We start from the raw sequence: 144,179 nt of genomic DNA on the forward strand, positions 1-144,179 counted from the left end.
AGGAATATTTCTTAAAACGCGTCTGCCGGCCTCTCAAAAAAAAAAAAAAGCCAAGAGCGTTAACAACAAACCAGAGACTTGATTAGAATTAGTTTTCATTTATCTTCCAATTTACAAGCCTCAAACCGGGCAAACGTACGGCCCCCAGGAGGGTGGCATTTTGCTGGCTGAGCGTTGTGAGAGTCAGTGAACTGCTACAGGTCGGCTGCCGGTTATAGACCAAAAAAAATAAAAATGAAAAATACTAAACATTTTTGTCAAACAAACGTAGACGGACTCCCAGAGATGGCGGCAGGCACCTTGATATCGTCACATTTTATTTGGCTTTGAGTACCGAATACAGACGGCCGGTTTGGCTACAGAGAGGGGCAGTGGGTGATATGATTAACCGTGTGAGTGCCAGCGGGGCAATGAATACACCGATGTGATATCTGAAGCCGTATCCTATCCTGTATGTCTCCGCACGCTCCTGGTTATGAGATGTCTCCTGGCGGCAGCTTTAAAACGCATGCGCGGTCACGGTGCTCGGATACGTATGGCTCACATAAAGCAGGGAGAACAGCGCTGCCTGTGGATTTTGGGCAGAACTTCACGTCCGGTTGTACGGCCGCGAACCGTTTCAGCTCCTCGGCGTGTTATGTCAACGGAGGCGCGAGCTAAAATAACCAGAATCTGGCAAATAAACAGTTAAAAATGAACAAACTTTAGGCCTACAGAGTGACATCACCACAGCTGCGTATTGGGCTTATTTATTGCATTTTGAGGTTCTTTCGGTTTATCGGTAAGACGGCTATGGTTGGCTTCAAGGGATTAAGAGTTCAGACTGATAGAATGCCGGTCATCGTGATAAATAATAAAAATGATCTGCTGTTCATTTTTTAAATGACAAAAACCCCCCATTATTTCTATCCTCTGAGCGAAATAAAAAAGTGGAGGCCCTCGGGGAGCCGCTAAAGTTCTCTGAACCCTCTTGGAGGATCATTAATGTTTTCACGCCGACTGCTACACGACCCTCCGAGACGTCCCGACGGGCGGCCGGCAGAACATTTTCCCAATTTTCATTTTGGCCGTTTAACTTTCATAAAACCTGGAATATCAGGAAATGTGCAACTTCCTACGAGGGGGCCACGCGCTTAAATACTTCATATTAAATACTTACATTTTATGGAAAATCTAAAGCAAGCAGCCTCTTTTCCACACTTTAGTAAATTAATATCTGCCAGCAGTTGTAATACCTAGTATTTAGTTGAAATACCCAGAATTTCCCTGATATATTCCCAAAAAGTTCGCAGAAGGTCAAAGAAACGTGGCATCTGTAGTTAAATTCCAAATAAGAAGAGAACGCGGCAACGAACGTCTGAATCCCGGAGAGTTCTACGACTGTCTAAACTATTAATTTAATTTAATAAAAATTTAATAAAAAATGCAATTCTTAAAAAAAAAAAAAAAGATTTGATTTAATTTATGGGAATCGCCAATGGATACATTTATGTGGGTGAGAAATATATATATGATAAAGGGAGAGACAGAGGCTAAAATTAATAAAAAAGAATCTTGTGGATTATTATTGGCACTAATGGTGTTAGAATTAGGATTGTTCTATGAATAAACCGGTCTGTGGATCCTGCGGCAGGCAGGGCTTTGGCAGATGAGGTGTTAAAAAAAGATGACCCTATATATTAATTTGGGGCAGGGGAGGCGTTTTAGGGTACGAGGCGATGCTTCGTTAGGGAGACCTAACGGAAAAGGTGAACCAATATAACGAACGGCCAACCACTCAGGAGAGGCACGTGGGGGGAGCAGGTGTGTTCGGTGCGGGGGGGGGGGGGGCTGCTCCCCAGGGCCCGGATATTTGGTAAGGCAGCATTGTTGATGAATAAGGTTACATATCACTCGGCCTTGATTTAGCCCGGGTCCTGTATAAATTCCCCCCGGGGAGGGCACTTGGCCGAGAGTCTTGCATCCACCGGTAGGGTGGGTTTCTGCTACTTTATTGTTGAGATGTCGGAGCTCCGAGGCGTTTTAAGGCCATCCTGGTGACTCGTATGGAGAACACAACACGAACGTCCAGACGGGATGCGCAGTATATCGGGGAGGAGGACGCAGACGCCGCGTCTCAGAATACCACGCAATGACACCCTTTCTTGTCCTTTTCTTTCCGCGTTGGCTCCGGGGAAGGGGGGCATTCCTGTTCCTGAAATTTCCTGAAAAAACACAAAATTTCTTTAACAAATTCGGCGGCGGTTATCGCTGGTTTAGGGGCAGCGCCGAGTGCGGTTTATATTACGATGCTGATGATTTAACGTTAAGCGCAGTCGAAAAAGTACAAAAAAAATGCGTGCATCGAGCTGCGGTTATTTTGTCGTTATTTTGCGGTTATTTGTCGTCGTTATTTTGGCTCGGGCTCCGTCGTACGTTTATTACAAAACAAAAAAAAGTCGGTTTTAATTAATTCCGTATTAAATATTTACGGTGAGAAATATACGTTAATCAGAAACAGTGCACAGGAATTATAGCGCCCCCTAGTGCCGGCAGCGCCCACCTTACGACTCGGACGAGTTCGTGGAAAGCTTGGTCCACGTTCATCCGGATTTTGGCCGAAGCTTCCATGTACGGGACTTTAAGCTGCCGCGCCAGCTGATGCCCCTCCTCCTGCGTTACCTGTAAAGGCGGAGATTCATTACAAAACAATTTAAAAATGTCATTTAGGATGAATCGTCCCCAAAATTGAGCTCCGGGCTGCTATTTTGAGCCTTTTTGGCACGAGTTACCTGTCTCTGGTGTTCTAAATCCGCTTTGTTACCGACTAAAATCATAGGGAAATCATCTCGGTCTTTTACGCGAAGGATCTGTCTTTGGAATTTATAAATTTCTTCGAAGCTGAAAAAAAGTGAAGATAAAAAAAATCACATTTAGGATAAAACGCAGTTCATTCCGGACCTTCTCAATAACATACAGAAAAAGGCACTTTAAACCCAAACCGTTCTTTACGCCCAATTCCCACACACGGATTATTCTATACCTTCCTCTGTCGGTGACGGAAAACACAAGTAAAAATCCTTCGCCGGTCCGCATGTACTGCTCGCGCATGGCTCCGAACTCCTCCTGCCCGGCCGTGTCCAGAACTGAAAACAGACCACAAAGGCTTTCATTAAAATAGGATTTCACCGGGCTAAGAAAGGCCGTTTAAATCTAAAACACACGCACATACTAACACACATACACACACTAACACGCACACTATCTCCCTCCTCTCTCACGCCACTAACCCTAGGCTCACTCCTGACAATGGAACATCATACTCTGACACACACACTCATGCTAACACTATACACACACACAAACACCATATGCTGACACACATACTCACACTAACACACACTTCACACACTAACACCATGCGCCAACACATACACTCTCTTACAATAACACAAATTCATGCTAACACCATACACACACACACACTGACACAATACGCACAAACACATGCTCCAACACCAGACTTCTACATACACACACCCTCTCCCATTACGAGTGCTCCTGACACAGCTCTCCCTCTCCATGCAGAGTCTTCACATGAGCTCGCACTCTCCAATGCAATCGGCCCCATTGCTCTCCACACTCTCCACGAGAGCTCCTGCGCTGTTGCCCCGTTATGTGACCCCGCTGGGTGCTTCGGTTACTGGACGCCTTCTTGTTCTGTTTTAGGGTTGTCTGTCTATTAGATACTCACTATCCAGGCGAGCGGCGCGGTCATCGATGACACATTGCTTGGTGTAAGAATCTTCAATAGTTGGATCGTAATCTGTGACAAAATACGACTGCAGAAACAGTAAAGAGAAAAACGTATCAAAGACAAAAGTCTACACGGAGCGCAACCAGTTACTGTTACCAAAACAAACAATGAAAAGGTGTAAATGAAGTGTTTTATTTCAGGAGAGACCACTTCTGCTGGGAGGCTGTTCCATACATCCACTGTCTGGTATAAAGGAGGGATGTCTTAAAATGATTCCTGGGAGAACAAAACCCCAAACCAACTATTCAATCAGAGGAACAGCGTGAATCGCGGCACTGATGGGCACTCAAGGCGTCGATCAGTTGTAATGAACAGATTTGGCCACAAGATGTCGCAATACCGTCCCGAAATCATAATCCTTATTCAGGCAGAGATGGTCGAGGATCGAACGCTCCTCCTGGAAAGAATTACCCGGCAAAGACCACCACCAGGTCCTCCCCCTCCTAGGTCATTGGACTTCACTCCCCCCATAAAAACACTTTGGCCCCAAAACCGGAAGGTGGGCTGTAACCCGTTCCAAACGCCCAATAATGTACATAGTAAGAGAAAGGACCGTCCCACGTCAACCACTGGAATAGGCTGGAGACACGGTACATACAGCACCACGGAATATGATAGCGCTATATAAAATAATGACAGCAAAGAAATCACAAAAGTGGATTAAAAGCCATTAAAAATATTGTTTTTACCGCACTTTTGTCATTTCTTTACATTTATATCATTTGCGATAAAACAAAGTCAAGCGATTAAAGGATACGTTGTTTCTATTTAAGTTTCTTTTGTATTCTGAGGGATTGAAGGAGCGGCTCAGATAAGAACCAGTTTCCTACTTTTTTTACCCCATATCTCTGTCCGCTCGGCCCTCCGAGCCTCCGTCGGGGCCTCTACCAGGAGAATCCACTGCATCACGATATGAATGAATAAGACGGGGGAGGAATAATACTTGTGGCTCGCGCGGGGCCACCGCTCATTAGCGCGCGTCTCAGCTGCTATCATCAGACACTGGCCAAGTCTAGCGCTCCAGCTGCCACGGATTAGGACTCCATAAATCACTAAACCCGACTACTAGTTTGGACTAAGCCTCCTGAGACGCTCAGCCAACCTCCCAAACGGCTGGGAGTCCTGGGAGTCATGAATCGCATTACATAAATATTAATTATCATTACAAAAAAACCCACAAATATCAGAAGTTGGGGGGGGGCTTTCCTCCTGTTGGATTTCAGCAAACGTAAAAAAGGAAAAAAGGCTGATACAAAATTCTATTAAACCAAGAAATATTTACAAGAAAATATATATATTTATTAATTTTTATTGAAAGATTTTTTTTTTGTATCAGCCCATTAAAAATAGGGATTATGTATAGAATGTCCACATTTAGTTTAAAATAAGTATTCTTAATGAAATAAGGTTTTATTCCATGATTAAAAAAACGGGGAAAGTTAAACGTTATCGCCCATTTTTTTCCCGGTTATATTTATATCGCCCCACCTGCTGAGGAAGGAAAATAAAAATTTGAGGCCATGCGTTTCGGAATTCAGAAATAGAAGTTCCTATGTTTGGCTAAAGCGGTATTCAATTACCAAGGGCACATCGCGCAGGGGCGATTAAGGCTCCAGCGTCTAATTAAAGACCAACAATCTCAAGTTCGGGGGGATTTCGGCTTACGCAGACCCCACAAATGGCAGACATGCCGAAGAAGCAGCTGCCGGAGGAGATTCTCTTAGGAGATGCAGTATGAATATGTCCGGGGTAATAGGGGTGGGAGCTGGGACCCCCGGCAAATACTCTTTTCCACCAAAACGTTAGGATTTGCTTTTTGTAATAAAAAAATATATATATATATATATATATATATATATATATATATATATATATATATATATATACACCCCCTTGAGCAGTCTAGTCTTCTCCACGCTGGATACAAGCGAGCAGTGAAAGTGCAAACACGACCACGACGACAAATATTTTTTGTGGTTTAGTGATTAGCCTCACGTTTAAAAAACTAAACCCAGAAAATTCTAAATTCATTCAAAAAAAATGCTAAATACTCAGAGTCTTGCTAATAAAACGACCTGGGGGGGGGTTCCGTCGAGGTGATTTCCCTTCGTGATTTCTGGGCGGCGCGTTCTGTTTTTATCCTCGTTTACATACTAGAAACTTCTATCGCGTGCGGGAGTCATCCTCACCGGCAAGACAAACGACAGAAACTCACAGAAACCGGGAAACGGTTCACAAAATCAGGTGTCCGGAGCCCGTAATCTACGAGACAATAACCTTGAGTTTAAGGGGCTCATTCATTCCGCAGAGTCTGGACCGTGATTCTGGTCACGTCTTGGAGGACCCCCGAGGTTCTAGGTTTACTCGATTATTATTGGCTTATTTGCCCCGGGTACGGCAGGTAAAGATGTCAGAGGCGGTGGTCTGGTGTGAAGATCCCACCACACCTGCTGTTTTTTTTTTTTTAACCAGCCCTGCCTCCCTGCCCTCCACTGCTGTGACCTCCGAGCATCTTTCCCGGGATGTTCCGGGTATACCAACGCGTTCCAGACTGTCATGGTGAACTAGAACAGGAAATCCTATTTCTGCCTTCCGCGGAACCCTAAATCCTTTCCGGCACTTATTTCCATGTCCCTAATTGTACTGAGAGGATGGTAGATAAGTGGAACAGCCTCCCAGCAGAAGTGGTAGAGGGTGATACAGTGAGGGTATTAAACATGCATGGGATAGGCATACGGCTCCTGAATCTAAGACGAGACCAACGACTGATTAAGGAAAAACAGGCAGACTAGACGGAGCAACTGGAGCAGATATTTAAAAAAAAAAAATAGCTTAAAAAAAATATATATATTTTTCCTCTTAAAGTGTAATTTCTTTTTTACTTTTACATTTAATAATAACAAAGGTTACAAAGTCACTTTAACCAACATCCAAACGGAATGTTAGCGTATTCCATGATTAACCCTTCGAGATCCGACACACAGCACCACGTTCCTTTTTTCTTTAAACTGCTGCACACCCCTCTGGACCTGAGAAGGTGGTTAAGGATTTTTTGGTGTCTGGCAGGCAAACAGTTAAGAGAGCGGTGACATCATCGCTCTACTAAGTCATCGAGGCTGACGAGGCCAAAATTCCTGCCTGGCGTATTATATCACGGTCTGCAGCGGCCGGCGCGATCCCCAGCCCCGCCGGGGTGACTCAGTCCTCCGAAAACGAAAAGTACCCGTCCGTCTAACACGCTGCCAGCGCGGCATGCCACGGCGATGACATCACGAGGCTCGGATTAGCAGCTTTAGAGGGATGTGACAAGCGTATCTCTAGTGACTAACGAGGGCTCGGGGGTCCCATCCACACGGCACAAATAACAAAATGATTAAAACCAGGTTTATGGTTGAGGCGCAGCAAAGAGACGAACAAAACGCTACGGTTTTCATATCCCTCCGTCCGCCCCCCCCCGGGGGGGGGGGGGATTGGGGTTAGTTTGACACAACGTAGCACTTTCAATTGCATTGTTGCACTGATGACGGCTCCACACTCGCTAACCCCGGAATATGGATAAAGTTATTAAGTTAGCAGAATTACAAAAGCAGCTAAAAAGTTTAAATCTCAATAAAAGTGTAAGACACGGCGGCGCAGAGTTATCGTGTCTGCTCGCCGGAGGTCATTTTTACTGTAATAATGTGATATTTGGGGCATTAGGTTTTCTTGATGCAGGAATTTCTGAAAGGTGAACAGAATGTTTTTTTAAACACATTGTTTGCAGGGCTCGTGGTCGCCCCCCCGTCGGCTTCCTTTCAGTAGAGGGGGTAACGGCGTTCATGTCGGCCCCAGACAGCCCCTTCCAACTGCAGAAACCACGCAATCGCCTGTCACTGCGAAACACAACGTGCCACTCGCACAGTATGTCAAACCGTGCCATGCGCATCACCTCCGCAAGTACGGGGCATGAATGACATCACACGTGCCCTGTTTCATGGGACGTGAGTGACATCACATGCCACTCCCTGATGCACTGGAAGCGAGTGACATCACACGCACCCTACTCGGCAGTTTAATTTTTTAAGTCGTTTTCTGAGCTTTTCCATCTATAAAGCATTCACACACATTAGTATGCGGGGGGGGGGCTTTAGGTGCGTTTGGCGTGATTTCAGTTGTTGTGCACTAAACACGTATGTTCCGGGGGGCCGGGCAGGAGGGAGTGTTTGTGAGAACCGGCAGGTGACGGGTTGGGCGGCTGAAAACAAACGCTCTCAGAATAACTCCTCAAACACAATTAGGCCATAAAAAAAACAAAAAAAAAACAAAAAACACAAAAACACAGAGCCACAAATACCACAATCTGACGTGCGAGAAAAAAAAGGGAGTTTCATCTTAATTAATATAATTCATTAACGGGGGAGGGTGGTGGGCTGACGAATCTGCGCCAAATGTGGTTTTTATCAACTTTATGAATGTTTTGTGGGTTTTTTATTTATTTTTTTTAAACATTTTTTTCCATTAACCCCTTCTTCCCTGCATCTAGACATTAGATTTACTGGGGAGAATTGGTTAAATTAAACAATTTAACGTCATTGCTAAAGTAAAAAAATTACTGATTCTATAGGCACGTGGAATATTTTAAAAGGTTTTCCTCCCTGAATTTAATTCTCGGCACATAAATGTCTGAAACTTTATTGATTAATGCAAATTTATTCAAGGAAAAATATTGAATAAACTTCAACGGAAAAGGTTTAGGAAAATTAAATCTGACACTTATATTTACAGAAAAAAAAGAAAAAAACTGTGATCCATTTAAGAAGCATTAAAAAGAAAAGTTGTTTGGAACTTCGGAAGGCTGGTCGATCCCAAGAGTGTCAGCTCCTGAGCCCAGCTAATGCCGACACCTTAATACATAGGATATTTAATAAGAAAAAAAAAACCAAAGGGTCCTTCTGGAAACCAACGCTAAGAACCTGCAAAATCCTAAATTGGCACGAAAAGGGGCACGGTCTCCTAACTTGTGTTGCTCGCTTGGTTTATTTATTTATTTATTTATTTTGCTTGGTTTATTTATCAACGGAAAGTGTTTGTTTTTATAAAGAGCAATAGGTTTTTTTTGTTCTGGTGGCCTCAAAACGCGCGGGGGAAATCTGGTTTTGCCCACGACAATGAATTAAGACGGTTATCAGTCAGATCCCGGACTGCCGAAATCCCCTCGCTTTTTAAATCATTTTGCAAAGTAATTTAATTACTAAACTTTTTGTAAACGAGAAAATTGAAGCAGAAACTAAAAAACCGTCAGCAGCGCTTCTTCTCTCCATCATATTTGTTGAATGCTTTGAGACAAAGTTTTGTGGACCAACATTTCTAAATACGGATGAAAAACTTCTCGTGAACTTCTATGCAGCAGAAGCGGCGGTCTCCAGATAACACGAGACCCCAAACCAGTCCCGAGGACCTCCGCCAGCAGCTGGAGCGTCACAGCAGAGCAATGCGTTCCTCTGAGATTTATATTTTACTCATAAATTAAATAAAAAGGGGGAGAGAGGATAAGAACGTCCAACGCGGACCGGCTGGAAAATATCTGGATGGAATACGGGGGAAAAACGATAAAAATGACCGTTATCTCGACGCGCGGAAGTTTCCAGCGACCTTCATGCATCATTTCCTAAAAATAGAGGTTTCTAAAGTCTGGAGGGGAGATCAGAAAGGGACTTCGTGAATACGCGTCGTTATTTACCCAGCGAGTGACGTTTAAAGTCCAAAGGCCGACGGGTTGTGTACTCAGCAACTGCGAGCAGGACGGCGAGTCCTCGGTGCGAGCGGAGAGCGCGCGCCGCGCAGGAGAGAAACAAGCGAAAGAAACTCTCGGGGACGCAGCCAACCGAAAGAGCGCGCGGCTCGCTAATATCTCTTCTACAAACTCACGGGGGGGGGGCAGAGAATAAAAAGAGATAAAACGCGTCATTAAACATGGAAACAAGTACGACATCAGCTCTATATATATCTATGGAGGGACGGACTTCATTAGCATCGCCATAAAGCACCAGCTCAGTGTGGTGATTGAGCCGGGAAACAGGGGGGGGTTACTGTATACAGCTCCACGGGGGGGGGGGTTACTGTATAAAGCACCATGGGGGGGGGGTTGTTAATGTATACATTAAAAAAAAAAAACTAGAAGGATTAAGGTTTCCAGGACTCTTCTTGGTGCTTCACTGACCCGGAACGTTCTGTCGCAGGGAATATTTGTGTTTCCGATTCCTTTACTATGTGCCGGATCGGCCCCGGCTAGAGCGTCAGGAGATCAGTAGGGAGATATTTCTACGGCAGAAAAGACAGTAAAAGGTTTGATTTTCTCATTTGGAGAGGGAGAGTCGAGAGTCGAGAGACCGGAATACCCTACTGGGGGTTATATTTGTCTGCCAACCTTCGTGTGTTACACCCTTGCTATGTGTTTGATAATCTAATGATACATTAAAAAGGAACATGATGTATTCTACAGATATTTTACTTTACAGGGAGTGTGGTAGGTGAGTGGAGCAGACTCCCAGCAGAAGAGGGCAATACAGCGAGGGGATTTAAACACGCATGAGATAGACATACGGCTCCTGGATCTTTAGTTATTTTTTAATCTAGCAGAGAGACAAACAAAATCCACTGAATATAAAGCACCATAAAAACATTGTATCCAACTCTAAAGTTACAAAAACAAGAATAAATACGGCTGGAATATCGTCTCGGGGGGGCATCGGCGACAAACTACAAGGAATACGGTAACGCGGGCGGTTATTTACACGAAACCCCCGGTAGATACCCCGGGAAAGGTTCTGCCGTGTAGAAAGTCCACGTGTAACAGCTGAGAGCGTGACAGCTGCGTGGATGTGGAGACGCCGCCGCCGGAGAGCGATGAAGTCGTCACGCAGAATGTCAGCGAGGAGCGTGCCGGGCGGCGACAGCCCCGGCCGATGGATAAATCAGCCGCAAAACGCACAAATAATACGCTTTTGTTTTCTTTTCGCGTTTTCAATGAGGTTTTTGTCTTTGTGGTTTCAGAAAATTCCAGCACCTGTTACGTGAAAACGCATCGCTTGGAATCCAGAAAAGCACAACTCCCAGCATCCTCAGCCAGCCTTCACAACAGGTAGATGTCTGGCTGGACAATAAATGGAGGACAATAAGCAGCATATACCGTAGCCCGGTACACAATACATTTTTAACAGACTGGGAAGAATGACCATCCTTCACCCTGCATGCTATGAAAAACCCAGACCCCGCCGGCAGATCGGCCCCCGTCCAGTCGCCCGTTTCTCCTGCTGTAAAGACTCAAACCTTAATCAGTCATTGGTCTCGTCTTAGATTCAGGAGCCGTATGTCTATACCGCGCATGTTTAATACCCTCACTGTATTACCCTCTACCACTTCTGCTGGGAGGCTGCTCCACTTATCTACCACTCTCTCATTAAAGCAAAACGTCCTTACTTTTAATCAGGTCTCTAGTAACTTTTCTCCTTAAACCGACTTAAATGTTTCTAAAGTTTTTCTTTTTACCCCCAAAATATTATTCTGCAGTTTAGTTAAAACACGTCCACAAAATAATCAGTTTCACACTAAGCTGCTTGGCATACAAAGGGTTAAGCTTCTGCCACACGCGGCGCCCCCCCCCCCAACCTTCCTCTGGATAATAACTTCTAAACAAAGTAAAAAATAAGACTTTCTAGTAAAAATGAGCACTTTTATTTGGGCAGAATTACTGGAATTAAACCCACAGCTTTACACGCAGAGCCTTAAAATACCTCCCAGCATCAGCAGCTACCCAAACCACAGCGATAGCGATCAAGCCGCCGCTAGGCAGAGACGGCACCCAACAACGTAAACAGGGTGAGCGCATCCTGCGCAAACAGGAGATCAACAAGCGATATTATTATAACAACGACTCGCATAAACTGTGCGTATAACACAATACTTGCCACCACGCACCGGGCCGCCACCACCACCACGCACCGGGCTGCCACCACCACGCACCGGGCCGCCACCACCACCACCACCACGCACCGGGCCGCCGCCGCCACCACGCACCGGGCCGCCGCCGCCACCACGCACCGGGCCGCCGCCGCCACCACGCACCGGGCCGCCGCCGCCACCACGCACCGGGCCGCCGCCGCCACCACGCACCGGGCCGCCGCCACCACGCACCGGGCCGCCGCCACCACACACCGGGCCGCCGCCACCACACACCGGGCTGCCACCACCACACACCAGGCCGCCACCACCACCACCACCACCACCACGCACCGGGCCGCCACCACCACCACCACGCACCGGGCCGCCGCCACCACGCACCGGGCTGCCACCACCACGCACCAGGCCGCCACCACCACCACCACGCACCGGGCCGCCGCCACCACCACGCACCGGGCCGCCGCCACCACCACGCACCGGGCCGCCGCCACCACCACGCACCGGGCTGCCGCCACGCACCGGGCCGCCGCCGCCACCACGCACCGGGCTGCCACCACCACGCACCAGGCCGCCGCCGCCACCACCATGCACCGGGCCGCCGCCGCCACCACCACCACGCACCATCCCGGAAGCCGTTTAGAATTTCTGCGCCCGTTAGGCGTTCGTATTGTTCAGGAACGTTAGCAATGATTAACGCGGTAATTAGAACATCGCAGAACGTCTTCCATTCCGACGGAACAAAGATTTATAACGACGGCGGAAACTCGATAACCCAAATTAACCGAATATACGCCAAAAAACCCCAAAACATTATAAACCGCAAAAAAAGATACATAATATCAGGCATTCTCCACACAAAACACCAACAATTCCTTAAAACCGCAGAACTTCGTATCATTTAATACGGAATATCTACGTTACAGGAACCCACAGAAGGCATTCTAACAAAAACACTCATTTACTGCCGTGCGGGGCAATAAATCCCAGTAATGGTGTAATAACACCACATATTTCTACATACAGTGATAAATACACGCAGCGTGTATATAATACGCCCGGTCTCTGAAGGGTTAACAGAGAATGCCTATACTAACATACACGCACACTCTAACACACAAAGTCACTCCAACAACCACTCTCCCCCCTCCTCTCCCTTCCACCACTAACCCTAGGTTCACCCCTCACACTAACACCGTGAGCAGACACACCCTCACACTAACGCCACGCGCTGACACGCACACTCACACCATACAATTACATACACACCCTCACGCTAACACCACACGCTGACACGCACACTCACACTAACACCATACAATTACATACACACCCTCACGCTAACACCACACGCTGACACGCACACTCACACTAACACCATACAATTACATACACACCCTCACGCTAACACCACACGCTGACACGCACACTCACACTAACACCATACAATTACATACACACTCTCACGCTAACACCACACGCTGACACGCACACTCACACTAACACCATACAATTACATACACACCCTCACGCTAACACCACACGCTGACACGCACACTCACACTAACACCATACAATTACATACACACTCTCACACTAACACCACGCACTGACACACCCTCACGCTAACACCACGCAATTACATACACACCCACCATACAATTACATACACACACTAACACCACACACACTCACACTAACACCATACACTAATATACACACACACTAACTCCATGAATTTACATACACACCCATCCACTCTATTATACATGTACACATACACTTACATAAACACAATCCCCCTCCCTCACACAACTAACCCTAGGCTTACTGCCGACACACATACTCACACTAACACCATACACTGACTCACGCTACCACCGTACACTAACCAGTACACACTCTACTGCCATACACTTACATGAGCACATACACACTCACTCTAACACCATAGAGTAACACGTGCACACTACACTGCCATACAGTAATACACACGCTAACTGCATGCACTCACACTGTATGTTATGCTACTCGGATAAAACATATCAGTAAATAAATCAGATCAGTGGTTTTGATCTCATTTAAAATAAATAAACCTATCAGTGAGCATCACATGACAATTACATGTTCCCATCAAATAATATGAACACGGGAACATCCTACACGATTAAAGACATGTTTGTGGGAAGGGTCTCTGGAACGCTGCCTGCAAGGGTTAATGTAGTTACAGAAGTGTTCCGTTCCTCAGAGTAAAGGATGGAAGGCTCCCGTCCCAAAACCGTTTAGTTCGAGTTTCCCAAAACAGACCAATCTTCCCTAAAAGCGAAATGTATGTTTTTATCGCACGTACGCCACGGCGCAGGCCGTCACCTACAGCGCCAAACACCCCCAGGACAACCCGACTCGTGTTAACCCTTTCCATACCAGAAGGGCAGGGAACGGTGTAGGGTGCCTGGACACACATTGATGTCCCTAAAAGTCACGAGGTCACTGACCCGATGCCACTCTTTCCGCAGGGAAACGCCACAAGACTCGTCATTTTACATCATTTTCTGTCGTGTCATATGAGGTCATCACTTCCTTGGCTACAACATCTTTGGGTACAGATTCCAAGTTTTTGTCACTTTTTTTTTTTTACTTAAAGGGTATTTGAAACATGAAAGGTTGGGGGGGGTGAATACACGGGTTTAACCCCTCGTATGCTGGAGGACATTGAATGCATTGCACAGACTCTCTGTCTCATAAAGGGTTAACACATTTACAGTCCACTGAAGGAGTCGGGGCAGAAAGCCAGACTAAGGGTCCAAGACACAGCCCGGTGCCCTGCGCTGCCCCCCAGGTACCCCCAACCATTCATCAATATCACTGACAGGGCGCTGATCACAGTAACTGCCCCTCAGAGGTGCTTTAAAACCAACACCTCACTAACCAGCACTCCAGCAAACACAGGGTACCCCAATACTCACAGGAGCCCTTCACAAGGGGGGCAGGGGTATTAATCATCTGGTGACCTTCACAGATGGAGCCCCCTGACACCCCGGAGGAGCCCCCATTATGAGTATTACCCCTATAAGCACTCACTTGCTCCCGAGCACCACGATTTGGGTATGGATTTATCGCCTGGCATTGCCCCCTAGACCCCCTATAAGTCTGGCTTTCCCTCCAAGTACCCCGTCTAAGCCTGGTATTGCCCCAGTACCGCTATATTTCCCCGACACTGTCCCTCAGCACTTCTATTTACCTGGCATTGCCCCCCAGTAGCCCTTATAACCCCCGCATTGCCCCAGTACCCCCTGCACTGCCCCCGGTGCCCACCTGGATGAACTGGATGGTGAGAGCCGACTTGCCGACCCCTCCGCCCCCGACCACAACCAGCCGATGCTTCTCCTGCACCGAGCCGTCCCTCCAGCCGGCCATGGTGGGGCCCCTGCTCCACGCTCCTGGGGGCCCCTGTTTACTGCCAATGTTCTCTGTCCGGGCTCCTGGGGGCCTCTGTTCCGTATGACGGGCTCCTGGGGGTCCCTGGCCTCTGCCCCCGGCTCCTGGGGGTCCCTTTCCCTTGCCCCTGGTTCCTTGGGGCCCCTGCTCGGTATCTCGGCTCTCAGACAGCCACCTCCTGCCTGCCTACAAATGGCCGAGTGCGGGGAGACGGCGGCAGCTCCGTATGCTAATGAGCGGGGCGGGGCCGGTTGGGATATGCTAATGTTCTGAGGGCGTTCATGAGGGAGGGGAGGGGTCAGACACAGCGTTACTGCCTGGCAATGAAAGGGTGCAGGCATATGCCTTTATTTATAATAATAATAATAACAACAATAATAATAAATAATAATAATAATAATAAAAATAATAAATAGTATTAATAATAACAATAATGATAAATAATAACACACCGTTTATAATAATAATAATAATAATAATAATAATAATAGCACCGTTTATAAAGAGTCCTCCTGCAGTAACCCCGCCTGTGCCGAGTTTCAGAGACACTATTTATATATTTATATAAAGTCAATTTTATACCAAAAAGTAATTATAACTTTATTCGGCACTTTGCTCCTCTCTCTCTTCTCTCTTTTTCTTTTCTCTCATCCTCTTCCATCTCTATTCTCTTTCTCTACTTTTCCCCGTTTATCTCTCTTCTTCCCTCTTTCACCTTCTCTCTACCTTTCTCTCACGCCATATCTTTTCATTTTCTTCTCTCTCTCCCGCTCTCTCTGCCCCCCCCTCTATAAATTAATTTAAGTGCCAGTTGGGTGTAAATGCCCCAGCTGGGTGCTCATTCATGTGGTGTCAGAGTAATGCATCACACACTGCTACCCCAAGGGGTAAAACAATTACCCCGCACCCCCCACACACCCTACACCCCGCGCGAGGACCCGCCGGAATCAAAGCACTCTGATACGCTCTTTTGATGACATCACACGCCGCGGAGCATTGTATATGATGTAACAGGTACAGGACCGACCCCATATCTTAGATTTTTTCATGAATTCCCTGCCTCTGCCGCGAGTGGAAATTCTGAGGCCTGGAAAGATCGTTCTGCCAGCAGCCGCCATCCTTGGGAGGCGATTTCTGCCAAGACTATGAAACGGCATCGTTTATTTATAAGAAGCGGCACTATGAGTGCGATGGACATCGTTCTAAATATAATCTCTGCCTAGCGGCGGAGCAGCTGCCGAGACATGCGCTATCTGCTGGAAAATAGGAATAGAGCATGACATAATGCTTTCTACTGAGAGGGTGGTAGATCAATGGAACAGCCTCCCAGCAGAAGTGGTAGAGGGTAATACAGTGAGGGGATTAAACATGCACAGGATAGACATACGGCGCCTGAATCTAAGACGAGACCAACGACTGATTAAGCTTTGAGTCGTTACAGCAGGAGGAATGGGCCGACTAGACGGGGGCCGACGGGGGCCGATCTGCCGGCAGGTTCTGGGTTTTAATCTAAGGGCCAAACTCAGGGGCCCGGTAAGGCACCCATGCTCCCTGGTATGGTGTTAGCGTGAGAGTGTGTTTGTGTATGTATGTGTTAGTGTATTGTAGTAGAGGGAGTGTGAGTGTGAGTATATGATGCTAGCATGTTTGAGTCTTTGCTTTTAGTATGTGTGTGTGCATGTTGTTGTATGATGTTAGTGTGTGTAAGTGTATGTTGCTGTAGTGAGTGCATGTGAGTGTATCGCAGTAGAGTGTGCATGTGTTAGTGTATAGTGCGTGGTTTTAGCATGTATGCATGGTACTGTATAGTGTAGAGTGAGTGTGCGTGGATGTATGGTGTAGAGTGAGTGTGTGTGAATGTATGATGTGTATGCTTTTAGCATGTGTGTGTGCATGTTATTGCATGATGTTAGATTGCGTTAGTGTATGGTGTTGGAGTGGCAGGCGTGAGTGCTGTGTGGTGAGGGTGAGTATGCGTGTGTGATGGAGTTTGAGTGTGTGTTAGTACATGACGTTTGAATCTTAACCTCTGATAAACCTTCCAGCTTCTCAGTCCCGGAATCCTCACGCGATGCTGTGTGATAACGATTAACCATTCGGGTCCCGCGATATATTTATGATCCAGCGTGATATATATTTTATCGCACACCCCCCCGCCCCGCCCCGTTCTACCCGCGCAGCGTTCACTTCCGGGGGGGAGAATCCTGGGAAACATCGACGACCAAACGCCCTGGAAACGTTTGTGTCTGTTCAGGGGGTTTTTGACACTTTGTACCCAGATGTAGATAACGCGCTTCTGATACGGATGCAGGAACGGCCCCTGCTTGAGTGCCGCTGTTCTAATGTTCACACCTGTGTTAAAGCAGGTATAGTTTTGCGGTGTTTAGGGCTTGTGTTTCTCTCCGCTGCAGAATAAGACGTTTTATTAAATTAACCCCTTAATGACAAAGCCTGTACATGTACGGGCTCAAAATGCATTGTTTTCAATGGGTTTTGGGACCGCCCATTTTCCTTAAGGGGTTAATAAAATAGAAATGAAATGCCACCCTCACCCAGTGACCTCTCCCCGTCAGTAACCACTTAGCAATGAGAAAGAATCTTTCCCAGAAAGCCGAGCATCCGATTCACTAACATCCACGGGGGAGCTGGCACCGTGAACTCTCCTGACCCCCTTCACCTGCCCCGGGGGTCCCTGGGGGGGCAGACAGGAGATCAATTCAATTAAAAGACTGTGACCACAGTGTATCCCCCCCAGATCTTTAATAACCCTTTCAGCGCCAGGAGAGTGCGTTTTAATACTACTAGAGGATTCAATGGAATAGGTAGGTGTGTTACGTTACTGAGATGGTGGTTGATAAGTGGAACAGCCTCCCAGCAGAAGTGGTAGAGGCTAATCCAGTGAGGGAATGTAAACATGCATGGCACTTGGCATCAGCAGAGGGTTACCGTAGATGCCGGACGGGGGAATTAGATGGTTGCCTTTATATTTCGGAGGGCTCGGAGAGAACGGGGCAGCCGGGGGGCCAGTAGAAAGTAATTTTCGTGGCCCCCATCCCACCCTGCCTGCCCCTGTGCGGGGTTATTCCCGGTCCCCGTTCTTTGGGCATCTTATTTCTTCTCCCCGCATCCTCGTGGCTCTTCCTTCTAGTCTGGGGCCGGTAATCTGACATAACGGCCGCCGACCGAATCCTCTCATTACTTCTAATTCAATCGCTCCGCTTCCCACAGAATCCTAACGAGGCTTCGTTCCCAGACAGGGGGCTCAACCTGAGAATGATCCAATCCACTCCGAGGAGGGGGGGCGCAAGTGGAAGGGGGGGCTGCTGGGTTCAGCCATTAGTGACCCCCGCACTCTAACGAGGGGCTTCTGCATCTCTCCTTCCCTGCCGACCCCCCCGTCCACCGCGCCCTGGAAGAATATTATTAAACTACCTGCCACGCGGACAAACAAGGGCTCGTCTATTAGAGTGTAAGCTCCCAGGACCAGGGCCCTCCTCCAGTCCCAGTGTGTCTTAACTCGTTAATCTTTTTGGTCAATCTTATATGTTGCCAGTTTAAATAATTATTATTGTTGCCCGATGGTAACCCGCGCTGGAATCCGCTGGAGTTACAAAAATAAATCAGATACAAACATTCGGGAGCCGTATGCCTATCCCGCGCATGCTTGAATTCCCTCACTGTATTAGCCTCTACCACTTCTGCCGAGAGGTGGTTCCACTTATCCACCACCCTCTCTATATTCCGGAGCCGCATGCCGCGCATGTTTGAATTCCCTGCTTTGATCTGATTTGGAAATTATTTAACACCGAATGTGCTGTGACGGCCGGTAAATATCACTTGAACATGTTGAGAGGTTCATGTTACATATGGATTTTTGGGGTTTGGGCCGCGGTGACTCATTCTTCGCTCACGCCGAGTGACAGCATTCATCTGCAGAAGACTGCGTTCCACGAGTCACCTTTCAACTCGGCCAGCGAAGAGAATGGATCCGGAGAATGATTCAGAGCCGCATCTGTGCCGCAGATGGTCGCAGGAGAGCTCGTAGGATCCGTGCGACTGCTCTGCGTCCATTTAAAGGGACGGAACCCGGGATGCCTCGGGGCGTCAGACTCAGAACGTCTCAGATATAAAGTAAAGCGTCCTGGGACACCCCCCCCCCCGCGTGATGTCGAGATTAATTCAAAAGTATTCGCTTTGTAACATTTTAACCCAAAAACATGAAATGGCCGAGACTGTCGCGATGTGATGTTGCTGATCAGTGAGTTCTGCACACAGGGGGTGACGTTGGTGGTGCCTCGGTGCGGAATTTCTTTGGCACCTCCTGTAACGAAGACACGTGTACATTCTAGCACCGCATTCTAACGCACACGCTCATGCTAACACCATACCCTAGCATCGGCAAACTGGCACAGTATGCTGACACCAAATACATACGCACACTCATGCCAACACCATACATAGGCATAGACTCACACTCACATGCTGACACACACGCTAACACTATAAATGAAGACACAAACTTTAACACCATACAGTAACACGTACACTCACACACTAATGCCATACACTAACACACACTCAATCACCATACAGTAACACGTACACTCACACACTAATACCATACATTAACGCATGCACACTCTTATGCCATACACTAACACACGCACTCAATCACCATACAGTAACACACACTCACCATACACCATACACCATACACTTACACATACATACACACTCACTCATTCTAACATATGTGTTACCCAACCCCGCTTCAGTTACCTTGGAGGAACCCTCTTTGGCTCAACCCTGCCTGCAAACGACCAAAAAAATGTATTTCTGAATTGTGTAAATAAAATAATAATTATTTATTGTTTTATATAGCGCCATCATATTCTGTAGCGCTGTACAATACGTTATTCTTCTGGTAAAAGCATCACTCAATTAAAACGATGGCTGCTGTGTCCCTTTAAAGGCAAAGCCTACCGGGGATGAGATTAATGTATAAAAAAATAGTTATATTTGCCCAGAAAATATTTTTTTGAAAAAAAATAAATTCATTGGATGCTGATCTTTATTCCCAAATTACCATTGGCTGAAAAATGCAGCAGATCACCAAACAAAAATAGCGCTTATATAAAATATTCCATTAAAATTGAATGTAATTTTAATTTTGTAACCTTACGTTTTGGGTCTTTTTATGTTATTTTATGTTATTTAATTGATAACATAAAATAAAGTGTTTTGGAGGCTGGAAAAAGTAATGTTTATAATTTTGTCATCATGGCTTTTGACATTTTTAGCAGAATCTTCAGATTCTGTTTCCACGGGAACACTCGTTTTACGTCTTTTCCCTGCGTCAAACTTTATATCGGAACGGCTGAGGTTTCACACCAAAACACATTCAAATGTCAGACTTTTCTCAAAAAAATATATTTAATATTGCCTCTTTTAACCTCTTAATTGGCATCGCGACTCAAATGTCCGCTCTCCCTCCCTGCTTCCTTTTATACCAGAATAAGGTCCCCGGTCGGCCGCCAGCAAGCCGTCGAGCAGCCGGGGAACAAGGATGGGCACCTTCATGGTGGATGTGGGGTGTCATGGCGGTTGTAGGTTTAGTCCTCTTGTCCGTACGGGATTTGGAAGGTGGAACGCTCTAGTTTTCAATGCATTTACCGTCTTTCTGGATGGGGAAAGTCTGTGGCCTCCACTACCCAAGCCCAGGCCGCTAGTGATGGACGCGGATCTAGTAGGATCTCCTAGGCTTTCGAAGACAAAAAAAAAAATGGAAGCCCTCTTCTCCTTAAAACCTTTACAAATAGAAAAACCAGCATTCTGTAAGTCTCCAGAGCAACGTGAAGGGTTAAATGGCTCAAAATTTGACTTTTTTAATGCATAGAAAGCCCATTCAGATATCTTCTGATCCGCATAATCACAGAGACAAAAAGAAGACCGAGGAGCTCACGCTTTGTTTCTTCGGAATGAGACAACAGCGTCCAGATGTAGCAAACCGTCCCTAAAAATCTACTTAAAATATCGGTCGTCATGCCAACTAAATAATGAAACTAGATAATTTCCGCACTTCTTTCTTTTCCTACTCTGAGGACCTCTCCATGTCTGTCTATAAACATCGATCACAACCACGTTCTACCTTAACGCAATGGATTGACCTGAATCCCAGAAGGGTTCCTCGCTCCGTCCTTTGACACCCAAAGCGTTAAAGCGATGCATTAGTTAAGAGATTGCGCATGTTTAAGTATTCCTTATACTCGTTGCATGGAGTGGGGCTGATTCTCGATGAGCTCATGGATCGTGGGTCTTTGGGATTTTGCTCCTACCTTTGGGACATTACATTATAACCCTCGATGCGTGAATTTTTAACGGGGTGGGGGACATAAGTGGACTATTTCCTTGGTAACAATGTCAGATTTTTTTTGTTCCTGCCGTGATCTGCAGCCCGTCGCACGTTGTTGGGTGAGGGCCTAATAAAACAATGATGTCATAGAATCCAGCCGACGGTGGTCTCTGGCAGATTGAATGTTGCACAAAGCATGTGGCCTCCAGCTGGGCTGCCCTGCCCTGTATCTCCGAGCTCTTTATAACCCCGAGGACCCACGCGGGGCAAAGGAGAGTCCCAAATCGGGGCAATCCGGTTAAATTACCTGTTTTGATTATAAGGAATTAAATTAATAGAAAACATGGAAAGTAAATGAATGAATTAAATTCATAGAAAACATGGAAAGTAAATGAATGAATTAAATTCATAGAAAATATGGAAAGTAAATGAATGAATTAAATTAATAGAAAACATGGAAAGTGAATTAATGAATTTATTAGAAAATATGGAAATTAAATTAACTTAATCTTTAAATTAATAGACAATATGGAAAGTAATATGGAAAATACAGGAAAGTAAAGACATTTTTTAGATTTTTTTTTTTTTTTAAGGAAAAAGGGGTAATATTTTTTAGAAAATATTTTAGAAAATACAGAAGTTTCTTTGCCCTACGAGTCAATAAAAAACAGCGTCTTTCCCAGACTAACGTAGTCCCTTAGAGGAGCGCCCTCTAAATTTCCTGGGCGATTCTTAATAAAAATACTAAATCTGATTTAATTGAATAGCGTTTTAAAAAAACGCATAAAGCATAATTATTAAATTATTATTAGTCTTGCTAAATCTGTTGTGTTAGCGAGAACTTAAGGTTCGATATGTAACATTCAGAGTAATAATATACATTTTATATAAATATGTACCCGTCCCGGGCGTGAAGTGGCGTCTGGTCATCCGGATCTATAAACCCGTCTGTTTCTGTATTTTTTTATAGTTATTTATTAGAAGGGGATATATTTGCATATTTTTGTACATTTTTTAAATATTGCATTTCGGTGATTTGAGGATCTTCCTCCGATGATTTACAGACAGAACCGACTCGGTTTCTGTGCAGAATGATTTGGTTTTGAGAAAACCTCTGGAAAACAGATCCTCCGATCCCCCGAGATTTACAGTCGTTTTTATGAGTCATTCCTTCGCGGTTCCTGGAAATTCAAGAAAAGAAAAAAAACCTCATTCCCGGCTTCCGAGGGGAAAACCAAACGATGGAGGTGAATTCAATCAGGAGGAAATCCAGAACGTTTGGACAGCTGGTGATCCCGGGAATTAAGGTGGATCTGTGATTACATAATAATGGAGTGAGAACAGGTGTGGATCCGGTGAGCGATCCAGGTTATGGAATGAGGGTAGATTCACTCAGGGATCCAGATCATAGAATATATTCTGTAAATGGATCCAGATCATAGGGATTATCCAGAACGTGAAATAAATGCTAGCTCAGTGGATCCAGATCATACAATGTTTGTGTGTTCCGTGATTTGGGTCATAGAACAGGTGTAGATTCACATAGGGACCATGAAGATAATGGAATATATGTCAGCTTAGTGGATCTAGAACATACAGCGTGTGTGATCCGTGATTTGGGTCATAGAACAGGTGTGGATTTCGTAAGTGATCCGGTTTATGAAAAGGGGATCCAGATCCTAGAATATATCCGCACTCTGTAAATGGATCCAGATCATAGAACAGGTGTAGATTCACTCCGGTATGTTCCGGATAGCTGTGTGGTTCCAGATCACAGCTTAGTTCGTGTTCACTGATTGCGGTCGTAGAACAGTCTTCATTTACTCTAATAAGTCATCGCGGTGCAACGTTTGAAAAATGGTCATTATCGCCATAGCAACTGCTTTTCGATTGGTTGCTAGGCCGATAAAACTTTGCACCAGAATCTCTTTTCATCCACAACCCCCACGTTCCTTCGGGTAGAATCTTGCCAGTCCTCGTGGCGTCTTTCATGTCGCCCGGCTTGGGAGTTCGTTGATCTCTTCTTTGTGGATTCCTGTATTTTTTTTTTTAAGTAACCTTTCTTTTTCTTTAAAGTTCACGTCCAACATAGAACCGCGTTGGGGGTTCAAAGGGTTCCGTGGAGCTTTCTAGGGAACTTCAAAAGAACGAAAAGGGTATTACTAGAACTAAAGGGGACATCAAAGCCCCACGCTGGCCCATCGTGTGTCGTGAGGCTTACTTATTGTGCGTGCGCTGCTTCTACAGAAGGAAAGCTTGGAGACGGCCCCCGTATAGACATTCTCGCTAATTAATAAGGCCGTTTCCGTGAATCGGATCTGTTTACATCTCTGCGCAAAGGGCGGAGGTCACAAACGCCCACAGTTCGGTAATCAGATGTTGTAGAAAAGGTCGTCGCCGATATTCCCAGTATATATAAAATAATTACCGTAAACATTTCTGTTTTGAAAGAGAACGCAACGGAGTAACGTGATGTCACTAATAAAGAAGATTCTATTTCTTATCTGAACATTAAACGTTTTACTTGTGACTGTAGGTTACCATTCGGTATCTTGGTGGATTAGAGATAACCTGGAATGTGAGGGGACAGACTCTGCTCTGGCGTTTTCTGGTTCCCTCTGATCCCTTCTTCATCCATGTTGGGAAAAATCTTTCCAGTTAGGGGCTTAACTGAAACAGACAGGTCCTGGGCAGGATTTACTCAAATGAGGCTTTAATCGCATAAACAGTACAATTCTCCCCGTTCATAATTAGTATGAGAGTCGGACCACCCATCAAAACCTTAAGAAACTTGGCAAATACCCCTTATTGCCCCATTTACTTACAGTCCGTTTCCCATTCATTAATAGAGAAAGTTAACGTTTGTTTTAATCCCGTTGGATTATTTCAGGTTTAGTGAAGAAACGTCTATTTTTGTCGTAAATGATTTTTATGAGAAAAGCCAGTAGTTACACGTTTCTGATATCTGATCGATGTATTGATTGGTTCTCAAATTCAGGGAAGGAGAAGTCGTCTCGCAGGAGGAACTGACCTTCGGAACTGAATTTCTGGAAAAAGTCTCTTTGGCTATTAAAATAACTGTAAAAATTTTCAGTAGGTTTCCTCCGTCCTTCTTCCTCCAACAAGTTTTGGTTTTGTGGAGCTTGCGATTAAATTTCCACCCCCCCCCCCAAACTCAAATCCCAAATGATCAAACACATTAGATGCTTAATGACCATTACATCACGCACATTATTCTCCAGAAACAATCAATTAACGGCGTGAGCTCCCATTAGCTCCGGTAATTAATCATCGGCGATGGGCGACAGGAATATCGGGGGGATTCATACGGGTTTCGCATCCATTCCAATTTATAGATAGGCCCTCCGTGGCCCCCCTTTGGTAAAGATGGTGGAGCTTATATCGTATCCTAAAAACAGGGGAGGACTAAATAAAGTCAGGGCTAAAAAAAAAAAAGCCTGGATTAAATGAAGCCGGGATTAAATAAAGTCAAGCTTCTCCCTTTTTTCACAGATTTTTTTTTTTTTTTTTTTTTTTTGAGATTTTGTTACATTGTATCGGCCGCATTCTGGTTGTTGTGTTAATTCCATCTGCCCTGCCTCCTTCGCCTTCGGCTGGGTCACATGGTGCGTTAACTGGCATCGGATTGGCCAGAGGCCATTTCTTACTACAAAGCAATTCACGCCAGTTCTCAAAATACATAAAGATATGTATTGTTTAGAAGGGACATATTCCTGCTATACAGATTATAGGATGTGGTACCCATAGAGCCGGTACGGAGAGAGCATTATTCCTCCCCAGTCAAATCCATCTACTTTAAATCCATTTGTCGTTTTGTATGAATTAATTATTTGAAGCCCAACGGTCTGCCTGCATCCGGTGAGTGAGTCGGGGTAAATTAATCTGGACGGGGAGACCTTTCTCCCTTTGTGTCGTGGTTAAAAATAAAAAAAAGGTCTCTGTCTCCAGACGACGAAATTAAATCAGAGGAGACGCGGGACGTGATGTTCCTTGACCGCACTTTGAGGGCCATTTCAGTAAATGAGGGTTAACCCTTTACGGCAGTGAGGGAGGGCCTGGCGTGGTAATAGTTGGCGACGGACGCCGTACTTTGGGAGTTAGTCCTGAATTATATTTTGTGTCCTAAACGCGTTGAGTTGCCAGGGAAACAATTCGATTGTTAGATTCTCGTTGACTTTGTGGGTTGGTTTTCCTGGCTGTCGTGTCTAATAACTATTTCCGATTCAAACCAGATGCCCAAACCACACGACGTTATCATTAAGAGGCAATAACCGTGAGTCTAATCACTATTATGTTCCAGGAGGCGGCCATTTTGCTCAGACAGGAAACTGGACACTCGCCATTTTGTATTCTTCGTCTGTAAATGTATTTGCGGACATTAATACCCAACGGAAGATGTGGCAAAAGCGGCGCCAGACACATCTTTAATGGTCTCTCCCATGGTCATGGAAGAGGGGCAAGAGACACTCTGTACTGTCTATGCCCCTTGGCTTGATTAGGGCTAATATTTTGCCCCATCTCTGGAGAAGTGTCCGTGGACGTCTATGCCAATGGGTACTATCGGTATACTGGAAGAGCGTGATGTCATGGGCTATAGGTGGAAAGTTACGCAACATTATAGCCCCGCCAACTGTCCAACAGAGGAGGATGTTGGCAGCTATGGTGTAGACCTGAGAAAAAAAGTGTAAATCAGGCGTCCAGATTCTGAAATTCATATTTTTTCCCTCGCTGTCTCTGGTGAGACCCAAACTAAACGCCAATTAACACCAAAGAGAGGCCATTTTAATTTTGAGATATAAGCCCAAGAACCCTCAAACTGAATGACGTTAACACAGTAAGAATTATCTAAGGATCTATGGTTTTGTGATCTATTTTTTTTAAACTTTTTTGTTCTCTTGCAGGATTTAAGATGTTTCCACCCAAGTTCTTTGTAGATGAAGCAGGACTCGCCCTCGCGATCAGATGGAAGCAATTTATGACGTTACCCAGCTGCGTGTGGCCCTGATCACTCGAAACGCAGCTCACTCATTACGAGAGTTCGTGGGTCGCCCCGGCGATGTTTTTTTTTCTTGAAAATCGAAAATCCGTGTCCCAGGTTCTAATAAAATGCAGGAACCCAACCGCTTCTTACTACGGTTCTTATGGAGCCGTCTGTGGTTGGCAGAGACTTCTAGGAGTTGGAGTGACGGCTGCATTTGATCGGCTTGCAGTTACTCCGATGAACGGATGGACAGACGCGATTCCAGACCACCATCGATTTGTTTGGTAGGAGGGGAGACTCGGTAGGGAGCCGCCATGATTCTGTGGCTGATGTATGAAGCCACCACCATTTACCACCAACCGCTGCCCGAGGACGTGACGGACGGATACGTAATTTGCCAAGAATTGTAAACATTTTAAGGCGTGACAATACAATTTCATAACCTTCTAAATAAAAGGAAAGTAAAGTGTTAAAACGCGACAGATGCTTCCCGACCTGCAACCGGGGCGTCGAACCTGAGCTGCAATGACTGCACTCCGGGACAGACGGGGTTAATGATCGATATCCAGCAGAAGTATAAACATTATCAGGCCGGAAATAATCAAAAGGACTGTTTTTATTGTCAAATGTCACAATGGATAAGAGAACATACATGAAATTCTTTACTGTATGTCAGACGGGCTCAGAATTTGTTAAGAGACAGGATTAAGAAACAAAGCAAAAAACAAAACAAAAAACACATATGTATAAAGCTTGTGTCGTTACTGAACTATGATGTCATCTGGACTCGGTATAAATTATTTGCTCCCATACATTCTGCTTGAAATGTTAAGAGCTACTAAGCACACAGAGCGGGGAGGAAAGACGACGTGCGGAAACAGACGTTATATGCTGGATTTCTTCTGGGACAGGTTGATTTTATCCCCGAGACTCAGAGCCATTCCCTAAAAAACAATAAAAAAAGAATCGTAAAATAAATAAAATAACGAGGGAAAAGACGGATGGGAATCGAACGGAGTCTTCATGACGATGCCCGGGGGACGCTGCACATGCGCAGAACATTTTCGGGAAAGGTCCGCTATATGACGAAGAAGCTTGGAACGGCGTCTTTAGAAAAAAAAAATAAACCCACGCATTTTACGCAAAATGCCTTTTTTATGGCATAAACTGCTCATTAATGTGGTTTTTACAGGAAGGCGGCAGGGGGTTAATAACGACTGACCGAAGAAGTGGGGGGAATGAGAGAAAAAGGAGAAAAAAATAAGCAACTTCCCTGATATAAATATATTTGTTTTAAAAAACCCAAACACCAGGGGAGGGGGAATGAATCTTAATGTAACATGGAGAATAATAATAATAATAATAATAATAATAAAATACTATGAAGAAACGAAAGCTGTATGTGGGGTTTCATTGGCCGCGGCTACCTGACTCTTGGCTCTGATCCGTATGTGTCCGGTGACCGGGGCATCAGGCCCGAGGTGAATTGGCTTTTCGATGCTGACGTTGGCGAGGGCGTCCTCTCCGAATATGGAACGGGCGTAGAGGTTGGCGGCCATGAAGCCGCAGTAACCGGACAAGGCCTGTGGGGGGAGCAACAGAGAACGTGAGACTCTCCAAGAGAGGGAAAAACCCCCCGACAGATAAGACACTCGCGTTCCCGGTCAGAAAGCGGAGCCCACCTTCTCGGGAGTGAGGCATTTCATGTTCGTCGACTTCAGAATGTGCTGCAGGTATTCGTTCAGGTCGATGATATTCGTGTTAACCGTCACCTGCGAGAAACGCCAAGGGAGGAGAGTAAACAACCGACCGAGTAAAAAATGAAGTATTTTAGAATAAAATGAAAAACGTGATGGGAGTGATAAAGGGCCTCTGTGCGCCTAGGAAGAGATTCTATTAAAAATCAGCCATTTACAGCTACAATAGTCATTTACGACATTAACCCCGCCTGTGCTGGATTTCTGATCCATTTCATGTTGTTTTAATCGAGAGAATCAGCTTTTCTTTCAAAAGTGTCCCCAAACTGTGATGTAAATCGAAGTCATTGTTTCTTAAAGACATAAAAGCACAGCATGTCTCCTGCATTAATATGATCTTAAAACCGCAATAAAGCAGCAGGACTCCTGTAATAAACGCTGATGCGGAGATTCGGCTGCAGAAAGTCCCGAGTCGCACCTTATTCTCCCACTCGAACTCTGCCCACATCTGTCGGAACTCGGTGTCGGTGCAGGACGCCGGCTGGATGTAATCCATGATGTCGATGTGGATATCGCTGAGAACAACGCAGTTTCTGTCGCTTGCTGCTCCGGACACGTCGTAAACTGCAAAGAGAACGCGGCTGTTACATCGCTTAAAAAAGAGATATCGTCCCAAAATAGTTTTAGATCAGATCAGTAAAGATTAGTTTTTAACCTAAAAAAAAAGACCTTGGTTTCCACTGGAAAATCATACACATGGAGCGTCACCACGTACGGAAAGCCCCAATGTCCCCTCTAATGGGGGCACCCGGCGCAGACACAGCCCCGAAATCTCATTTCACAAAAAAACCCACAATAAGCAGTTTGTATCTTCTGCGCACAACTGAAACCCCTGGTATTTAACTTTCCTGTAACACAGAGAACTTACCGATATTCCCAAAAATAATTCCGTTCTCCGTAGAAGCCACTTTGACGTTGGCTTTAATGTTGGCGAAGTCGTGTGGAGCGAGCGTCAGGGGAGACGGTTTCTCCACCAGCTTCAAATCACCTGCAGGGAACACGAGAGGAGAGAGAGGTCACGGCACAAGCCCCGCTAAACATTCCCCGCTCCGCCATAACAGGTAACGAAACCTACACTTATTACACAAATATAACCGCCTACCGCCACCTGGTGGCAGCTCACTGCAAACACAACCAAAAGAGGGGAGAACTTCCTCGATGTAAAGATTTAAACCTTAATCAGTCGTTGGTCTCGTCTTAGATTCAGGAGCCGTATGTCTATCCCATGCATGTTTAATACCCTCACTGTATTACCCTCTACCACTTCTGCTGGGAGGCTGCTCCACTTATCTGCCACTCTCAGTAAAGTAAGGATCTGAAATGGATCGCTCAGCATGGAAGGTGTCTGAAATTTAAGTCACGGTTGGGCAGCTTCTACAAACGCCGTTACAGTCTCTGAGAATTTAACAAGCGAACGGGAACTCGGCTGGACAGACGCGGCGCTCGCAGGTATCTCGGAGATCCGCGGCGAGGACTTTGCGCCGGGCATCAGACGGTTTAACGAGTCGCCCTCGCGGTCGAGCTCTTACCCAGCGTGGCCAGCTCCAGGGTACAGTTCTGCAGAGTGTCGCTGGTCTGATTGACAACTAAAACATCCAAAACAATGTCGTACTGATTGACGTGGACGTATGCCTCGGCGTAGACGGGGTCCGAGAAACCGGTGAGCTGTGTGACCTACCGGAGAATGAAAAGTTAAACCGGATCCACGGACACGACCGCCATTTTAACCAATAAAAAAAAAATTACATAAAAAAAGCTCCTACTTTGTTGAGTTTGGAAGCCAGCGGGTCGGCCGCCTCCTTCCTCTGGGTTGTCCCCATGGCTGCTAGGAGGCTCAGCTGAAATTGGTCCTCTTTGGACGCCATCTCGCTCTTGGCAGTCAGCTGCATGAAGGATATGGGGTCATCGGCCTGGACCGTCACGTTTCGCTTCTCGGACTCTTTCTGATGGGGGGGACACAATGAACGGTTACGTGAAGCAAATCCATCGGAAGAAACGCGTTAATTGGTGCAAAAACATATTAAACACCGATATTAATAACGCACTGACACCGATAATAAGCGACGTTCAGATTCGAAAGGAGCGTTTAGGGGACCTTATGGTCAACCGACCGGAATTGGCAATTATCCTTAACACGCGTAGACAGAGCGATAAGACAGAGGAGGGTAATTCAGACGCCCGCTTCTCACCTTCTGAGAAAGCTTCTCCTCCTCGAGTTTGGCGGACAGCATGTGCGAGAGAGACTGACGGCACTCCTTGTTGAAGATCTCGTTCATGAGAGGAGAACATTCGGACAAGACCTTGAGACAAAGCGAGATCCTGTCTACGTCGTCGTCCGTGATGGGCTTCTTGGGAAGGGACGACTTTCCCAGGTGAAGAATGCTGGCCATGAGCAACATGGCTTCTGCCACAAAAGACTGCAGGGCGATAGGAGACATAGGGCATGAACATATAAACACACACGCAATGTTACATATATGTACACACGCATACCTGCTATACCAGAACTTTCCGTTAAGCCCTGTATCTCCTGGTGGATGCGCTAGCCATACAGCAATAACCGCGCATGCACACAGAAGCAGGCAGCTAGAATCCTGCCCCTTCTCAAGGCTTTTCCCCCCTGCTGAGGATTAAACCCAAAAGCGCTGAGCTAAGCAATAAACCGGGTATATGCCGGGATACATCATCTCAGCGGGGGATAGTAAATGAATTGCAGGGCGCGCGCTATTAAATGGCATTAAACGCACGGACAGTCTCTGCGAATCGAGCTTAACTCACGTTTTGCCGCTTTTTCTCCTGGACTAAAGCTACGTAGCGCAGAGCGATCTTAGTCAGCGTGGTGGCGAGAGAAGCGGCAACAAAGAAGTCCCCGTCGAGCAAGAAACCTCGTAGAGGAGGCCTGTAAGGAAAAGAAACATTTTTTTTTTGAAAAGGGCAAAAAAACCTGGGTTGTGGAGGAGAAAGATGAGAAGAAACCATAACGGCGCACCTGTCCTCCTCTTTCTTGGCCGGCCGCGAGCTGCTGAGGGCGCTCTGCGTGGCGTAGGTGCCCATTTCTGTCACTAGCTTCTGAGCCGGGCCGACGGTTACTTCATCTTCAGGCTTCATTTCTCCAGATTCCTTCTTAAGTTCATTATCAACGATCGGGACCTGAAGAGAAAGAGCAAAAAGACAATGGAGTAAAAAAAAATAAAAAAAAATACAGACGCAAGAGGAGAAAGAGAATTACATTCACTGGGTAAAAAAGAAACCTTAGCGATGACCTGATATCAGAGCAGCCTGAAACAAATTCCCATGGTATTGCCCCAAAAACATACAGCGAGCTACGGATCCCGTAAATAGGTACGTCTCGGTAACGCGCTGTGTATTTCTGGCACTGGAAGGGTTAATGCTCTGTTGGTACTTGAGCGTCACTCACCTCTCCGAGAGACCGGCGCACTTCAGTCATCACGCTCTGAATGTCGTCTTTGGTGCTGCAGTATTCTCCCAAAATCCAGAGAGCCCCTCGATAAATCCTGAGATCAGAAGGGAAATTATTAAAAGCGTCTTATTTTCCTGCCGTCGGTAACGAGGGTCTTCAGATGCCATGCGTTGTTTATTTCTTGTTTTATTTTGCTAAATACTTTGTTAACATTTGCTTCTTTATATACCAAATAACTGCACTACTCTTCAAAAGTTTGGGGTCACTAAGAAACTTCCTTGTTTTTGAAAGAACGGATAAATTTGTCCATTAAAATAACAAAATGGATCGGAAATTCAGCGCAGACGGGGTTAATGTTGTAAATGACTATTGTAGCTGGGAATGGCTGATTTTTAATGGAATCTCTTCATAGGCGTACAGAGGCCCTTTATCACTCCCATCACTCCTGTGTTCCAATGGCCCTTTATCACTCCCATCACTCCTGGGTTCCATTGGCCCTTTATCACTCCTGAGTTCCAATGGCCCTTTATCACTCCCATCACACCTGTGCTCCAATGGCCCTTTATCACTCCCATCACACCTGTGCTCCAATGGCCCTTTATCACTCCCATCACTCCTGTGTTCCAATGGCCCTTTATCACTCCCATCACTCCTGTGTTCCAATGGCCCTTTATCACTCCCATCACTCCTGTGTCCCAATGACCCTTTATCACTCCCATCACTCCTGTGTCCCAGCGGCCCTTTATCACTCCCATCACTCCTATGTCCCAGCGGCCCTTTATCACTCCCATCACTCCTGTGTTCCAATGGCCCTTTATCACTCCCATCACTCCTGGGTTCCAATGGCACGTTGTGTTCGCTGATCCAAGTTTAAAAGGCTAATTGATTGTCAGAAACCCCTTTTGTAATTATGTTACTGCTAGAAATGCCCTTTTTTTCCAAGACGACAGCTAAGAGACCCCAAACTTTTGAATGGTAGTTTATATAAAAACCACCGAAACAGTCTGACAATGTTACACACAGACCGTTTCTAAACTAAACGTTAACCATACTTGACAGATTTGATGGCATGGAAAACTTCCAGCGTCTTCTCCACGATGAGAGGGCGGAGGTTGTCGAACCGTTGAACCGCTTCGCGCACGAACTCCAACACGTCCGCGGCTGCCGCCTCATTGCTGTCGCTAAGGAACTCCATCAGCTAGAAAACAAGGAACATCGTAAACCTTTTTACCAGCGTGGAATAAAAACTTACAACGTACTGAAAACCTGTTTTTTGTAACAAAATATTTCTAGTAGCAAAATGAAGCCTGGATGTTTAAAACAACGTGGATGGAAGGTTTTAGGCGCTCCCCTTTCTAGCCGACACAGCTCTGCCCCAAAGCCTCGACACAAATATTGTCGCCCCACAACCAGTAACTGAATTTACAACAGCCGTGGGCAACATGAGAGTCTTACATGTCATCCTTATGCATGGGTTGTATGTGATATGCGCCACTCACCACCGGAATGACGTTTGCTGCCATGTCTGGGAAGCGGACGCTGCAGGAGTGTAGGGTGCGCACCAGGAGCTGGCGGTATTTATCGGTGTCTTCATGTTCGGAGACGTTGTTGGTTTTGATGACTTCTTTCTTCAGCACTATGACCAGCTGGAGGAGGGAAGACATGGTTACTACAGTCGGAGACACGTGCCGCATGCACCATCACACCTGTGAACAAGCATCGAAAGCTTTACCTCCTCCACGTTCCTGGAAGAAACCAGGTCCAGAGCCAGCTGCAGGGTCTTCTTGCGCACCTCCAGATCAGGGGTGCTCAGCACTCTTAGGATGTCCATCACCAGATCCTGTGGGTTCAAGGAACACAAAGAAGAGCAAAATGTTGTGCGGTACTTAAATCCATTACTCTTTGGGTTAAAAGACTGCAACACGAATCATCAAACATTTAAATGAAATGTTAATTTTGGTAACATTGACACGCATTTGTTTTTAAAGTTAAAAATCAAGAAAGGGGATAAAGGAAAAACAATCTTTTTTAGCACATCATTTATAACAGCCTTTAGCATATTATATCTGATACAACATAAACAGAACTAATGGTGTGGCATAGCTGGCAAGTGTTCACAAGTATCATACAATTAAAGCAACAACCTATATATCACAGACTAGCGGCATATCTAGAACTCCGGACCCTGCACCCGAGCCAGACACAGAGTCCACACTAGTACACTGTCGACACGCGTGATCTGCTGACCTGTAACACGCGTTCGTGAGAAGGGTGGTCCTTCAATTCGATCAGACGATCCAGCACGATGAGCTTGACGTTGTTGTCACTTTCCTTGATGATCAGGTCGATGTAACACTGAGCGGCTGCCTAAAGGACGGAAGAGAGACGAGGTTTGCCGGCTGTGATAACCCCAAAGCTCAGCAAGCGAGCCAGAAAGCGACTGCGCTTAACGGCAGGGCTAACGGGGGGGGCGAAAGAAATATAACTGGCACGCCATTGTGGGTACACGGTATATCAGCAGATTGTAAAACGGGGACCCCAGGGCGGAGAGGCAACGCATTTAAGGTCATGTTATACCGTTTAGTCATGTGGCATTTTCGTGACCTGATACACAATGTCTACTTCCCATTGTACAGTGCTATGGAATTTGATGGCGCTATATAAAACAATAAATGATAATACTGCGACTGCACAGAAGTCCCAGTTTACCTTGATGGCGGTGGGCGCACTGGACAACGTGACGAGGGTCCCCGCTGCTTCGTATTTCACGGCCGGGCTGGATGACTGGAGCAGGTTGAAGATGCATCTGATAAAGCGAGCTCTCTCGGACGGGTTGGCGTGGCAGACCTACGGCGACGTAAGCGGCTTATTACACAAAGCTTTCGTATAAAGCACGTTCAGGCTCATTCCGCTGGGTTTTCATACAAACCTTATAGATCAGCTCAACGATAACCAGCTGGAGGATGTCTCCGAACGTCTGCACTTGGTCTATGCAGGTACTTAAGTAATCAAGAGCGCGGTCCTGCGGGAGACAAAGGGTTAAACAAGAGTTCTATGTAAGCCATTAGGGTGTTAATGGCCTCGTACACAAAACCTTAAGACACCAGGACTCTGGAAGGTGGAGAGAACTGGCCATGCACTTCTTTACAGGGCAACTATTGCATTCTGCCCCAGTCTGCCAGTTTTTACTAACGCAGCAGAAGCAGACCGCAGTCTGCACCCGACGTACGTAGGATTTGCACCGTAGCCAAAGTCTTTACCTGGTCAGCATGGATAAGCATCATGAAAGCATTTCTCTTGCAGCTTGCGTCTTTCTCGTTCACAAGAAAATCATGGATGAGTTCAGGGGCGTCGGGAATGAGGTGTTCAAAATTCCTACAAATTAGTAAATATTGTTAAAATAAACAAAAAAAAAAAGAAAATGACACAATGCAAAACTAATTCCCTGAACAATCTAATAAAGGGAAATGTATCATTACAGCCGCGCCATATAATGACGGGAAATCCAGAATCACAGGCAAGAGTAATCCATTAACGGTTTGGAAACCAGAAAATTCAGGTTAAATCAAATAAATGTAAAGCTTTGGGGGGGCCGTGCGTTAAAAACAAAAACAAAACTACATCAGAGTAATATTTGCAGCGGATGTAGAGAGGCTGAAGGGGCTGTTTTTTTATTCGTAAATTTTATAAAGGAGCGGAATATTTCACCCACAAAATGACCAACAAAAGTTTGGGGTCACTGAGCTCTTTCCATGGGAAACGAGGAAATTTCTGGCTGTAACATAATTACAAATGGGTTTTCTTAAACTTGGATCAGCAAACACAACGGGCAATTGGAACACAGGAGTGATGGGAGTGATAAAGGGCCCTTGGAACACAGGGGTGATGGAAGTGATAAAGGGCCATTGGAACCCAGGAGTGATGGGAGTGATAAAGGGCCATTGGAACCCAGGAGTGATGGGAGTGATAAAGGGCCATTGGAGCACAGGAGTGATAAAGGGCCATTGGAGCACAGGAGTGATGGGAGTGATAAAGGGCCACTGGAACCCAGGAGTGATGGGAGTGATAAAGGGCCATTGGAGCACAGGAGTGATAAAGGGCCATTGGAGCACAGGAGTGATGGGAGTGATAAAGGGCCATTGGAGCACAGGAGTGATGGGAGTGACAAAGGGCCTCTTTACGCCTATGAAGAGATTCCATTAAAAATCAGCCATTTCCAGCTACAATAGTTATTTACAGCATTAACCCCGTCTGCACTGGATTTCTGATCCATTTCATGTTATTTTAATGGGCAGAATTTCCCTTTTGTTTAAAGACTAGGAGAATTCTACAGGACATACAGAGACATAACTAGATGGACAGTAATGTCCCATACAGGACCAGACGTAGGTCGGCCTCGCACGCCTCACCTGTAAATGGTGTAGATGGCGAGCACCGCGTTCCTGCGTACGTAGCTGTGTCGGTGCTCCAAGCATGCGCGGATCGCCGGCATCAAAGGCTCCAGCAGCTCCGCCTCCTTCAGTTTGCACAAAAAACGCAGCGTGGAGCCGCGGATGAATTCGTTGGGATGTTGGAGATCCTGAAAAAAACAACAATTGGGTTATAATTGCGATGGGGTTTGTCGAATCCCATTAAGGAAAACCCAAAATGTCACAAACCGTCTTTTAACAAATGCAAATCCTTCCCGGTTTATTAAACTTCTACTTAAAAACATAATCTAAACAGCAATATAAATATTATTTGGCTTTCAATAAAGTTATTTAAACATAATAGGCGGTTAGCAGCAAGACCGCGATCACCAACCACTCTGCCCGTCTCCACCGACGTACCTTCCTATAGGCGTCACAGACGAGGATCATCTCCTGTAACAGTTTGCCGTCTGGAGTCGTTTTGGGGACGATCTCCCAGAAGACCAGGAGCAGCTTCTTTATCGTGTGATCCTGCAGCGGCAGCACAAACCGAATGATGGTCATGAGAAGGCCAGGGAGCTTCTCTCCGTTCAGGATCATGATGATGACTTTCTTCAGAGCCTCCGTCTTGGACTTGACGTCACCCTTTTCTAAGACGGTAAAAAGATACGTTGTCAAGAAAAGCCACTGACACGTTAAAATCAGCCCTTTATCACTCCCATCACTCCTGTGTTCCAATGGCCCTTTATCACTCCCATCACTCCTGTGTTCCAATGGCCCTTTATCACTCCCATCACTCCTGTGTTCCAATGGCCCTTTATCACTCCCATCACTCCTGTGTTCCAATGGCCCTTTATCACTCCCATCACTCCTGTGTTCCAATGGCCCTTTATCACTCCCATCACTCCTGTGTTCCAATGGCCCTTTATCACTCCCATCACTCCTGTGTTCCAATGGCACATTGGGTTTGCTGATCCAAGTTTAAGTTTAAAAAGACTAATTGATGGTTAGCCAGAAACGACCTTGTTTTCCATGAAAACACCTGAGTACCCCCAAACCTTTGAATCGCAGCGTGTATGCCAAATAGTTTGGAATATATCTATTATATACATCTGCTATTTTCTTCTTCTGTCCTGAACTCTCCTCCTTATTAATCTGCCAGAATATATCGGTGAAAAAAAGTTATTTTTCAAAGAAAACCCTCCATTACTTCAGATATTTTATGCCTTAAAAAAATAAAAAATTATAATTCCAGTGAAAAAGCTTGAAAAGTGGCCTTCACAACCAGTGGAATGATTTTACTGTTCCATTAGTTGCTATGGTGATATGACAAATTTGGAAACATCACACCGGAATACGTTTTTATAAATAAGCTCGTCTATAAAGGACAGTGCAATAAAAAATGGCACACCGGCTCGCAGGAAAGCCACCGCACAGTGCAGCCGTCATTAAAGTATTAGAAAACAATATTAATACTGCCTCTATGTTCATTTATTCCTCCCCAGCAATGTAGAAGGAGCTCTGCAGATGTTCAGCTCTTGACTGTCTTAAACCACAGAACTTAACTAGACGGGGAATGATATAAGGCGCTACCCACCTAGATCCGTCTTCAGCGAGACCTCCGACTGAGGCTCCGAGTCCATCGGCACATTGATCAGCGTGTAGCACACGTTCTCTGCAGCGGTCATGATTCCTGCTGGTTAACGGCTCCAGATACAGCACCGGTCAATGCGTTCACGTCGAAAAAAGTGGCAGCCCCTATAGAATAGCAACAGACATCTTGAGAAAGCGTGATTTTTACTTTTACGCAAATAAAGACGAAAGAAATTCATGGGGGGAAAAGAACCCCCTCAATGCCCTGCAGAACATTCCTCCCTATCACTAACACGGGATCCTGCGCCCTTCTGCGGGCCGAGGCGAGAAACATGGGGGGGGGGGGGGGGGCAAATGTAAAATATAATGCTTCTGGTGCAAAGTTATTTATGTGATTTTATCGCCTGGGCAACCAATGGAATGCTGCCGCTGCTGACTGGACCAGTCTATTGGTTGCTATGGCAATAAGACCACTTTTTAAAAGTATGCATCAGGTTCCTTTTACTTATAAATATCAACCTTGTGCAATTTTGGGCACAAAACACCTTCCTTGGGGCAATTAAATGAGTTGTCACGTGAAGAAATTATGTAATTTACTCAATAAATAAAAATAGGAAATAAAAATATATATAAAGGGTTAAGCCAGTAATACGTCGCCCCCATGGCCCGAGCTCCTACATGTGTTAGGGCCCCTCTTCTAGCCCTGGCCTGACTCTTCCCTCACCCACAAAGTACCCCCTGGGCCTGCACAGCGCAATGGGCTGCCCCAGCTAGTGCCTCCGGCCTCCCCGTCCCTTCCAGGAAGGGGTAAGGCCCAGCATACAGCCTGCCTAATGCCACCGTTACTGCCATTCTGCCCCCAGCCCAGGGGCACACAGACCGTGCCCGACGGGTTACCTGCGGCTCCCGGTGCCCCGGCTCCGGAACAGGACAGTGATCGCTCACAGGATGACGTGGAACCGCTGGCAGGGTTTGAGCCACATCAAGGGTACGGAAGTCGGGTAGGATCAGACCTCCTCCTCGTAGAGAAACGCAAATCCCGGAAGCTCCCAGCTGGTGGAACGCACAGATCCGGAAGGGCTAACTGGTGGAACGCATGCCGCCGGAAGATGGCATTGCCTCTGCATTTCCCCAGCGTCGTTATTACTTATGTGTCTTTAAAATGATTCGAGCATTTATTTTATTGTCAAAGCTTCACTAACTTAAAAAATATCAATGTACCGTTTACACCTACTTACCCTGGGTACAACTCCCAGGAATCTCAGCCAGCCACTCTGACTTGTAAAGATAAAGAGCTCAGATTCAGGTCAGAACCGTCTCCGCAGTTTTTTGGCCAAATACTTTCTCTTTTTGTGGTGATGTGACATGATGACATCACATCATTCTCTATCCTTCATTACACCCACTGACCAGGGCCGCTGTGAAAGCTGCGAAGCCAACGCTCATTCTGCCACAAAACAGGCAAAAGGGGCAGATCCGGGGCAACCGTGGATGTCGCTGTGACCCAACGCAACACGAACAGTGGTCACTGAATCACCACCTCAGCCTAGCGCCCATACCTGGGGGGCTTTCTCAATGAGCTGACCCTGACATTATTAAAATATTAACTCTTTAAAAGCCCATCAAAGTAAAGACTATGTATCGACTCACCAAATGTGTTCTAATACAGGCCCTCATGGAAACCTTGACTTGGCATTAAAGAAACACTTAATGGAGCCACCTGAATTCAAGCAGGAATAAATCAACCATATCACCAACTGAGAGCAGGGAGTATAGAAAGGAGTCGGCTCCAGAACGCGTGATGCTGAGAATCTGCCTCATCGGGGATGTAAATGTTATTCTGCACCTGGTAATTCACACTTAATAAATATTAGGCTCTCAAACTTCTTAAGTGTTTAACAGCCAGAGAGGGTTCTTAACGTGTTTATTTAACATGAACAGATCCTGGCCCGGAGCACAATCCATGTGAATAATGACTGGACACGTGACAGAGAGCCCAGGCGTCACCGCGGGCACTTTGCCCTTTCGTGATAAAACCTCTAGTTCTCCTTAAACTGCTCACCTTTTGCTACATTTTTAACAAGCGACATCCTAGTCAAGGTCAAAGGACAATGCAATCAAATTTTAACAAATGGGTCTCAAAATACAATTACTGAATTGTATTGTTTCCTTTCTATCCAAGTAACGACAATAGAAGAACATACTTTGGCTACTTTCCCATCATTAAAAAAAAAAAAAAAAAAAAACTTCCTCAGCAGACACTCCCGTCCTGATGTTCTATAGAAACCCTTCAGCTTTATGCAGAGAGGTTCCCATTAACCACGACAGCCGCGAAAACCCATTATTTTTTCATAAAACCCATGTTTCGAAAGAAAATTATAACTATAAGGAATTATGTACCGATTCCAAAGTAAACGGCTTTAACACTTTGGGGGCTATAGCCTGATGGCAGTTATGCCTTTTTAAAAATAATTCTATGCAAAAGCTCTGCACAGATACCCTCAAAAATAAAGATGGGCAGTTTTGCAAGGAGCATAACGGACACGGATTCGAGGAGAAAGAGAAGGGTTTCTGCAGCTTTCTCAGCGAATTCGTCTGCCATATTCTGGTACCTTGGAGAACTTCTGCAAAAGCACGCAGAATGGGAGCAACCTCTCCCCCTCCCAAAAAGTGAGAGAAGAAGAAGCAGAACTGCAGAAAAGGAGACATCGAAAGATAGTAAATGAGAGTAAGTGACAACAAATTGGTCTCCGAATGGAAAAATAGCCATCTGAATTTCATCCGAACTGAAACAAAATTCCTCTAAAAACAAATGGACCAAAAACGAAAGGAAAAATTTGTCTGAATTGTTTTTAGTCCATTTGCACAGGTTTACTGCACAAGGTTAAGTAGAGGTTTACTGCACAAGGTTAAGTAGAATTGAAGAGCCAATATAGACAGAATCAAGAAAAAAAGTTTATTCCAGGTACCTTCACACTATGAAGGTGATAAGCATTATGCAAAATATTAGGCATTTCACAAAAATGTTTGGGTTTTTTTTGCCTGCTCGGTTACAGAATGTCGATTTAAGATCAGATTTACAAATCAAGGGACATATTTGACGTATGAGCCATTTGGTGCGGCACCGCAGGTCCAGACTAGAAATAATTCCCCTATAAAAGGAGAATGCAAATCTAATGTTCCATGGGCTCTTCTGGCTTTTCTACGGGGTCTTCTGCAACAGGGGCCGTCTGAGTAGAGAAAATACAAAACATTTTAGTGAGAGCACATCATTAATACACACTACCGTTTGGGGTCAATGAGAAAGTTCCTTGTTTTTGAAAGAAAAGCAGATTTTGTCGATTAAAATAACATGTAATGGATCAGAAATCCAGCGCAGACAGGGTTAATGTTGTAAATGACTATTGTAGCTGGAAACAGCTGATTTTAATGGAATATCTTTATTGGCATACAGAGGCCCTTTATCACTCCCATCACTCCTGTGTTCCAATGGCCCTTTATCCCTCCCATCACTCCTGTGTTCCAATGGCCCTTTATCCCTCCCATCACTCCTGTGTTCCAATGGCCCTTTATCACTCCCATCACTCCTGTGATTTCCAATGGCCCTTTATCACTCCCATCACTCCTGTGTTCCAATGGCCCTTTATCACTCCCATCAGTCCTTTATCACTCCCATCACTCCTGTGTTCCAATGGCCCTTTATCACTCCCATCACTCCTGTGTTCCAATGGCAGATTGGGTTTGCTGATCCAAGTTTAAGTTTAGAAAACAGCTAAGTGACCCCAAACTTTTGGGCGGTAGTGTACAGAGCATCGATGCAGGGTCTGTATTTTTTGATAGACTGTAGACGTTAACACGCGGCAATATTTACCTTTCTTTGTGGCCGTTCTTCCAGACCTTCTAGGAACGGAGCAACCTCGTCATCATCATAGATTGTGAATTCCAAGTCTTTCCCAACAATGCCAATAGAAACATTCTAGAGAACACAAAACAGTAGAATAATCATGAAAAAAAAAATGGATCATTTCCTCTGCGCTGCTTTATCGCTGTCTGACACTAAAATGCAAGGAAATATCCATTCTGCCCCAGCTTCCTGTGTTTGGACAAACTGGAGGCAGTTTGCCAACAACACGACTCTGCCGAGGAAAGGATCAAAATTCCTGACTTCTCTAAAAAGAAAAAAATATTGCTTTGGAGTAAAAAGTAGCGATAGCTGAATTTAATCGATAGAGAAATCACATTTCTAAACACACCTAGAACACAGAATATTAAATCTATCTCCATTTCTAGATCGCTTCCTTTTGCGTCATACAGATGCAAGACATTTTTTTTTTTAATAATCTTATCAAATATAAGGATCCCTTCCAAAAACGGAACGCAGGCGTACTTCATAGGCGAGCCGCGGGTTCCGGGTTATTTCGTAGACCCGTTATTGATCTCAGACCGAGTAATTCTAACCTTTGTGGTCAGGTCCTGTTCTGCAGGAAGGGTTTCTCTTAGAGCACGAAGTCCATGCTTAACCAGCTCATTCAAATTACCTGAACAGGAATAAATGATCCATTATTATATCATCATTACTTTTTTAGAGTGTTCTACCTTTGCGCCAAGGACTAAAAGTGGGCTTTTTTAACTTAAAAAAGCAATTGAATGTGAACACTGTGTGTAAGCTACCAAGCCATTAAAAATGGCAAGTATTTCTTATTCCAAACAGTTTTTTCTAGGGATATTTAAACATACAGGAGTTTAAAGTAATATTTTGATTCTCCTAAGTCTCTATACCAGATGGAAAGTACTTGTAGGGCAAACAAGAGGTATGTGCAGAACAATTAGCTATTATAGCACCGATACTGTAACCGTACTAAAATACACACAATAAACCAAAACTAGCCATTAATCCTCAAACGGTGTACGTGAAATTGTAAAGGGAATGTATAAAAATGATGTTAAAGTAACATTCCATGGAGAAAGGAGCGAGTAATATAAGGCCGGTACACTTACAGTCAAGAAACTCCGACATACGTCGCTCCAGGTAGGTGCGAGCCGACTGTGACCTCGCTCCGATAGACATCGCCTTGCAATCAAAATAGTTTGCCGAAGGGCACGTCTGGTAGATGTGCGGCCCCATATCCTGCAGAAATAGGAGATTTATGGAAATGCTGAATGAATCGGGCGATAAACATCCAAATTCAGCTCTCTGGGCCTATGAGACACTTACATCAAAACCTGCAATAAGGAGGCCCACGCCGTAAGGTCTCCGTCCATAACGCTGAGTTGGAATTTGGGTTTCTGGAAGGCAGCTAAGGACAACACGCAAAAAAGGGACAAGAGAGAAAACAAGACACTTCCCAGAGAAAAAATAAATAAATGCAACTTTTACTTTGTACCCGAATCACCCGAAGAGAGCAGGCGGCCATTCACAGTATAGTTACTGCAGAGCTGGGTGGTCCTCGCTGTCTTGGGACACACACATTATTCTGCGCTTATAAGTTTTTTTTTACCACCTCAAAGCTTGCAGGCCTTACAGTTCACAGGTCATAAAAGTGTTAGAGACACCTTGGACGCAACCACACGGGTGCGCTGTATGAAAAGCAATGAAAAAAGCAAGCTTCTGATGCATTTAAATGCATAATTTTAAGACAAAATACAGTTTAATCTGTAGAAGTACTCTTCTCCCTCTATAACCATCTTGAAGAAACTGGACTATAGAGGGACACCCGCAGCTCGGCCTCAGCAATAACAGATTTTTCCATTTGGGATGTGACTGAAGAATCAGACTCAAGTAAACTCCGACTTCTACATCCCATATGCGCGACAAGACATGAAACTGCTAATAAAATTGATGCTCTAAGCTCGAAAGGATACTGCTTCCAATCAACGAGACAAGCCGAGACACCGGGAGTGGACGTTCAAACACAAACCTGGAATCCAGACACTCCTGACGCATGAAGTTACTGTGAACAGAAACCCAGGACAATCAGCGGGGTACAGCGCGGTTAAAGAGATAGGAGGCTGACCTCTGAACGAAAACCAGACGTTACAAACACGGGTGACAGACACGGGTACTCACCACAGCAGGCGCGCGTCAGCCGTCAGCCCAGCGATGGAGATACCGATGTGATTATCTACATTGAGAATCTTCTTCTGATGGGCGGCCAGCTCAGACTGAGCCCTCTGTGTAAAACACACAATATTAATAACCTCATCCTAGTTCATTCATCTGCTGGTTACGTTATCTTCTGCCCTATATTTTATCCCCTTTTGAGATTTTTTTTGTACTTTGTTTTAGAAGAGTTATTTTCAGTTTGGCTACAAAATCAAACAGGCGTCACAAGCACGGAACGCAATTCGCTTACAGAAAAAAAAAAAGGGACAGAGGTAGAGCTGGGGGGGACAGGGAGATAGAGGGGAAAAATCAGGACTGTTGTGCGTAAAGCAGGATAGTTGGGAGGCATTGGGTTAGGGAACTACTTAAACAGAAAGACATTATGCGCTGAACGTATCGTAGCTCATGCGTAGAATGCAGAGGATTTTACTAACTTACTTTTAAGGCCACGAGCACAGCGTGGGTTTTTGATTTCAGCCCCACGGTGGCAGATCCCTGCTTCACAGCCTCCATGGCATATTCGATTTGATGGATACGGCCCTACAGAAGACGAGGAAAATGTAATAATAAACATATAGAAGTGATGAAGACAAACCTGGTACACGTCCCAAAATACATGAAAATACAGAATGGGAAATTATATTCAAAATATATTAACAGCGAGAAGCCCATAAAATCAGTCAGTCCTCCTGCCACCATTCTGTAGGTGACCTAAAACTAGTGAGAAAATCACTAAAATAAAGCCCGGTGACACTTTTTAAAGCCATTTGCAACATCTAAATCCCTTTCTACTAAAACTCAGCTTTTATGTTTAATCCACAAATCTTTAATAATTATGTTTAGATACAGGTATCATTTAAGTATACCCTAGCGTTCAAAATGTTGGGGTCGCTGTGCTGTTTTCATGGAAAACAAGGACATTTCTGGCTGTAACATAATTGCAAAAGGGTTTCTAACCATCAATTAGCCTTTTGAACTTAAACTTGGATCAGCGAATACAACGTGCCATTGGAGCACAGGAGTGATGGGAGTGATAAAGGGTCATTGGAACCCAGGAGTGATGGGAGTGATAAAGGGCCATTGGAACACAGGAGTGATGGGAGTGATAAAGGGCCATTGGAACACAGGAGTGATGGGAGTGATAAAGGGCCATTGGAACACAGGAGTGATGGGAGTGATAAAGGGCCATTGGAACACAGGAGTGATGGGAGTGATAAAGGGCCACTGGAACACAGGAGTGATGGAAGTGATTATGTTATTTTAAGGGACAAAGTGTCCTTTTCTTTCAAAAACAAGGACATTCCTATGTGACTCCAAACTTTCAACTGGTGGCGTATATAAGAACATACACAAGATTTGAATCTCTTTTTGCACATGCAAGAAAAACAATATGGACGGAGCATACCTGCGGGCTCCACACTGTGACGTCATTATCATACTGGTTGCGAAACTAAAGGAGCAGAATAAGAAAAACACAAGATAAATAAAATGACTTAAAAACACACTGATCAGGACAGACTCAATGCTGGAAAATTGTGTTTAATTTGCAAATAGCATTTGATTAAATCATCATCTTTAATCTTAAAGTCTTAAAGTGACAGAATCCATAGGAAAAAAAAAAGTTTTGTAAGCGAGAAAGTTATATTCTATTAGCAGCACTATGATAACATCATCCAAAAAAGCGCGTTAACGCATTATCTAGAATGTAAATTATAAGTAACCGAGGAGACGTTTGCTTTCGCTTTCTCTTTGTGACTCATCATGAAACGCACTTTCCCAACTGGGGACCGTTCTGTGGATGTGGAAATTTGCAATAATCCATTGAAATCATCATTTAGTCCAAAAAAGAAGTGCGCAGGCAGCGGTAAAACTCTTGTAGGGAGAAGCTGTCATTATCTGCTGTTCAATGAACCTGAGGCAGGTGACAATTTAATATTATGACAGTATCTATCACCCCAAGAGGTTCTGCAGCAGCCACGATCTGAGGTCTCTCTCACCAACACGTTACTGAAAGCTTAGAGTTGTCAATCATTGCTGCAAGAGGTTCTGCAGCAGCACTCTATACACTGTATTTACTAATATAACTGTCAGCAAAAATATAAAGGGCCAATTGAGCTCCCAAGACGTTCTGCAACTGCCTAAAAACCTGAGACCTTTAATATAAAGCAAAGTCAGCAAACGTCTAAAGGACCCCCCCCCAAGAGGTTCTGCAGCATCGGGGATCTAGAGATTTAGTCTAACAGGAAGTACGTGATTAATAACATTAAAGCCTCTGTTATGACAGTCCCCAAGTCCGTAGAGCCAGATGCCCCCCCATGAGCTGAGTTCCACCTTCCCCTCACCACTAGGTACCACACGGGCAGGCTTTGTCGGTAACCCTAGGCCTCGGCCTCTGCTCTTCTCAGCTGAGCCCACCCTCCGCAGGCACATCGTGTCAAATAATACAGTAATGCAGCCCGAACCATAACTGCAGGGTTAGAAGACCCCGGCCCGGAGCCCGGCCTTACCATGCTGACAGGAACCGGCACACAGGTAGCTCTGCTGAATAATGCTCACTGATCGGCGCTCCTCTAGCGATGTCTTACTGCCGGGAAGTCCTGTATTGCTGAAGGGAAACGAATCGCACGCCGAACGATCGAAAGGCTACCCCCCTTTTTTTTTTACACTAAACTTTATTGTAAACAGAAAACACAACCATTCGATAAGGAAGCAAGCTGCGCATGCTTGTAGTTTCAGGGTCTTTGAAGCTGCTTTAATGATTTGCTCCCAAGTGAAGCAATTTTCTTCTGTAGGTTCAATTTAAATATTTTAACCATTCTTAAGAACTGCGTCCTGAATTTGTGATGTATATTTTTGCGCTGTAAGGACAGAGTTGCCATAACGGGTTATTTTCTGGGTCTTGCCCAGAAATTCTATTTTTTCTGTCCCCGGCAGCTGCGGTCTAGTCAATAACAGCTCCAACATTTTGGAGAAAAATTAGATCAGCGCTACGGAATTTGATGGCGCTATATAAAACAATAAATAATAATAATCAGCCGCTATGTTGAGTCGATAGGCTTAATGATGGCCAAGAGCATTATTTGTACCTCAGAGGTCTCAGGTTGGGAAATGGGCTTCAGGGAGATGGGTAGAGGGTCTGTCGGCGAAGCCCCCAGAAGCCGGAAGGGCTTCTACACAAATACTACTTTTTTCAGGTTACAATGCGGTTATGTGTAGGTTTTGTATTACCGGTATATTCCGTTCCTTTAAAATTCCGTTAGAAATGGATGTTGTATTTTTTTGTCCATATTAGACTTGTGCATCGGGATTCGTACAAGTATGAATTTAAATGAAATTTGCCGATTTTGAGCATTTGGTCGAATGTCTGAAAATGAGGAGGGACCCCAACGGAACAAACGAAAATGAAACAAAGAGCTGAATTTGTGGTTTGAATTTCTTTGTTTTTTTCACTCTCACTCACTCTTAAGCTCTCTCACTCACGCTCTCGCACTCTCACATTCTCTCATAATGTCTCCCTACCTTCTCCACCGACCGCCTCTGTGTCTCTGACTCTTTTTCGCAGCTCTGCTTCTTCTCTTCCCTCTTTTTGATCATCTGCCTCCGTCCGCTTCTCCCCGCTATCCGCTCGGTTAACCAGACTTCCCGGAGTGCTTCCTCATATCCCTGAGTGTGCATCAAGCATATTCTTGGGGCATCGGGAAGATGGGAGAAAACAATATTTTCTGGAGACCTCTGGTACTGGTGGGTCTGGTAAACACCAGTTAGGTGGCAGTCTTTGTGGTCAATGTCTTGCATGGCGCTCCCCGAGGGACCACACAATTTAATAGACGACATTGGGGCACTTTTGTTTTTGGGGTTTTGGATAGAGTGGGGCATTTAGATTTTATTTCCCCCGTTTAATTTATAAAGCCGTTTCCTGCTGTTTCTATACACATTATCGGGGCTTTTAGGGCTGTAGAACCCTGCGATCCCCTCATACCCAGCAAACATTCCGACCTCCTAGAAAAGAGGGGGCATCAGGGGGAGAGAAGGGTACAGGGTTTTTTTTTCCAGAGGGACTGGCCTCACTAAACAGAGACACATCGAAGCTATGGAGCCTTCAGAATGTTGTAATTTAGACCTGATTTACTGTGGAAAAAAACTGCGTCCCCAGCCAGTACTTAACCTACTTGCCTACTTGTATGAAAACAATTACTGCCTTATTAGCTCTCATGACATCAAAAGAAATTGCACAACCTTAGCCCTCCCCAACTGTGCCACCATTAAATCTGCCCTCATCATGACACCCTGCAGGTCAGATGCGTGACATGTACCTACTGACGGCTCTCTGGTATCTCTATCCAAACCACGGCTGTGAGTCACAGAAGGTGTTTTGTTTGTTTCTGTCGAAGCCGTTGTGTAACATCTCGTTCGAATGCGTTTATCGTTGTTTATTGTTTTGGTGGCCGTGTCTTGCGTTAAACGTCGCGTGGTAGCGTTGGCTCCAGAAGCCACTGAGTAATGACACCGGGATAATGATGTCTCTATAACCTGTGACTTTCAAGAATAACAATTTCTTAAGACTTGTTGGAACTAAGCATCTGATATTATTATGCCCATCACTCTCTGACTATCCCTGCATGAAATTAGACAATTTGTCCTTTTCTTCCTGCTATATCACAGCTGGAATCCCTGCTTGACTGCAGGTGAGTTCATTCAGAATATCTTTACCTCCTGACCAGTCAAGGTTTCCATATGGAAACTGCAATTGGATCTGTGCGATTAAGTATTGAAAGGGTTAATATTTGGCCAGTCTTGGGGCAGGTATGTAAACATCTCTTTTAGGTGGAACACCCAGGGCTTGTCCCCTCTATAGTCTCATTGTAATGAATTGTACGGTTTCTAGCCGGCCTCGTGGCTTCCGGGCACATTCCTTGTGAGCGTAAACCCAGACGAAGAACTCTTTGAATAAAAGAGATTTTACTCCTTGCAGCGGCAAAGAATCGCTCTGATCTCCGATCATAACATGTTGTCTCTCGGTCATGAGACCCAAAGTGTGGAGATAAACACGCCGATGAATAAAGAGGCTGACGCTTAACACTTTCCCCGAGTCCCTTCAAGGGTGAAACTTCTCAATGGCCTTGCTTTTCATTTCAGGACATTTAGCTGATCTGCATCGAGTTACCCTGAAAGGAAAGCAGTTTTTATTCTTAGTTCCTCTGTGCGGAGTCAGCTGCGTTTCAGCGTTATGTCTGAGAATCCCCTTGTCTTCCGAATGACTGACGCAAGGAGGGTAACAGATAGCGCCCGATGTTACCGCCTGGGGCCCATAGAAAAAGAGAGACTGCGTACAATTAGGACTTCATCCTGCCTTGTATTTGGCTTCAAGACACCAAAACATATAAACCTAGAACCTGCCAGCAGATCGGCCCCACTCGGCCCCCATCTAGTCTTCTCGTTTCTCCTGCTGTAAAGACTCAAACCTTAATCAGTCGTTGGTCTCGTCTTAGATTCAGGAGCCGTATGTCTATCCCATGCATGTTTAATACCCTCACTGTATTACCCTCTACCACCTCTGCTGGGAGCTTTTTCTCCTTCTGCCCTGTACTCATTTCTTACCTATCATGTAAGATGAACGGATTGGTGGAAATTTCCAGCTGACAAACTGGTTTCTTTTAGGACAACCTGGGCAGGACTGCTTGGACTCACTCGTCAGCATGCATCAGACTGCGGTGCACATAGAACATAAGTGAGCACATGGGAGACCTCAGCCTGCGCGGTGCTGTGTGACCTAATGGAGTATTAGTGAGGAAATCACTACGATTTTGCCAGGTTGTTCTTACCAAGTCACCAAGAGCCATAACCCATCACATTTAATAATTCCGAGAAGATTCATGAAGCTTCCATGTTGTACACGTGTTCCCTGAGGTTAGACACTTGTGGGCCACCCTATGCCCATGCTTGGTCCTTGCCATTTGGGAGTGGAGTTCACATTGACGTTACGGGGAGCTTGATGAATTTGAGTTGCTGGGATATAACTTTGTGGAATTGGATGCTTACAATTAGCTCTGCCTTCTTGCTATAGCTTATGGGTGGTCTGCCCCCGTCATCTGTCTCTGGAAAGGGATTATATACATTAAAACTATAGCTGGCTCGATAGCCCTGTTCTAAAGCATCTAAAGCCCCAAAATGTCATCAGATAAACCCCCCGAAAAGATTTGGTTTTTGGTTGAAGATCCGAGTGTCTCGTCCAGAGCCACGGGCACGTTCCAGAACAGCAGCTGACAGATGGTGTGAATGGCCTGAAATTCGACTGAGGATTCCTCGGGCTGCGTTCGATCCAATGTAACTGAATAGTCCATTCATACACTATGTGCGAACGTGCTGCGGAAGCCAAATCATACGATCCAATTGTCCAAAGGTTACCGCAAAACATTAACCAGTAATCTGCTCAAGAAAAGCCTAATTGGAGGACAGAATGTGAAAATGCGACATCATATTTTTATTCACAATTTTTTTTTTGTTCTTTTGGTTTCTTTTTTCTTCAACCCAGATGCCCAGTCACCTATAATTCCCTTTTCTTCTAAAGTGGAGTTTATTTTGCAATACAGAATGATACCCATTTTACAAACATCTTCCCCATATTCACTGAACGGAAATTATGAGCTACGGTCAACAGAAAATATGTAGTGTTTCATTTATATAGCACCAACCTATAAGGTAGAGCTGTACCAAAAACAGAATTAACATATTGGCAATCGGCTAAAGGATGGGTTGTAAGTTTGTAACAATAAATATAACAACACAAAATAAATAGTAATTTAGGCTGAAAAAAGGCCGTCGAGTTTAAACTTGCCGTTGACCCAAAAGAAGTCTGATTGGCGAAGGGCCCAACAGTTTGGAATTCATATTTTTAAAAACCATTTAAAATATACATTATTAAAATTGCCCATTCTCATATTGAAGGACTGAGCCAAAGGGGTTGTGAGTTTGGGGTTAAATGGTTTACTTTCTGCTCCTGGAGGACGTTCGCACATTTCGGGGGTAGAGCTGATTCTCCCTTTCCAGCGGATCTGTACAGCGTCCTGCAGCATGACAGTTGGAAAGATATTTGCCAAAAAGAGGCATGGGAATTATAACCGTGTCTTATCCATCAGTAACAGTTACACAGTGAAAGCACTTCTCCCGACTACCCCTATCTATCTCCGTCCTCCCGCGCTATGACCAAATATGACAATGTCCTCCGTGCATCGACGAGTCGGGATGAGCTCACCATGTCAAGCTTTACACGACAAAGTGGTATTATGAGCATGCAAACACGTGCCCGGGGCTCGTTATTACCCATTAATCTCTGTGGGCAGGTTAAGAAGTTCGAGAGTGCAAATAACTACCCCATTTTTCAACTGTTCTAGAAAAACAGCCACTCTTCACCCTATTTAAAAAAAGATTAATTCTGGGGCAACGTTCAAAATGTGGAGAAGTCCCCAAGGAAACCAAAAGAAGGTTCTTGTCAGTTAGTGCCGCATTTATAACTTTGTAGCTGAACTGAAAATTAAATTCAGCCGGAAATTATAATTTAAAATATATCATCTATAGAAGAGACTTGTGGCTAAAAAAAAAAGGACTCGTAACCATCATAGTATTTTTCATGTCGAGGATAAAGCTTCCCCGTAACTCCCAATTCCTCCATTATCCTCAAAAGCTTACAATTACTTATTTTTTCCATCAAGACTGGTTACACCTGCAATAAGGTCGTCATACTTGGGAAGCATCTTTTTGCCTTAGATCCACCGTGTCTCCAAAAGTATACCGGCTCTGGTCACCAAAATCGTACATTTCAGGCAGTTTTTGGTCTGTAACTTGTGTTTTCCCCAATCCTCACGAGCATAGATAAAATGTACCATGCTGCATAGACAGAAAACCATCGAAAAAGTAACACACTTCTTAGTGTTTTTCTTTCGGTTATTAATCTTTCGGTCTACAGCAATGGGGGTTTTTGACCAAGGTTCGTACGTCTAAAGCACATGGTATTGCAATAACATTTTGCCTGAAATGCCCCTGAAATTTTCCTTCAACACATGCCACGTGTATGACGACGCGTTCAAGGCAGCGCTCTTCTTTTGTTGATATGACTTTACTCCGATTAATAAACCTTGATTTTTTTTTTCATAGGAGATAAAAATATGGCACCTTTTGTAATGTAGGATTTATTTGTAAAATTAGGAGAAAAAAAGTTTTGTAGGTCCATACGCTGGCGGGACTCATCTGACAGGGTTTGAAGGTCCTCGGGACGTCAGATAACCGGAGGTCTGGTCAGTTCACATCCTATCAGACTGCGATACAAAAAAGAAAATGTACAAAGTCTGTGTTGTAACTGGAAACGATTAATTTGTGTAGGTTTCAAGCCAAATACCAAAGGAACTAAGACACGTAGTTTGTATTCTTGAGATCTACTTGATGTGTAGAGTCAATTCATTGCCCTGTAACCCTTTAAAAAAAAAAAGGAAAGTCACATACCGAGTAAAAAAAAAAAACTTTACACATTAGCCCTCAATTAAGCTTCACATTCTTCAACTTGGCAAAGGCCGTCAACTACCCGGCATCCGACCCGCGAGAACAAGAAGCCCCATTCATCTCTACGTTGGCGAAATTGGCCATCTCACCTGGACAAAGTGCTGAATGGGTTTTCAAGCCGCGAGCCATCATTTTAATTATTTATGAAAAGAGGCTGATTTTGTTAGGGCAGATTAACCTCTTCCTTGGAGACAAGTAATTTACAGCAATGAGATCTATCGTTTTGTTTCCTCGAGTTCTCAGGAGGATGAAAGTGACTTAGGGTGTTCTAAATTCCAGAACAATGTGTTACGCTCAATAAAACCTAGAGGGACACCGACAAGTCAACCCATCGATGGTCCAAACCAGTGTCATCTTAATAGCTTCACTGTTCATCATGAAGGACCAACCACCATGATGGACCAACCACCGCGATGAGCTTGTCCTGCCTGAAATGGCATAATTAAACTAATTCAAACAATGCAAACCATGGATTATGTAGGTCCCAGATATGCGCCTCCTAGGAGAAGAACCATGTCATGATAATCCTTCAAAGTGGGTCAAAACTTTTCATCTTCCCTCAACTCATGGTTTAGTGAGTAAATCATCTGGTTTAAAATCCTGCATGCTCCATATCTGAGAATAAAAGAGTCAAATTATTAGCAATAGCATAAATTTCATGATTCTTGAGTCACTTCACATCTAAAGAAGTCTTTAAACTCCATGCCGCTGGCACGATAAATGGAAAGAGATCACAGCAAATTATTTGCAACCATTTAGTTTTCCAACTAAGGAGAAAGATTAGCTCAAACTCATCAAATAATTTTTAAATATCTCTAAATTAAAAAATGTAGTCTAAAATAGAAGTGAATTGTGCCCGGTGTTCTTATCTAATGGGTGTGCATTATGACACGTTTTGGTGGGATGTTATGACATCACAATAATTACTTGCTGGATCTATTATTTACGATGGCTTTTATGCACGTCCCAGGTTTTCTTGAATTAATTTTTGATATAACTAAGTGAAATACGGTGTACAAAACTAATTAAATCAGTAAAGATTAACTTTTTGCTCAACCTTTATTACCCTAACACTTGCGACATATTCACCCCCACTTTGGGGTACTTTGTCAGCCTTTAAATTAACCTGGAAAAAATTAACCAGCTGGAAGTCATGCCATTACCATGTGTATTTCCATTCTCTTTCACTTAGCATGAAAACATGCAGTTACTCTAAAGAATTCTCTCAAAAAAGCGATCTTTCTACCCAAAATAAACATCCTAAAGAGGTATTTGCTGAAGCGAGTTTTTGCCCTTTGCTATGATGAACTGCTGCTGAAAAAATGACTTCCTTCTCATTGACAAAATTTCCCAGTTTGACGTCAGCGCCGAATGTCAAATCCTGTGTGCTGTCTCGTGCCCAAGCAAACGTTTCACATTCGTACAGAGAGAGAGAGAGAGAGAGAGGGAGAGACAGCTCGGGACGTGTTTCACGAGAGGTCCTTTCCCATTGAGTTAGATAGGATCTCCTCTGCACTCTGCTTTCAAGGCATCTTTTTACGGGCGGAATTCCTGTGGTTTATTATTGTGTTCCGAAGACAGAATAAATATGGTTTCTTGAAGAATCATGTGAAGGGACAAATCAAATTCCATGTTTTAACCCATTTATTGTTGCAGGTTAACAGATAATCTAATCATTTCTTGGGTGTACTCAGTAAGACGACACTCACATCTTCGTATACTTCCTCAATAAGGCCAAAAGGGACACTAAATACCACGCTAGGTCAACTCCAATGGATACGTAAAGCAGAAGAACGTCCTGATTATACTCGCTCAGGGGTCTTCTCCTTCTCTTGCCCTTTCTTTGCATATTTCTTTTTTTTGATACTGTATCTACATGTAGGACCTCAGAGGTCTTGATAGTCTATAGCAGACCTGGGCAAAGCACGGCCCGCGGGCCACATCCGGCCCGCTGAATAGCTCGGACCGGCCCGCAAAGAGTGTCCTGGTGACTCACCAATGAGTCCGGTGTCAGCAACGGGAAGCAGCGAAACTATGCACTCCGAAGCCTTGTTCATTTTGTTCACTTCTGTGCTGTGCTAATAGTTATTCAGGCCTTACTTATTCAAGCACCTCTACCAATGACGTAGGCTTGAATAACTTTATTGAACAGCACATAAGTTAACAAAATGGACAAGGCTTCGGAGTTTGTAGTTTCACTGCTTCCCGATGCTGAGTAAGTGATGCCACTGTAACTTCTGAGTGCCAGGATGCTCGTTGCGGACCTTGGGGAGTGCCAGGACAATCGTTCCACGCTCGTCATTTACCATTTTTTTAAGAAGGGATAGTATATGTATGCAGTATACAGGTATTGGTAGAATGAAGTTAAGGGCTCATGCACACTGCTGTAGTTTCGCCCGGGCCGTAACCCAGGCGAAACTACGGCGTGCTGCTGCGGAGAGGAAATGGGAGTGCTCCTTACCGCTCCCCTCTCCATTGGCAGACACGGGGGCCGCGCCGTAAAACGGGGTGAAACACCGGTTGCTCACCGCGCCGTATTACAGCGCCATTCATTTTCAATGGCGGCCGTATTCTGGCCGCAAATCGGGCGGCTGGAATACGGCCCCATTACGGCAATGTGCATGGAGCCTTCGTATGTTGGTCTGGCCCTCTAAAACCATTCCAATTTCTCATGTGGCCCCGTGGGAAAATTAATTGCCCACCCCTGGTCTATAGGATCCTACATTGTTCCACAAAAAGGTATCACATTTCTGGGACTTTTGGATACTATGTATTAGGTTTGGTATGATATAAGCCTTTGACCCTTCAGTTTTAGATTATGGTCTCTTGTAACATTCCTTTGAAATAAACTTCCCTCCTGTACATTGAAATGAATTATTGTCAGCTTCTCCGGGTTTACCCCGAGCCTCACTGGACTTTCTGAAGCTGACCGAACGTAGCGGCTTCCATCGAAGGAATACATTATTTGGGGGAGATGGATCTTCTCAATCACCAGATACATAGAAGAAAAACCCAGAAACAATACTTGAAGCACAAAATCTCCTCTTATGTGGTATGAGCGAGATATTCTTTCATCGGAACATTTTGTTTTCATTTTCTTCTTGTACTTGAGGTTTTCTAAGGACTTAAGGAGCTTTTAGCTCCATACTGACTGCCGCTGACCACAAATCCCATAAAACAGCATTATACGTGAAGTCGACTGATTCAGGCATCTATATAGGTTTGGAAATCAGATCCAGCTGTTTGGTCGAAATAAACGATTAATGGCTTCGACTTGGAAACATACAGAGTATTTTTGGGGAGCTTGGAGCCCCGAGCTGCCTAAAAAAATCGCTTGCTGAGACGTTGATGATTGTTCTTCTAGAGACCATGCCAAGCACCGAGTTCTTAGGAATATCCTCACATCAGCGGCATTTCTGCGTAGTACGGGCATCATGTATGATGTATTGTCTCAGCAGCTCTGTCAAAAAGATTGTCGAAAAAAGACTTTTGTGCAGCCCGGGGCTCGGCTGTCTCTTGTCAGAAATGGTTTACGTCTTTATTTATTTTTTTCCAGGTCATTCTCAGAAAGAGAAAAGAAGTGCTACCCAAAGCACATCTTTCAAAACATTGATTAGATCGACAGCGGATCTGTCAGCATCCATTCCGTCAGATCGCACAGGGGGTTTGTGGACATGCGCTAAAGCTGAACGATGACAGCCATGACTCGGAAAGTCTTAACAGTTAATCTGAGTCGTCTTGTACAAATGTCTTTATGTCAGCGGAAAACCATGAAAGGCACCCATAGGACGTTTGTAAAGACTCACCAGGGTATGGGTCCACACGCAGAACAATATTCCAGGGAAATTCTCTGACTCTGGGGTTGACCAAACCCCTGCCCAAAGCACTGCAGGCTCCTCCTGGTTAATTGGGGTAAAATCCTCAATGTTCTCATCAAAGTAACACCATGTCAACGTACGTTCCTACAGGTGCCCAGCGTTCCATCAACTGTTTGCCTTAAGCATCCCATAACTTTTATTAAAAGGAGTCTCAACTTGTGAACGTTTTCTTTTAGTATAATTTCCATTTATTATTCTTTTCCAGAGTCTTAATAAATTTATTATACGATTTTTAAGCGTAGTTTTATTTTTAAGGTGTAGAATCACCCAAGCTTTTCAAAGTCTCGAAGGGCCCTTTGCATCTGATGAAGATACCTCTGACTTCTTGAAAGCTTCTGTGACACTTGTAGAGACCATAGAATATATATATAGATATACGTATATAAGAATTGCCAGTTTGATACCTCTTGTCATAATGTTCCGCTGCAGAAAAAGGCAAGAACATTTTCAGAAATGGATAATTTTAGAAATTTATTGAAGAAATGCCAATTTTGTGATGTTCCACGCAGCTTCCAGATTGAAGGTTTACGGCCGTGTACATTAAGCCTCAGGATTTGCAAACGGGCTCTGTGTACGTGGAATGGTTTTAGCGTTGTGATGCGCAACCTCAGACGTAATGAGCCATGTGTAATTAACCGCTAAGCAGCAAGATAATGCCACGGTAAGGTGAGTTAGCAGATTGGGAGAATTCCTAAAAAGGGGAAAACAAGTCCCAGGTGTCATTGTCATGATGATTTGCGTGTTGCTTCCAATGACAACCTAGGTAGGTGTATAATGGCATATTGTCATTTGCACAGAATATTACCCATCATGCACCTGGCTGTCTGCTTCCGATTGGCTGCTTGTTTAATCATAAATATTGCATGATTAATGCTATGAAAAAAAATCACCAAGGTATATAGTTTGTATGATTAACAATTTTTTCCCCTATTTTTATCCAATAAATATTAACAATTAATAGATTTTCCTTATAATAATTGGTATTGTATTATTTTATTTATTGATTAATAATAGATTTTGCCTATAATAATTTGCATTGTATTATTTTATTAATTGTTGCATAATTTAAATGATTTTTATTAATTTAATTCATTTTAGGGAACAAATTTGGTGTCATAATCCGCAGTCCACATCATCAGGTATGCGGTCAGCTTCTTTCTAGAGGATAACATATTTGCCATATTTTCATAATATCAGGAAAAAATGGTCAATGGTTATTATTTTCAGATTTTTGACGAAAAATAAAAATATCCTATTGATTTTTAATTTATACTCCCACTTTTTTCTTGGATGGATTTAATTATTAATGGACAAAATTGTATGGTAAATAATTCATTCTTAGATGGACGGGGGAAAACATGGTGTGTTTTTGTGTATCATTTAAAATAATGTCATATTCTGACGTAGGATTATCGTATTTCCACCACTGGCACAAAAAAAATCAATAATAACCACTCTACATGAAATCGATAAATTTTTAATTTGGAAACATTTTTACGTAAGAAAACACTCAACGGACACAACTGACCGCTCTGGCGATGGAATGGCATGATTAGGAAATGATACATTAATGTGATCTTTGCGACTCAGAGATTCTAATGGTCGTGGTTGATGTTCTTCCTCTGTTGTGACCTCCTTCCATGTTGGGTGGGTTAGAGAAAAATAGAATTGGCCGCCGTATCGGCCCCATCCGGCCCCTGTCTAGTCGTCCGTTTCTCCTGCTGTAAAGAGTCAAACCTTAATCAGTCGCTGGTCTCGTCTTAGATTCAGGAGCCGTATGTCTATCCCATGCATGTTTAAACTCCATTACCGTATCTGCCTCTACCACTTCAACTGGGAGGCTGTTCCATTTATTTCACAATCTCAGTAAACTAAAAAGTAATGTTTTTATAAGCCTCCTACAGCCCGGGATGGGTGTAAATGTACAAGAACCCTTTACCCTAGGGGCAAATTCATTCCAGATCTAGAAATCATTCATTTTCCAAATCATCCTGCAGGTTCATGCATGACGGGACCAAGAGTCATTTTTTCCCCCTAAATATTCTTACCTGCAACATTGTATCCGGGCGACTCGTTTCCTACCTTCCATCCAGTGCTACTTTACTGATCATTTTTAAAGGCATGTGATATTTACTTTTCTGTGTTGGCAAATAAGTCATGATGTCTCAAAATAATCATCTTAGCCTTTCTGAGGCGACGGTGGCTTTTTGGGAGTTTCATGTCGGAACGATATTCTTTATTGTTTTTTTTAGTGGGCTTTCGCCCCTTTGTGTTCTTCTAATGTCAAACGTGAAAACTGTACAAACCAGGCCTGAAAACGTTACTCTAATGGTGAAAATGTGGATTTTCGCGGCCGAGGGACTTCCTCCTGTCGATCTCGGAAGAAAAAGATCTGAAATTAGAATCCAGATGAATCCTGAAACTCCTTATTTATCTGGACGGACACAGACACGGGAACACTCCCCTTCCCGGGCTCCATTGTGTGCAGCGTGTAAGATCCCGCCGTATAATTCTGTGCGAATTAGGAGAACAAAAATCGACAAATTCATTTTTCATTTGTCTGAATGTACGGAGGCTCCGCTTTCACCAGGAAAGAGGTGAACTTTGTGACCTCCATTTGCTCCACGACACAGTTTTTCTTTTATTTCCTGTAATAGTAACTCGTTTTCTTTCACTTCTGGATTTTTATCTGTTTCCTGAGCCGAAACGTGGGAACTCAGAAGCTCCGGGTAGCTCGTATCTCACAGGAGAGAGAGTGTGTGTGTGTGTGTGTGTGTGTATGTACGATAGACTTGTGCAGTCGGATTCGTACAAATTTCCAAAGAATTTCGTTAAATTTGTACAAATATCTGAAAATGAGGAGGGGCTACATTGAAACAAAGATAATAAAGGAGAAAGTTCTGAATTTTTCTTTGAATTTTTTTTTTACCTACTTTCTCCAACAAACGGTTCCCTGTCTCCCCTTTGCGAAGATTATTTTCTCCTCGCGCACACCTCGGGGACAACCTTTTCCTCCATTCCTCCAATCACATAAAAAATGAAGCAATGCGGGAAAAGCTGGGAGGGAAGGGGATTGGAGCAAAACCGTAACGGACAGAGGTTTGGCCAATCGGGGAGGTGGGAGGGAGGAATCCTATCTTTCTTCCTCCCACGCACGCTAACCCTAGGCTCTCCCCGACGCATCTGATGTCTGTAAGCTCCCTTTAAATTATTTTATGATGTATAGCTAATTGTTCTACCCTGTGGGTTACTATAACTTGCTTTTGGGGGGCAGTTTGACTTTAAGTAACTTGGCTGAGTGATGAGGTTTTGTTTTCAACAAATTATTACGATTTTATTGAATAAAAGTTAACGTTTAGACTGTTAATGGGCTTAGTGTTTGTTTTGTACATAGTGGATTTTACTGCCTCTCGCTCTCTCTCTCTCTCTCCTAGAGAATCGGTGTAGGTGGGGGAAAGGTGTGTTTGGGTACGGAGGAGTTGGGTCACCGAGTCCCAAATGCCACAGTGAGTCGAGTGTACGTAAATACTGGAGATTATGGGAAAAATCTAGACTAGTGATCTAAAATGGGCTGGTAGATAAAAGTAGTTTTTCCTTATTGTAGAAAGTGGAATAGATAGAAGCAGGGCTGGGGATAGCGAGGGGGCCCTGGCACTTTAAGGCCAGCGGTTGCCTCATGACATAAATGCGGCTGACGGCTTATCAGCATCCATGCGGCATATCCAGAAGCCATAGGACTAGGGGCTGCAGATCCCTTCAACCGGTCTCCTCTGATCTCCCCAACCGGCCCATTAACACTATGGAGGGCTTGTTGAGTCCTCTATCGTTTCCTTTCCGAGTCGCGCTTCCTTTATAAGTTAAGGGGCCAGGTTATGACATCACAAGGGAGCCGGCTGGCGATGCTACCCATGGTCAGGTCATTACATCACCGGTTTTATCACCAAATCTTTACAAATGAAATATATCTGAGAAATAAAAGTAATATTGGAACCTGTGAGAAGTTTAATGTTAATTTTAAATATGTTTACAAAACACATTGTTATTGTAAGATGTATAGTGTGTAATAACCAAACATTATATACAAATACGATCACAAAATGATCAAATCAGCACATTATACAAAGTCTGCACCCTGCAAATACAGAACGGAATTAAAATAGCCCAAAAAAGTAATAAACACTAATAAAATGAATTATCTCTTTTATACTAAATTCTTTGGACATTCTATATTCATCTTCATTTGTGTAACAGCTCTGGGGACGAGCACCCTTGGTATTAAGAAAGACAAAACTTTAACGTGTCTCATTTAGACGACAAAGCCCTGATCGAAGCCCCTTGTGGCCACATGTGGAACTGTAACAGTAAAAAGAAGCCGTGGATTCCTGATACCTGAGGGACCCGCTGGAGGGTTAATGGAGTAAAAGGAGAATTATTTTATTTGGAGGATGGTGAAGGAGTGTTGAGGAAGGATTGTTTGTTCTTCATTGTAATAATGTATATCGTGTATATACTGACCAGCTACTAACATTTTTCATAGGACCCCCCAAAAATGGATATTTTCCTCCTAGGGGGTGTGGTTAGAGGCATGGCTGGGGCGGGGCTGTACCCAGACTTTTTATGTGACTTTGTGCCCTGTTGCTGGGTATTTGTGTAACTGGGAGAAGAAGGATAATGGAGTTTATTTACCCCGTTTAATTTATAAAGCCGTGCCCTGCTGTTTCTATACACATTATCGGGGCTTTTAGGGCCGTAGAACCCTGCGATCCCCTCATACCCAGCAAACATTCTGACCTCCTAGAAAAGAGGGGCATCGGGGGAGGAGAGATGGGCATCAGGGGAGGAGAGAGGGGCATCAGGGAGGAAACAGGGGAACAGGAGAGGAAAGAAGGACACAGGGGTTTGGGACAAAGAGAGGGACTGGTCAAATTAAACTGGGACACTTGGGAGGTATGACACCATACATGTTGCATGTCACACACTAGTGTTGTAAATATGTGTTTTAGTTTGCCTGATTTTATTATTATTATTATAAAGTCTTAGGTTTGAGTTTTTGATGCTTTTATTGTCTCATGTAGGAATAGATGTTAAGTTATATAAGTTTTAGAACCTCAGAGGTTTTGTATCACTATTATTCTTTATAGAGTATTTGATTGCAGTTGGCACTGCATGTATGTAGCATGTATGTAGCATGTATGTAGCATGTCCCCGTGTCACGCGATATGCGTGGTGCAGGGGGGCAGTTTGTGCCCCGGCTGGCGGGGGTGGGTGTTCGTGGCCCCGCGTGGATTTTCTCCGCGGCCGCCGGGGGAAGCTGCAGTTTTTTTTTCTTGACTTTGTGACAATATAAATAAATAAATGGGCAGGGACGGGACCTGTTACCGCCGGCGAGAGCTGGGAGGCGGCAGCGAGTTCCGCTCGCGTTGGAGGCAGAGGCTGCGAGGAGAGGAGAGCGATGGGGGGCGGCCGCCAGGGGCCCCGCGCGACATGAGGACCCCCGAGGGGCCCCTGGGCAAGATCCCAGCATGAAGCTCCCAGAGGCGCCCGAGGGCTCCAGGAACGGCTATGTCCGGAGCTGCGTCAGCCCCCTGCAACCGGACCCTCCCCGGGGCATTCTGTGCACACTTTGCCGCGTGTGCCGCTTACGCTCCCCGGCTCTGGCCGCCGCCGCCCTGTCCGTGCTGGCCAGCGGGACGGGCTGGGCTCTACTCGCGGCCCCCCAGTCGCTGCTGCTGGGTTTGTCGCACGCCCTGAGCCCCCTCTTCAGCCTGGGCTGCGCCTTCTTTTTCCTGACCTGCTACCTGTGCCGATGCCATAGGGGCCACGGGGGGCCCTGGTGGCCCCTGGCGCTGCCCGTGTGCTGCTCCTCGGGGGACCTGCTGGGGGCGCTCCTGGGGCCCCACATGCTGGCCAGGCTGCTGGCCGTGCTGGCCTCGGTGGGGCTGCTGACCCTGTACCAAGCCCTGCGCCTGGGGCACAGCGTCCTGCTCCTGGGCTTCTGCAGCCTGGTGTGGCTCGTGTCCCTCACCAGCCTCGGCTCGTTGCCCCAAGCCGTCAGGGCCCTGGGGGGCTGCCTGGTGGGGCTGCTGGGCTCCCTGCTGGCCCTGGGCTTCTCGCACTTCTTTCAGATCAGGGAGGCGCAGCCTCGGGTCGCCGCGGTGGAGGACAAGGTGCCGGTGATCAGACCCCGGAGGAGGTCCAGCTGCGTGTCCCTGGGAGAGACCTCGTCCACTTACTATGGCAGCGGCAAGATGTCCCGGAGACCCTCGTTGCCCTGCATCTCCAGGGAGCAGGTAAGGGGGCAATAGGGCTGATGGGGGGTTCAAGCTGTGGGGTGGCCGGGGCAGAAATATCCCCCTCCCCCCGGATCTGGTTTAATCGGCTCTTCCTGGGAGTAAAACTGGATACATTTTGGATACATTTTGTTTGTAAACTTATTGTGTTTGATACAAAGTTTCCGCTGGAAGGTTCCAAAGAGGGAAGGGGGGCGCTGCGCCTGCCGAGCGCCGGGGCTGCTCATGGTGGGAAGCGGACCTCCTTCCCCAAACCCCCCCAACCGCATTTCTTATTGTTGCCCCTCTTTTTCTGCCTTTCGTTAGGTTCCTTTTACGTTATAAGTTGTTTTGTTTTTGTTTTTTTTTTGTGAAAAAACTTCCCAACTGGCAGAATTGTTTTAGTAGTTTTTTTTGAGGGGGAGGGGTGGGTTTTAGGCATGTTTTGCTCAGGCAGTCAGTGTTTACATGTGTGTGACATGTATGATATTTAGGGAAAACCTGAATTAATTGTTAAATAAAAGTAGCCTGACCTGAACCCTGCCCAGTGCATGTTTATATAAGTGACCCCCCCCATGTGCTGTAATTATGATTTTTAGATAATCTGTGGATATGGGTGACAGCTTAACCCTTTCTGGACAATGTAAAAAAACCTGGCTAAAGTTGTGTTCAAAGAAGGGTTTAAACCAACTATAATTGCATCAATTTGTTTAAAAACTAACTAGTTTTTCATTTTGTCTGGATCGATGATAAATATTCTATTTTCCTATCTAAGTAGCTGGGACCCCATAGAATTACTGAGAATTTGAACGGGCCCGGGTGATGTTATTTGTATCCAGTAGGGAAATTTTTAACGCAAAACTGAAATAGGAAAAATGATGTTCAAATAGGTCTGTGATTCTTATAAAATCCATATTTGTATTTATTTTTTAATTTACATCCTCTATTTACAGAATCCCCATTTATATTAATTTAACACTATCCCGGCCAAAACATTCAGTTCCCTTAAAATTAACTTTTCTGAGAGTGTTCTGAGTGTTTATTGTGGGTATTTTGGTTCCGTGTGTTTATAAAATATAGAAAGAATGGGCTGTCAGTCCGTCTAACGAGAAATTTATATAAAATGTATTGAAATGCGACGACATGATTTGTCTCGTCCCCATTTTCCTGGGTTTAAATGCTAAATAAAACTGCATTTAAATCATAAAGTTTAGAATATGCACTTCCTGACAGGCTGTCAAACTGTCACTAGGCTTCCTTTAACCTGTTGTATACTGGCTGAGTATTAGGAAAGACTAAGGGATTTGGCTTGGAGGAGAGAAGGGAGGGATATTTAAATACATAAAGGGTTTTAACAAAGGACAGGAGGGAATTTATTTCAAAGTAGGAGAAAAGTTACAAGAGCCCAGAATCTAACACTAGAGGATCAGAGACTGAGATGGAATGGAAGGATGTTTACCTTACTGAGAGGGTGGTCTGTAAGTGGAACAGCCTCCCAGCAAAGGTGGTAGAGGCTAATACAGTGAGGGGATTTAAACATGCATGGGATAGACATACGGCTCCTGAATCTAAGACGGGACCAACGACTGATTAAGGCTTCATTCAGTCCTTACAACAGGAAAAACACTAGACTAGATGGGCCGAATGGGGCCGATCTGCCGGCAGAGTCTGTTTCTCGAGGGACGATGCATCCCGAACAGCTTTATTTATTTATTTTTAAACAGCCCTGACCTATAAGATTTTAACAAGCATTCCAGGTGGAAGTTGAAACCTTGCCATCTGGTTCTCACAAAATGTTCCAAAATTATTGGACGGGGCACCTGCTACCCGTTTAAAATAAGGTCCGTTGCTGTGATTTTTACCCAAATTCTCCTGAATCTTTTTACAAAATGTGTTCCATTAAAGACTCTTACAGCCCTTTTTTTTTTTTACTGTCAAAAAGCCCCATTTGGCTTGTTGTTGGCGCTATGGCGACATCCTCCTCTCTTCTTGATTGCTTTGCCATGTATTTATCGCCTGCTTTTATCTGAAGGGTCCCGAACAAATCAATAATTTAAGATCCTGCATCCCAAAGCTTACCTAATGCTCCTGGTTTCGGGTTGGAAAGGGTTAACAGGATCTGCCTTCGATGATCAGCGGAAAAGCGCTTTGAATCTATTGGTGTCTAATCGGCTTCCCTTCCATCACCTGTTAGCGCGGGGTCACGGGGTCCCAGTCTGGGGGGGGGCCGTGTTAATGTTTCGCCACGGCCGGGGCCTCGATGTGCTTGGCTCACGTTCTGCTGTTATTTGTTTTTAAGTAATGGTGTCTTCTCCGTGTTTTAACCTCTTAAATACCATGTGATCCAACGGTGGTGGGGTGATTAAACGATAGAACATATGCGAGTTTTAACATTTCATGCTTTGGGGTGTTTGTGTCAAAAATAATGCATGCGCTGCCATTCAAAAGTTTGGGGTCACTTCGAAATGTCCTTGTTTTTGAAAGAAAAGCCAATTTTGTCCATTAAAATAACATGAAATGAATCTGATATCCAGCGCAGACGGGGTTAATGTTGTAAATGACTATTGTAGCTGGAAACGGATGATTTTTAATGGAATTTCTTCATAGGCGTACAGACAGTGGCGTCGGCAGGGGGGGGCCAGAGGGGGCCATGGCCCCCCCTACATCATGCTGTGCCCCCCGGTGTGCCCCCCCAATTGAAACGCCGGCTTTTTTTTTTTTTTTAATAGACCCGGAGGAGAGAGTGAGAGGCGCCGAGCGGTTGCTGAGGAATAAGTTCTGAGCAACCGTTCGGCGCCTCTCACTCTTCTCCGCGACCGCGAGGCCTCTTCCTGGTTCGCAGTGCCGGCATTTCAAGCCGGGCGCCGGTATATGTCGTCATATCCGGCGCCCAGCAGTGAAGCCGGCAGAACCAGGGATACAGAGACCTCGCGATCTCACCGCTGGACAAGCCCAAGGTAAGTGAACTTCAAAGGGGGGGGTTAGAAAGTTAGGAGGGGGTTAGAGAGAAGAGGTAGATAGGAAGTGAGAAGGGGTAGATAAGGATAGATTGGGAGGGAGAGGGGGTAGATTGGGAGGGAGATGGGGGTGGATGGGATACATTGGGAGGGAGAGGGGATAGTTAGGATTGATTGGGAGGGAGAGGGGGTAGATAGGATTGATTGGGAGGGAGAGGGGGTAGATAGGATAGATTGGGAGGGAGAGGGGGGTACATAGGATAGATTGGGAGGGAGAGGGGGGTATATAGGATAGATAGAGAGGCAGATGTGGTAGATAGGGAGGGAGATGTGGTAGATAGGATAGATTGGGAGGGAGAGGGGGTAGATAGGATAGATTGGGAGGGAGAGGGGATAGATTGGGAGGGAGAGGTCTTTATGGGACAAAAACGGCGTACGTTCAGCTGTTTGGGGACAAAGTTGACATAATGTGTAACTTAGGTGCTGGTCAGGTTCTATGTGGGCAGTGTGGACACCAGGGCTGGCTTTGGGGTGTGTGACCAGTGATCTATGCCTGTAATTTAGGGGGGTTTATCTATACCTTTAATGCAGAGTTTATATGTAATTTCCAATTGATTTATATCTGCAAAGCTGGGTTTTGTGTCATTCTGTTCATCTGTATCGGCTATATTTCCATACATTATTAATGTTTACCTGCAAATATAGGATTTGCATGTCTTATTCAGTTGATCAATACCTGGAGTGCTGTTTCCATGTGTTGTTTATTTGATCTAAACCTTCAGTGCTGAGTGTACATGTGATTTCCAGTTGATCTATACCTGCAATGCTGGGTTTGTGTGTTCTGTTGGTTTATACCTGCAATGCTATGTTTCCATACATTATTTATGTATACCTGCAAATACAAGGTTTTTTTTAATCTCATTCAGTTGCATGTGCTGTTTCCATGTGTTGTTTATTTGATCTATACCTGAACTACAGGGTGTAAGTAAAAGAGCGCTATGGTTTAGTGAATGAGGGGACAAAGGGACTCTGGGGATGATTACAGGGGAGAGGACCTCTCAATGTCACGGTGCAGTCAGAAGGAGGGAACACTGCACTGACTCTCACTGTCTTCCCCTGATCTGCAGTCAGTGTGGCAAATATATTGGCAGCAGGGTCTAATATTAATATATATCGGAAGCTGGGACTAATGTTTATATATATCGGCTGCAGGGCCTATTATCAATAAATATTGGCTGCAGGGGCTAATATTTATATATATTGGCTGCAGGGACTAATAATATATATCGGCAGTAGGGGCTAATATTAATATATGTTGGCAGCAGGGTATAATTTCTATGTATATCGGCAGCAGGGTATAATATAAGTATGTATCCGCAGCAGGGGCTAATATTAATATATATCCGCAGCAGGGGTTAATATTAATATATATCTGCAGCAGGGTCTAATATTTATATATATTGTCAGCAGGGGCTAATATTAAATAATGAAAAATAACTGTCACTTTAGCTGTTATTTTGAAATCATATTTTAATCACAGTCTTTACTTCAAAGAGATAAGTGCATATTATGTAGTTAAAAATGCACGTCTAACGTGTGTGTGTGTGTGTGTGTGTGTGTGTGTGTATATATATATATATATATATATATATATATATATATATATATATATAGTGTATATGTACCGTTTTATAATTGGCCCCCCTACTTTGGTCCCTGGCCCCCCATGTGCCCCCCCTAAATATGAAACCTGGAGACGCCACTGCGTACAGAGGCCCTTTATCACTCCCATCACTCCTGTGTCCCAATGGCCCTTTATCACTCCCATCACTCCTGTGTTCCAATGGCCCTTTATCACTCCCATCACTCCTGTGCTCCAATGGCCCTTTATCACTCCCATCACTCCTGTGTTCCAATGGCCCTTTATCACTCCCATCGCTCCTGTTTTCCAATGGCACGTTGTATTCGCTGATCCAAGTTTGTTTAAAAGGCTAATTGATGGTTAGAAAACCCTTTTGCGATTATTACAGCCAGGAATGTCCTCGTTTTCCATGAAAACGGCGAAATGACCCCACACTTTTGTATGCGTGTTTTTTATATCTGCACGTCAAATCAAATATATTGAGTTTAATGAGTTCTTTCGATTGATTATGAGGATCAGTCTAAACAGGCAGCTCGATAACGCACAAAGTTTGCAAAAGGCCACAATGAGCGGCCCCTGCGTGTAGAACCGGTTCACTAAAAGGCAGCACAACCCGCTCTGGCATGTGAAGTCTAAAAGTATTTTTGAGGTAAATGGTTTTCGTACTGCGTTTAAGGACGTCACGCTCGCTCTGCGGGACCTTTTGAACCTGGATAATGAAAGCGGCTCCGTGTTTCCTTTTGATTAGATACGGAGTCTCCACTCAGGATCTCCGCACAGGTGGCCGGCGCTCTGTTATTCTGGTTATCGTTGATATTTCCATGCGTCTTAATGAATTGGCCACGTGTGCGAGAATCTGGATCCTGCGCAGGGATGGGGGCAGGTGGTCCCGACCTCGGGGAGCCCCCCCAGTAACAAAGTAACGACACCGTTCCCAGCTTACAAACAGTTGCGAATAAAGCAATAAACCGGGCAACATTTTCAATGCATTCCTCTAGAAAAGGTCGCCGGTGAGCCTCGCCAGCTCCAGGAGCCGGTGTATACCTTCCCGGTACCCAGAATAAAAAAATCTTTACATTATTTATTTTATTTAATTATTTTTGTGGTTGGTAAAGCGTGTTGTGAAATCGCTAAACATTTTGTTTCAGGAACAAACGACGACAAAATTCTGCATAACTTGTGCTTTCAGTTGACCTTTCGTGACGTTAATTTAATTATTTGAGATAATGGGCATCCCGTGCCATACATCATACTTAAACTCCTATTATCCTCAGCCAATGGCGTGGAGAGGCTCGTCGGAGTTGTGACTCCAAAGCGTCTGCAGGAATGCAGGTAGTTCAACTCCGACCCCAAATCAGATTAACGAAAGGCCCGGGATCCGGAGTTTATTATTTATTATTCAACCAGCGTCCAGATAATTCTCTGCTAATGATTGTATTGTGAATATTATAGGATTACAAATATTTAGCCTTCCAAATATTTCCGAGAGCAGCCGTCGGCTAAACAAGAATTCTTTGCATGAGTCGGTATCTTGTGGTGTTTTTAACACTTTCAGAATGGTTTTTTTTTTTTTTCTTTTTTTCATTTAAAATAGAATCTGTCTTTTTTTGATTATAATAATAATAATAATAATAATATATTTTTTTATATTTGTCCCTAATTATTTTAAGAGAATCTTCCTGAATTGTCTCAAAGACTTGGAAGGATCAAAAATCAACAACCAATCAGAAAGAAAGGATCAGGTGCATGATGGGAATGTTACCCATCATGCACCTGAAACATAATGTTACAGCTTTTTTATTTATTTATTTATTTTTTTATTTTTTATTAGTATAAACATGGAGCGGCTCCTCTTACTTGTTGTTGCCCAACGGAGCTCAGTAAAAGCAGCAGCTCGTGTGTAACAGTCTAATAAACCCCGACTCCCTGAGTATCCGTGACCTCGGATGTGATGAAACCTTTCCTCTTTAATATAAAAACATGGCGGTGGTCGGGCTGTTTGACCCCGGGAATTTTTTTTCCTCTAATAACACAAGTTATAATGTTACAGCTTTTTTATATCGGTATTATATAAAAAATATTTTCTTAGGTAAATTCTTGGTGACCGGTATCCTATAGATTTTTGTGCGTGTCTCAAGTCGTCTGCCTTGAACCCAAAATATACTTTTTGTTGAAATTCCTTTTATTTGTGTTACTGCTTATATTCTTTCATTTTCAAAACGTTTGAAATTCTGAGAGTAATGGACATTCCAACAGAAAAATAATTTGAAAAGATTTGCGTTTCTCCTATATTGTGGTGACCTCATCTCAAGAACACTCATTTATCCTGTTTTTTATTTTTCATTTTATTTGTAAATTCTAGACAAATTCTAAGATTTTAAATTTTTTTTATATAAATATTATAATGTATTTTCTGGGGTTTCCTTAGAATGGACAACTTTTTTCTTTTCTGGATCACGATGTAGCTAAGCATACATGGCTCTTGCCTTTTTAAACTTTTGTCTTACACCCCCAAGTCACAGACGGGGTTAAAGGGCCGGTGACACCCCACCTGGCGGGTCTCTAGATGTCGATGTCACTCTCTTGTCGTGTAGCGCGAGGAATGTTTTGTACGCTTTGCGGTGAAGTGTCTCGTAAAACTTGTGTTGGCCGGGAGAAGTGTTTTGTGTTTGTTTACTTCTGTTGTACATGAAACTACGGGAGTGATGGGAATGTCCATTAACCCCGTCGGTGACTGCCATGCCTTCCGCGAAGTGCGTCGGGGCGAGCGAGAAACCCGTCTGCTGTTTAAAGGTTAATTGTGGTCTGTGAAAAAAATGAGCCTTGGGCAATTCTGGTTTCCCTCCCACAAGAAAAATGTAAAGCAATAATTGTAGTCGGGGTTTATAGCTCCATGTTATGTTCTGCAAAGCTGTGTTTTTATTGCCATCCCTTGGACATGAGGGCCGGGATATTACGGAGCCCATCGAGTATCTACCAGAGATCCTCGCCTCGGAACCTGACATCTGTCTCGAGATTTCTCCCAAATTCTGGGGGCTCATGCCTTATTATGCCGAAAGGCCCCGGATCCGGAGTTTATTATTTATTATTCAACCAGCGTCCAGATAATTCTCTGCTAATGAAGATTCTCCCTTCCCAGTACCCATGGACTGTTATTCTTATTTTTTTTTTTTAAATTTATATATTTATATTTTTAATTTGTTTGCAGACGTCAAATTTGTATTTATTAACGTCTTTAGGTCTTTCCTTATCAGAATATATATATAACTTAGATTAAAATAAACTTTAAGTATCCTTCCCATTCACTTAAGCATTTTAATGACCAGTTGTGTGTATCCATAAATCTGAAATATGTTGCAGAATATTACATGCTGACGTAATCTGAGAGCGGGAGATTTATCATTACAGGGATACGCTAACCGGATAAATGATTTTATTTTTTTTATTTTTTTTTTATTTTTTATTAGTATAAACATGGAGCGGCTCCTCTTACTTGTTGTTGCCCAACGGAGCTCAGTAAAAGCAGCAGCTCGTGTGTAACAGTCTAATAAACCCCGACTCCCTGAGTATCCGTGACCTCGGATGTGATGAAACCTTTCCTCTTTAATATAAAAACATGGCTGTGGTCGGGCTGTTTGACCCCGGGAATTTTTTTTCCTCTAATAACACAAGTTATTTTTTGAAGCTTCCAAATGGATGCCGTCCCGTAAGAGGGGCTATTAAAAGGTGGTTACTCTTGGCTGGCCGTTTCTCGTATCGCTTTCTTTCGTACGGTGTGTTATCCGGGCGAGATCTCTTCGTGTCGGTCATCCATGGGGTCTTGTATATCAAGTTCTCGTGGTTTTTGTGTAACAAACTCTCTGGGTCTTTGTTTTTGCCCCCGAAAGCCACCCTTGTGGGCCGCTGCGCAGGGAGCGATGGGGAAGGGGCTTTAATATTTCATTTAAAGAAGCTTTGGACCCTGAACCCTGCGCATGTGTGGGTTTTTTTTTTTCTTTTCTTCTATTGGCCTTCTCACCGATCTGGATATATTTACCGTTTTTTTCGATATGGCGTAAAACGCGGCAAAAAGATCAACTTTCAGGGGCTCCCTGCAAGTCACCTGTAATAAAAAAAAAACCAAAAAAAACCCCTGAAATTTACATTCCAGTTCATTTGTTTAAAGAAAAAAAAAAAGAAAACAAATAAAAAGGAACTGAAAGTCTTTCTCTACCATGAAGCTTTTTTTTTTTTTTCATGATGACCCCGTAAAAGATGATATCACCTTCGATCTGGAACATCCGTACGGCCCCCCCCATTCCCCCTTCTCCGCTGTCCACGAGGGGCCGCTTGTTGCGCGTCACGCTCTTTACCTGATAAAGCGCCCCCCCCAACATCCTTCTTTAGAATTTCCTACAAAAAATGTAAATATATTTGCTTTCCCTGCGATGTGTTGTTGTGAACGCGTCTTTCTTCTTGGGCGCCGTATCATTCCATATTTATGTAAACATATTTGCATTTAATCAATGCCGAAGCCGGGTAATTTATGTTTCCTGATAGGTAGCAATTTGCATAACGTTCACCGCTCGCGAGTTCATGTTCTCCGAGTGACGTTGGCCGCCCGGTCTCTTGCAGTCTCCTCCATAACTCCCTCCTCGTTATATCCGCCTGGTGTTCTCTTTTGCTGGTAAACAAGTTATGTGGCGCGATCCGTTCCTTATAACCCATTCTCCTGGATCGCATCAAAGCTTTGCCCGTACGAAGGGCTTTTGGCCAGAAAGTGGTCGATCTGTTGGCAATCAACTGGGCAAGCCAAGTTCAGAAGACTGCGCATGCCCAGGCAGCTTCTTGATGTTTTCATGAAGTTGGGGGTAACTTGTGTGGTGGATGCCGGTGCTGCCATACGATGGCTTGTTAGTCTCGTACCATGAGGGCAACCAGATGCCATTTTTGGAGTAAGGAAGGCATTTCCCCCTTTCTTAGGGCATAAGTCACTTTAATGTAGGGACTTCTAGGTCAACGGCGAGGTTGATTTTGCTGGACCTGGGTCAATTTCTGTCTGACTATGCTTCTTCCCCCAGGTAGGGTTGGCCCTAAAGCCTCTTCATAGGTACCCATCCGCCTCTTCACGTCCGCACTTACCATTCCTTCAAATTGCTGAAAACCTTAAGACAAAATAACGGATTTATTCTAATTTCACGCTTCCAATCTCCGTAGAAACTCTGCGGTGTTGCATAATGGGGGCACGGAGGGCCCTGTTCCTCAGAGCTCACAATCTAAATGTTACGATAAGATGGGGAGCTCTGAAACAGACCGAACCTGGCGGAGTCCTTTTTAGAGAATGAGAATTCCTCCCAGGTTTCCCTCGAGGAACTTGGCCTGGATTGTCCCGCTTTCATCGTTTGAGATGTTGGGCGCGATGAAAATATACCATCTTTTTTTATTTTATTTTTCCAGAGCAGTTCCAGGGCTGCTCTTTAAAGAACACGTTGAAGGTTTAAAGCCCGTGATGGGTCTTATGATCCGACATGTACCCACAAGCGTTCAGGAAACAGGTTTTCTTTTTATACTCCTTGTGTTTGATTTCACGCTGCGACGTTCTCTATGACTTCCGAACATCAGATGATTTAAGTTGGTTCTTTTTGGGGAAAATCCTAAAGGGACTCGGCACGCGAATAAAAACTTTAGGTTTACGAAAGGCAGGCGATCCCTCCGCTCCTGATTTTAGCGTAAATCCATTTATCCGGCGTGTTTTTTTTTTGTTTTTTTACCTTTGTGCTCATTTGTAACGTTTTTGTTACGTTTGGGGCTTTTTGCATAGTCGGTAAAAGTTCCTTCCCGTCCTCCGGCAGAATTTCCTTCTATATTTCATGTGCATGCAATAACACGCATGTCATAATGCTTACATGATGCAGAAACACTCCACCTACATGCTTGTGTGACCGTGTTGCAGCTTACGTGCGGTACAAATGTAAATTCTGGAGGGAGACCCAAGAAATCAAACGAAAACAAAGGGAAAAAGCTCCACATTTTAATTTGAAATTACATTTTTAGTTTCTCCCGTTCTTCTCCGACAACATCTTCCGCGCCTCCCCCATCGGGGACGTTCCTCTCTCTCTTCGACGCAAACGATGACGGCTCCGCGCGCCCCACGGGGAGCGACCTCTTTCTCCCTTTCCTCCAATCGCATAGCGGGGAGGAAGAAAAATAATGCGAGGAACGATATTGTAACAGACAGAGGCTGTCCCGAAGAACGAGGATTCCTGAGAAGGGGAGACACGGAAGCTGCTGGCGGAGATGGCAGGGAGAGAAAAAGAAACCCCTCTACGGGGCAGGATACAAAGTTCTTTGCCCTCAAAAAGAATGGACCAAAAACCACAAAATAAAAAATGTGTCCATGTTGTATCCGAGCGCGCATGTCTGGTACGAGAAGCTGCAGAAATAAAAGTTACAATTAATAATTCTTGCTGTGAAAGGAATCAACGCCAACGGAGATATAGATGCTAGCGATGAAGGAGGTTAAAAGGATACAGAAGGTTGGAGGGTTACTTTGTGATGTGACTTCTGATGGTCTACAAGCTACATTACCTGGAATACTCGGCTTACCTGCGATAGCCTTTTATCCCCCAAAAAGACATTTTTATGAAGACCACTTTAGTGCGGTTAACGGGACGAGGAATAGACTTCAGAATAACGGTTATGTCAGCCGAACGACCCAATGATGGCTCGTTAACCCGTTCTAACTGTATCTAATGTGATCCTTCAAACGTCTATATTGATACGTTCCATGCTTATATTGAAACGTTCCATGCTTATATTGATACGTTCCATGCTTATATTGATACGTTCTTTATCTAAATCGATACGTTTGGTTGTTCAGTTTGTACCAAAGAACGTACAGCGGATTTATGCTTTATGGGACTATTTGGAAACGCCCCTGGGTAAACGCCAAAGGATGGCATTATCTGTGTACATGGCAGGCTTTTTTTCTTCTTAAATGTACATGGATTCCCAGACTAAAAATTATTTACCGGGGTTCGGGTTAGACTGCCTATCACAGACGATGAAAGTGTCTTTCACCGGCAATAACTATCATGTGACGCATAATGCATCTCAACGTGAAATATCCGGCGTGAAGGTTTGTCACGGTACACTAATAATTTCCAATAATGGGATCGGAGTCGCTTGCGCAACAACGCCGGTGAGCGAACGTTCATTGAGCCGCCTTTTTAATTTACGAGAGAAAAAAAAAGGCCGACCTCCTGCCTTATGAGCCGGTGAATATATAATATATCTCCCTAATCTGTCCTGCATGACCTTTAGGTGTCATAAAATATCACCTGTGTAACAAAAAAAAAAATATATATTATTATTTTATTTAGCTTAAATCATTATTTCTGCCTGTTAGCTATTGCGCACACCACGGCAGAGGCGTGGGATGGCGAGCAGGACTGGGAACCCGTTTCCCGAGGTCTCGCGTGACTCGGCAAACATGCCTGATGTCTACATAGAGCGCGTAGTCTTAATGGCTATTGATCTGACATGCAGCGGCTGCCGCGCTCGGCTTCCAGGTACGATGGAGCTTTTACTAACGTCACGGAGGTGGAACAGATGACCTCAACCGAGATATCATTAGGTTTCACCCGTGGTCCGGCGGTTGCGTAATGTGCCGGCTCTCTGTCTCTATGAATATGAGACGGCTACGAGGGCCGGATTGTGAAATCTAACGGTATTGGCGTAGAGTCATTTTGTACTTTAAGCGACCTTAAACTCGGGCAATTTTGTGTCCAAACCGTATCGTTGGAAATGTAACGGCACAAAAGCCCCGTCCTGCAAAATCCATCAGATCAGCGATGGGGACTTGGAGCGCATCTGGTATAATAAGCTCACAATGCGCTCGTAGAAGTAAGAGTGCCCCCCCACCCCGCCTTTCCCTTTTTGCGTCGGTATATGTAAAACATCAAAGGCTTTCTAATATCCAAGCGTCAAGGTAAACGGGTGCACTGAATCCTAGCAACTAAAGGCAAATAACCGACACGTCAGAACCAGGCTGATGTCAGCACTCGGTCCTATTTGCTTGTGAACCCCGGAGTCTTAAAGGGAACTCGACTTTTTTTTTTTTTTTTTTTTTTTTTATTCCTCGCATTAGATAAAAAATTGTTTTAAAAATCATGCCAGTTGTAGTTTTTGCCCCATAATATAACGTTTTCAGGCAGCTGCATATCAGCCGTTTGTATGATTCTCGCTCTGTTATCTGATCCCCGACTCCTTATCATACTGCCTGTGGGGAACAACAGAATGGCTCGGTCTTAATCACCCAGATGGACTCTCTGACTAATGAAAGTCTATGGAGGAACGGACTTCATTAGCATCGCCATAAAGCATTGGCTCAGTGTGGTGTTTGAGCCGGGAAAATCACCCAAAATATCACATGACTGCCAGCAACAGCGGCTCCAGGTCTGCAGATAAAGGGAGTTTATTGGGACAAAAAGAGAAAAAATAGGCTTCCCCCCCCCCCCCAACGCTAAATTCCATTATTGAGTACGAAGCTGTATTTAACAGTCAAAGGAAAACGTTCATTTTCTTTTCATGGGACTCTGTGCAGCTTCCATTGGCTGAAATAATACGATTAAATATAATATTTGCATTTTTATGTCCGCGTTGGTCTCTCTTTATTAAAATATTTTCAGGAGTCTTCATACGATTTTATCTTCCGTCGCTCGTTACGTCGTCTCACGCCTGTGTCGGTTCGGGAACGTGCCGGTGACCTGGATGAGGGAAGTGTATGTGCTACACGGGCTGGGCGTGAAGTAGTTAATATACATTTTTTTGTAACCGTGTTTTTAAAACCCATCTTTGTTCCGCTTCTGGATTCTGAATCGGTTTCCTTCTTTTCGGTTATTATCCGTTTTCATGTCCTAGGCTTGGAAATTAGGGTTAACTCTTTGCTTGCCACGTGCAGAACTCCGAGGGTTAAACAGCCGAGTGGACGCCGTCATTGGAGTTGCTGACATGGAAGTAATCGATATTAACGATGTTACTCCCTTCTATTCAGGGCGCGTTACGATTGGCCGCGTGAAAGAGCATCCGTCTCTGCGTGTCCTTAAAAGCTGCTCGATGCGCTTCGTCCTTCCTGATGACTTACGGAACCTTCAAACCTTTTTAAGAACACGTTACACGCGTGTGTGAGCCGGACGGGTTACGCCATACGTTAAGAGCGTTCCTAACAGTCTTATAGGAGAAGGTTTCTCTTTTGGACGCGGTGCATATCCATGTTTTGTGGGGTGGCTCTGGGGCGGTAGGGTGAACCATGCGCGCCTCTCGGCTGTTTCCCCCACCAAATTGTGACTCTCTCGCTCCGGGCCGGCGTTCCGCTGTCTTTTGTGTCAAGATGTCTTTTTCTTAGCAACCGTCTTGTCTCTGGATGCCTGCCGTTCGCGGTTTTATGTTCTCGTGTTGTATCCGAGTGTCGGCTCCTCGGGGAAACTCCAGGGAGGTAAAGGCGAGTGTCGCTAAGCCAGGCTGGGCGCTCGCTCTTACCAGATATTGCCTCTGTCCTATAGGGCCGGCTCTGTGCTGGCCAAGTATCATGAGAGTCGGAGTTACATAAAAGCTGGCCATCTCTGTCAAATAAAAAAATATATATTTTAATTTTCTAGAGCAATTTAGTGGGTCAAATTCTCCGATTTTGAGTTTCTTTATCCAAGGCCTACATAAGCTATGGGGGGGGGGGGGGGGTTATACTGTAATTTATACCCATAATATTTGGCATTCACATAAATAGTATACCATTAGTGTGTTTTTTTGGGTAGGAACTCTTTCTAATCTGTAAAATATTTTTTGCATTTTTACGAAACTTTATCCTAAAAATACCCAGGAAACAAATTTGTAACTTTTATTGTAGTATTTTTTGTTTTTGTTTGCATGGATATATTGTGTCCGTTGTTTTTATTGGACAAAGTTGGTAGGTATGTATATATAAGAGTGTGTGTGAATGTACGTATGTATGCATAAGAGTGTGTGTGTGTGAATGTATGTATGTATGTGAGTGTGTATGTATAAGAGTGTGTGTGTGTGTGTGTGTGTGTGTGTGTGTGAATGTATGTATGCATAAGAGTGTGTGTGTGAATGTATGTATGCATAAGAGTGTGTGTGTGTGTGTGTGTATGTATGTATAAGAGTGTGTGTGTATGAATGTATAAGAGTGTGCGTGTGAGTGAAAACCCGAGTATGTAGAGGGAGGATATACTCGACGATCGCCTGGGTAGATGATTATCCCGATAGCCGGCAGGCAAAGTCCATACAGCAGACCGCCGGGACGCTCGCTGGTCCGACTGCAATAATAAAAACTTCTAAACTCCGCCAAATCCGTCCATCGCAAAAAAAATGAAATGTTTTTACGTTTTATGGCTGTTGTTAAAGAGTCTCCTATAGAATCGTTCAATATTCAGGCGCATCGTAGCGGATCTTCCCGGGTCGGCTAATAAAATAGTATCAAGAGTGGGATTAGGAGAAAAACCTTCTACCCGACACCCCCTCGCCGCCTCGTACTCCGTCTCGCCTCCGCCAGCGCCCGCTTAAAAAAATATTTGGGTTTTTTTCCCCGCGGATCTGCTCGTCGGTTTATAAATAAAAATGTTGCTTTTCACAAATATTAGGAGTAAAAATCCGTTTGCTGCAGACGCGCTTTACTTCCGTCTCTGTTACCATTTCCAGAACCGGGCCGCATTAAGGGGAAATAATTTAAGGTTCTGTCCCACTTGGACAAAATATTCATTACGCTCTCTAGTGCCCAAAGTAAAAAGCTCTCAGCGGATCTGTTATTTTATTATTTCCTCCGAGGGCTTAATGCATAAACTTTTTAGAAGATTTTTTTTCTTTTCCATGGCAACAGCCTATCAGTGCCTGCTTTTATGTCACGTGACAATTTTACATGATTAAAAAAGCCGGATATAAAAAATGGCCAATACTTGTAAGGAAATTTCAGAGCTTCGTTTGCTGTAATTTGTTTGTGAATAACAATCATTTCGGAGATTATTTTAATTTATTTATTTATTTATTTATTTATTTTTTTTAGGGTTATTTCATTAACTTTTTTGTTGTTGATTAAATTCCGGCCTTTTTATTTTTTTTTTTTCTTGTCAAATTCAATTCTTCCCTCGACAAAAGAATGCAATGATTGTCAAAACCAGAATGTGCTTAAAAAATAAAAATAAAATTAAAAAAAAATAAAAATGTAAAAGAAACAAAATAAAAAGTTAAACATTGTCAAACAGCGAGCGGTGTCTGTGTGTGAACGGGGCGGACAGTAACCCTTTCCCTTCCAGAAGGAGGTTTCAGATTTGAAGAGCTTGTTCGTCGTTTCTGTACATTTTAATCCAATATCAGGGATGCGTTTCTTGTAACGTCTCCACCGCGCGGTTTGGGGAATTTTGTGCCGTTTTATACATAAATTGTTTAGGGTCGTGTGCTTGGAATAATCTTCCGAAGAGCAGTCGTGGCGATCGGGGTGAGGTCTGTGGCTGATTCTGTTTGTCCGCAGGCCTTTTGTCGGTAGACGGTGTCCATGTTGCGCTCTCGGCCGTGCATAGAGAACGGGACGGTCACTTCTCTGCCCCAACACGGTTTGGAGTTGTTTTGGAAGATACCGGCAGATCGGCCCCATCCGGCCCCCGTTTCTCCTGCAGTAAAGACTCAAACCTTAATCAGTCGTTGGTGTCGTCTTAGATTCGGGAGCCGTATGTCTATCCCATGCATGTTTAATCCCCTCACTGTATTACCCTCTACCACTTCTGCTGAGAAGCTGTTCCACTTATCTACCACCCTCTCAGGAAAGTAAAACTTCCTTACATTCAAGACTCCCTTTTTATTTTTTCATGGCTTCTGGTCCTGACGTTTCTGCTACTGATATTATTTTTCCTTCGTACGTAACAATCACAGAATGTTCTATATTTTGTAAACAAATTAGTGTCTGTTTTTATTTCCCCCCCCCCGACTTTCCACGTGTTTCTGGTTTTGTACGGCGTGACGGCATGCAGGCGTGAGAGGGTTAACGCGCACGCGGGGCCGGCTGCTGATTGGAACAGGATGCAGGGACTGCGCCGTCTGACTGCCTCGGCCAGTGCAAACACACGAGGAAGTGCTAGAGCAAGCAATCCAGAACTTTGACTGTTACCGCGGCAACCGCTGACGTCATACCTACCGGCAATTAGCTTCCAGCTCTTTATTTCTGATGATAGCAGTTCCAGCTGAACTTGGCTGCATTAAAGACGGGAGGGAAAAAAATCCCGACCCTGGTTCAGGCTGTTAGATGGTTTGGGGGATGGGTGCTGCGCACGGCTTAACTCCTCTAACTTGTAAAAGAACCATTAGGAGATAAAGCGGTTACGATGTTACCGGCGGCGCCAAATGGCAACATTTATTTATTTCCAAAAATGTATAGATTATATATAAGCATTCCGCGGGGCAGACCCGTCGTAACATTTCACGCAGTATTATATATATGTATTTTTAAAACCATCTTAAAATAATATCTATATTTTATAAATATTATATTTTATATATATGGTGCTAAAGTTACTCAATGCCGCAGTATATTTCTCTAAAAATAAATGTAATTCAGTACATGTATAATAAAAAAAACAATGGAGGTATATACCAGAAAGAAATGCAATATATACCGGTTGTACAGCACTACGGAATTTGATGGCGCTATATAAAGCAATAAATAATCAGTGCTTTTTTTTTTTTGTTTTCTATGGATCCGTTTTTTTTGGGGGGGGGGGATGGATCCAGTTGACCCTTTTGCGGCGAGACCTGGAGCTCAGTCCTGGGATCCGGTGCCGGTTACTCTGCTTGTTGTTATCCCCTCCCCGTGCGTGAAAGCAGATATCTTCCTTCTTATGTTCCAAGCGTGCACTCGTGTAACACACACACGCACGCGCACATGCCAGGCCCGGACCGGCTATCTGGTCCGCTGGCCAAATGCTGAGAATGCCTGACTGCATGATATGTGAGCGTCACTGGCAACGCTGCACATGCGCAGTGTGCATTCTCTGGTGTCTGAGAATTAAATCGCCACTGTGGGATTGTGGTCCAGAATCCTACTATCCTGACTCTTTTCAGGACAGAGCAAAGCGGGACAGTGGGGGAGCAATTGCCTCAGGGCCCCCCAACTTCAACAGCTGGTTTGTGCTCACAATCATGCCCACACACGCACAAGTACACATTCCTGCTCACACACACTGACATTCATTCTCACATTCATTCATACGTACAAACGAACAAAAAAACAAAACAAACGCATCCCACCCGCCCTCACTTACTTCTCGCCACTCCTGCAGCTTTCTGTCCGGCTACTCACATACTGTGTGGGCAATCTCCATGGGGTTTTGAACCAGTACGGGGGGGACATGAACCAGGGGTCGCCCTGTAGTTACGCCATTGTTTCTCCGTGGTGACTCCTGGAGTCCTTGGTATGCTTGCTAGTGTGGCTCTGGCGCATGCGCAAAAAAGCCTTGCATAACTGTGTGCAGCTTTCATTTTTTCCTATTTAATCTGCAATTTGTTGGATATCCCTTTAAACCTAATGGTCTATACAAAGGCAAGGCGTAGGAAGAAAGCTGCAGCTTCAGAGATGGGTGGTTCGTCCCTTTGGGAATTGTGACAAATAGTTGACAAAACTAGTATTCTTTTATTTATTTTTTTTAACAATACAGGATAGAGGGCTTATTGGGGAGGAATAATCTTGCGGTGCATATATCCTCTATTTGAATGTGGCAGAGCCACGCTTGGTGGTAACCGTAATGCATTGACGAAGGAAACTATGTGTCGCGTACTATGGGAAGCCGAGCAATGCTGTAACCAGTTCCGAGAGGCAGTTTGTCCTCAAAGCCCTGGGGTTAACTTCCTGATTGGATTACAATTCCTATCATTCTCAGCCAAATTCCAGCTGTATATGTACATGTTTAAAATAACCTCCCTTCTCTTGTTACTGATGTCGGGTTATGACAGATGGACGTGTCATCGTAAATACTCCAGCTGCATGCAATGTTTTTATTTATGTTATTCATAAATATTTATATTTCTATATGCAATAAATCACTTTTCGTGGCTTTTACCTCTAGCTGCGTAACGCCGCTTGTGATTAACCGCTTACCCGGCGAGGTCTGGGCTTCGTCGTTAATGAAGTCCATAAAAACGGGGAGGAAAGAGTCCATTTTTTTTTCCAACTCGAAGAAGCGGTCCTGCTGTAACTGGCTTTTTTTTTAATTTTTATTTTCATTTTTTGGGGCAGGATGGGTAATGGCAGCGATGAAAAGTTCATCGTGATGAGATCATTAAATTTATTGCCCCCTGTGTTATGAGGGGCAGGAACTGTCTGCTCCGGGCATGGTCCAGCCTGGGTGTCTGCAGGACATTTTCTAAGAAGGTAAAAGTCAAAAGGAAAGCATTAGTTTTTTCTTGGCTTCCCTGGATTTATCATTTAACCCTCTCAAGGTTCTTTTCACCTCTATATTTCTCTAAAGCTACCAGGTTTTATAATTTCCCAGATCTGTGCAGTGGTCTTGTCTGTAGGGGCAGAGATCTTGCCCAAGGCTGTAGGCCAGACGATCATCGCTTCCCAGTGTCTTCGTATCCTTCACCGTGGTCCTGATGCAAGAAGAATTCTTCTGAAATCTCCTCTCAAACTAATGTTATGGAGTCTTTTTATTCGCTGGAACAACCTAGAAAAAGAGATGTAAAATTCCAAAAGCTTTCTGGACCTCGGAGATCTCTTCAGGTTCCAAGAATCTTCTTCCTACTGTGTAACCTCCGGCCATCTGATAACGAGACGAGGGGGAGACAATGTATCTCTTCCTAAACCTCTCAATGATGATGAACTGTGTTTCGGGGAAGGGTGGGGAAGCTGCCTCCTCTTTGCTCATTCAGCTACATGTGGAACGCGTTGGCCAATCCATCGTCATGCGCTAGTTTAGTGGCGTCCAACCTGCGGCCCTCCAGCTGCTGCAGGACTACATCTCCCATAATGCTCTTTCAGCTAAGGGGCAGGCTGAGGAGTATGGGAGATGTAGTCCTGCAGCAGCTGGAGGGCCGCACGTTGGACGCCCCTGCGCTAGTTTGTGTGTTCTGTATGGGATTCTAGAATTGGACACCAGTCATTTTCTTCTAGGGTTTATGGAGATGCTGGAGAGATTGTCTTGGCTTCTTTCATAATCCTTCCATCATATATTTTATTTTAATATATTTTTCCTATTTGGTCAGGTTATTATTACTATTATTTCATTTTACATTATTTTATCTTTACCCCTCCCCCCTCAAAAAATATAATCTAGTGATCCCCAAGTTTCCTTTTTCTTTCAGGTTTTTGGAACCCTCTGTAACCAGCCGCGCTTTGCGTTTTAAAGAGCACTGTTTCTCTGGTTAAGGAGCGAAACGCGCTATTCTGTGGCTTTTCAAGTAGCGTGGCGCATGCTTGGCCGCCAACTGCTACGCCTTGGGGTGAACAAGGCCGTTATTTGCCGCTTCAACAGTTTTAAAAGTTGTTGCACTTTTTTACAAGTGGTAAAAATAACAGTCGAGGGTCACAGGTCTTGCGGATTGAATTGCTGCTGCCCTATTGTTGTAACCATTACGTGGCCTCTGGGCCACCAGCCCGCACCTAATTATTTTTTATAGTTATTAACTGATTCTGTGGCTTTTTATTTTTACAAATAAAGCATCAATGTTGTAATGCAATTGTAAAAATAAAATGGAAAAAAATGTAATAAAATGAAATCATTCTTAATTAGGACGCACCTGCCCTGGGCACTTTTGGGTGGTAATTTTTTTTTAAATGTATTTCTTTTTTATTTTATAATTTTTTTTATGTGACTGACTTGTTTATAGTTTTAACTTGGAATAAAAATTGTTTATATTTTAACATTATTTTAAGATTTTGTGAATTGTAGGAGTGAAACTCTAAATGACGGGGATCCTGTGGACATCGTAGCGTTTCTTCTCGCGTTACACTGTAGCAGGCGTTCCGTGTCCTTAATACTTGTGTTTTTATTTGTAAAAACATCATTTCGTACTCCTTCCTACACGATTTTGAGACGATAAGAGAGTATCCTTCGTGTCGGCCCGGCGATAAAGCTTTAGGGATGGATAAACCCCAAACTCAATGTTTTTAAACCGTTTTTACCCGAGTTTTGGAACAAGGAGACAGGCGGAGCGGTCGGTGACCGTAGTTGTGTTTTAAGTAAGAAGAAAACATTTTTTTTGATGGTTTCCCCATTACCGCATATAATCCAAGGAACACTTTTATGGGTTTCGTCAAACTCCCCTCGTACGTCTTGGATGAACAAATGGTTCCTTTTGCCCCCCCCCTAACTGCCCCCTCTGTCACCATCTGTGCTCTGTGTAAACGTATTAGCGTGTTCTGAACATGGCTCCCCGCGGTACTCATTATGGGAAGTTTAACGTTCACCTCCTCTCACGCTCGCCGTAGTGTCCACCAGGCTTATAACGCACTCCACTTACTTGAATATTAACATTTTTTTTTCCTTTTTGGGGAAGTTTTTACTAAAACTATGAAAACTTAATAAGCTTTTGGATTTTGGGGAACGCGTCTAACTTTTCTACTCTTCTCTGACTTTTGCCCGGTTCTTTTTATTTTTGCCCCCCCCTTTTTTTACTCCCTCTCTGCCCCTCCCCCCCAATTAGGCTTGTTTATAGGTTTTATTATCTCCGCGTCCTCAAGAGCATTTTTAAATTGCATAAGTAAAAGGGTTATGTGTCTCCGAGGTGGATTCCTGGCAGCTTCTCGGCCGAGCGGAGCCTTCCAAGGCAGGCTTTTTATTTTCACCTAATTACAGGCCGATAAGCCGGGTCAAAAGGTGAGGTCATGGGGGCCGTTTCCAGAATCGTATATTCAGTCTGAAAGGGCTGAGGATCCGGAATCCACAAGATTGCACGTTTTGTAACCAGCACATTAATCTGCGGTCCTCTGCCTCGTCCCGCCTCGTCCCGCCTCGTCCCGCCTCGTCCCGCGTGTCCCTGGAGCCTCCTCAAGAAGTATTTTAGCAGCAAAACCCAAGGCACAGAATGCCCGCTTTCCCTCGTCTGGTTTGCTTAGAATTTCTTTTTCTCAAGCAAAAATTGTGCTTTATGCTTTGATATAATTTTTAGAATTTTTTTTTTTAAATTGTTTTTTATTCAATATTTCCATATTTATATATTAGTTTTCTTAATAAGACTCTTGTTTGAAAAAGTTTTTTTTTCTTTTTTAATTTTTTTTTAATTTTCCCTCCGTTACGTAGAACGGTTTCATATTTTCACATATTTTTTGTTTTCCTTCCTGTTTAGTTATCACATGACCTTCCGCCCACTTCCTCTCTGCTAAGGCTCGAATAAATCTGTTTACGGCTTTGCTTCTTACGAGGTTGTACACAGAGGTCATCGAGCGTAATAATGGCCGGTTTGTCATCCTGATCGCGTAGGTAGACTGGAGCGGGGCTGTGCCTTGCAACGGAAAATATTTAACTTTTGGATATTTCTAAACTAAACAAAAGGATAAATATTTTCTCAATTTAAAAAAATATAGCTATTTTTAACCATTTAAAAAGAAAATATTTATTTTGAAATTCTAACGTGCCTCCAGGAGGCAATTCTGTGCCACAAAGTCTTACCTTTTTGTCATAAAAGGTTAACTTTTGATTAAATGGAATTTAAATTAAAAAAAATAGTGTTATTAAAAATGCAGGTCTGAAAAAATTCTCCAGAATTCTAATATTGTTACTTTTATCTCAACGTTTGCTTTCCCGGAACGAGCGGCACTGTCGTTCCTGCGATGAAATCCCCTCGTTGTGCACGAGAACATTCTTTTCAGCTAAAAGTATTTTGCGGAGAGAAAAGAGAGATTGCCTTTTTTTTTTTTTTTTTTTTTTTTTTTTTTTTTTATGTGTTTGTGTTTTTAATTCCCTGCTTCCACCCCAGGCTGCCGGCCAAGCCGACTGACGGGCCCTGTTCTCTCCGGACTCAAACTCTTCCATCTCTGCAACTTTTTGCTCTGAATGTTGTTGCTTGGCTACTGCTGACGTCAGCCGCTGATTAGCACAACAAGCCCTGTGTGTCTGCGAGCGAGCGGGGTGCGGACCATCGCAAAGGGCACGGTTACTCGCCACCGCCACCGCCGCCGCCGCACATCCACGCTTTGTGTCCGGGGGATTTTTTTTGTCCCAGAAGTGAAAGCTATTAAGGATTTTTTTTTTTGTGTGTTTTCACATAAAACAAAAAACCACTTGATATATATATTATATTAAGTGTTTTTTTTAATATTAACCAATATATTTAGGAGCTTCGTTAAAACGTAAATTTGTTTTTTTTTATTGTTTTAAAAAACGTTTCTTTGCCATTTTATATTATTTTTAATAACTTTGTAAATATATATATTATATATTTTTTTCCATAATCTGTTTTCTCCATTTATTAAAAATCCAGAGTGTTAGGACCCCCCCCCCCGCCCTCCCCTTGAATCCCTGCTGAGTTTTGCCCCCCTGCTGAGTTTTGCCCCCCATGACCTCGGTGGGGCTGAATTCAGTAAGTCTTTATGCCCCCCCCGCTGTTCTCTCTGATAAACTGGTGATTGCGCCCCCGGACTCCTAAAGGGGCAAATAAGGACAGACCCAAGGTCCAGAAGTTAAAGCCTCAGGCATGGGAGGAATATATTTAAGCCCCCACCCTACCCTACGCAGTCTGCCCCTTATCCTCTGTTAAATGCCCCCTTACCCCTCCCAGCCACTGTATGGAGGGCAGGTAGCTTCACACCACCCATGAACGTCCAATACATTTTCCATTAAATTGGGTCTAAAATGGCACTGAAGCTGCAGCGAGCCGAATCTACCGTCCGGTTTGGCCGCGGCTGATGGGAGTTGCAGTTTGGCAAACCGCGGGGGCTCAGTGGCCAGTGTCTGATTAATAAACATCTGTTTCTTTTAAGTGCGGCCTCTCCCTCCGCACCCGCTCTCCCTCCGTCCATAAAATGTCTCTCACTCGGGCAGATGTGCTTCGTGTAAACACGGAATGTACACGGGTAATACACGGGGTAAAACGGCTCCACTTGCCCAGCAGCGGGGGTGATATGGGGCACAAGCAGCTGCCCCCGTAACCTCCAGGAGCGAAAGACAATTAAAACCCCATCTAAGATAGAAACACAGAATTTTCCAGCAGATCGGCCCCTGTCGGCCCCCGTCTAGTCGCCCGTTTCTCCTGCTGTAAAGACTCAAACCTTAATCAGTCGTTGGTCTCGTCTTAGATTCAGGAGCCGTATGTCTATCCCATGCATGTTTAATACCCTCACTGTATTACCCTCTACCACCTCTGCTGGGAAGCGGTTCCACTTATCTTTCTCTTTTTTTGGTGCAATGAAACATTGTAATGTTAAAGATATATATTTTTATAATCCAGTGATGGATACTCCACCTGTTGGCATCATAATGTTTTTTTTATTAATGTTTTGGGGAGGGTTGGGTTCTATAGTACCTTTTTTTTTTTTTTTTTTTTTTTTTTTAATTACCCGGCTTTTTAGGTCTTGTGATTTGGGGCTCTCTGCGTTGCTTTGCATCTAATGATCTCTCGTACAGAATATTGTCGGGGCTTGCGGCGACGGCTCGTCTCTTCGACCGTTCGATCGCTTTGCACCGAAACTATTCAACTTCTTCTTAAAGTCACCGCTTCTACGTCAATGCGGTTTCTGCAGGAACTGAAATCTGATCTGTTATCTTCGCCACCTGACAAGAGACAATACACGCTTAATCATTTTTGACTCAAAAAAACTAAACAAAAAAAAACATCTTCCTAGTCCACTTGGATGGCAACGTTGGCGGTATTCCTGGTAACAGTTGCCACTTCTCTCCACCATTCTATATTTTGGTGACTCTTATTCAGACCGAGGAGATTTAAATCTTGTTATAATCAATATTTTAATCAGAACTTTTTTTGCATCAAATTTTTATATAAGTTTTCCCTTTAGCGAGATCCAGAAATATTTGGCCTTTTTTTTTTTTTTTTTATTATTTTTAATCTTGCGATTTGCTTCAAAACAAAGGCATTTTTTTCTTTTTGAATATATATATATTTTTTTTTACTGTTCAGAATTTGCCTTTCTTATCCTTATTTAACCTTTTTTTTTTTTTTTTTTTGAGCGCAACCACCAAGCCCAGGATATTGCTTAAGCTGCAGAAGTTATCAATTTAAATGGTTCGTTCTTACAAAAAGTGCAATTTACACGCCGACCGACCACCGAAAAAATAAAATAAATCCACTTTTAATGCTAATTTGGTTAGAATTGACTTGGGGCGTCTGGTGTCTTTTTTTTTTTTTTTTTTGTTTGTTTGTTTGTTTTAACCGTTTGTGTGCCTTTTGGTTTAGCTTTACACGCATTTGGACAGATCTGTGGTTTCTCGTCTCCGCGGTTAGTTTGTAAAGCGAAGGCATCGTATGACCCTGGGCCCCGTTCTCGATGCAGCCTGGCTCTGCCAACACATCCATTGACGTAATTCGCCTGCTACGCTGAGACACAAAGCCGGCCACATAAAAAGAAAGCAAAAACCAGCAGCGTAAAACAAAGCCGGCTGGGTGCATCGCATTCCACGTCTCCGTGGCCTTGTGCCATTTATTCTACAAAAAAGTATATTACCGGTGCAATAAAAAAACCAAATTTTTTAGTCTCGTATAAAATATGGCTTATATTTATTTATTTTTTATAAAAGTAACTGAAAATGTTCAGAGGTTTTTGCACAAGAAGCTTGGCTCCCGTTTTAATTATTGTTACATTTTATCTATCGGTGCTACGGACCCTGTTCTGGATTGTGATTCGCGAGTGGAAACGTCCGTCGCGCTTTATCCTGTAGTGTTTGATTTTCTCTTTCGCCGAGACGATCGAGAATATTCCAGGTGGAATTCTATAGAATTTTCTTCTTAGTTAAAGAGTTTAGAGGTAGTTGGCCAGAGATTGAAATGTAACTGTGCAGAGCATCGCTGGGTTTAAAGGGTCATCGTGTCCCCCCTGTGTCTTTCCCAGCACCCCGTTGGGGCTGACGATCTAAACGCTAACCCTAGACAGAGAGGTATGAATTTACCATGATGTGAAATAAAGTACTGCATTCGGAGGGTTAAACATGTTTTCACTTTTTTATTTAAAAAAGAAAAAATTACTTTTTTATTATTATTATTTATTTATTTTTATTTTTTTAAGGAAACGTTTGTACAAAGCATCCAGTCTCCAATACACTCACTATCTATTTCTTTTGGCCATTAATTAACATTTTGTTGCATTTGTGTCGACGAGACTTCGCATGACGTTTGCTCGGTAGAGTCGGAACGTCCATTTATTGACGGCATGCTTTGGCACGATGTCTGAGTTTATGAATGGCTGCGGGCGGAATTCTTTGAGTGGTTTAGTCCTGGAATTACGGATACATTGTTGTTGTTTCTCATCTCGTTTTGGATGAGCCGGATCACTAGGTCACTTTGTGCTAAAACTAAACTCGGGGGTTAGCGAAATCCCACTTCTCCCACCAATGGTTATAGTTACATAGAGCATTGCTAAAGATATCCGGGGACTGGATACGTTTCCCCAACTTCACAGCTTTTAGCAAAACCAATGTGATGTCATTAAACTTCCGGTAGTTCTATAGCATTTGGCAGGTATTGTTGCGCATCCTTAGTTTATCTACTTTTTCCCTAATTTTTTTTATTTTATTTAATAATGTCCTGGGGCTTATGCAAGTTGCTGTCGTGATATTCAGAAATTGACGTATAAACCTGGAGATTGATATCTCTCCACTCCCTGTTTGTACAACACTTGGACTACAGTCTTATCGCACAGAAACTTTAACCGCTTATTCCGAACTTGAGATAATGGCTCTCGAGCCGCCTCGGCCGCAATGCGCCAGCAAAAGCCAAAATAAATAACTCGGAAGCTGAAGGAGAAGATTATTGTTAAGAGCGAGATCACGGTGGCTTATTTCAAATTGGTGGTTTAATTTTTTTTAATTTTTTTTTTTTTATAACTTTGCTCTCCAACCTCGTTAACTTATCATGGATCCATACTTTTAATTATTTAATTTTTATTTTTACTTTAATCCCCACTTATATTTTTGGAATACTTTTTTTTTTTTTTTTCCCGTTGATTTCCAGCCACACTTCCCCCTTCTTCTGTAAAGTGGTCGATCTCCTTTTGCGCTCAACAATGTTTGTTTGTTTTTTTTTTTGTTTTTTGTTTTTTCTTCCATAACCTAGTAAATGATTCACAAAATGAAATAACTTTCTGGCTCGATGGGAATAAAAATTAACCCCTACAAGTGTCTTCCTTAACAAACATAAACCACATAAGAAAACATTAATTTGTAACAATTAAAAGTCACACTGACACCCCCCCCCCCCCCCCAGCATCACCGCGGCGTGGTCCGGCTACAGTAACAATGTAACGTGGAAACCATAATGATCGCATTCCGTTCTCGGCGAGTTCTGGGTATTTTGCCGAAAGAATGTAGGTTGTGTTAGGTCACCAGCAGCAACACTTCGCACGTTCCTACTAAAAGGATAATGAAAATGTACAATTTTATGAATCTTATTAAATATTTTTATTTTCCTTTGTTAAGAAGGTAGTTGGTACAGGGATCAGCAGACAGGAATTCCACTGCTGTCTACATCAGTAACCTCTTTATTTTATATATCTTGCTGTAGTTGATGGCATCTGTCCAATCTATAGACCGACCTGTTTAGATCGTAATGACTAGTCCAGGGGTTTCCAGCCTGTGGCCCTCCAGCTGCTGCAGGACTACATCTCCCATAATGCTCGTTCAGCTACGGGGCTGGCTGGGGAGTATGGGAGATGTAGTCCTGCAGCAGCTGGTGGGCCACAGTTTGGACGCCCCTGGACTAGACCTTCACAAGTCATATTAGTGGTTGGAGACGGACTCGTTCACCGATTGTACCATTTTTCTGGCTTCTTCGATGTCTGCCTCAACCAGCCCTGTGGTGTAATATCGGATGGGGTCTGCTTCTCGGCCTTTGGCTAAGATCAAATGAGTACCTATGGCGAGTGGAAAGTTTGGCATCCTTGCACCGTTGTTTTTTTTTTCACTGGACACTCGTGTTTTTGAATTTTTATTCACCAAAAACATCCATGGTTGAACCATGAAGATCCAGACCTCTCTCTTCGGGGGTGGTACTCTTTTGAGGAGTGCCACCCCCAAAGACTAAAACTGGGGAATTTGTTGGCTGCCGTGGCCCCTTTGGGCACCATCACCTTCTTTGTTTTCACTGAACCTCGGGTGTTTATAAAGAGAGAGAAAAACAATTAGGCTTGGTCCTCAAAAAAACAAGAAACATTCTATCACCCATACTCTCTTTTGGCTTTTTTGTTAAAAAAATAAACATAAATTACAGGGTTCCCCCCCCCGTTTGGCGGTACCACCTTGAGCAAGTCCTTCACTTATATAGAAAACTAGCAACAACATTGAACTACTGATAAAGAAAAGAGCGCCCTGGGAGCTTACAATCTAATATTGAAAACTGAATCTGCAAAATTACTATGAAAAGCTGCCCTTTTCCACTCCCTCTACGGTAACTTGAGAACCTGTGATGGGTATGAAAACCACGTGGCCCCCCCCCGACGTCCCGCTGCGTGTTACACGTCTGTAATGTTACATGCCTCTTTGGCAAAATTCCAATCTTTGCAGCATTTTATGTAAGATTTAAAAAAAAATAAAAAAAATAATAATAATAAAAACTACCCGTTTACTGATGTTCCCATTTTTTTTAATTTTTTATCTATTAAAAAAACCTCCAGGTTTACAAACCTCACTTAATTTCCCGTCTCCAGCAGGAATCGTGCGCTTAGGGTTTTGTCTCGCTACCTGTGTTCTTAAATTCTAAAATGTTTTCCCATTTCCCCAGGGTTTTTAAGATTGGCTTTGATAACATTCCTTTTAACTCGGCAGTAATCCATTAACCCCGTGAATTCTGCTGTACCTCATGTGTGACTGATTTTTTTTTTTTTTAATTATATACATGTTTTAATTAATTTTATTTTTTTAGGGGCCAGATTACAAGCATCGAAATGTTTTTTTTTTTGACATTTTTTTCTAAAAGGTCTATTCTGGAATCTGGTTAAAATGTAACTTTTTATCTTCATGACAAATACAATTCAATCAATTAAATTTTTCTTTCTTCAGTGACACGCTAGTTTCTGTGGCCTTTAGGGGATCATGCATTGATCAAACCCCCCCATGTAAATCACACATCACATACATGCTGATATCTCACAACGTCCCAGGAACATCTGATAAGCTTATAATTCTTGGGTTTTCATTTTAAGAGCTGGGCCAGGCTTGACTCAACTGATTGGCCTTTGGGAACCTACCACTGAAGTGTCGTCGAGCTTCCCACCGGTGGTACTTTGAGCCCCCGAGACTTATTGCCTTGTGGTGGGCACCTTCATGCTGCCATTAACAGTGTTGAGTTAGCCTAAGGACATAGGGCAAAGCTGGTGACATCTGATCCAAGGCGGGTTTTTCTTTCGGCTTGGTTGGCAACTTGGTTCCTTTTTAGGGACGACCTGGAAAGGGTTTAGGTTGATGGACATTGGTCAGATCAAGTTACAGAGAAACCTATCTATAGCCCTCCATATTGGTTTTCCCTACTTTCTTTCTTTTAGTAGCCCCGATTGTAAACTCATAGGGGCAGATAAGACTCTCATCCAAGTACTCGAGTCGCACTCTCTTGTCTTGAGCTAGTGCCTCCATGATGCTCAGCTATTCATGAGCATTCTCCTTTCCAGTTAGTCACACCCACATTTCAAGACCTTCCCCCAAGGATCCTATACGAAGATATCTCCAGAGAAAATCTGGTTCTTCCTTGGGTATAGTTGTTTTGATGCCATTAGGAGCAGTATTTGTAACTGCTTGTCACATGACTTGCTCCTGTTGGGTTTCCCCCTCCCCTTTGGTTAAAGCGGATTGGCTTTGGTAGCTTTAAAGGGTGGATTAAGTGAGTTTGACGCAAGAAAATAATTGTGTTCTACCACCCCTGTCACCAAAATTATTCTTTAACATAGTTCGTCATTCTAAAACGGTAATTGGGAGAAATCCACAAAAACAATAACAAAGTTTGATAAAAAAATAAAAATAAACGATGTGAAAAAAATGTCAACATTTATTTTAAAATCTAAGCAGCTATTTTACAATCTATCAGGCGGGTTAAAAAATGTCTGTTTCGTTTTTCTGAAAAATGTGCTATTGTGTGATAAAGTTCAATTCTGACGTAGAGATCCTGACCTTCCTTGCTTGTGGTGTTTTGTTTTTTTTGGTTTCAATGCAAACACGTGTTCATCGTTATGTGTGTTTTTCTTTTTGTGTTTTTTTTTCTTCTTCTTCTCTCGTTGGCACCGAGCCAACTTACAAACCACATGCTGACGGCTGTACGTTCCTCTGGAGACACAATGTATCTTTTGGTTTGCGTTTGGACAAAGCGATTAAGAAACAATTTATCTGTGTTTTTGTTTTGTTTTTTGTTTGTTTTACATTTTTTTTAAATTTAACAATTTTTTTTTTTTTGTAGACCCTACATTTTCTTTACAGTTCTTGCCCCTAAATAAATCTGTGTAATGCTGCTTACAGGTTAAAAGGCCATCTGGTGTGGTGGGCAAATGCATGGGGGCCACTGGCCGATAGCACCACACACTAACCCCATTTAACGCTCCGGTGGCAGATCGGGGGCTGTTGTGTAGCCCACCGGCTGGGTATGCCTGGCCGCACACTACATGAGCATAAAGCATTGGAGACCGCTGGCCTTAAAGTGACAGGGCAGCCCCGTCACTGCCGGTCCGGCCCTTGAAGGTCCCATTTGAATGAAATCTAAAATTACACTCGGAGGTGAAAAAAATCTTTTTATAGGTTTTTATTTATTTATTTATTAAATCCGCCTTTTTTAATACCCTTTTAACTTCAGTCACATGCATTTAAACCTTTGCCCCCGAAGCATCCTGCGCGGCCGGGACCCCGGAGCGTCACACGCGGTGATTATAACATTACGCAGACAGAAAAGATTTTCCACTTTAATCTGTGAGGAGTATCGCCGGCCGGCGGCTGCTGCTGCCTCCGGAAACTGGTCCGACTGGAATCCTCTCTCAGCGCTGCCTTTTTTTTTTTTTTCTCCCCTTTCCTGCAGTCACCCAGTAATTTAAAGCTCGGAGGTTTTTACGCTCTAAAGGGAGGTGTTCGTATGGAGTTTGCTCACTTTATTAACCCTTTGTGCTTCAGCAACACAATCCCAGCACCCCTTTTTATCCCCCCCCCATTGTTCAGCCATCGGCGAAGATTTTTTTGTTTCTGGGTACCTGAAATTTTCTCATTTTGCGTTCAAAATGCAAGATTGTCTCGTTACGTATATTGCAGATAATCAGGGGCTTTCCTACAGTATTTGCCCCCCCCACTTATCACCCTGACAGGATCATATGTGACATCACCCTACCGCCTGAAGCCCAACACGGATTGTAAGCTCCTTTTGAGCAGGGCCCTTCTTGCCTTTTTTTGTTTTGTTTCTGTAAGCCTGAACGGCCTCCCAGCAGAAGTGGTAGAGGGTAATACAGTGAGGGGATTAAACACGCATGGGATAGGCATACGGCTCCTGAATCTAAGACGAGACCAACGACTGATTGCGGTTTGAGTCTTTACAGCAACTCGGCACTCGAAGGGTTAAACCCCAAAATCTCCACAACGAAACACAACATTTGGTGAAATCTCTCGGGGGGTTTATTAGGACCCTGAATCTCTCCAATCAGCGAGGGATAAAAAAAAAAAAAAAGCAAAGTAAAGGTTGTCAGAATGCCCCAAATAATAGAATTACGTGGCGGCTCGCAGACCGTTGTTGCGCTGATCTGTATTTCCTTACAAGGCCTGCCGTGCGCTCCGGCCGAGGGGAAGCAGACTGCCTGGTGCCTGATTAAGAATGCGAGTTCACATCCCCCGTCTCTTCGCTGCTTAAACCTGTGCCCACCACGTGCAGCGCCACGAGCATCGGAAACATTCCGCCAGGCTCTGTGCTTTTTTTTTTTTTACTTTATTTTTTTTATTCCTTTTTGTACCGTTTTATTTCGCTTTTTGTTTTCTCTATATATAAATAATTGTATAAAATATTTTATACCACTTTTATATATTTTGTGTCGATGTAGAGAGGCACCTGCTCTCCGTTGAGGGACGTTCAGGAACGTCTTTCCGATTCTAAGATCCTCGACAAAAATGTCGGCGTCTTGGCGCTCTCCTTTTCGTAAAGTCCCGCCGCGTGGATCACTCTTGACGGCATCTCGACGCGTTGGCCCTGTGTACGGAATCTCCTTTCCGGATCGCTGAGACGCACGTTGAGGGCACAAAGAGCCATTGTATTTTATTTTATTTTTTTCCTTTTTTTTTTTTTTTTTACATTTTGTGACGCATTTCTTTTAAAAGATAAATGTAATCTCCTAATAAGGTTATCGGAGGAATGTGACGCCGGCAGGCAGCCCGTGGGAAGTACGACCTCGTAACATAGCAAAATATTTACATTCAAGCGCTCCGATCCCCGTACAGGAGGGACGCGGCGATGTGTCAAAGGTCTTCTCGTGCTTATTAAGCCCCTCAACAATCCAGCTTGGAAAAGACCCTCCTAATAGGTGAATGGGAGACGCGTTTATCACAAAATAAAGGAGAATTTATGTAGTCAGATGGTTTTATCTTTTTTTTTTATTTTTTGTTCTTCAAAGGGTAACCTAAATACCTGGAAACTCTCTAAATGAGCCGACACAGAGACTCTTAAATTATTAACCCTTTATTACCCCATCATAAGGATTCTACGTAACGACTGGCCAAAAGCGTAACCTAGATGGCTCTGATACCAGTGGTCATGGAAAAATTGCCTTGTCGTCAATTTAAAGATGCACTTGATGGAGTCACCTGCATTCAAGCAGGGATATCGGCCATAACACACTGGGAGCGTAAACTGCGAGTCTCTTTTATATATGATCTCAGCGGGGAGAATAGGATAGAGTCGGCTCCAGACTGTCATGTAGCGGCAGCCAATGGTTTTATGTACAGGCGACTCGACACGTTCCTCCGAACTGACTTTTGTTCAAGGGGGTGTGGTTAGAGGTGTCTGTGGGCGGGGCTATTTGTGTAACTGGGTGTGGCATTTAGAAGAATAATGGGGTTTATTTACCCCGTTTAATTTATAAAGCCGTTTCCTGCTGTTTCTATACACATTATCGGGGCTTTTAGGGCTGTAGAACCCTGCGATCCCCTCATACCCAGCAAACATTCTGACCTCCTAGAAAAGAGGGACATCAGGGGAGGGATAGAGGGGCATCAGGGGGAGGAGAGAGGGATTGGCCCATCTATAAAATATTTTGATTTTGTCAAGTGGCTTGGGATGCTCATTATGGTGCATGTTTATAACAATATCATCTTTTTAATTATTTTATTTATATAGCGCCAACAATTCCCGCGGCGCTCCGTACAGTCCCTACAATCAAAGGGTCTGTCAAAACTAGAACCAACAGACTAAGACTAACTGATACATTAGGAAAAGAGGGCTCGGCTCGCAAGAGCTTATAATCTAGTGACATCTTGTTACAAAAATATGCAACAATAATTATTATTTCCGGCTTATACAAATAATTGGCATTTACACAAAATTGATGGCTGCGCCGATCTAGAACCGTGTACAGTGGTTTGGAAATAGCACAGTTCTAGAAATTGTTTTTAAACTTTTTTTTTTGTGGAGGGGGGGGTCGTTGGATTTCTGTCCCTCATCCAAAGCCCATGGTCTGATAGGAGAGTAATTGTTCAGGTCATTTGTGTAAATCACTCCCATGAAGCCTGGCCAGCCAAGAGGCCGTAGTGCTGCCCTGCTCTGCGTTGTAGAGTTTAATATCCTGTCCAGGTTGTAACGTTCTAGGCGTGTTCCGCCGCTGACGTCGGTGACCCGCTGTATTATATATTGTGTTTATTCGTATTTGTTTTGTTTGGCTGTAAAATGATTTACATAATTGTAGCTGCCAACTGAATTTCAATGAGCGATTGGGGACACCCCACCCAGCCTTCCACGTGGCTTCATCTCTCCAGCTCGCTCGCTCCCAGGCTGTCCGCAACAAGCCCTCGAGGGCCGGCGGCTATCAGGCTAGCTGACCAGACTCTGAAAGCTAAATCAAAGCGCTGGTTTAATATATATTTTATTTACCGGGGTTCCGTCTAGAATCTTTGGACAGAATGTTCGCCCTCCTCCCAGTACCCATATTTCTTAACCAAATTTTACTTGAATGTGAAACTTTTCTATGATGCAATATGATCGTTATGTAACTTATGGGATATATTCAATAACACACACTGTTTATATTAGAATTTAAGGTTCATGTATTCTATTCTAGGTTCGATTGGACCCAATACCCATATTTCTTAATCTAACCTTTTGCTCAATTTTCACATATTCTTTTAATTCTAATAGCATATTGATACATTGTTTTAATATTAGAATTGGGTAACCGTAAATATATCTGATGGCAAAAGACCACCCTATTTCTGAAAATTCAGGGGACAGAAGCTTTGATCCTTGCATGCTGCCTCCTGAAAAGCGGGATTCCTGGTCACGCTGCTATGTGGGTTTTTAGGGTAATTCCAGAACACTTATAGGAAAGCGGCCTTCGAACCGGTTTCAACAACCCTGCTCTGAACATGGATGGGAGATCGTCCTGACGTTAACCTCGTGTGCCGTCTGCCGCACTCGATTCAGGAGCTAAGTAGCTCCGTCCTCCATGGCCGCCCGGCAAATCTGTTTTTCGTTAAAAAAAAACCCATTGGAGTCTTTAGCGTTTCATATAAGTGGGAAGTAAGAAGAGAGATGACGTTCCTTTCATGAGGGTCCTTCTTGTTAGGTGGCGCAGGTCTTGGACCTTGGTCCTTTCTGTATTGAAGCTGGTCAGCGGTGGCCACCCAAAAAAGCCCAAACCCAGATTCTGTAGCCCAAAACAAACCGGCTGCTTATTGTCGGGAACGGGTGTCGCATGGACTGGATGGTCTCGAGGTTTAGCTCAACATCTAAACTCCATTATAGTTGGGTATCTTTATTTTAGTCATGGGGGAGTAGGACATGCGATGAGTAGATTTTATTTTAGGTATTTTGTGGTAAAACCGTTCAGATGGTACGTGTGCCCCCGTGCAAACATTCCCCGGAAATCAGGATGCCTTTCGGGGTCAGACATTAAGCCGCGATGCATGAACAGACCCAACTCGGAATGTCAGTCAGTGAAATTTCTCACGCGTCCCCTGACGTATCGGAGCAGCTCTGTGATCCTTCATGATTATTTGGTGTCAGGAATATATATTTCCCCCCCCCCCCTGAAACAAGGATTTCCCGCAGTTTTGATATCTGTATCACGTTGCCATGGCGCCAATATCATTGTTTGTCTACTTCTATGCTGGGTTACCATGGAAATGCTTATTTACAGAACTAATGCCCGACGCTGGCAGCCAGATGCGCCTGTGGCCGGCTCTTTATCATTTCCATTTGATCAATAAGAGGCCTCGAATGTGCAGCGGTAACGAAGGCCGATTCTCCGGAGCGTGAAAATAGCGGCCTCCTGGTTGCTCGTGAGGGGACTGTGGAAACCGTCCACTTCTAAGGCAATGTGCTAGATTTCAAGCAGTTGCCATAGAAAGGAAGGTCTTCTTTCTGACGGCTCCAGTTTTGCCTTTGTGAATATGGAGCACATCGTGACCCCTCGTAGAATAGCAGGCGGTGTTTATAGCGGTCCGTGGGAACTGCATTTTGGAATAAGTTGCATTAAAATGCGCGACCAGCGTGGAGGGGACACACTAGGCCTCGCTTTAGGATCCTTTGGGTCCCAATGTGGTTCCATGGCAGACAACCCAGAACTACATCAACATTTTACATATGTGTGTGTATTTATGTATAAGTGTGTGTGTGTATTTTCCCCCAATGTTTTATGTCGCTCTTATATCTATATCTTTCTTTATAACCCTGATAAATAATTTGCGTGCACCCTCTCCTGACCCCCCGCGCCAGTGTTTAATGCCTCTCTGTAATTTTAATAAATACCGTGAATGCGCCGTCTCCTGCGTTCAGTAAAGCTTAACCTATATTTAAAGAGAAGGAATCATGAAGCAGCCCATATTAAACCCAACAATTACAGTGACTACGGAGGAACTAATAACCCTGCGTTCCACCCCAAAATGATTATATTAAGCCTGACACATTACTCGGTCGAATGACTTCCCTGGTATTTGGGGTCTGCGCGCCTGATGTGGTTTGTTTTTCGCCCGGCCACCAAAATTTAAAAAACTCAGATAAAACGGAGATTCTAAATTATCTGCCGTGCGTTTATTTTGTCTTTGTAATTTCTACTCGTAACGCTTTTTATTGGCCAGAGAGGGGCACTTTTGTTCTAGGGGGTGTGGTTAGAGGCGTGTTTGGAGGGCGGGGTATTTGTGTATCTGAGTGGGGCAGTTAGAAGAAGAATAATGGGGTTTATTTACCCCGTTTAATTTATAAAGCCGTTCCCTGCTGTTTCTATACACATTATCGGGGCTTTTAGGGCTGTGGAACCCTGCGATACCCTCATACCCAGCAAACATTCCGACCTCCTAGAAAAGAGGATTATGGGGGAGGAGAGAGCGGAATCAGGGGAGGAGAGAGGGGCATTAAGGGTTTTGGGGGGGGGAAAGAGAACGCCCAAACTAAACAGGAACACATTAGTGGAGTTTGTGGGTATGAAAAATGGCAACATACTGAATGCTTATATCAAGCCCAGCACTCCCAGCCAGAAAGGGGGTAGCTTTCAGCTTGGTTCCTCTGTTCCCTTGTTATCCTCTCATGGTCTCTTCCTTGTGATAAACCGACCTGACTTTTGAAAGCAAAATCCGAGGACACGTCTATGCAATGACGTAAATAACATAGGGTCAAAATACAGGGTAACGTTGTGGGCTTTTGTGTCACATTCTGCCCTCGTCAGAAAAGTGGGGTAAAAAAGCTCAAATATATGCATTTTTTATATACAGGTATATTATTTTAGGGTGACGTATTAAAAGGGTTTGATGGGATTGTTATGACTGATAACGTTAGATATATTTATTGCATTTAAAAAACCCGCTTCCATTTAGTTTTTTTTTTTAACGTTTGGGATTATTTAACGTGAGAACGGAGCATCTGTTTGCTTCTCCGATCATTGGAAAGAAAAAAAAAAAAAAAAAGGGGGAATTGCTGCTCCTTTAAATGATGTAAAATAATAGGGTTTTTAGGTTGTAGAAAGCATCGGCAGGCAAACTTTGGATTTCAGGATTCAGATTTTCAACTAAATTTTAAAAAAATTACAAAAAAAAAGAAACATAAAAATGTTATAATGTAACAAGCTGTCCGATGTGATTCTTTATAGAAAAGTAATGTAAAAATAGTGTTATCTGTCCAGTTCTGACTCTGCTTCGGTCTTCCTATGACACGGGTCGCCATTCCCAGCAGCCGTCGGGCGTTCATCCCAACTCTGTTCCCTGGACAAAGCAGAAAGCAAGTTATTTGCTTAATCGGAACATATTGTAAAATCATTTTGGAATGTTGCTGACTACTTTTAGAGAATGGTCCTTGGTCAAGCAGGCTGGGTTAGTGCATTTCTCTCCAGCATGCAATGGGTTAAGGGCTGCTGGAGCAAAACAGCTGCTTGAACTAAGGTTTATTATACGTGGACATTGTTTGTGGAAACCCCTCGATGAAATCCACGTGCGTCGCTCTATGGTTCTGGTGCGGAGCGCCATCTAGTGGAACATTGAGGTTTCTCGACTGTCGTCTGGGCAGGTGAATACGTACCTGTGAATGCTGCTCGACAAACTGTCACCTTACCCATAGTTGGTCGCCGACGTGTTGCCCACCTTGCCATAATATCTATTCAACTGTGCGACCTAATCGAGACGCGTGGAATTTGTTGACAGATAAGGGCCCCTAGGCTCTCACTTTTAGATTGCTAAAGTAAGCATTTTATAGATTAGACTAAAATTCCATTTTAATCCGTTTATAGTCACTCTTGCATTGACCATAAAAGCATAAAAAACTCAGTGTTTTAGTATTTTTTTCCATTTACTTTATTGGAAAATTGTTTAGCAGTCTCTAAATTAAAAAAAAAAAATAAATAAAATCTGTCAAGGAAGTTATTTTCTTTTAATGTTGAAATGTTCAGAAAGTAGCTGGCACTTCTGAAGTTACAAGCTACTTTCCATGACAATTACTCAATAGAGGGGTCTTAACCGACTTGGGGAGAGCTGATTGGCCGGCATGAGCATTGACAACATCAGCTTGGCCTCTTAGAGCGTGAAATTGGGTGAATTGTAATGTTTTTCGTTATTTAACTATAGCGCGAGATATTGATACAAAGTATGCTCCGTGTTATTGGAGCCCCCAACATCGATATCCAACAGAGGTTTTCTAAACAGAAACAAAGTGACGTCCAAAGAAAAATTTTTAAAAAGTTCTCGAGAGTATCTGGACTCCAGCTTGAGGAGTGGAAGAACAGACCAAGATTCTAGAATGCATCATTCCTAAATGTTTCGGGGGCAGTGGAACAGATCATTCAAACAGGAAAACGAATAGACCGAACAAACACGAGCTCACAAAAAAAGGGCGGAACGTCAGATTAACCCAATGACAGCGGAAAAAAGACATTAACCAGATGTCCGTCCATTGTGCGGGAAAACGCAGCGATAAGATAGATAAGGCAGCTTTGGTAATTGTTTTGGGTAATAAAAACAGTTTTAGGGTGTCCACATTTTCTAAAATACTGATGGTATCTCCTGAAATGCGTAGAAGACTCTCGGAATCCGAACGGACAATAAATATCTACTATTTATTACAAGCTGTTAGAAATAACATGGTCCTCGCCTGGGTTATGTCGTGTTCTGCCACATTGTATCAGACATGCTTCACTCGAAGGTCTTGTTCCGCGGTCCACGTGACAGGCGACAATGGAGCTGGTGAAGTGTCGGCGAGTGGCTGTTTACTGGAGATCACAGCTTGGCCACAAAGCTCAGATGCCGTCGCGCTACGGTGTCCCTGCCAATTTTCGGTGTCCACAGCCCTGAAGATAAGGAGGTGCCAAAGGCCATATTGAGAACTGGCAAATTCATTGTGTCAAAAAAATACATACAGGAGGACAGGAGTTTCCACAGTTTTGGATTCTTTGAGGCACATTCGGTACCTTTAATTTGTTGTTCTCCAGCAGGACCTTTTAGCTATTGATGGCTGCATAATGAGGACATCAACCCACAACCTCTTATATTGGCGTATTCACTAAAGATGGTGTCTCCGGGAGGTTGTGGGTTCATGTCCAAAACAAGGTCCATAAAGATATGGCTGGATGAGTTTGGAAGAACTTGATCGACCTCAACCCCATTGTCCACTTTTTGGGATGAACTGGAACGGAGATTGTCCAACATCAGTGCCTGACCTCACAAATGCTCTGCCGGATGAATGGGCGAGAATTCACACAGAAACTCTCCAAGATGTTGCGGAGATCCTTCCCAGAAGAGTGGAAGCCGTCATAGCTACTTCATATTAATATCTGTTTATTTAGGATGTGATGTCATCAAAGCCCCTGTTGGAGGAATGGTCAGGTGTCCCAATACTTTTGTCTATATTGTGTAAGGTTTTTATTTGCGTTCTGATGCATGGACGTTAGATGACACTTGGATGTTTACACTGGATTATGACCTATCTTGTCTTTACGCCAACTTAAGTTCAACTCCCATTGATTTTCTTGACCTTTCTGCCATGCTGTCCGCTCCGCTGGCGTCTTCACTTTTAGTTTTAAGAGACAGAATTTTTTTAGAAGGTTTGACGTGCGTTATTGGAATTTCCATTTAAAGTAAAACTCCGTGCATCAGATCGACCCCGAGCAACATGACGAAGAACCAGCTTCATGCCCCAAATTCCACGTATTGAAAACAAGTTCTCTCTTTATTTTTTATTTTTTTGTGATAACATATTCTGTTCCCGTACTATCATTGTGAACGCGGTGTCCGGGACCTGTCGGCGGGCTCATGTGGCCCTCGTCTTGGTTATGTCACATCCTATCATTGTGTTTTGAGATCTGCTTTCGCTCGAATGTCTTGTCCCGCAGTCTCGTGATACGAACACACGGCAGGCGACGGCGGAGCTGGTGAAGTGTCAGCGAGTGGTTGTTTACCGGAGATCGCAGCTTGGCCACGAAGCTCGGATGCTTTCGCGCTATTTAGACTACTGCGTCCCTGCCAGTTCCCATCTCCAGTCCTAGAGATAAGAAGGTGCCAACGGCCATAATGAAGAATAATAAAGCTGGCAAATTCAAAAAAATACGCAATAAGACAAAATCTAAACAGTTGCTGGAAGCTCCTTAACTAAAATTATAACACCCTGGGTGTCGGGACCAACGCCGAGTAGTTTTATTCACTAAGGGGGGGGGGTTCCAGGAAGTAGAGTCCAGGAAGTTTGTTACAACTTCCTGCTCTTATCGCCGCTAGAATTCTAACGCAATTTTCCATAGGGGATTGTGGGCAATGAAGAGAATTTTCCATGCTGGGCACTGAATGGACGTCAGGCCAGGAGAAATACATTTTAATAATGTATAAACGTACAAAAAGTAATCGTTTTTCCTGCGGTCGGTTCAGTTATTTTTATTTCAGATGGGTCTGTTTCCCTTTAACAACAAAATGTTTGCCCAGCGGAATTTCCAACAAGGATGGAGAAAACAAATCGTCGGGAAACGCAAAGCCGGCGGGTCCGATTTCCATCTCCCAGTATGCCGGCTCGTTACACGCGGCGTGATGCGAGCTAAAGTGCCGCGACAGCCGGCATTCCCGGAAAACGGGGTTATTCTTCTACGTTACGGGCTTAAACCCGACGGGCCAATGTTTCAGTGATATTTCTGATGGTTTATGGATATCTGCTGGGTGTCGCGGCTCGTTCCATGACATATACAGTTTCCAAAGCCTGCTACAATGTTACCTTATTTATTATTAATTAAAAGGTCATTGCGAAATGTCATCAGATCTCCTCGTTCGTGGATCTGTGAGGTCTCACGGGGGTCTGCTTACTAATACTTGGTTAGAATGTGCTACTGGCTCTCGTGTTCTAGATTCGGTTCTATCTCTGGATGATGCGTCTCGGAGGCTGTAGCCGTCATCGTCGTTAGATGTTCTGTTAGCTTCTTCTTTCTGGATACGCTGTGTATCTATGTCCTTCAGTAATCATATACGTTAACGGGTAGAATAATCCTTCGTACCGCGACCGTCTCGTCTGTCTGAACGTTCTATCTTCTCTCTCTCGTTGTCGGTTAATGGTTCTGGGCTTAAAGAACGGGGATCAGATTTGCAAACCGTTGGCTGGGGTAATTTGAGAGAGAGAGAAGTGAACCGTGGTGCGGAATTGGCAGGGTGTCTGGTGTCTCTGCTTTCCTGCTTGCACATCTAACACTGCGCTGAACCCGATTGACGTCACAGAGGAAGATTTGATCTTTCGGAGTCGGCTGCTGACGCTTCGCTGCCTCGTCTGTGGTTTTAGCGATTCTCTTGTCTATCGCAGACCCCGTATAACCCCAAAGCATTGGTGTACTTTTTTTTTTTTTTTTTATAATTCTTTGCAAGAAATCTTTTGAAAGCCATTATAAACCGCAAGCAACAAACCTCTGTAAATTGCATACCTGCCAAGTGTCCCTGATTTATGAGGGACAGTCCCTTTTTGGGTCTCAGGATGTCCCTCTGTTCTAGGAGCTCAGAATGTTTGTCGGGTGTGAGGGTATCACTGTGCTCATGGCTGTTTTGAAAGATTGGGAAGGCGCCGTCATATATATATATATATTTTTTTTTAATATTTATAGTTAGATGACCTTTATCAGGACTGACCCTAAGCATTTGGGACACATGGTTATATATGTGTCCCGAATGTTTTAATTTAGTAATTCTGTACCTCCCTGCTGTCTACACCCAGATGAAAGTTACACGAGATTAAGTCATGCGCGTGTCATACAATCCAATATCTTGTTCCATCTTGTTCTGTAAATGAGGTCAGATTTATGCCCCCCCCCGCAGCCCCCCCGCTCTGAATACACGGTAAAAAAACAAAAAAAAACCATGAAATTGTTTCAATAATTTGGTTTAACTCGCTGAGTACTTGAGGGGTTTTATGATATGAACAGATAGACGGCTCCTATGTAGCTCTTGACCGTCTCTTTAAACAATGAAAGTCACTTTAATTTCATCAGAAACCAATTTATTTTTTTTTATATATTTTTTTTTTTATTTGCAGCATGTATGTTGGATGTTGGTTTCATGGTATAACATGCCTATTTTTTTCTTTCTTCACCAGATGATTCTTTGGGACTGGGATCTAAAGCAGTGGTACAAACCCCAGTATCAGGTATTTATTCTAAATAACAAAAATAAATTCTCAAAAAAAATTCTAAAACTTTTTTTTTTTTTACTTCAGTTATTTAAATTGAACGTCGTTGTCATGGGATCATGGGATTAATGCACGTGGAATTAAGATTTTTTTTTTGTCCTGAAGTTCTCTAAATTTCACTAAGGCTGCCTGAATTTAATAGCAACGTAACAGAAGAGAAATAACTTAATGGGGAGGAATAACCACGCAGATTCTGAGAACAGGGTGTTAATATGGCTGCTCACGTGGTATTCATGTGATCTTTAAATATTATTGTATATAATTCCCAAAAATGTACAGATTGGGAATTGTGACCGATCTGCTTTAAGGGGATAATGAACTTGATGGAAAAACTCTGATCGTTTATTTACATTATTTTTTGCAGAACCTTTGAGTTGAATAATGTAACTTATTTTTTACTAATTTGTGCTTCATAACCCCCCCCCCAAATAAAAGCCCATGTTCTTCAAGGTCTGTTTGATTGGATTCAAATTATAAGTCCCTTAAGTGAGCAAAAGGGGAGAGATATCAGAGAAAGGAGAGGGGTTTATTCACTAAATATGGGGTTTGTGAGATCTACCATGGCATCCACGTGTCCTGGATTAATTAATTGATGGGCTACAAGGACACAATGGGTCTCTGGTAACTTGGTAGCCCTCATAGGGTCATGAGGACTAAGTACGGACTTTATTAATGTTGACACGGTGGGCCACTGTTCCGAATCGTGTAACCCCTGGCATCCTTTGACTTCTTCCAGAATGCTGGAGGTGGAAGCGGGGTGGACCTTTCAGTCTTGAACGAAGCCCGGAACATGGTTTCTGATCTTCTGGTCGACCCAACCCTTTCTCCGCAAGTTGTCTCCTCGCTTCGTAGCATTAGCAGCCTGATGGGGACTTTCTCAGGTTCATGCAGACCCAAAGTAAACCCATTTACCCCGTTCCCGGGCTTCTACCCGTGTACGGAAATGGAGGATCCGATGGATAAAGGAGAGAGAAAGTTCCACAAGGTAAAGCATCTACAAAGATCGTAATCCAGGGGCTGCCGCTGGTAACATGGGGCTCTTGCATCACAACTCCCATGAGTCTGTCAGGCTGGACAGAGGCAGCCGAGACTCATGGGACTTGTAGTCTGATAATTTTAGGGGGTTTACAAAGAGTTGAGATACTTAGTAACCGCAATGCCCCCACTTAGTCATATGGATAACATGGCTCTATATGCTCTCCGCTGTAAGCTCCTCTCTCCATCCCACAGATTTCTGCCGTTAGGGGTTTATGTATCATCTTTATTTAGAGGACATATTGGGGAGAAAAAAAGCCATTGGCCTATTAACACTTTAAAAACGTATAATACTAGTCCCAATGGCTTAATGAAGGACAACGATGGCTCTGGCTTTCAGCGTTTGATTGGCGAGATCTGTATTGGGCTACAACTTTTAAGCGTTTGATCACAGATTCTGTTTCAAATTCCTTTCTTTCCCTCTTTCTTCTCTGAAAGATTCTGGGTTTTTATTTGCTGAATAATATTTGTCGGCGAGTAGAGACAGCTGGTTGGAAGATACGTGGAGGTTTTACTCTCCTCCTTAATGATTTCGTTTCTTCTGTTACCTTTTGAGAACTCGCCTTGTCTTCTCTGCTTAGGGTCTGAACAGTCGGAGCAGCCTGCCGACCCCCCAGCTCCGGCGAAGCTCGGGTATCTCTGGCCTGCAACCCATGGAACTTTCTTCTTCGCGGTGGGAGCGAAGCAACGGCAAACGTCCTTACCAGGATTACAGTAATTCAAGGTGAGACTGAAGGGCTCCTCGTTATTCATTTCAATGGAGTGGTCGCTATTGTTACATAAAACGCGACATGCAAAGTACATGTTTGGAAGTGAGACGGTAAGAAGAAGATGGAATCCCCACCAAATGTTTTTTCTGGGTTCCCACCATTCCTACGCAACCCATGTCCGAGAAAGGAATCATAAAGCTAACTTCTCATTTCTCCTCGGCAGACCACATAGGGTCGCACAAACACAAAGTAAACCATCGCTGAATGAAAGCTGCAGTTCCGTCCTCTTATAGTTTGGTGTTTTTAATAATATTTTTACTCTGTCCATCTGAGATATTTTATGATTATTTTTCCTATATTACTAGATAACAGGTATATTTGGTGGGTCCATATTCTTATTATTCTTATTATTATTTTGTATTTATTATTTTTTATTTATATAGGGCCAACAATTTACGCAGTGATTCTTACAATACGTATTCAAGGGGAATGACGAGACTAGAGAGGGCCGTACTGGTAGAACTAAGGTCACCCCTTTGAGCACCAACAACTATAATAGTAACAGTAGTTCTGTGACCTTTTCTACTAAAGCTGGTTTATTCGGCAGTAAGTTCTTTCCCCCGATGACTGTTGTGCCGTGTCATGCCGTGTCATTTTTGGAGCCAAACATTTACGTGTCGGGGGTCCAGGAGACGACCGGTGGGGAAAATCTGCAGACTGTGGGCGGCTTGTAAGTGTGAGACCGGCCAGCAGAGGGCAGCCTTGCACAGCATTGTTATTAATGAACTCGTTACATTGTAACCTCGTTAACAAGCACCGTTTAGTAGTCATGGATTGGTCCCTGACGACGGTTGCAAGGAGGACGAAATATCCTCTCAAACAAGAAATAATACTAATATTTTTAATTATTTCGAATTCCTGCTTAATATATTCTTTGGTATCAATGAAGTAGAAGGTAAATCTTTTCTGGGGAGCCGAAAAGCAGAAACTCTGTGTTTGTCGCTGCCCTGTCATTTTGTAATATATTGTTGTTTTTTCCTTAATATACTCTTATTTTCTTCATTTAACCAGCCAAGGATCTTATCCCAATGGATCTTTCAGCTCTAACCTGCTCACAATACCAAAGCAAAGGTCATCGTCGGTGACCCTGACGCACCACATGGGCCCCAGGAGAGCTGGTAAGATACTGATACTGACTGCTGCCTGTAGAGACTGACTTATGACATCATCATCCGGTGACACCGGCGGCAGGAGCATTAAAGAAAGTTCTCTGCTTAGAAATGCACAAATCTTGCTGCACAAGCCTACCAAATATAATATGGTGTACATAGGGAACCCCGACACCTGCATTTTATATAAAACAGAAGATAAATCACATTTGCTGTGACGGAAACAGAAAAATACCCTTGGTATTTAGGATAAGCAGCTGCGATCTTTTTATGAATTTCCAATATAAAATTCTGCGAAAACTACGTTATTTGTTAACCCAAGTCTGAACAAAACTCGTAATGATATAATTCCAGCTCTATTATATTCTGAATTGGGGTAAAATCCTGGCTTTTTATTCGCCTCTCAGAATATCGCAGCTGCCCACGTTGGCTCACAGGAGTCTCGGCGCTTTTAATGAAAGGAAAGAGGTTGTTTCTTTGGTTCATAAGTAAAATAATTCATTTTTTTTACTCTTTTTTAAGGTACCTCTCCGAGCTTGAGTCCTGTGAGTTCTCCCAGCCACGGATCCTCCGCGTTCAGCCGATCGCCCGTCGAGTTCCCGGACACGGCCGACTTTCTCACCAAGCCAAGTGTTAATTTACATAAACCTGTGGGACATGCGATAAATTCTCAGGAGCTCCAGCAGCAACTCAGACCAACTTCGAGCCATATTTGTAACAGGTGACGAGTTTGCTTTAATCTTCCCTTTTTATCCTCTAATATGTATCAATACTTTGCAAATTGGTGACGTCGCTTGGCCGGACCTTCATTGAGAGACCAAATAAATTTAAATTCTTTATACCGATCAAATAAGCATTTCCATAATAAAAATTGTATTTATTCATCCCTTAGCCCCTTCATGTACGGGCTCACAATGCATTGTTTTTAATGGGTTTAAGGACAACCCATTGTCCTTAAGGAGTTAAAGCAGATTTTTTTTATTGATTTTTTTTTTTTTTTCTGGGGTGTTGCAATGAAATGAATACATTCATTGGGCTAAAAATCTGGGTTAAATGAATGATTGTCAGCCTTTGAGACAAACCCTCGTCTGGAGAAATCCCTCTATAACATACGGCCTCACCACTGAAACGCATATTAATGTACTTTTTATGTATTATCTATTCATTAATTCTGTAAAAAAAAATCAAAGACCTGATCTTTTAGGAGAAGCTGCAGCTCCAGTGCTGCAGAGCCCCATAGACTCGAAGGCCGGTAGTTACTTTGTGACAGGTGGGCGGTGAAATGCGCTGCGGGGGGTAAATGAGACCTCCAGGGAATTGTATAAATAATCTGATGACGTTTATTAGTAGGGAATATAATCCTCGTCATGTAATTTGTTGTTTTTTTTGTTTTTTCTTAAATTTACATTTTTGCATTTTTTTGTTTACCTTCCAGTTGTGGTCGTCAGTTTTTTAAGCCTCTCTCAAACTTTGAAATGGGAGAAAACAGTTCTCTGTCTGGTGCAGAATATCAAGTCAGGAAACCAGGTGGGGAACGCGTGAAAACCATGTTCCATGTCTGGGGAATTATAACCTACCTCCCAAATGTCCCTGTTCAGTTTGGCCAGTCCCTTTTGCCTCTCCTCCCCTGATTCCCCTCTTTTCTAGGAGGTCAGAATGTTTGCTGGGTATGAGGGGATCGCAGGGTTCTACAGCCCTAAAAGCCCCGATAATGTGTATAGAAACAGCAGGGAACGGTTTTATAAATCAAACGGGGCAAATAAAACCTAAATTACATCCCACACACAGACATCCACTCGCGCTAACACCGTACATCTGGGTAATCACCGTGGGGAGGTCTGCAGGGTAATAGTAAAGACGAAGCGTTATTAAGACCAAAAGAAATAGCACTTTTTTCTATTTTAAAACAGGTGAAAATGTCGGCGGTGCGGCAGAATCTGCGCATGCGGACAAAAACCAGGACAAATGGCTGCAAAAAGACTCCAGAAGATTATCTGGAAATCACGAGCAGCACGCGGACGAGACGCGCAGCAACCAAGAACCAGAAGTGAGTTCCAAATGTGTTTCGGTTCTGATTTGCGAGGAAACTGTCGCGTCGTGTGACACGTAGAATTATTTTCGTAATTTGGTTTTATTTTGAGTTATTTCCATCATAATATCAACGTCCATTTTTTTCACCTTCGACAGATGAAGGAAGAGTCGTCGCTTGACCTGCTCATCGAAGATCAGGATGCGTTATTGGAAAAATTGGACAATTGGAATTTCCCAATATTTGATCTAATGGAGAAAACCGGCGGGAAATCTGGAAGAATCTTGAGCCAGGTGGGCTTCTATTTCGTAGCAGAAGATACAAAATTATCAAACAGTATTTGACAAACGTTTCATGATCCATCCGGTTATTTTTAAGGGGGACGACTGAAATTTAGAATTTTTACTCAAAATCTGAATTTTTTGTATTTTTGTGAAGAAAAAGTACTGATTTTGCACAGCAATTAAAAATAAATAAATAAATGAAAAAAAAAAATTCTCCCCTGATTAAAAAAAAATAAAAATAAATAAATAAAAAAAAATTCTCCCCTCTGATAAAAAAAAAAAAAAGGAAAGTAATTGGAATTATCTTGAATTCCGCTACATAAGGTTTATGTTAATATCGCAGAAAAAAGCTTTGCCCAGAAAATGTTTAAAGTTTAGTTAAATTTGATCCGCCGAGCACCTCACTATCGATCACTTTATGTCATCATCAATGTTTTTTAGTATTTTTTTTAACCAATAACTAACTTTTTTGGCAGCGCTGTCTTCCAATAAAAAGGTTTTCTACAAAATGATCCAAAGCTGCTGAAGTAGATTGTTGAGGTTTCGTGCCAACGCCGTGGCGATGAAGTAATTTAACTCTGAGATTCTGAAATGACTAATCTGAGGTCTTTCGAGGATCCCTGAGGAAGTAATTAGATGAAAAACACGATAACTTTGTTAATGAATACTTCTTTCACGAGGCTCACGTTTAACCATTTTTAAGCCAGAGTCACGGGTTATAAGAGGTTAATGCAATTTCAAAACTGCAGCTCAATTTAAACATATTAATTGTAGCTGATCTTTCGTTATGTTCTTTCCTTTGGGAGTTTAATCACATAAAAACCACATTAAATTTTTCAGTTGCTATTGCAACAGCCCATCAATACGTTCTTTTGTGTCACATGACAAGTGTTCCCATGAATGAGGCTGTACTACAAAACTAATCATCGATTAGCCTTTTAAACTTAAACTTGGATCAGCGAACACAACGTGCCTTTGGAACACAGGAGTGATGGGAGTGATAAAGGGCCATTGGAACACAGGAGTGATGGGAGCGATAAAGGGCCATTGGAACCCAGGAGTGACGGGAGTGATAAAGGGCCATTGGAACACAGGAGTGATGGGAGTGATAAAGGGCCATTGGAACACAGGAGTGATGGGAGTGATAAAGGGCCATTGGAACACAGGAGTGATGGGAGTGATAAAGGGCCATTGGAACACAGGAGTGATGGGAGTGATAAAGGGCCATTGGAACACAGGAGTGATGGGAGTGATAAAGGGCCATTGGAACACAGGAGTGATGGGAGTGATAAAGGGCCTCTGTACTTCTATGAAGAGATTCCATTTTACACAGCAAAATGCATCACAGCATTAACCCCGTCTGAGCTGGTTTTCCGATCCATTTCATGTTATTTCCATGGATACAATTTGTATATATTAAGCTCAGCTGACAGCCCATTTTGAGTTTTATTTTTATTTATTTTTTCGTTTAGTGAGGGTAGCAAAAGATTTTGTAAGAAAGGTACATTTTTTCCCCGGCACCAGTCCGTTAGGATCCTATTATGTGATTGTTGCCTGCGATGTTTATTTCTAACCCTTTATTTATGTTTTTTGTCCAGGTGTCGTTTACCTTGTTTCAGGATACGGGGTTGTTTGAAATTTTCAAGATCCCAGCAGACAAATTTCGGAATTTCTTCCAAGCTTTAGAAACCGGATATCGTGATATTCCATGTAAGTTGGCCCGGCGAGGCTGTAACGCTTGATGTTACCTGGATGGTTCCATTCTTGGAGCGTTAGAGCGTTAGAGCGTTAGAGTTACCCAAAACCCCCAAAAAATAGGTCTGCGATAGTGACATCAGACTGAAAAACAAAAACGTAGAAACCCAGAATACGCCGGCGGATCGGCCCCATCCGGCCCCCGTCTAGTCGCCTGTTTCTCCTGCTGTAAAGAGTCAAACCTTAATCAGTCGTTGGTCTCGTCTTAGATTCAGGAGCCGTATGTCTATCCTATGCATGTTTAATACCCTCACTGTATTACCCTCTACCACTTCTGCTGGGAGGCTGTTCCACCTATCCATATGCCTATCCCGCGCATGTTTAATCCCTTCACTGTATTAGCCTCTAAACCTGTATTCGTTAAGACCATGTTAACTATATAAAAAAAGTCTTGTTACTTGCTGGGTTCTTCTTGCTGACCGGTTGTCACAATGTGTCCTTTGTAGACCATAATCGTATACACGCCACCGATGTCCTTCACGCGGTGTGGTACATGACAACGAGGCCAATCCCGGGGTTTCAGGAACTCACCTGTGATGACGCAGGTAATAATTTAATGTCGTCGATTCAAGCCGCCGATCTGTGGACGGAGATCTTTCTCGGGCTCCGTATTAAAACAGAAAAAAGCTTTTTTTTGTTGTTGTTTTTACCATTTTGTAAGAATTGTCGATGGGAATATTTATGCACTGAAAACATCGCTACCAAATGAGCCTGTTGGCCGTAAAATTCCATAATTTTTCTATAGGGTTAATCCATGAATTTAAAATTTAGTAAATTATAATTATTGTAATCAGTCATTGTAACTGCACGAATGTGGATAATGGGGGCTCTAGAATCGTGGCTCCTGAGAGCTGCTTAAGGCGGCTATAGGTAGCCTCTCGTTCACGACAGAAAAAGTTTCCTTTATGATTAAAAAAAAAATTAACAAAAACAAAAAAACACTGTAAAGATTTCCTACAAAGTAACAAACGCAGTTCAGAATCCGTGGGGCAATGTATCAACAAGAAGACTGCTAAGGATCGGGGTTACTATAGGGAATCGCCTTACACCCCCCCCCCAGCTTGGGTCCGGTTAACCCTTTGTGTGTCACAGGCACACTCAGCTTGTCACCGGAAAAGTTTTTTTTATCAAATGACGAGGAAATGCTGACCTTTTTCTTTCTCGTCTGCCAACAAAGCGGCTTCACTTAAGCCCGGCTTCCTCTTCTGGACACCGATGAGTATAGAGAGTGCCGGAGTCAGCATGTTTCCGTCTATTGCGGTACATTAGGCTAATATTTCTTTACATAATTAGCAAATTAAACATCTCGGACTAAAAATATCTCCGGGTTAAACCATTTCAACTTGATTGCAGTAGCTTAGAGAGAAAAAAACCGTAATCGCTTGTAATAAGTCCGGCCTCAAATACCCTAGTTTTGCTTAAAAAAAAATAAAAAAAAAAAATAAATATATACCGTATTTGCTCGATTATAAGACGACCCTGATTATAAGACGACCCCCCAAAATCTGAATATTAACTTAGGAAAAAAAGAAAAAGCCTGAATATAAGACGACCCTAAAGGAAAAAAGTTTTACCAGTAAATGTTAATTCATGTAAACTATTTTTTTAAATAAAAGCTATGATTGAGAAAAATATTTTATTTGTTTTTATTTCCTTGTATTTTCCAACCTGTCCCCCAGTTACGCACATCTGCCCCCAGGCTTGCCACACCAATATGGCACTGTGGCCCATGATATGCCTTTTAACCCTCTATATGCCACTGTGCCCCATGGTATGCCTTTTGACACCCTATGTGCCACTCTGCCTCCAGAAATGCCTTATACCCCTATATCCCATTCTGGCATTTAGGGGGTTAAAATGCATATTATGGGGCAGAGTGGCATATAGGGAGGTATAAGGCATTCCAGGAGGCAGAGTGGCATTAAGGGAGTTAAAAGGCATTGTATAGAGCACTCTGCCTCCAGAAATGCCTTATACCCCTATATGCCACTCTGGCATTTAGGGGGTTAAAAGGCATATTATGGGGCAGAGTGGCATATAGGGAGGTATAAGGCATTTCAGGAGGCAGAGTGCTCTATTAAATGCCCCCTTAACGCCACTCTGCCTCCTGAAATGCCTTATACCTCCCTATTTGCCACTCTGCCCCATAATGTGCCTTTTAACCCCCTAAGTACCAGAGTGGCATATAGGGGTATAAGGCATTCCAGAAATGCCCTATGCCCCCATTTAACGCACACACACACACACACACTTACCGGTGCACACACACACACACACACACACTTACCGGTGCTTCCAATTTCCTGCTGTATTGCCGGGGCAGCTGGTTGACGTCTCCTTCCGCTGCAGCCGGAAGGAGGTGTGGCTAGCAGCGGGGGTTGTCTGCGTCCGTCGCGGATACCTTCCCCGGCTGTCAGAGATCAGAGTGCGGGGAACTCTGATCTCTGACAGTCGGGGAAGGTATCCGCGACGGACGCAGACAACCCCCGCTGCTAGCCACACCTCCTTCCGGCTGCAGCGGACCCCCGGCAGGAGCACCGGTAAGTGTGTGTGGGGGGGGAGACAGGAGGATCCAGGTCCCCTGCAGCGGTGCGGGGGATCTGGATCTTAGTCTCATAATCAGACCTCTATTTGAGGTCTGATTAGAAGACGACCCCGATTAGAAGACGAGGGGTATTTTTCAGAGCATTTGCTCTGAAAAAAACCTCGTCTTATAATCGAGCAAATACGGTATATATATAAACCAATACATTAGGTAGAGAGGACCCGGCTCGCAAGAGCTTACAATCTAGTTGGTCAGTTCTAGTGTTGTCAGACCCTTGGAATGTAAGGACTGTAAGAAGCGCTACGTTAATTATCGGCGCCGTATAAATAGGGCGATAATGTTTCTTATGCTGCGGTTGATGCCGGCAGTTGGCGCGATGCCCTGCAAGGGCACCCGTTAAAGCCGCAGACGCTTCCAAGTCTTGGTTTTGCAGTTCTGCGCAGGAATCTCTGGGTTTTTCTGCAACTATCTTGGCCAGAAAAGAGGCAAACTTTGTATCGCGGCCAATCGATTTGCAAAATCCCGTTTGTATATCGTGGGGGAGGAAACACCTTTTTCTCTGTATTTTTAATAAATGCGGGATTTAAGAGTCTTGTTGACCAGAGAACACAATCCGCCATCGAATGGATATTTCCTATCGACCTGTGAACATCTTAAAAAAAAATAAAAAAATATACAGAACCTCCTTCAGGTATTATCTCTGATCAGTGATATAGAAAAAGTAACTATGTTGCCAAATTGTAGAAGTTTGAGCAGGAACATTCCGTCGTTTGCTACGCTAATTGTTCATTTGGCCAATTGTTCATATAATATTATTATTTATATATATTCACATATATTATTATTCATATATATATCAGTATATATTTATTATTATTATTTATATATATTCATATATATAATTATTAATATATATATAATTTTTTTATTTTTTTGGGGCGGAGAAAGACCTAAAGCCAACATAATTTGCTTTAAAGATGTTAATTCGTAGCTGGGGGTCATGTACTTCTTACCCTCTTTTGATGTCTTATTGGAGTTTCTGGTGGAAGCTCGAAACGGGCTGTCCAAACGGCCGACCCTCTCGCCGTAGCTCTCGCAAGCCTTTCCGGGATGCTCGTTGGCTCTCCGGTGCTGTTAACGCATTACATCATCATGGTTTCCATGCAGAATATTAAACATCCGTAGAGCGAAAAGGTCTTCCCTTTAGATGGCGTCGCCATTGGGTGATGGATGGGCGCTGCATCTGCGTGCGGAAGTACGGCCGCCCAAAGCGCTTCTAAGACAGAGAAGGAGGGATACGCGGCACAAAAGCTACTCGTTGGCGGACGGGAGGTTTCTTGTCCCGGTGTCTGAAATGCTTTTCTAATTCCGAGTCGTCTTGGCTGCAGTTGCTGGCTGATCGTAGTGACGGAGAATGTTATCGCGCACGTTTAGTAATATCAGTCTGTGCTTCTGCATTTGTTTGGAATTTGGTTAAAAAATAAATACAAGTACAGTGATTATTTTTACTGAGTTGGTTGCGAGGAATCGTGTTCCAAAACACAGGAGAACTTGGCCAACTTTATGACATAGACAAAAAAACAAACAAAAAAACCATTGTTACCGGCCCTTGTGAAGAGGTCAGAATTTACCGACTCCAATCAGTGCGATATTCACATTATTACATACGTTAAGTGTTTTGGTGCATAGAAATTCAACTTAAATTCTATATTAGTTGTTAGAAGGCTATATTTTTTTTTTTTCTCATATATTTTGGTTTTCTTCTAGATCCAGATAACGAGGGCGGACCGGCGCACGTCTACCTGTCTTCAAGGAGCTGTAACTTCATGGACGATAGTTATGGCTGCATAGCTGCAAACATCCCCGCGCTGGAGCTGATGGCCCTCTACGTGGCAGCTGCCATGCACGACTATGACCACCCTGGACGTACCAACGCGTTTCTTGTGGCCACAAATGCACCCCAGGTATAAACGCTTCCCATTGTAGTGTTGGGGGGGGGGGAGTCACAAAGGATTTTGCTGCTTTAAAAAAACAAAATAACGTAATAACAAACACACAAAAAAATCCTCCAATCAAAATATTTATTTTTAGTTTTCTCCTTTTTATATGGCGCATGTTCCTCTCAAATAGTCCACGACTTCTTTTCCAGATGAGTTCTCCCTTGTAGTTAATAGTTTGTTCTCGCGATTTCACGCAAACACTTTTCCCTTAATGACGGTGCAGGGAAAAAGACTGGGATAGCTGTGGGGTGCAGTTTGGGAGGCTGTCAGCAGGGGGCTATGTGGGGTTGTCGGAAGCCAAAAGAGAAGAAAGTTTTTTTTTTTTTTTATTATTTCATTTTAAAATAAAATACAGAGAACATTGATAGGGATCATGACATACGTAGAGGGGTCAGGTAAGGTTATTTTAGCTGTTCTGTATACACGACCGCTCCAAAGTTTGGAGTCATTGGAACACAGGAGTGATGGGAGTGATAAAGGGCCATTGGAACACAGGAGTGATGGGAGTGATAAAGGACCATTGGAACACAGGAGTGATGGGAGTGATAAAGGGCCATTGGAACACAGGAGTGATGGGAGTGATAAAGGACCATTGGAACACAGGAGTGATGGGAGTGATAAAGGACCAATGGAACACAGGAGCGATGGGAGTGATAAAGGGCCATTGGGACACAGGAGTGATGGGAGTGAGAAAGGGCCGTTGGAACACAGGAGCGATGGGAGTGATAAAGGGCCATTGGAACACAGGAGTGATGGGAGTGATAAAGGGCCTCTGTATACAATAGTTATTTTAATGGCCAAAACGTGCTTTTCTTTCGAAAACAAGGACATTCCGAAATGACCCCAAAGTTTTGAACCGCTGCGTTCATTCCAGTGCATCAGATGTCACTGATTAAACTACAATGTACACAACAGGGTAATTAATTTATTGGATAAATACTTTAAAGAAGTAAAAAAAGCAAAATGGACAATTTCGTTTTTCACGGGGTTGGCGGACGCCCGATCCGTCCTCCTATAGAACGCGTTTTATTGTAGCTGAATATACGCGGAAATAGATTGATTATTCTCTTCCAGGAATCACTGCATGGGTTACATTTGTTACAGCAGATTACATAGTGATGTCTATTAACCTTTTAGATGCCAGTTGTGTTTAGAACCTCGCTAGTCTGGCGCCCAATGAGTCAAGTGGCGTAAGATTGAGAAAAAGCATTTTTTTGTCCTAAAACTTGATTCCCCCCCCCCCCTTTATTAACTACTTTTTAAGATTTTCTAATCAGACGGGAAATCCAAACTTCTGTTACCAGAGACATGTCCGGTGCTGCGTTCGTTTCCAGTTGATTAGAATGCACATAACGAGAATTCACCCTCATGTATAATACGATTACAGTGTATCAGCTGAGTGGAGTTTTAATCCAATTATAAAGATCGATTTGACAGGGCTATGAGGGAAGATTGGGAAATTTTTCAGGGCAGACATTAAGGCTCCTAAATTGATTTAACGTTGAATTATTAGACTAAGAAATATGTTTTTGTTATTAGTGCTTTTATATTTTTTGGATTATTTCTTCTGTTTTCATGAAGATAATTCATCAAGTCCCTTTTATAGAGATGTAGAGTTTAGAATAACTATTGCAATGTGCCTGAAAACAACCCTACCGGATATAGATGGATATAAATATAAAGTGTATATGTATCTATTATTTATTATTATTATTATTATTATTATTTATTTATTATAATTTTTATTAATAAGAATAATAAAGTAATAAATATAAAATATTTTATTATTTATTCTATGACATCAGAACATGTAGTGCATGAAAATTATCAAATGAGACTTAAAAAACCTTTTAAAACCAACAATATGTATCGAGATGCTTATGATTAATGAAGATTTTTTAAAGATTTTTGTTTTGTGGCACATTTGATTTTGCAGCGCTATGGAATATGATGCCGCTATATAAAACAATAAATAATAATAATAATAGTTTAATGCACTTCCTTCTTGGTCTGTTGACACGTGGGTCATGTGACATCATTGCATGTCCGCCGTTTAAATCATGGATCGGGAACGCGTGGTGCCAGTCTGGTAGCGTTCGTCAATAAAATGTTGAGTTAACAAAAAAAAAACAAAACCTGGAAATTAGAATTTGTGGGAGACGGGTAGCGTACAGCCTCTAATTTTAGTGGAAAAATTTCTTTAATTTACTTATCGTGATGTTTTTTTTTACCAGAAATGTTCTGCTTCTAGTTGGAATGAGCATTCATCGCAAACTGAATTTAGACAATCGGTCCCTTTCCCAAACAATTTTCTGATGGACTTTACTGGAAAACCTCCAGTTTTTTTTTATTTTTATTTTTTCATAGGAAGCAGCGAGGGGGGGCATTAAATGGTCCTAATTAGAGCCGCCCAGCCAGGAGCCTTGTCCCCACGTTTCCATTCTCTGTTTTTAATCTTGTTTTAGGCCGTTCTGTATAACGACAGATCTGTCCTGGAAAATCATCACGCGGCGTCCGCCTGGAACCTCTTCCTGTCTCAGTCGGATTACAATTTTCTTTCGTATCTGGATCACGTGCAGTTCAAACGTTTTCGCTTCTTGGTCATCGAAGCCATCCTGGCTACGGACCTAAAAAAGCATTTCGATTTCCTCGCGGAGTTTAATGCCAAGGTTCGTACCCGTCGCTTACTTTATCCTTTAATAGAATTCTCTTCATTTTTTTTTTACTTCCTCTAATATGCACAACGGCCTCGGAAACATTAAAATATACATCATAATTTGGAAAATAATTACTATTATTATTAAAGTTCACTTTAAGCCTGGTCTAACTTTTTAATCTTGGAGAAACAATTGAAATACATTTATGAAATTTAATTTCTGTAACAAAAGTAACCACATTCATTATTATTTATTTATTTATATATATATATATATATATATATATATATATATATATATAAATAAATGAGAGTACTGGTTGTCACCGATGTGATCCACTGAGGTTAACCAATCCCAGATCAGAATCTCGCCACTTTCAGGTTACAAAGTTGCATCTAGATTGGGACAGCCAGTGGTCGAAGTTCTGTGAAACAACCATAAAAAAGGCATATTGAAAACTAGATTATACGATAACCTCTTGATCACATGACTGAATATAACATCTGGATTTGCCTACAATGTAGCAAGGTGGATTGTTGCCTCGACACGTTGAGAAAAGGGGTGTACAAACGTCTAATATATAGTAATAGAGATATTAACTGTTTGTGGCTGGTTTGGAAACATCCGAGATGGACAATGAGCCGGATCTATCCCAAGAAGCGAGGTCGCGGAGCTTTAACTTTTGCCTGTTGCTGTTAATATGCCCAACCGTTACCAAGTCGTTGTGTTACGAAGTCTTCTCGCTGACGTTCTGGTCCCCCCCCCCCACCGTCTTCCAGGTGAATGACGTTAACAGTAACGGCATAGACTGGAGTAACGAGAACGACCGGCTCTTGGTTTGCCAAGTTTGCATCAAGTTGGCTGACATCAACGGCCCGGCAAAGACGCGCGACTTGCACTTGAAGTGGACGGAGGGCATAGTCAATGAATTTTACGAACAGGTACGTAAATAAAAGAACAAGCCGTCCGATCGTGAAATGCAGTCCCGGTCACAGCTATGTTTTTAGTCTAGGCGGCAGTCAACTTTTTGAAAACAGCATTGTTTTGGGTTTTTTTTCTCCAGTGTATGGAAGGGGGGAGGGTAAGCTGACAATTCATAAAAACGTTGGAATTTTATTGACTTATGAGGAATAAACTTTAAGCACAAATTTAAGTGTAGAATATATTTTGTAAATATAAGGCACATTCTCTTTCTACTAACCGTTTGTTTTTACATCCCAGGGCGATGAAGAAGCGAGTCTCGGACTTCCGATTAGCCCGTTCATGGACCGGTCTTCTCCTCAGTTGGCAAAACTCCAGGAATCCTTCATAACCCATATAGTGGGACCCCTGTGTAATTCCTACGACGCGGCCGGCCTGCTGCCGGGAAGGTGGATCGACGAAGACGACGAGGTTATTGAAAGCGAGGAAGAGGAGGGTGATGATTTGGATTCAGAAGATGAAGACCTGGACGATGAAGCAAGTCTGAGTAAGTACCAAATCTCGCTTTTATATAACAGAAACATCTCGGATACACCGAATAACATTTTAACCCCTTAAGGACAATGGGCGGTCCCTAAACCCATTGAAAACAATGCATTTTTTTATTTTATTTTTTTTTAGAACAACAGCGGAGGAAGTCTAGAAGGCGGATGTTCTCGCCTCTGATGCACCACCTGCGGGAGAACCACAAAGTCTGGAAAAAAATAATCGAAGAGGAAGACAAAAGTAAAACAGAGACAAACAAACAGCAGAATGAAAATTCCTCGTTACCTCAATCCGACGAGATCCAGGTCATCGAGGAAGCGGACGAAGAAGAGGAACGGCAGTCGGGCGAAGAGAAAAAATGCTGAGGACGTTTTATTATTATTAATATTATTATTATTATTATTATAATATATATATATTTTTTAAGAGTGTATAAAGGGGAGCAGATAACCCTGTTTTCTCTGTGCTCTTCACATACTGTAACTTTGAAAGGCCTTAATACTGTGAGAGGATCCATGCTGCCCTCGCAGCTAACCCCCCAACTCTATGCACTTTCACTACGTGGGATATATAGACTTTATATTCAGACGTTGATTATTGTACACCTTGATGCAAAAGTCCTTTTGTGCCCTGATTTGGTAAAACCTTTACCACGTTCTAATGCTGCCTTTGCCGAAATACAGAGCTCCTATTTTCAATAAGGTACTTAACGATCATAAAAAAAAAAACTGACTTCTGTTACCAAAGTGGCCACCGCTTTTTTTGAATAGACTGTGAGTTGGAGGAACACGATACCCTTCTGAGGTTTTTCAAATCACTACTATTTCTCCTTTTTTATTTTTTTTTTTTTTGTGGGATATAAAAAAAAAATAGCTAATTAGTCCTAAACTGTTCTTTAAACTTCAGCGATTTACCATTTAAAAAAAAAAAAAAAGATAAAAAAAAAAATGGAATTTCCCCCAATGCATCTCTGTCCAATGCATTTTTTTTTTTTATTGCTGTGTATACTTTCCTTTTTTTTTTTTTTTTCATCCTGTAGATATTTTTTTTTTTTTTCTTTTTCTTTTCAGGTATACCGTGTCTAAGTTTTTATTCCGTTTTTTTGTTTGTTTTTGGGTTGTGATTCTGTGGTAGACCTCAAACCGACGGAAAAAAAAGCAAGTTTTAAGTGTTACAGCAATGAAGTGATTTTTTATTTTAGCCGATTGTATATATATATTTTTTTTTTCCACTCTTACTCAGGATTTGTAAGTAGTCAGATGTTAACGGATGAAACAAACATAATTCTCACACTTTTAAATAATAATTTTATGGGATGGAGCAGGTCCGGATAGAGCCTTTAAGCTGGAATGAGACATGCATCTCTTCCCAGCGTCGTGGAGAAAAACATTTCGTGCAAGGGGGCAACGGGGCAAAGAAGGTCATCTGGAAGGGACCCCTGGAAGGGAACCTGTTGCTCGTATGCATGTTTTTGGAAAGGACTTTCAAAGAGATAAAGCTCTATCCTAAACCAAATAATCAAATCCGCATTTCACACGTCGCAAAAAGGTAACCACTTCGAAACATCCAGTTATCGGCCCAACGGATAAACCGTGCGTCAAAAATCACTTTCAGCTTAAAAACGTTAATCCTTTTGGGTTTGGAGGTGCGCGGCATTCAGGCGCTCCCGTACTCTTGCACAGAAAAGGTTAATCTTTTTTTTTTTTTTTTTTTTTTTTTTTATGTTGGGGGTCGAGAGAGTGGGAGGCAGAGGATGGGTTGGTAACGAGGCTATTATTTCACCCCCCCCCCCCCCCCCCCCCCCGTCTTTATTCTCCTAGTCTTAGAATGCAGGGGGCTGTAGATTTAAAATAGAATTCTGGTGGAAAGGGATCTTCTTGATGTAGCAGCCATTGGAATGTTCGAGGTGATTGGATTGTTCCGCTGGCTGCTGTGGCGGTAAAAACCCTTTTCTACAGAACGTCCAAGTTTAGGCCGGAAATGTATTTTCCGCTAAGGCTATTGGTCCGAAGTCGTAAGCATTTCGAGGAAAATGTTTTATTGGAATTTGTTTTATACGCGAGAACGCGAGCGACGCCAATTTAAGAAACGTTGTTTGAAAATTAATTTGTTCATGAAAACAAGAATTAACAATTTAGTGATTTTTTTTTTTTTTTTTCTTTTCCAGCAATTCTTTTATTTTTTTTTAATTGTATCATCAAAATGTCTTTTGTTTCAAGCGAACGATTCCCTTTTAACCTTATAGTAATTGTCCAAAATTAAGCATTATATAAAAATGCTTTTTCTGCCTTTAAGGTTACGTGAGAAGTCGGCCCATGCGTTATGCATAAATTTAATATTTCTATACGAATTTCGCCCAATCGAAGAGTGGAAGAATAATCATGCAGGATACAGTCCTAAAAAAAAAAAACTCGTTAAAAAAACAAAAAGAAACCTTTACAACCTACAAGCCTTTTAAGTTTGTTTCGGCAGTCAAAGGGTAAACTGAATCACTGTCAAGCCTGTGTACTAAAACTCCCATGACTCTTAGCTAATCTGCTGAAAAACGACCCCTTTTTGAGGGGTTTATTGACCTGACCGTGTCCGATTAAATAAATATTTCAGCAATGAGGGAATTCAGCAACAGGGAAAGCAAAATATTTTCACCTATATTTTTTTTTTCAATTATTATATTGATTTATCCCCGAAAAATCTCTGACCAGGAACTTTAATAAGAAATGTATACTCTGGGGTTAAAATCATCTCTACCGAGCACGGTGTGATTTTTTTTTTTGGTGCCATTTGGTCACCGTACTAAATGCTCTTTAGACAGAGAAGGCGTGATGCCGTTTCAGGTATTTACACACTTTAATGTTTGATGTTTTGGTAAAACCCGGTTTGATAATTAACTAAAACACTTTTTTTTTTAATTAGAATATTCTGTGCCAAATGCCCCCCCCCCCCGCTGCCTCAATCACTGCTGCCCCCCCCCCCCCCAACCCACACGATGTGTTATAAGCTCCCAAAAACTTTCTACCGGTAATAAAATGTAACCATTTTAAACGGACTTTTACGGATTGCGGATTCTTACATTCCATTATTTGTTTCAGCTTCGGTGAATGAATCTCGTGTTTGCGGATGGATGGGGTTCTAGACCTTTCTGATAAAACATATTCATTAATAAATAGATTTTTTTTTCATTAATGATACGTGCTTAACCAGTTCTAACGGGTGGATGAGGCTCTTCCCACAAGAGCACATCGGTTTGCATTCATTTAGCGTTTCATGATTCATAATGTGAGGACATTGAAAGGGTTAAACGTATTTAAGTGGTTTGGTTTAACATCTATATTAATCCCAGATTTAGCTCATGCCCTGTGATTTTGCTCACAGAGAATCTACTTAAAGGTTTGTTCTTCAAGGTTTATCACCATTGTGAACAATGGTATGGTCCAACCAGAAGGCATGGTCCAACCAGCACCATATATATATATACACATAACCCTCGTTCTTTTGTTTACTTCAACTTTTGGCCATTGCGTGTATTCAGGCTGACCTGGGGTTTAACCTGAAACTAGCCATGAAGACAAAAGGGTTTAACTTGGTAAAAAATATATAACGTATGGACCATACTACCCCAGTGGTAATAGTTGGATTCATGGACGTCTTCTCTCGCACGTCTTTGGTGTGATTAGAAAACTAAACCCGATGTTCAGTAATAAGTGAGCAAATGTGGGTTTTACCCGTGATGGTTTTAATCTTGGGGGGCATTCTAGAATTATAAAAGTGTCACTTCACGGGCCCTCCGTGGTCTCTCTGCAGAGATGAAGACTTTTCCGGTCAGTCGAGACTCCTATTCATCGGCGTGTGTTTGTTGGCCGTGCCAGGAGAAGAGTAACAGGCAGCAGCAGGCATTCATCCTCCAGATATAAATATTTATGCCGAAACTGATTTGGGGTGGCCACTTTTTTTAAAAGGAAAATAAAATACGAGGTCGGCAGAATTTTTTTCTCCAGCTGTCACAATGGTCTTCGGATTCTACTAAAATCAGTTGGTGAAGTATGTGAGAGTAACTTTATTCCATCTTTTACATTCATTGGGCTAAATGCCTTTTCTTTGTCTGCCTGTACCACACAATACTGAAAATCTATATATTACGGGAAGGTGGGGGGGGGACACGGGGGCCCTACGAGAAAAATAATTTTCCGGCATTTATAAAAAAAAAAAACAACCCTTATCTGCAGAGCTTGATATTTGGGTGAGTTTCCCGGCTCAATCACCGCACTGAGCTGATGCTTTATGGCAATGCTAATGAAGTCCGTCCCTCCATAGACTTTAATTAGTCAGAGAGTCCGACTGAGGGATTAAGACTGAGCCTTTCTAGACTGGGCTCAGATAATAGAGTGATAACCCATACAAATGGCTACTATTGCAGCTGCCTGAAAACATTATGGGGCAAAAACTAAAGCTGGGTTAAAAAAAAACAAAAAACAGAGCAATATTTTTTTAAGCTTAATTTTAATTGGATACTAAGAATAAAAAGATTTTCTGTCCGGCAGTAACAACTCTGTCCAAGTAAGTACTGTTTGAGGTTGGGGGTCGTCTATTACACAAGCACTCACCACCCACTTTATTTAATACATCCTTTTTTTTTTTTTTTTTTTTTTTTTAAACATAAAAGATGATTCATACATTTCCCCGCGTTTGTCCCTTTAATGCAGATCTCTCATTGATCATTTTATGCTCAGAGCCAACGTATCTCTCCTTGGCAGGTGCCGGCTGAGTAAACCTGGCACATTGTTTGTTTTTACTAACATAAAACCCCATTACATCATCACCTGGTTTATCTGCCGACTCAGCGATGCCTCAAATGGCAATTTAGCATTTTTTTTTTAACTTTTTAATTCAACTGAGCATCATTACAGGGTAAATTATAAAAGCCAATTTTCTAATGGGATCTCAGAACGTTGTATTTTGTGAGCTTTGCTCTTCGGAATAGATGTGCAGAGACATTTTGATTTCTTTGTTTGATTTGTTGCTTGTTTCAGGTTGATACTGAAGTCTCTTCGTACGATCCAACCCGGGGAACAAGAACAAAAACTCTGCAAAATGTCCATATATTCCCGTTACCATTGTGCCTCTGAATAGTATTATTACCAAAGCATTCAAAATCATTAATAGTAGGGTAAAAGCTGTCGGGAGGAGAATCTTCTGATTTGGGGTGACCGTCCCTAAAGGGGAACCCTGCACTGTTTTCTTTTTTTCCCCCGTTTGTAATTTTTGCCCCGTAATGTTTTCAGGCAGCTGCATATTAGCCGTTTGTATCTAAGTTCTCGCTCTGTTATCTGAGCCCCGATCTACTAGACAAACACCCCGACTACTTATCATACTGCCTGTGAGGGACAATAGAATGGCTCGGTCTTAATCACCCAGATGGACTCTCTGACTAATGAATGTCTATGGAGGAATGGACTTCATTAGCATCGCCATAAAGCATCAGCTCAGTGCGGTGTTTGAGCTGGGAAAGTCACCCAAAATATCACATGACTGACAGCAATGGCCGCTCCAGGTCTGCAGATAAAGGGGGTTTATTAACATTGTTTCAATGACGGGGTCTCTTAATTTCTAAGCAGGCAACAGGTGACCCCTGGAATCTTTTGTAATAAGATACAATATTATGCCAAGTCAATTAACTGTTAATTTTAGAATAACATTTTTACTAAATTTTAACTGTTTAATTTCCACCAAAAAGCGACAAACCCATTTATGACAAAAACCTTTTAAATATATATATTTTTTATTGCACGAGACATTAAAATTAGGAAATAGTCATTTTTTAATATAAAATATATACTTATAAATATAAAAAGAACAACTAATTCCCACTGTATTACATAATATAGAAACCTTGGTTCTGATGTGGATAAAAAAAAAGCCCCCCCCCCAAAAAAAAGCCCAGCCCACGCCATCTATCCCCATCCCATATAAATGGGAAAATGTATATGTGTAATATTTTTTTTTCCACCACACAACCCCTCGATATATTTAGATATTTGGCAAAATATTAGTTTGGATCCTTAACTAAAGAAATTGATGTTTTAAGTCCTAGCGAGGTAGAGTTTCACAGAACAAGCCCATTCCGTCTCATCGCGGACTCCGGCCATCCTTGAGGTTTTCAGTCTTATCGTCTTTCGGCACAGATGGGGTATGGATAGGGCTGGAGGGTCATGCCCAGTTTTGGTTTGAGATTTGGCACAAACCCATTGGGGAAATGGAGGTGGAAGCGTTGGAGTAAAGAGGTGAAGAAGAGGAACATCTCCATCCGGGCAAGCTGCTCCCCCAGGCAGTGTCTTCGACCTAAATGGAAAAGAACGATAATACTGACGTTGCAAAGCTCACATATCTGTCATTATAGACGATCCATCTATACATATAAAGGGTCTTGCTAAAATTCTCCAATTTCACCCCGGACTCCGTTAGTAGACGGTTCTACGGGCAAATTACAGACGTCAAACTTTTGTGCCGCCGGCAGCCTACAGGTCTCGTAACTTGGCAAATCTGACACTATGTATTCTAGTTCTTGTAGAACAAGTTGTTGTAGCAGCAGTTTGATAGATAGATAGATAGATAGATAGATAGATAGATAGATACAATAAAACACTGCAGCTGCAACAAGTATACGTTGTATTAAATTATGGGCCCGTGGTTATAATGAATGGCGAGAAAAGGCATGCAGAGATAGCAGGAGGGATGTTAGGAATGGCGTAGGGTTAAATGCCCTAAATGTGGAGAAGAAGAGGATTATTGAATAAAAGAAATATCAGAGGATGCTCGGAGTATAATATATATACACACACACGCATTATATATATATAGAAATATATAAAAAAAAAAATCAGGTTTTGGTGAACAGTAGTGTTGAGCATACCGATTTGTAAAAATTTTACCTAAATTTGTGCATTCATAAAAATCTCTGAAAACAAGGAGGGACCCCCAACGAAACAAATGAGAAACCTCTGAATATTCATTATGAATTCATTCACTCGTTCATTCATTAAACAAAAAATGTTTTTCCTCCAAAAGGAATGATCAGAAAACAAGGGTTGTCTAAAAATAAAAGTGAATTTCTTACCTAATGAAAAAGGAACAAAAGCTTCTTTCTTGACAAACTGTCCGCTGCTATCCAAAAACCTCTCTGGGTAAAAGATTTCTGGGTCGACCCAATACTTTTCATCAAAATGCACAGAGTAGAGGTTGGTGATCACGGTGGTGCCTTCAGGGATCGAATAACCCCGCACAACCGTGTCTCTAGAAGTGGCGTGAAAGATCCCCAGTGGCGCGATGTTGCAGAACCTTAAGATCTCGTGAAGCACTGCCTCGGTGTAGGGCATTTGAGATCGTTCATCAAATGTCGGGCTCCTGTTTGGTCCAATAACTAAGTCTATTTCCTTCTGTACCTGTCCTATTGAGCAGAGAGAAAGGGGTTAGGGAAAACAACTTAGGACATAACTGGAGACGTTCATTACAAAAGGCTCGGGCGAGGTATGGACGTCGTGCTATTAGAACTTCTGGGGCAGATTCGAAGGTTCTGTTGCCTTTTCTCTGTCCCCATAAACCAGACTCATTTGTGGGTACCTTAGGTGTATTGTCTCACCTTGGATGTTGGGATAAAGAGCCATAAACAAAATAGCCCATCTTAGGACATTGGTGGTGGTTTCCGTCCCGGCGATTATGAGCTCCCCGACGGAGAAGATCAGGTTTTCTGTGGAGTACGTGCTGTCTGGGTCAGACTGGTTCCTCTCCATCTCATCCATGTACGCATCTATGAGGTGACGGGGTGACTGCGGTTTACGGTTCGCGGAGAAGCGCTCGATGATTTGGAGGAGAAAGTCGTAGACCTCCGCCGCGTTCCGGAAAAGTTGCTGGTGTTTTCCGAACGGGAGAATTCCTATCACGGGAAACGCGTTGTACAGGAAGACCCAGGCGCTGGTGGCCAGTTCGATATTTTCACTGAATATCTCGATCATGTGCAGGAAATCATTGTCGTCGTATCGAAACCTTTCCCCAAATATGATCAAGTTGGAGACGTTCGAGACGGCTATAGTGATTAAGTGCTTGGGGTCGAAGGCTTTGCCCTTGTAGGTGTCAACTGCGTCGAGGAAGAACAACGACTCTTCGGTGATCTTATTCTCAAAGGACTTTTGACCGTAGCCAAAGTTCCGAAAACAACTCACGGCCAACTTCCGATGTTCCGTCCAACAACGACCATATTTGGCATTGAGAAGACCTAAGGGCGTATATAGAAAGCTTTATTAGTTTTTGAAGATTACAAAGTAACATCTTCCAAAGACAGTTGCAAAAATGTAACAGAGGTGTTCATTCTAACGGCTGTCTCCAATAAAGATCAGTTTTTACATTTATTAAATATCTATTTTATTTCATCGATTTCATATCGTCGTAGGAGGAAGCATCTCACATAACGGGGGAAAGTTGGCCTATTGTGCAGATACAGAAGCGAAGGAATTTTAGATATTCTGCCCATTCTGTTCCAGTATCCGGAACAAACACTGCCTTCGGATCAATAATTCTGTTAGTCATTATTCTAATAAAATAAATGTTGTTTTGGCTTTTCTGTGAGATTCCTATAAGATACATTCCTAAAGTCTAAAAGCGATAACGTTTTTAATAGATGAACACTGAATGTACTATCGACGAAACGATCTGTACAGCGTGAATTTATCAGAATTTTGGCCGAACGAGCATTCATTTCTGTTAAAAATCCAACTGCAATCCTTAATGGGTTCTGCTAGCGTCTTCTGTTGTCATTTAGAGAGGAGTTCTTTCAATTAACCACAGATAATAAGGATATGGCAGAAAACAGAAAATAAACCGCGTGATACGTCATTGCCCATCGCGGAGTTACTGGCAGAACCCGACCGATTAATATGTCCCACCAGGGACATAATGTTCTCCTTTGGTAGAACACAAAACACAGCATCGCCCCGTAATATTTCCAAAAAGGGTAATAAATGTAGGCGTAATAAATCCCTAGTATATTTTATCAAAATAATAAAAACTCATCGGTTCTCTACCTTTAATTTAATTAAAAGTTTCTTCTCTATAAAATATGTAACATTCGTAGCTTTTGGTTTAGGATGTGTGGTTTGGTCCAAATAGTGTTTGGAGAGACCTATGGATTTATATATCAATATACTAACGGCAGCTTGAACAATAGGGTTCCTCACAGGCATTCTGTAGCAATACTGTTGTTACCCACCCAATTTCAAACATTTTGCCTTTTTTTTGGAAAGCCAAGTAAAAAAATGTTTTAATTTATACAAAATGTTTCTTCTTTAAGGCTGCCTACACTGTGTATGGATGTCAGACTCACCGGCTCGCAATCACCAGACTCCTTCAGAACGGATATTAAAATTCCCTGATTATGTTGAACACTTTGATGTTTGTGTCCGTATGTAAAGCGCATTTGTTCATTTCATCTCAGTTTTTACCTTTTGAATAATAGTTTCGAATAAAAACACCAGGACTTGTAAGGCTATTTTTTTTTGTATTAAGCGCTGCGTAATTATTGGCGCTATATAAATAAAAGATAATAATAATAAAACCATTTAAACCTTTGATTTCATCTCTTTTACCACCAATAGAGAAGATTCAGAGCCTTGGTTACTGATAAGGTCATTTATAGTGCAATTATATTGTACACTAGTTATAAAAAAAGATGCAACCTACCCCCCATTTTGGTTAACTTGCGAAACAACGGAAGGGAAGGTCGATCGGCAAACACATCACTTTGGCGAACAAGACATTCTTTCACCGAGTCGTATCCGTTCAGGACCACGGTAGAGATTCCTCCTAAGTCCAGGCTGAATATCTGGGAGTAGAAAAAAAAAATATATCAACACAGATTGAAAAATGGTAATCAACGGTAATTCTATTTACAAACCTGGAGTAAATTCCATTCTATATAATGGGTGGGAATTTATCAATGGTGAGTCAAGAAGGGTCAAAGAGTGATGGAGATAGAGGACATCTAGGGAAGAAGGACCTGCTCCGAGAACCCAAACACTCTGCAGGGAGTTCTAGAGTCTCCTGGCTCAACCATAAGAGTTCCGCCGGCCAACTAGACAATAAAACGCAGACATCCATTAACTTCCAGAGAAATGGGCTTCGTGTACCTAACCGCTTCATATAACACTCAACGGGGCAAGGCTACTTCCTTTGAAGGAAAACCACATTGCGAATGCCAACTTTTTAAAAGGTCCGATGGTAACATTTTAGATCTAATATTACATTTTAGATCCTACTACGGCAAAAAAAAAAAAGCAATTATCGAGAAATGAAAAAAAAAAAAAAAGTCAGCCCCGAATCCCATAAAGCAATATAACTCGAGTGTGAGTTAATCTGCATGTTTGCTGGGGGGGGGGGGGGTTTAAGACAGCACAGTCCATTGGTTACATTATTACAGTCGGGATCCACGACTATTCCAAGGCAAATAAATGTGAACTTGGTGACTCCAACAGTGGAAGCCTCTGAAAAGTTGGCGGATGATCACAGAGGAAATGGGTGGAAATCCTCGCTTATTCCTGAACATTTGTTTCTCTCCAGATTCTTTTTTTTTTATCCCCATATATTAAAAATGTTGATACTTTAGTGGGTGCTTCTAATCTTTAATAATAATAATAATAATAATAATAATTATTATTATTATTATAAATATTATTAATAACCTTAACATTAACATATAATAACAACAATAACTCTAACATACAATAATAAATAATAATAATAATTGTAACACTAACATTTAATAATAATACGTTTTAATCAAAGCCTTTTAAAAATAAAAATACACAAGGGTTCTATTGAGTAAAATGCAGATATAAAATCTGTATTTTATTTAAACAGCACTAATATATGCATTTTCTTCCCCATAACTCTCTGTGGACAAATAAAATAGGGTCACAATAGCCCCGCTGTATAGAAATAGTTTTTTTTTTTTTGTGTGGACTGAACATTCTTCAGAAGAAGAGAACATTTAGGATCTCACACTCCTCTCCTCAAATTACACGCTCCCCAGTCACGCGATGTCACACACTCACTTTTTTCCCCCTGCATTCTAAACATGAAATGTATTTTTTTTTCTTTGCGTTTTAAAGTAATTAGTGAAATTAGAACATTTTGTAATGAATTAAACGAGCGCGTCGGAGCCCCTGCTGCTCAGATAAGTAAATTATATTATTTTGTACAATAAAGCTGGAGCTGAAATCTTTGTGGACGTTGCATAACCCTTTCTGTTCACCATTCAGACGTCGCATGAAGCCGATTCTGCCCATTCCAAACTATACTCCTAATTTCTTGGAGAGTCCTACAGATTATAGAATGAAGGGACAAAGTGTGGCCCCCTTTACCCGCATAACCCTCCCAGCCTCACGCCAACAGCCATTCAGTTTTGTTCCCAATCTGTCGCCCATAATATTAAATGTCAGACACTTTTATTTATTCAAACCCAAAAGACATTTAAAAGCCCATAAATACTCTCTACAGCGGGCACTCTGGGCTCTTTTCTCACTCACCCTGTCATTCTCCAGCCCTCATTCTCCAATCTAATGCCCACCATGAAGAGTTGGGGCAAATACAGACACAATGACCCTTCCAACGTGCGGACATGGCATGTACATACCCCCTCCCTCCTGCAGAAACAACAGCCCTGCCAACAAATTAACCCCTTAGCATCTGACAGACTGCAGTGAGCCCAGTGGCCCCCCCCCATGTCCTGTATGTGGATAGACTGAGGAATACCTGTCCGTGGACCTTACTTTGGTTCTTCATGTAGACATGGGGGTCAGATGCCAGGGCAAGGATGTTCCCGATGAGGGGTAAACCTGTGGGGCCAGGAGGGAAGCCCTTGGGTCTCCTTTGTTTCAAGATGTGTCTGACCATGAAGGCAGCCAGCAGCAGCACAGCACAGCTGGTCACAACTGCCACCAGTTGAGGCAGGGGCCACAGGCCCTGAGCCCACTGACCCCCCAGGGGCCACATGTTCTTCTCCCACCACCACCCCTCTGCCATCTCACACCTTGTCACTAGCCATCCCCAGATCTTAAAGCCACCCTCCCCCACTTAGGGCTTTCTTAGCTGCCCCCACCCCCTCCCCTGTTCTTGCTAATGTTTAACCCCCTCCCATCCTTTCCCCTCCAACTCTGCCCACCCTCCATAGCAGCTCCTCCCAGCTGAAAACTTTAAAAAAAAACCTCTTCCACGTGTTTATTGTGTGAACATGTAGTTCCTGGTTCAGCCCCCACTCCCTAATTGGTCCATAGTTTGGTCCCATCTGCCTTGTAATTGGCCAATGCCATTTGTGTGACAGCTGCTGGATTGCATCATAGTTCCTCCCAGCTGTCATTTCTGAGAATTCCACAGAAACAATGTAACAGTTTGTGGACTTCAAACAAAAGCTTAATTTGAACACAAAACATCCTTTACTTGGAGACAAAATATATACAAAGTAGTTATATTTATTTTAATACATTATTTGTAAACTTTATCCTTTTTTTCATACAAAAATAAAATTATTTTTTTTTTAAAAACATTCTGATTGTTTCTTTTTCCAAGACAAAGTATGATTGCAGAAGCTAAACAAAGTTCATTTATGGCAAAAACTATATTTCAAAACTTTAAAAAGAAAATATAGAATCTGTACAAAGATTGGCTGCTCCAGGCACTCAGCCCTAACATTACATAAAAATGCCTGAAAAGGGCTTGGCAAAGTCTAAAAAAAAAATACATAAAAAAATAAAAAGTTTTCTGATTGTAGGAAAAAAATAATATCTTGTTTCCTACTTCGTCTGTTGGTTGTATATTAATATTAAATGCAATTATGAAACATTCAGAATTAAGTTTTTTTTCTAAAATCCTTGATGACCTTCATCTTAGAGAATTTAATAAATAATTATTTTTTTGCTGAAAAATACACAATTTGGAGGTAACCCCTAATTTTAGGTCCCTGGGCCAGTACCCTTATCCTGGCATTAGTTCGAGGTTTGATGATCGTGAATGTTCACATGAAAAGCTGCAATTTAGTTACTTTAGTTATTTAATTGACAAAGCCTTATTTCACGATGAAAAAATAAATTACATTTAATTTAAAATCATCTACAGTGACTTTGAGCCTCCTTGTCCTTCCTTCCGTTTCCAGAAGCGGATGTTATGTCAGTAAAGGGCTGGAACGCTGACCCCTTCCTTAGGAGCCAAGAGCCACAGTTATGGCTCAGAGCAATAGAACATCTCAGTCTTAATCACCCAGAGGGAAGCTCTGACTAATGAGGTCTATGGGGAAAGGACTTAATTAGCATAAGATGGGCTTCATTAACACTCCCATAAACAATAAGCGTGATGTGCTGTTTGAATTAGAAATATAACCAAAGTATCACATGACTGTATAGAATGGCGACCTAACAAAACGGACTTCTCTGTGCTACATTCCTGTATGTGACACTATATAGAAACCTATAAGAAAAATAGTTTTTTCCACTTTAAATAGTCTGTGGCTCCTACTGTTTTGATGACATCATCTTCAAGCCTGTTAAAAAGTCATACATGTCATATGTATCCTTAGGGTGCCACTGAGGTGTATGCTGAACCCCCCATTCTAGAGCTTGTGTCACTGGGTGCAGAAGTAATCATCGCTCATGGCGTGCAGAGGATAAACTTCTTTTAGTTCATTCAGTTCACTCGTGATTTGCTTCACTGATCTGCAAAAATCTGTTTCTGAACTTTAAGCATGAAGAAATACTTTGGAATCTCATTTGTCTTGTGTTCTGTAACATGTTTTTGGCAGCCGGTTACACGGCGCTAATGCGGATGCTTCGCTAACTGGAGGCAAAGCCAGCATTGTCATTTTTTTACGACATACCTAGAAATCATTCTTGCGCTTACACCCTGCATGATGTAACACTATTGGGCTGACGGAAGAGAAGTAAGAGGAAGAATAAATAAATAAATGCTATTTATTCGGTGTGAGGAAGGATGCAAAGCTGCCTCTACAGTGTTTTAGATAAGTCCTTTTCAAATCTGTTTAATTAGACTCCATATCTAATGTTTGCTACCAAAGTAACTCAAATAATTAAATGCGAATGACACTCACCTGTGAATGGCGGCAAAGGGGGAGGCATAAATAGGGGCCCCAGCTTCATCAAGGGCCCAATGGAACTCAGGCTGGATGTATTAACAAGATCTTTAATAAGGCATTATTACTTTGTTACTTTGTTCTTGATCGCCTGCGCAGTTATCGCCTTTAAAATGTTCTTTTACTTGACAACGGGGTCTCACAAGTTAATGAGGGATTTGTAGCACTTGTAAACACACTGTCACGCTTAACATTTAGCCGGAAAAACAAACTTTTTTCAAAATAAAAAAAGAACAATTTTACATAATTAGATAATAATTATAATCTAAGAATATAAAATATAATTATCCTTTCCAACATTCCTCCACATTCCTTCACTTGTTTACTTAACTTCAATCATGTGTTCGTGTTCTGAAGGTCTTAATACCAATGTAGGTATTGTTAGGTCACATTTTAAATACATTTCCTATATTTTAGAAAAAAAATGTGGGAAGGATGAGCTCCAGAATTTTTAACTCTAGAATAGTCACCAAAGTCAGTTTTTTTTATAATATTTTGTCTATTAGACAATATAAGTCAAAAAGGAAAATTAATGTGTATATGAATTATTTAAACAAGTATTTTTAAACAGAATTTTATAGTGTTTTTTGATGGTTCGGGTAATCTATTCCCTTTTTGCATGTCGTTGGCTGTAATGTCTCCACGATCAGTCAGCAGCCAATAGGAGCCTTCCAGTTATTGACTCATTTCACAATAAGTGTATGAGATCAGAAAGATGCAGCATCTCGTTTAAAAAAAAATAAAAATAAAATTGCCATCAAATAAAAAGTTTCATTTGAAAACAAATATTTTTTTATGGTTTTATGGTTTTTTATGAGAGTTATGATTTTTCCTAGAAAGAGACTTCTCAATATAATACGACAAATCTTTACCGATACTCTTTTTAGTAACTAACAGTATAATCCCATCAATTAGTAACAGATCTGTCCTAATCAGTTTGCAACAATATATCAATATTCTACCTCTAATCGGGGAATAATTCAATCAGACCGGTTAAGTGGAGGAGAGTGATTCGCAATAAATGGAATTCTAAGATCCGTCTTTTCATTAGTAACCGAGCTTTTAAAAGTAGAACAACAAGAGCCTAAGAATCCATGAAAATATAGACAGCAAACATTATCCTATCATACTGCCCCTGAGAAGCTGCCCCTTAACACCATAGTCTCTAGAATCCGCCCCTGTACCCCAGGTCCCTGAGAATCTGCTCCTTCACTTTGAGACCCATAACTCTACAAATCTACCAATTTACCATAAAAAACTCAGGTGTATTGTAATTATATTGACTCCGTACATTATTAAATACTCCAAATAGGTTTAAATACTAGACTTGTGTACGTGGACCAAAAACGATTTCCTGCCCTTTCGGTTTAGAGAGCCTTTTCCATTTCGAAAATAAATTCCTTGCCACTCACTCTCATTCATGCTCTCTCACACTCTCATTCTCCCTGTAATCCGCTCTGCCTCCCAAAGCACTCCTGCAAAAAAGGCAGAGCCTTTGAACACGCCCTTTCCACTGATTGGAGTTGTTGGGGAGAAGCTGTCCTCGTGGTGTCAGCCGTGGCTCCGCCCTTTTGCAGAAGAACTCCAAGAAGCCAGAATAATGGAGATGGATCTAGGTGCGGAGACGCTTCACTTTTTGTCTGCAATATTCTGGCATACTGGAGTTCTTCTGCAAAAGGGCGGAGCCACAGCGGGCCACACGGGGACAAACTCTCCCTTTTTCCTCCCATTTTGCAGAAGCGCTCCGGGAGGCCTGGTTAACGAAGATGATAATGGGGCGAAGCAGATGAAGAAAGAAGACAGAAGATCAAGAAGTGGCAAGAGAAGAAGCGGAGCTGCGGAAAAAGAGACAGGAAGTGGTCGGTGGAGAAGGTAGGGAGACGTTGAGAGAGATTGTGAGAGAGTGTGAGAGAGAGTGAGAGTGTGAGTGAGAGTGTGAGAGAGAGTGAGAGTGTGAGAGAGAGCGAGAGTAGGAGAGCAATGAAAGAAATGAAATGCAAATGAAAATTCTGAGCTCTCTGCTTTGTTTGTTTTATTTCGCTTGGATCCCCCCTCATTCCCGGACATTCATATAAAATTAACAAAATTGTGATGACCCATCTGGTTCTTCTGATTTCTGTTGCATAGGTCCATGTGACATTCCACCGTTTCATATTATATCACATGTAGCAGTTGTGCATCAGCTGTTAGTTAGGTGACTACTTTGGCATAGGGGAGCCATGGACCAGTTGGGGTAGAGCATTGGGTCGTTCTCCCAAGCAAACTCATCAGACATGGTGAAGCATGAAGTCTGACTTGCCAAACCGTTCTCTACCATGTACCATGTACCATGGTTCTGTTACATGGGTATCTGATGTTATTTCCCAGAGCTCTGCATCATCAGGGATTGTATTAAATGTGCCGGTGGCAGGGATCCCAGTACAATACAATTTGCTCTATCCTTGGCGTTCTCTTATCTCGGTGCAAAAGGTTATATTTACAATATTCCTAAAACTGACTTTCAACCTGGGAAAAGTTTTACAATCGTCCTATGTCATTGACCCCTTTAGAGCATGGTGATAACATTTTATGACCTACCTAATTTTTTGTTGGTGAAAACCAGTGTTTTTAGCTGCCAGTGGTTCTGGATATCTCTGATGCAGCAACCAGCTCTGTATCTCTGTTATGTACTTTCACTCTTCTGGGTCTTGACAGGGCAATTTGGCCATTCTTGCCCCATATAATTCCACCAGGAGATTCCTCATTCATTGATAGTTTGATCTTAGATTTGGCTGAATTTTTTTCAAGAAAACTCTCCTTCAATACCAGGACTAACTCAGCCCGCCTGAGGAGCTAAACTCCATAGGGTTGCTGACTTCCCCAAATTCAATTTGTTTACATTAACAAAAGGAGATATGATGTCATTTATACAAACACATATGGGGAATAGACCAGACGCTCTCTGATGACCTGTTTATTAACAGGACTGTGCAAAGAACAAGATGTTATCCATTCAGACTTTAATTTTCCCTTAAAAGCAGTGAAAGGGTTTATTTACAGTAAGAGCCATAAAGATGTGGAATCCGGAGAGTATATTATATGTAATATGAGGAATATACAGGGATATAATGGGTTATAAGGACGGGATTAGTTATGCGGGGGAGAGTATATAATATATAATATGAGGAATATACAGGGATATAACGGGTTATAAGGACGGGATTAGTTATACGGCCGGAGAGTATATAATATATAATATGAGGAATATACAGGATATAACGGGTTATAAGGACGGGATTAGTTATACGGCCAGAGAGTATATAGTATATAATATGAGGAATATACAGGAGATAACGGAGGGCAGTAATCTTCTTCCCAACGGGTTACGTTGGATGTTTCTGATGTCACACGGCCCTTTTAATGCTTTTATATTGTAGCATTGGCTTTTTGCTAATTCAGATTCTATTTACCGGCTTCGAAGTTGTGCTTACTCTTTATTAAGTATTTTCCTTTTTTATCTACTAATGTCTCTAATTAAAATCAGGTCACCCATTTGTTTGGTCCAAAGCTACTTGCTCTCTGAAGATTGCACCCAGGGCATTTGGCGACAACTTTAATAATTCTTATGCCTTTACTGTAATGTATCGATTGTTCTGGCAGGAACCAATAACGAGCCAGCGTTCTGGAATCTACTTAACCCAAGAAATAACTGTTTTGTCGTTAAAACCGAATGTCAGGTTACAGCAATTAGGAACGACACTTCGGAGGGGATCAGCTGATATGTAAGCGGTAACCTAAGGACAGTCCTGACCACCGGTCAACGTGCAAATGCTTACATTAAACTGGCCACCAGCCCCAATGATGGCAGAAAGATTGTGAGCTCTGCGTAACGGTCCTTGGGTTTCAGACTGCTAATCAGCTGTTATATATCGTTGAAAGAAATGATGGCATTTAGGGTTTTTCAATAGCCCCCGGCTACAAAAAAGCCACCAGACCTTAAATGTACCTTTAAATGAAATCACCAGGTGGAAGAAACGATTGCGTATGACATCATATGTTAATTTAATGACCCAAAGGGTTTCCTTTTTCCTTCTCTTTGGCTGTCAAAGGGTTAGAATTCCCAAGCTAGACCGTTCTAATGCCTAATAAATAGCACTTTGGTTTTAAATTGAAAGGTCCCCGGCGCTCAATACAGTATTTTCCTGCGAGGGCCGCTCATTGTAATTCAGAAAGCGTTCTGCTATCTCCTGCCAAAAAGGATGTTTCATCTTTCATTTAAAAATTATACAGTGGTTCCCTGCGCGCTCCATCGCCACGATTGGCTGCAAACTTAAAATCAATAAAAATCAATGACAGGTCTCTAAAATAAGTCAGTTGAGTCATACATTTCATTTCTTCTGTTCATTCCCCGCCTCTTCTGGAAACAAAAAAGCTTAAAGGGATCACAGTACAGATTCTCGGAGAAATGAAAGACGCAAATTTCATGCCTTCAAAGGAAGACGATTCTGGGGTCCTGAGAAAACTAGAATCGTGCATGGAGACCCCGGCAGTCTATGGGCCAAGCCAAAAAAATAGGCTGAATTTACCCAAAAAGTAAGGATTCTCACTCAACGGTACAACCGAGTAGGTGCTTTGCAGGAAATCGGTTGGATTCTGTAGAAATGATGATGATGTTTCCTGTGTTCTACTGAACTTGATAAGAATTCACTAAGGTTCCGTCCCTCCTGTGTCGTAATTCCAATCGAATTTCAATATTGATGTGAAAAACGTTATTAACAATATTAAAATGAACTGATCTAATCACAAAATAATAGAATCTCAAAAATTTTTATTTGCCCTCCTCCAGATAAATCATAAATGTGTGATTTTTTTTACCAACATATATTATAATTATATCAGCGTCTCTGGTGCTTATAAAGGTTTGCCTTCCATGCGCAGCATTTAAAAGGGTCAAATAAAGATAAACACAATCATTTTGTAGTCAAAATACCATCCAGGAGATAACATTTTAATAACACAGGATATCTGCAGGGATCCAAAAGTTACTTTACATCAATGAATGCTGTGATTGTACTTAAATGGTATTTTTAAATAAATAAATAATGGACTAAGACGTTCTAAGAACGTCCTCATTGGCCACGTTATCCGCTCTCACTTTCATGACTCTCTGAAATGTCCCAAGTCCTGCGTTGTGCTTAATGTTGAGTTTGACCAATTTGATAACATTCAACCTTGATGTGCGAAACAGATAACATTGAACAAAGTGTTCCCTCCTCGTAGACGTATGATGCGATACGGTCAGAATGCTTAATTTCGAGTCGGCCATTTTGGGCCACATGGCAGAGGGTACGCCGAGAAGTTGGGTAAGGATCTACTCCATCCTTGAGTTAGCAGAGACTCTATCTCTAGGACTAGAGAGTTGGATAGAGAAGTCTTTCCCTCCTGGGATCACGGCCTTTTAACTGCTTTCCCTGAAATTATATCGTTGGCCATGTGCCAAAATATTTTATTTTATTTCAGATTATAGATAAACTTTCACAACATATGATTCATAATCTCAGATTATAGATAGCCTTTCACAACCTATGATCCCAAATTCCATATTCTAGATAGACCTTCACAACCTATGATCCCAAATTCCGGATTATAGATAACCTTTTAGAACATATGATCCCTATTCCAGAACATGATATGATTATGAAGAAGCTCTTAGAACTTGTTTGGGTTTATTCAGTAATTTAAATAATTAATTTAAAGCTTAATGTTGGTTGAAATGTTTCTGGAAGATAGTTAAAGAAAGCGTTGCATTTAATAGAGAAAGCTAATCACGCCAAAGCAGAATTCACATTATGTTCTCAAACTATGATTTTCCTGAATTGGGAAACAAAATAGAATTTATGCAGAAATGTCTTGATTCAGAATGCTGGGTACTCATCCCTGACCTCTGTCAACACCAAGAACTCCCCGGCGAGTCCGGCGCTTATACCAAATATGTTACAAATGATCGGCAACTTTTTACACTTTTTACACTCTAAAGATGAAATGTTGGTCTAGAGAACTTTCTTTTGAATCTAACCTTGAAAATATGTTCTAACCTGAGAATTATTATTTCTTAAATTGTTTCCAATTAGCGCTGACATAAAGAAGACCCCTTTTTGATACATAAAAATACAACAAATAATATGTCGTTTTGGAATATTGGATATTTTCATTTAAAATGTATCTCCACCCGGATCTTCCATCTTCTCTTCAATCTGCTATCTAACCTAGCAGGACATAACCTGGCAGGACCTTCGGCCAAAATAACGGCACTTGGGCAGGGAACAAAATTCTTTGCCTGAAAACGAATGGGCCAAATACAAACCAAAAAAAACATTTTTTTGCCCCATTTGCACGTCTCATAGTATATACCTGCCTTGTCCTGAGAAGCTCATCAGCAGTTATCCTTCTTATTACATTGTTAAGATTAAGGCAAAGGGATCTGAATAGGTCTGGCTTTGGGGAGAGAAAAGAGAGAGGAGAGAAGAGAGACGGAGAAGAGAAGAGAGAGAGGGGATAGAGATAGAGATTTATATACATAAAGTGATTTAACAAAGGACAGGAGGGAAGATTATTTTAAAGGAGGAGAAAAGTTACAACAAGAGACCGGAATATAAAACTAGAGGGTCAGAGGCTGAGATGGAATGGAAGGAAGTTTTACTTCACAGAGAGAGAGTGGTAGATAAGTGGAATGGACCCCCAGCAGAATTGGTAGAGGTTAATACTGCGAGGATATTTAAACATGTGTGGGATAGGCAGGTGGCTCCTGGATGAGACAAACGGCTTATTAAGGTTTGAGTCTTTACAGAAGGAGAAACGAGCAGACTAGAGGGGGGCCGGAAGGGGCCGATCTGCCAGCAGGTGACTGTGTTAAGTAAACAAGATGGATTTTTTTGCCTTTAATTCCTCAGCCGATGGAAACATTCCAGTTGTTGATGACTACAATGAAACATTAACAATTATTTTGTTATCAAACAAACTCTATAGAACACTGGATAACCTCACATCTGCTGTGACATCATACTTAATCTGTTGTGGCTTCCAATGTTCCACTGCTTATGAGTTTTAACATAAAACCAAAAGTATCCAAACGTTCGCCCCTTCTTATGTTGCCGCCAATGCCCTGTACCAGAACCCCCCCAAACAATTTCATATTTTTTATGCTCTGGTCAAAGTCAGTTTCATTTGAATTGGAATTCCTGTTTTGGGGTAAACTCAAGGAAAATTCAGGGTTTACGCTACAATTCTATAAATATATAAAAAAAGCCAAAAGCACCATTGTGGTTACCGACCGATTCAATTTCTTTTCAATAAAGAAACTTTGTAACCGGAGTGAAGAAGCCGCGATGGTTTCATTAAGCTAATAGGTATATGTCTGGTTTTTATTTCTCTTTAAAGCCGATCTGTCACCTGAAAACAACCCTCCGTTAATCAATAGAGCATAAAACTATTTATATGTTACGTGATCGTTTCACTGGTTCAGCGGTTTTAAAGATACTTTAATGAGATTTTTTTTTTTGGTCCACCTTAAATGACTTGCAATAGAATAAAATCCCAGGATCTATCTGTAGCTCTGTCTGGAATTTCAGAGAAAAAAGAAAAGTGTTGTTTTACCAAATTCCCCCCATTTTTACACCCCGTCTTGGGGGCTATACTTTCCCCAGGCCAAGCTTGTCAAGGACTGACGTGTTTTCTAAATGATGCAATTTTCCTCAAACTTTCAAATTCGCTCTTTCTCAGAAGGGGGACGTCTAACTTATTTACTAGTCTTTAAAATGTAACTAAGTTGACTTTGGATTGCTGAAGAAAACTAACAAGTCACCTTTATTACCTTCCTGCACAATGATAATAATAATAATTAATTCTATGGAGGTTTCAGTTTTCCATGGAATAAAAGTAGGCCTGGACTGGGCATCTGGTACACAAGTGCCCGATGGACCACTGGCCAACAGAGCCACACTCACAAGATCTGCCACTTCAGCAGCTGGATATGCCCGGCCTCACACTACGTGAACATAATAAGGTAGCGTGGAGCCTCACTCACACTTAAGGTAGCGTGGAGCCTCGCTCACACTTAAGTCACACTTAAGTCATGAGGTGGCTGCTGGTCTTAAAGTGCCAGAGTTGCCTCTACAGTCCAGCCCTAAATAAAAGCACGAGTGACAATACATTTCAATTTCCCATGACCCCTCAGTGCAGATGGCATCAGAATCCTCCTGCTAGCCCAAACAGGAAGTTGTAATCTGCTTCCTGTTCTCTTCCTGCATCAACCTAAGCAGAAAGTTGTAATCCACTTGCTGTTCTCTCCCTGCGTCAGCCCAAATAGGAAGTTGTAATCCACTTCCTGTTCTCTCCCTGCGTCAACCTAAGCAGGACGTTGTAAGCCACTTCCTGTTCTGTCCCTGCATCAACCTAAGTAGGAAGTTGTATTCAACTTCCTGTTCTCTCCCTGCGTCAACCTAAGCAGGAAGTTGTAAGCCACTTCCTGTTTCCTACCCGCATTGTTTTAGCATAACGCTATTATCACAAATATCTTGGGACAAACCATGTGCTGGGGCAGCAAGATGGCGGCTCCCACATTCAGCACAACAAGAAGTGACAGAGAGGATTTTTATATTAAAATCCTAAATCTAGAATTAAACTTTTTAAAACAAATGTCTGCTGAATAAAATGAATAGTATTATCAATAGGTTTGATTTGTTCTGCCATTATCCTATTACTAGCGTGTTAGCGTAAGACATTTTTAAAGCCAATTACTGATGACTCATTCTGAGTGCTCCTCATTTGGTGACTAATCGTTCATATTTTACTCCGGTAAGGAGATTCGAGTCTCACACGCAGCTCCCACTGACACATCCACCGTATCGGTGCTTTACAAAATTAGTATTTGGAAGGAAACAGCACGAAATAAATTGGAAGTCGTTTACTAAGAAAATATTAATCTGAACCCAGTATTTTAATGTATTATTTTTTTTTTATAAAAAGATGGATAATAATCATTAAAGGTTTTTGTTTAAAATTTCTAAGTGATCTTGACATAAATCATCCAATCAGATACATTTCTTAATACACTGTCCTTTTTTTGATGTCACCATAGTTCTAAATTTGTATTTGTCTTCTTAAGAAAAAAATTTTACTCCTGAAAATAATAGTATAGAAAGAATAGGATAGAATAATGACAATACTCCCAAATCTCCCCCAAATTATCTTTAAGTAATTAGAGTCCCATAAATGCCCCCCCTTAAAGCAAATTTGTTTAAGAGATACAATTTAAATATAGAGAGGTCTAAGAAAATGACCCCTGCCTAAAGTAATCTAAAAACTTTCAATATACAGAACCCAACTGCACATATTTAGATTTTGATTTAGGTTTTTGGTTAATTAAATAGTGTTATTTAATCATTATGTTAACTTATCACCAGCACTTCCACCCTCCTTCTATTGGCATTTCAATGATTTATTAAATCTGTTGATTGTTCAGGGCAATGGAGTATTAAGGTTACCCCAACCCTGGTATTTTATCAACACTCTAGTATAATGTGACCCTGGACAGTAATAACTCTATAAAATCTTTGTTTTCCCAACCCTTTGTACAATAATCCTTAAGAAGCTGCTTGCAACCTTGCAATGGATTTAGTAACTATGGGTGCAATTCATTCGACTGCCTTTTCATCTAAGGGGGGCGCTGTTGCTGATTTTTCTTTAATTGTTTTTGTATTTACATTAATAGAGCTTTCC

General features: G+C 42.8%; 5 protein-coding genes across 6 annotated transcripts; 1 reads left to right on the top strand and 4 right to left on the bottom strand.

Moving 5' to 3' along the window:
• Positions 1–2,116: 2,116 nt before the first annotated feature.
• On the bottom strand, positions 2,117–15,148 carry LOC149276526 (ras-related protein R-Ras2-like). Its single transcript, XM_089503526.1, has 6 exons — positions 15,047–15,148; positions 3,734–3,821; positions 3,023–3,125; positions 2,772–2,880; positions 2,543–2,661; positions 2,117–2,204 (listed from the first exon to the last, which is right to left on the bottom strand). Exons 1-6 carry the CDS (start codon positions 15,146–15,148, stop codon positions 2,117–2,119), a joined length of 609 nt encoding a protein of 202 aa, XP_089359652.1.
• Positions 15,149–27,407: 12,259 nt separating this feature from the next.
• On the bottom strand, positions 27,408–37,798 carry LOC149276527 (coatomer subunit beta-like). The gene is made up of 21 exons (XM_089503534.1): positions 37,708–37,798; positions 36,531–36,760; positions 36,111–36,280; positions 34,962–35,076; positions 34,631–34,723; positions 34,411–34,548; positions 33,949–34,068; positions 33,434–33,541; positions 33,201–33,347; positions 32,754–32,899; positions 31,699–31,795; positions 31,270–31,430; positions 31,059–31,179; positions 30,470–30,697; positions 30,044–30,223; positions 29,810–29,954; positions 29,149–29,268; positions 28,699–28,844; positions 28,206–28,295; positions 27,951–28,106; positions 27,408–27,467 (listed from the first exon to the last, which is right to left on the bottom strand). The coding sequence occupies exons 1-21, from the start codon at positions 37,796–37,798 to the stop codon at positions 27,408–27,410; spliced, it is 2,862 nt and encodes a 953-aa protein (XP_089359660.1).
• A 3,078-nt stretch (positions 37,799–40,876) lies between these two features.
• Positions 40,877–46,236, bottom strand: PSMA1 (proteasome 20S subunit alpha 1). The gene is made up of 10 exons (XM_089503552.1): positions 46,159–46,236; positions 45,212–45,256; positions 44,245–44,346; positions 43,771–43,874; positions 43,566–43,654; positions 42,919–42,989; positions 42,702–42,831; positions 42,162–42,241; positions 41,575–41,679; positions 40,877–40,933 (listed from the first exon to the last, which is right to left on the bottom strand). Exons 1-10 carry the CDS (start codon positions 46,234–46,236, stop codon positions 40,877–40,879), a joined length of 861 nt encoding a protein of 286 aa, XP_089359678.1.
• A 15,523-nt stretch (positions 46,237–61,759) lies between these two features.
• Positions 61,760–120,606, top strand: PDE3B (phosphodiesterase 3B). The gene is made up of 16 exons (XM_089503554.1): positions 61,760–62,527; positions 104,498–104,548; positions 105,327–105,575; positions 106,207–106,349; positions 107,407–107,513; positions 108,027–108,225; positions 108,940–109,031; positions 109,415–109,551; positions 109,692–109,826; positions 111,416–111,527; positions 112,019–112,117; positions 115,885–116,081; positions 118,583–118,786; positions 119,554–119,715; positions 119,996–120,242; positions 120,377–120,606. The coding sequence occupies exons 1-16, from the start codon at positions 61,760–61,762 to the stop codon at positions 120,604–120,606; spliced, it is 3,132 nt and encodes a 1,043-aa protein (XP_089359680.1).
• Positions 120,607–126,401: 5,795 nt separating this feature from the next.
• CYP2R1 (cytochrome P450 family 2 subfamily R member 1) lies at positions 126,402–130,025 on the bottom strand. Of its 2 annotated transcripts, XM_089503542.1 has the most exons (4): positions 129,968–130,025; positions 127,875–128,507; positions 127,353–127,682; positions 126,402–126,577 (listed from the first exon to the last, which is right to left on the bottom strand). In XM_089503542.1, the coding sequence occupies exons 1-4, from the start codon at positions 129,972–129,974 to the stop codon at positions 126,402–126,404; spliced, it is 1,146 nt and encodes a 381-aa protein (XP_089359668.1). In that variant the 5' UTR covers positions 129,975–130,025. The 2 variants fall into 2 exon arrangements, with proteins under 2 accessions (XP_089359668.1, XP_089359669.1); XM_089503543.1 differs by lacking the exon at positions 127,875–128,507 and having other exon boundaries at positions 129,968–129,980.
• Positions 130,026–144,179: the final 14,154 nt, after the last annotated feature.

The sequence above is a fragment of the Sceloporus occidentalis genome, unplaced genomic scaffold, assembly GCF_023333645.1.
Source record: "Sceloporus occidentalis isolate IW3139 unplaced genomic scaffold, rSceOcc1.0.p SCAF_235, whole genome shotgun sequence".
Lineage (NCBI taxonomy): Eukaryota > Metazoa > Chordata > Lepidosauria > Squamata > Phrynosomatidae > Sceloporus > Sceloporus occidentalis.

Coding starts and splice junctions, on each gene's coding strand:
- LOC149276526 (XM_089503526.1), bottom strand. CDS start 15,148: ATGGCCGGCTGGAGGGACGGCTCGGTGCAGGAGAAGCATCGGCTGGTT. Junction 2,881..3,022: donor TCCGTCACCGACAGAGGAAG/GTATAGAATAAT, acceptor ACTTTTTTTCAG/CTTCGAAGAAATTTATAAAT. Junction 2,205..2,542: donor GAACTCGTCCGAGTCGTAAG/GTGGGCGCTGCC, acceptor GTGTTTTTTCAG/GAAATTTCAGGAACAGGAAT.
- LOC149276527 (XM_089503534.1), bottom strand. CDS start 37,798: ATGACCGCTGCAGAGAACGTGTGCTACACGCTGATCAATGTGCCGATG. Junction 31,431..31,698: donor TGCGCCGGTCTCTCGGAGAG/GTGAGTGACGCT, acceptor CTTTCTCTTCAG/GTCCCGATCGTTGATAATGA. Junction 31,180..31,269: donor GCCAAGAAAGAGGAGGACAG/GTGCGCCGTTAT, acceptor TTTTCCTTACAG/GCCTCCTCTACGAGGTTTCT.
- PSMA1 (XM_089503552.1), bottom strand. CDS start 46,236: ATGTGCCTGCGGAGGGTGGGCTCAGCTGAGAAGAGCAGAGGCCGAGGC. Junction 42,832..42,918: donor TCCTTATTGCAGGTTTTGAT/GTAAGTGTCTCA, acceptor CTATTTCTGCAG/GATATGGGGCCGCACATCTA. Junction 40,934..41,574: donor AAGAACGGCCACAAAGAAAG/GTAAATATTGCC, acceptor TTCTCTACTCAG/ACGGCCCCTGTTGCAGAAGA.
- PDE3B (XM_089503554.1), top strand. CDS start 61,760: ATGAAGCTCCCAGAGGCGCCCGAGGGCTCCAGGAACGGCTATGTCCGG. Junction 108,226..108,939: donor TCGAGCCATATTTGTAACAG/GTGACGAGTTTG, acceptor TTTACCTTCCAG/TTGTGGTCGTCAGTTTTTTA. Junction 109,552..109,691: donor GCAGCAACCAAGAACCAGAA/GTGAGTTCCAAA, acceptor CACCTTCGACAG/ATGAAGGAAGAGTCGTCGCT.
- CYP2R1 (XM_089503542.1), bottom strand. Junction 127,683..127,874: donor TCTTTATCCCAACATCCAAG/GTGAGACAATAC, acceptor TCTGCTCAATAG/GACAGGTACAGAAGGAAATA. Junction 126,578..127,352: donor TTTTGTTCCTTTTTCATTAG/GTAAGAAATTCA, acceptor TTTTCCATTTAG/GTCGAAGACACTGCCTGGGG.